General features: G+C 32.2%; 1 protein-coding gene across 1 annotated transcript; it reads left to right on the top strand.

Annotated features, from left to right (window-relative positions):
* The first annotated feature begins 34,386 nt into the window (after positions 1-34,386).
* Positions 34,387-130,737, top strand: LOC124534873 (lachesin-like). Its single transcript, XM_047110916.1, has 9 exons — positions 34,387-35,038; positions 56,218-56,345; positions 71,972-72,179; positions 100,922-101,095; positions 110,229-110,357; positions 112,801-112,939; positions 125,420-125,568; positions 129,406-129,462; positions 130,422-130,737. The coding sequence occupies exons 1-9, from the start codon at positions 34,966-34,968 to the stop codon at positions 130,517-130,519; spliced, it is 1,155 nt and encodes a 384-aa protein (XP_046966872.1). The 5' UTR covers positions 34,387-34,965; the 3' UTR covers positions 130,520-130,737.
* Positions 130,738-144,179: the final 13,442 nt, after the last annotated feature.

The following is a 144,179-nucleotide window of genomic DNA, read 5'->3' as shown; positions in this document are numbered from 1 at the left end:
ATGACTTCGGTCAACTTACTCTACTGTCAGCCACGTCAAAGAGCTTCTTTCAGAAAATGTAAAACTTGGCACATTGGCCGTTATGTTATGATTTACTAAATAGACTGTTTTTTTAATAACTAAACCTTTGTTTTACTTAGATTTATTGATCACAATCCCTGAAATCCTACAAAATTTAAAATAAGTCACACGATTCTTGGCTCAATGGCAACTTATTTTTCAACCTGTCGTTTTGCTCTTAGCTTTTACAATACCTTCATGCAACAACGTAGTCACATCTTTTCTCACCATAAAACATTGCCATTCCCCTTTATAACATACGATCAATCATTCTTCTATAAAATACTTTCAATGCAACAATTTATTGAAAGTACACCATAAAATGACTTTAGCATTTATAGGACGTTGAAGAAAGTGTGCACGTACATACTTGACAAAGCAAAACCAAGTAAATACTTTTTTTTAATGTTATGCTAGTCCTTCTTTTTAGTTTATAACTTAGCTATTTTCAATGTAAAAATATTGTTTTTTTTTTTAATCTAATCATTAATATACAGAAAGGCTAGATGGACTCTAAGGCTTTTTAGACATAAAATAAATTTTACTTTATTTATACCTTTGCCATTTAACCAGTAAGTAGCAAGTTATGAACTATATTGATTGTTCATAATAATACTTACGACACAACCACTCTGCGGAATCAGCGTTCGCCGGCGGTTTTTCCGAACCGATACGATTTGGGAACCTTCAAAAAAAGAGCGTACTCCTTCCTTAAAGGCCGGCAACGCATCTGCAGGCCCCCGGATGTTGCAGATGTCCATGGGTGGTGTAATCACTTTCCATCAGCTGAGCCTCCTGCTCGTTTGCTCTCTATAACATAAAAAAAAAACGGATGTTATTAGACACCGGAGTTCGAACATTAAATGTGTGCTTATTTCATACCAAAATTTGAGTGTGTTTGTATATTTTGAACGAAATGTTTCGAGAACATTCTGGAATAGTACTAATAATGCGACAAAGTGCAAACATAACTGTATTTCGATACAAGATTTTATAGATGATAAAAAAGCGTGGAGTTAATACCTGTTGACTTCCAAGCAGGATATATTAATTTAAATAATTGTATTTTTTAAATGTTGAAAAAGAGTAAGTACTGAGTTTCTGGCCGGTTCTTCTCGATAGAATCTACTTTCCGAACCGGTGGTAGCTTCACTTAATTGTAAAATGACGATTCAAAAGTGCTAGTAAAAGGCTACTTGATTAAAATTTATTTTGATTTTGATTTTATGATTTATACAAATTTTCATATTCATCGTATCGATGAATACCTTTAATGTTGACCCGCCAAAGCTAAAGACATTTCAATAATAAATAATATAAAAGAGCCGATAGTATTCCCCGCTTATTTAGTATTTCGATTGCCATTGAATCGCTATAATACCTTCCAACGGTACTAAGGTTTCCAGATTATTAGCACCAAACAAATCGACGATAAATTATAAGATATTAGGAAATCTTCTTTTGTAAACTGATTGAAATTTTAACGTTACTAATTGATTAAGGAAATGGTATACAATATATATGACAACTGGACAAAAACGAGCTCATGTAAGTCAGGAATAAATAGCTTATACATAGATCACATATTTTAAATACCGATAGACTATCATCTGTCTTGTGAGAGTGTGAAAGATGATTCTGAAAAAAAAGTTGAAAACTTTGTCCTTTTTTTGCTTTTAAATTTAAAGTGAAAGTTATTTTGATACGTTAAAATCTAGTGAAAATAATGCATTAAAATGCAGTATGGCATCTAGTCTTTATATCCTTTGATATCTTTTGACAGCTTACAATATACCGAGATAGATTATAATTCAACGGTATTTTCAGTTCTACGGTGACATTATAACAGACATTGGACAAGAAAGACAGGAAAATATTGTCTAGGAGAGGATTAACGGTTTTTCTTATGTGACGATTTTTGACAGTTCAACTGTAAGCTGAGTAAAAGAATTTAATTCCAAAAAACATGGTGGATGTTAAAATGTATGCCCAAGTTGTGTTACGCTCGTGTTCTTATAAAAAAGTCGATATACGTCAATATGATGTGTACCAAACAGTAGCCGTGGTGAAACCTTGTTTATAGTGAAAGAAACGAGACGGACACGGCGCGGTAGTCGTACCATATAAAAAATCCCATACGATTTCATACATTGTCCATTTACACTACACGATGCTGTCACCGTGTGCAAGTGAAAAGGAATAAAGTCTTAACGACATAAAATGTCTTTTGTGACATTTGAATATTAAAACGAATCGATGGTAGGGGATTGAAATATACAATGACAGCATGTTATTTAGACTTTGCGCAATGACAGCGAGACTAAGGGAATAGAATTGGATTGATATTGTAAATATCAAAACGTTAGTGGTGTTATGATGGGAATCGAAGTTAAATAACTTTACAAAGTGATTTTGTCTTATGAATATAATTTGAACTTCATTTCACTTCTCACTCGTGTATCTCATGGAATAGTTACTCTTTCCAAAGTTTTCATTAAATTAGTCACAGTGATAGTAGATTGCTAACTTAAAACCAGCAGAACTCAATGAGGCATAATGAAGAAATACTTCAGCTAACTACCGTGACGTCCAAGTGTGAGCCACATTAGATTTCGCTTTGTGACGTAATGATCCTAAGTCTTCTCCAAATTGGAATAGTAGGAAAACTTTTCATTCCTATCTATTGGGAGAAATCAGTCACACCCTCATGGTGCTTTTGCATAGCTGTACCACTATTGTTGGCCAACGGAAATTATTCAGTAGGACAAGAACAAGAACAGCCTGTAAATTATCAATGCTGGGCCAAAGGCCTCCTATCCCTTTTAGGAGAAGGTTTGGAATATATTCCACCACGCTGTTCCAATGCGGGTTAGTGGAATATATATGTGGCAGAATTTCTATGAAATATGTCACATGCAGATTTTCTCACTATGTCTGCCTTCACCGCTGAGCGAGAGATGAATTAATAGAGTAATTATAAAGACAAATTACGCACTTGAATCAGCGGTACTTGCCTGGGTTTGAACACGCAATCATCGGTTAAGATGCACGCGTTATAACCACTGGGCCATATCAGCTCAATCAACTAAGTCATCTGTCATATTACACTATGAAAAAATACCTCTAATACTAAATTCATACAATAATTCAATTTTTGAATTAATTATCTTTGGTTTAGTTTTAACATTTTACTTCCAGCGTTGAAGGGTAGGGTAGGTAAGGTTGCCAGTGTAAAATGACTGATTTGCTTTTTAATACACAAGGGACATGATATTTTCTTGCCATTGATGTGTATAAGGGCGTTGGTGAGGATATAACATCAGACGGCTCATTTATCTATCCATCAATTTATGATATCATGATCAATTCAACCGTTGAACGTTCAGTGGTGGACATAGGTCTCCCCCAAAGCCACGGCCACCGGTCTTGTGCAGCCCGCAACCAGCGGCTTCCCACGACCTTTACCAGGATTACAAACTACCTTGTACGGGACTTATGACGTATTAAAAAAATAAAAAAATACAGACGAATTGATAACCTCCTCCTTTTTGAAGTCGGTTGAAAAGAAGCTTGCAATTTGATTACGTAAGAAATTCCAAACGTTATTAATAACAGAAAATTATTATTCTAAAGATAAATCAATTATTTAATATTCACAAAAATAAGCCACATTATAATTATAATTATAAAAAACTATACAATACAGTTTATTTAATATTTATACAATTATAAAGAATAAGAAAACTCCAACCCGAAACCTCTCATAAACGTACAACCGCAGCATTTTCCCGACTTTTAATGTTAATGTCATGTTCACTTGCGGTTAAAACTAATATAAATTATATTAATATTCAAACGTCGCTCGTTCCAGATACGATCTCGTAATGCCACGCATTTTTGTTTCTTTTTTTTTTTATAAAATTTGCTTCTCGTGAAAAATCTTTACGATTATGGTAATTCATTAAAAGGCTTCTCGCGTTCAAATACTATATATGTACGTTTTTAAGTATAACTCGTAATACGGATGATATTAACGAGGGCGTATTCCTTGGAAGTATTTGCTTGCTTTCCTATATATATATATATATATATATATATATATATATATATATATATATATATATATATATATATATATAATAAAGTCTGTTTATAATATTGCAATAGCCCTTTTTACCTCAATGCCTATGTATGTATGTATACACGGTACATATACCAAAATCAAAAGAAAATTATTTTTTTTTGCAATTTTTGTTTGTCTGTCTGTCTGTTTATTCTGGCTAATCTCTGGAATGGCTGAACCGATTTTGACGGGAATTTCACTGGCAGATAACTGATATAATAAGAAGTAACTTAGGCTTAACAATTTTTTTTAATTGTTAAATTCAAACGCGTACAAGGTCGCGGCGCGTTAATATAAAGATGATATGTTGTATTTATAAATAGAATTAATACCGTAATGATATAAATGTATATGTCAGAGGAACAGGATGCCGAATGGTGGGTTTCGAGGTTGTTCGGACATTTGGGAAACTATTTTAGTAAAATGGGTTTTCTAGTCACCATCGCATTCGAGACGCTTATCAAATAAAAACAACGCAATTTAAAGTGACCCGCTCTTAAAAGTAACTAAGCTATCAAATATTGGCAATTATAATAAGACACAACTTAGATGTAGCATCGGCAAAATTCGTAAAACCCATCACATCCAAACTAAGGACGCTATCCCAAATTATCAATATTTATTTCTTATGTCAATATGATCTTTACACAAACGTAAAAACTTGTAATATTATATGACCCAATATATTCGTCAATTTGACACGTAACTAACGCGAGAATCTATAGCGACGAATATCGTCTAATGGCGTGATAGGGAGCTTCTGTTGGTTGTGTAAGTCGGCAGTAATCGGTTTTATTCAATTTGCCGATGCTACATCTAAGTTGTTTCGTACTATACTCTATTCATTAATTATGAAAACAAACAAATTAAGCGCGTGCCGTTATACATATGTGTGTAGTCAATGGCCAATATGCACAATGCGTTGTATGACTACCTAAAGGTATACCCTCTGATAGGACTTGGTTTCTTTATTTTAAGATACTTTTAGTGAGTCAATTCTTGAAGCCTCACTAACATCCATTGATTCACACGCAATATGCCGCCTGCTTGGATGACACGGCATCCTTCTCGGAGATCTAAATGGGGAGAGAGGGCGCTTTCTTGAGGGGAGATTTCTATTCTGTTTTAATAGTTCATATGTATAAAGAATGTCGCAACGGATTATTATATCTCACACATTTGAAGAATAAATCAATGAAGTTAATTAATTGTAATATTAATTAATATAAAGTTTTCATTAAATATTTTGTCATCATTTTATAAAAATTGACCTATAATGTTAGTTTATAAGTTTAGTTAGATACGTGTTTTTCTTATTCATTTGTGGTTTCCCGCCGATACACACATTATTACTCTTGTACAAAGACTATTATATTATACACAGATTAATTTAAAAATCGAATCACTAAGATAAAAATGTAACGGACTATAACAATGGTAGAATCACTTCGATTTTTAAACTGTACTAAGAAAGGTCCACGAGTGCTATAAAGAAGTTTTGACAAATGTCGCGCGGTGGTTACACTGACGTGAAAAATGGTCCTCTTAGATAAAGGGAGACCAATTGTTATATATGGTATGTTCCAACCCCTTTCTCGGCTCAGTGTAACGAACGGTATAAATGACCTACATATATGTAAACATAGATATATATAAAATTTTATATTTATCTAAATTGTGAAGACTTTTTGTGTCGAAATGGACTATTGGATATGTCGCGTTGTTGTAAAACGAAGTTTCTAGGTTCGAATGTGCAAGCAGCAATTTTTGACACTGTTGATAGGATTTATATATAAGTGTTATAATTTGTTTCTTGCGCTGTGGTTAATAAATAGGATACATGAATATGAATAACGTTCTAATATGTATGTTAATATTGAATTGTCTCGAAAAGGAAGTAAAGTCGTTGATCCTGCGCTCGAAGCCTTCAAGGCCATGTCAGATTTGCCGACCCATCAAAATCAAAATATACTTCATTCAAGTAGGCTTTTGCCAGGACTTTGAATTGACCTGAATTTGAATCGTCATTTGACGAACTATATTAAGTGAAGCTACAGCAGTTCGGAATGTACTGTCTCAGTATTTACCCTTTTTTCCATTTAAATTTACAGTCCAGTTAGGCCAATACTAATTGTATATGTATGGATCATGTCTGGAAGTCAACAAGTATGAGCTCCACGTTTTTAAAACATCTATATATTCTCGTATTAATCCCACAAAAAACATTAAATGTAAAAAAATGCCAAGTCTCTCGATGCAGTCTTTCCTTCGTAAAATTTTTTTGAGATCGCATAGAAGCCAAGTCCTCTTGAAAATATTTTGTAGTTATAAATCAACATTTAGTAATAGTATCCATAGTTTTCTTTATATTATAATTATAAAGACTTGGCAATATAGGGGGCAAAGATATAGGGGGGCGAAACAGCCGCGAATCGCTTCGTGAAAAGATGGTACGACCGTGCCCGTTTTGCTCGAGACTCGGCTGGGGCACTGCCGTGCCACCAGATATGCCTTCTTTACCAATGTATTTTTACAAAAAATTAGAATTTATTATTATAACGGCAAAGTTAAAAATGTTTGTCGAAGTTTGTTATAGCAATGGATACCGCGCCCCAAGAGAGATATGTTGACATTGAGTTATGAGAGTGCTGTTTTTAGACACACACACTTGTACTATGTAACATGACCTGCATAGGCTAGTCTCTCGCCGACAGTGATCCCTGGAGCTGAAATAGGTCTACACGAAATCTTCATAACTGGTTAAGTAAGATCTCTAGTATTCATTTATTAAAGTAGACTGATCTCTTTTGAGAGTGGTCACTGGGGCTCAAATAGATGTGGATCTCGTGGCATTCATTAGAAAAATATTTTAAGATTTTGTTACCATATCATCTACATGATCTCTATGAAATCTGTAATAAAAAGTTTATTATTAACTCCATATGAACCAAAGCCTGTATAAAATGTAATATTTTTTAAAATCGAGCATTTAATTTTCCACTCAGAAATTCATTAGCATTCTCATTTCGCTTTTTCATACGTTATAATATTAAAATCAAATAACTTAACACAAAACGTCATACTGCGTGCAATTGAGTGAAATCGCTCATCGTACAGATAATTAAGCGTTTGAGCCAACAAGCGCGGTCTGCCTCGATAACGATTAAGCCGCTGAGCGATCAGAGTCAGCGTCGCTTAAGCGGACAATGAAAGTGGCACCTTGTTTAAAATCTATGAAATTCTCTGTTAACGATTTAAAAAGCGCTTGATGCTTGAAGTGAAGAATGGTTTGGATTTTCAGGTTTGTTTTGGTTTGGATTTTCAAGATTTAGTATACTTGTATTATATATTAGCTGTGCATGCGATTTCGTGCGTGTTTGAATTTAACAAAAAAAGTTATTGCTGTAGCCTAAGCTACTCCTCATTACATCAGCTTTCTGTCAGTGAAAGTCCGGTCAAAATCAGTCCAACCGTTGCAAACATTAGCTGGAACAAACACATAGATAGACAAAAAAATGGTACATATAGCTTGTATACATGCATGTGCATATAGTAAAAAGTGATTATTTTAATATTACTAACGGACATTCCAATTTTGTTACATGTATAGATTAATTCTTGATGGTTTCCAAGTCGTATCGGCTCCGTTACAAGGAGTAGTTGTGCAAAAGATATCTAAAATATTTAACTAAATTATGTGCAGCAAATTCTCTAACAGTTGTAGTATCACAATGGATAAAAAAATATGCGTCTTGAAACAATGATTATTCAAAAATAGATAAGAATGACTAAGGTTGTAATAATTTTTGCATGATCATCCTTATAAATCTGATAAAATTCTGTCATATTTCTTATCCACCAACCAGCCACCACCAATGCAGTTTCGTGGGATTAGTTCAAGTAACTTTTACTTAATATAACAAGAGACTTAATGTATTACAATGTCAGCCTTTATAAACATTGCTGTAAATACAGATTGAAAATATATTTTTTGTTTAATCTATCTTATCGACTAAGCCTAAGTGTATCTGAGCCTTGCTTTCAACTTCAAACAACATACAGAAATAACATTAGAAATATTAAAAATATTCGTATCATTTATTTCGTACTTTTGATGTTGTCTTATTTTTGACTCAATTGATTCTTATTTATAAATGATTTACCTTCAAGACTTAATAGTATACATTAAAAAAATCTTAATAATTTACTTATTAATTTTATAAGAAAGTTAAAGTTTTATTTTGTAAGCAAAATGTGAAAGGAAAACGACTTACGTTCCATTTGAATTTTATTATTCTTAAAAACTAACAGATAATCTGTCTAATTAAAAATTAAATTTGATTTGATTTAAATATTTCAGAAATAAAACAAATATGGAACGCGTAACAGAACGTGTAAAACGTCGAAATTTATGTCAAAACAAAAACATATGCATTCGTTTATAAAATAAATATATTTTTCATTATTTAAATAATAAATTGCATCATAGTATTTGAGGGAGTGAAGTCTATGCACAACATCATACAAGGGAGCAGAGATCGTTGGTTGAGAGGCAAACAAAAGAGACATGCTCTTCGTTGGCACGGCAATCGACTCGGTCGTATCTCATACAAAAAATAACAAACTGGATAGTATCTAAGAATAGAAAGCTATCTAACAAAGATATTACTATATAAACACAAGGTATAAAATTAAATATATTAGAAATGGACGTACAATCATGCAAATCTTAATATTTTTTTAGGAAATATATTCCCTTATAAATTACGTATTTTTTATATAGGTAGACAAAAACACTGTGAGAACTTTATATATTGACTGAGTAACTTTTATTTACATCGCCAATTCAGCATCAATATTGGAAAATAAGGAATCCCTTGTACCTTAATATGAATATCACATTGGCTCACTAACCCTTTAAATCAGAATACAACTAAACTGAGTACTGCTGATTGGCGGTAGAATATCTTTATGGTACCTATCCAGACGATTATAGATTAGTTAGCTTCCGAAGGCTTGAAATTGTCTTCGTACATTCATGAATATAATTGAATTTATATTATTTGCTAAATAGATACTTATCTCGTTATCATTTCGCACACACGAAGATATATCTAGACGCTTGTGCTTACAACGAGCGTCACTCATACTAATAATGCATGCAAAGAATTTAACGAATATCTAAGTATTTTGTGTACTAGATATTTTTGAAAATGATAAATAAGTCTTAATTTTATAAAGTGTCCGACGTCTCAGAAAGGCAAATTCTTTGTCCTCAAAGCTAAGAACGAGCTAATAATTTAACTAATTATTTATTCAAGATAAGAATATTTCGTAGAAACTCAGACATTCTTAATGACGAAAACTTATGAGACGCTATTAAACTCATTTAGACCCTTATATTTTCATTTACTTATATAAAATTGTTTGCATAATTCTGTACTTATAACGGAAATATTGTACTCTATTTCTATCTCTTTCTCTCTTATGACGTAAAACTGGACGCTATATGGAGAAAATTTTATGATAAATTATCAGTGAAATTAAAACGGTATCTTTATGAGTTATATATTATACGAGGAATGATGATTATACAAAATATTTATCAACAAAAATGATAAATTTCTTTATCTACCATTGTCCGATTGTATTGAAACTATATTTAAATTATAATATGAAGCCTTATTTTTCGCGAGCGAAGTCGGAATCGGTAGCTAGTGTAATATTATTATAGATTCTCGCAAGAAGCATCTTCAGTGTTATAATAACGCCTGAGAAATTAAGATAGAATTATATCTAATCTCTTGAATGGAAGTCAGACGAGCGGCTGAATCAACAATTGCCACAGCTGTAAGTAGATAGGAGACAGTGCCTGCATTAGTCATAGAATTATCAGAACTCGTGTTAAGAGCTTATCATTATTTTATCATATACTATCCGAGCCTGCGGCTTTGCCCGCCCGGATTTATAATAATTTATATATGAATTTAAAAAAAAATAGCCCATGTAGTTCTCTGGGATTCAAACGACCTCCTTATTTTAAATGTCATCAAAATCGGTTCTGAGGTTTAAGCGCAAAGAGTTAACAGACAGGGCTACCTTCTTAGTACTTATATATAATATTGTTTTTTACTACTACTAACTACTACTAACTTTTGTTTTTTTAATATTAATATAGATACAAATTTTCCAGATAAAGGTATCTTATTTTTTAAAATTAAGTAAAAACTAACAAACGGTAAAAGTTAATATGTAGTTTCTCCCATTTTGGGGAGGCCGCTTAGAACTTATTGTTCTTGAATAGTTCTATTGATTTATCAATATTACTTAAGTCCTTATTATTTTAAACGTATGAGAAATCAAATTACATAAGTCTAGTATATGTATTAATATAAAATTAATATTTTTTCTTTACTAATATTATAAATGGAACAATAAAAGACAGACAGCTTTGTTAATCTTTCTCGAACTAATCCCTGAAAGGAATTTAATATTTTTTTTGTGTTGTTAACTTAAGTTCCAAGGAATTATACAGGCTCTTTTTACAAATAGCTGATGTGTAATCTCTAAAACGAACAAAATCGTGTTTATCAATCAGTTGTATATGCCAGAAATGTTGTACTTAGATAATGTTTTGCTTATTATCTTTTTTTTTTGAAGTATAGGTTGGCGGATAAGCATATGCGCCAGCTGATGGTAAGTGGTCACCATCACCCATAGACAATGAAGCTGTAAGAAATATTAACTATTCCTTACATCGTCAATGTCTCTTGTGTCTGTAGTTACACTGGCTCACCCACCCTTTAAACCGGAACACAACAATACTGAGTACTGTTTTTTGGCGGTAGAATAACTGATGAGTGGTTGGTACCTATCCAGACGGGCTTGCACAAAGCCCTACCACCAAGTGAATCTTGTTGTGATCTTTACATAAGTCAATAATGAAACATTAAATGTCGTTAAGCTCTTTTAGACTCTTATATTTCTATTTACTTTAAAAAATACTTTGCATAATTATGTACTTATAAATTAAATGTTGTACTCTATTTCTGTCTCTTTCTGTCACTTATGACGTGATACCAAATGACCTAGGTTTATCACGATAAACTAAGCTAGAGACAATTTAATCATAATCCGTAAAAAAATTACAAATACTTTACACGAGGAATTTCAAACCGATTTTTCTCACAAAAAATGTACCATTATTTATAAATTTGTTATAACGAAAAATTTGCATATATTAATAGCAAAACAAGCCTAATCATTGCGCAAGCGTGTTAAAAACTAACATTAACGTACGCCTTCATAAACCGAATTATAAATATTTTTTTAAATGTAGGTAGGCGGACGAACAGGTAGTCACTTTTGCCCATAGATAGTGAAATAATAACTATTACTTTTATTGCTAATATGCCTCCAGCCCTGGAAACTAAGATGCTTTCTCCCTTAAGTAGTAGTACTATTGAAACAAGGACAAATCATTTGTTGCTTGGCAATCCTATCAATCTATACATATAATAAAATTGAAGTGTCTGTAATATTAAAATTGCCCTTTTTACTCATGTATATGTATTTATACATATACAAAAAAAAGACTATTTTTGTCGGTCTGTCTGTCTGTTTGTTCCGGCTAATCTCTGGAACGGCTGGACAGATTTTGACGGGACTTTCACTGGCAGATAACTGATATAATAGGGAGCAACTTAGGCAACAATAATTTTTTTTTTTGTGTTATATTCAAAGGCGTAAAAGGTCGCGGGCACAGCTAGTAAGGAATATAAAACGATATTATTTAACAACACACATCAATCAAATTAAAATATCAAATAATTAGAGTGACCGATAAATGGCTCGGGTGTCAATGACCCCAATGCCAAAAATAATTTTTGATATACAATTTAATGCTAAGAATTATAATATACAGTTGAATTTTTTTTTCACAATTCAACGAAGAAAAAATAATTTTACATTTGATACCAAACGTTTAGTATGAAATAGTCCTAACCAGTGAAGTGTATACATTTTATTGAGGGCCAGGGACAATGATGTTCAAAACGTGCAAGCTGATGAGAAACATTTAAGCCGAGATGGCCCAGTAAATATCATACCTGATCGAAGATTGCGGAAGTATCAACTAAACATGTACCATTGATAATTCACGTGCTTAGTTTGGTTCAGGTGAAATTGTGTCAAGTGTAGATCCACCAACCCGCATTGGAGCATGGTAGAATACGCTCCGATTACGCATACGAAAGATTTTCTTCTCAAAAATGGTCATGTCTTACCCAATCAAGGGATTATAAACAGGATGTTAGTTTATGCTTTTATTTGGATTAATTATTGATTCTGTGTTTTAAAACGATAAAGTCCCACGTAATGGGACTTTTTATCTTACAAAATAGCATCCAGTGTCACGAAATCTGCATCTTGTGTAAATTTCAGAGAACTTCTAATCAATAAAGTATATTTCCGAACGACACTCGCAATCAGCTATGGCGGGTTTCCAGAGATTTCCCGCGAGACGTTTGTTACGATAGAAAATTTGATTTCATTTTTATTTCTTTGTTTATTTTAACATTTTAAATAGATATACCGTATCTTGTTTTATGATTCAGACCGTCGTATGCTTTCGGTATTTGTGAGTATCTGTTCATGTTATATAAATATTTGATTGTTTGAGGATTTATTTGGTGCTATTAACTATTGCATACATTTGCAATGTGATACAAGGCTAGGCTTTACTAATGCCTATCCTATACGCGTTGCAATATTAGTTTGCTGAGAATTATTCTATAAATAATAAGCAATACTATGCCTGATATTCTCACGCAAGTGTTAACAGCACTGACTTAAAGTTTTAATACTATTAAATGAATTGTTTAAGAATACACTTGAACAAAACGGAGACACATGAATTGTGACCTAATTATATGACCATTTTTCAATCACACACATTACATTTGATGACCTCCGTGATCGAGTATTGTGTCCCGGGTTCGATTCGCGGCCGAGTTGATGTAGAAAGAGTTCATTAGTTTCCTATGTTCTCTTGGGTCTGGGTGTTTGTGGTACCCTCGTCACTTCTGATTTTCCATAACACAAGTGCCTTAGCCACTTATAGTGAGATCAGTTTCATGAATGTAATTTTGTCCAATACACATACAACAGAAATCGTTAGTGTTATGACATCAAGCAACTGATTTGTAATTGTCGGTAACGAGTGCCAACCGAATCAAAAGACGCCGCATTAGTGCACTTTAATATAGCAATATATTAACATTTAGATTTTATCACAAATAATATAAAGGTATATTTAGATATTAATGATTAATTCATACTTATTTTGTTCTAAATGCGTTTAATTAATAAACGTGATAAAAGGTTTTTTAACAATGAATTTACTGTGAAACACAACGCAATAACTAAATATTCGATAAAACTCAATTAATACAGTCGGGATAAAAAGTTATCATTGATAACATTTAATAACAGAATAATAAAGAAATAAAAATAATCGTTTGTGTTTGATTACGTTGCACTTATTGAATGCTTACTTGATGGTCTTCCAATTATGAATGCTAAATACATTAACAGATGTTGCAACGACTGTACTACTTAGACCTGACTGGTTACCAGTATAAGGATTGTTCTAGAAACTGGATATAAGATCAATGATTTCAAGACTCAATGTGAAGTAATTGGGGTTTTTCTGTGGAACGATCCTCAGTAACAGCCTGAAGTCTGACAATGGGAAGTGTTTGCACTACTGAGTTTCAGAAACCAAGTTTTTTCGATGGTCTAGCGTCTAACTCTGGGTCGTGAGTTGTAAGACCCATTGGGTTTCAAGAATGAGGGAATAGCAAGAGCACGTTGTCTCACACATTGCTATATAGTGTGTATTATAATATATCCTGCGTTTTTGCGTAGTGTTCCTTGAGATTGTCTGCTGTGACCGAATCTGGAAGAAAAACAAAAGCTAAATAACAGTACGGAGTATTGTTGTGTTCCGGTTTGAAGGGTGATTGAGCCAGTGTAACTACAGACACAAGGGAGATAACATCTTAGTTCCCAAGATTAGTGGCACATTGAGGATGTAAGGAATAGTTAATATTTCTTACAGCGTCATTGTCTATGGGTGATGGTGATGGTGGCCATCGGGTGGCCCATATGCTAACGCCAACCTATTCCATAAAAAAAACCGTTCAGATGTTCTTTCATGAGTGTCAAACATATGTACATCCAAATTTTCTTATTTACATTATTAGTCATGTTAATTCTATTTTAATTACTCAAGAATAGATGAGATTTTTTTTAATTTAATTTTATTTATCGTTAATTATATAAGAAAGAACAATACTATTCCAGACCTTCGCTGATTTTGAACTGATTTTCATGTATTTTTTATCGTGGATAATTCGATGTCACTTATTTCTTTTTAACGGTAATTTGTTAAACGCTTAGAAGGCCTACCCATATTTAATATACAAAGTAAACTATGATTAAGTATTAGTTATCAGTAAAACAAATAATTTTCGTTTTCCAAAAACTATTTCAAATATTCCAGCACGTGTACTTATAGACATGACATACTCTATTACATTTTATAATTTTTAGTAACAATTTTATAATATATCATTGGACTATTGTATGAAATGTTTCATGAAACGTCGGGACAGTTTACTAGTATATCTTTTATGAACATATAGATAGAGATAGCTATAGTTATATGATGACTAAATGTTTCAAAAACGTCAATTAATTTTAGATTATGATAAGCTTACTAATTATTGAAACAACCGTAACATATAACTATCATTAATAGTTTAATAAACATCGTGTAAATTAACAAAGGAAAAATTCGGCAACGTGGCCTGAATATAATCTTATTGTGAACGTCCATTATATCAGCCCAAACACTATTTATTTGAAAAATGAACTTTAAATACATTGAAACAGAGTCTCAATTCCCACACGGTTTAAGTATCGTAAAATAAAAAAAGAGATAAGCCTTTATCAGAAATTGATTTAGCGATGATAACACGTGAATGTATCGAAAATTTGAAACATTTGATTTATATTTGTTATAAAAACTACTCGTGTGTGCGAAGTAAATAATAATAAAAAAATGAATTGGAAATATTATTGTGAATGTACCCTTGGATGGATGTTGAATAACAAAGTCATCGTGTTCCTTGGATTGTTGTCGTTTTGCTTATTCGTTTCCACGTTGGCGATTGCTGGTCAGAGGAATCGTCTGAGTCGAGAGATCGAGGAACTCAGGGAGTCCACGACGCAAATTCCCACGACACCAACAGCCGAGACACAAGTGCCCACGACACAAATGCCCACGACACAAAACCCTATGGAAACTCAAACCCCTACGGAACCCGGTAATGAGGAAATAACAACAACTGTTAAAACAGACGAAGGAGATGATCGGAATAACATACAAGAAAAATCCGTCATACCAAGTGATCAAGATTACGAGGCATCTGTAATAGATTCGAATTCCTTAAAGCAAAGTAGGTTTTATAATATATTAGCTGTTCCAGCTTAAGTCGTTAAAATTGTAATTAGTCGTCGAGCAATCGTATTAATTAAAGAATATTAAATTAAATAAATGTTGTTCTTTGTAAATAAGTTTGTTTTAAAATTATAATGTAATTTTTATAAATAAATAAGTTCATAAATAAAAATAGTTTCATTTTCGTAATGTTGAAAGATATAATTTTGGTATATCGCAATAATTTTATAATTTCGTAATTGTTTTTTCTTTTACTATGTGTCATATATTTATATGTTGTATAGTTTACTAAACCATTTGTGACGAAACATCGATAAAATTTATCTTTAACTTTATCTGTGATAAACATATATATTGGTATCCAGTCTTAAATAAATTCATTACTTTATCTTTTACATAGATATATGTACATATATTTTTGTTTAACTAACACAAGGAAATACTTGAGCGCTGTTGATATTATTGTATTAAGTTAACAACACAAATGAGTTAATGTGTGTTTAACGGTACCTAGGCAGAACGGATATACTATCTTAGTTTCTGGAGTTGGTATTTCGTATGATTTCGGGAGTGGGCTTATCATCAGTACGTCTTCTTAAATTACATTAAAAACTTTTTTTAAGTGTTTTGTTATTGTGAGTAGTATATATAATGCATCCTTGGTTTACTACCAAATAATAATTCCAGGGTATAGGTTATTTTGTAGAAAAGTGCTTCAATCATAAATCTTAAGCTTTTGTCACAACTATATTGTTTTGGTAAATAGTTAAGTAAAGTAACAGCCTGTACATTTCCCACTGCTGAGATAAGGCCTCCTCTTCCATTAAGGAGAGGGTTGGGAGCATATTGCACCATGCTGTTCCAATGCGGGATGGTGGAATGCACGTGTGCCAGAATTTCGATGAAATTAGACACATCCAGGTTTCCTCACGATGTTTTCCTCCACTTATATATAGTGGTGATTGCCTGGGTTTGAACCCGCAATTATCGGTTAAGATGCACGCGTTCTAACCACTGGGCCATTTCAGCTGGTAAATAGTATTTAAAACAAATAAATGATTATATATAAAATCTAACTTGTTTGTGTCTTGTGATGATGTTAGTAATGCAGAACTTTTAATAACGAAAAGAGTTTTAACAAGATACAAAATTTTCTCCTTATGCAACTTCCATACAAGCTAAATAACATGCCCTCGCTTAGACTAAACAGTGCTTTGAGCCGTGCCAGGTGTCGGCTAGCGAAATCATTTATCGCTTATGGGTAACAAGGATCGTTATTGTTAACTTAAGTTTCTATCCTATTTAGCTGAAGTACCTAAGACGACACTTCCCCTAGCGGGAAGCCATCGAATTAGAATATAAATTGAACTCTTTATATAAACATTTATAATTTGCATTTAAGGCGTCTCCACCGGCTTCATATCTTAATCTGTTGTAATCGAGATGGTCTCGATATCCGATCGACTTGATTTTTATATAGAAATTGTCAGTATTTGAATATCTTTCGATATTTTAGGCGTTTAATAGAGATCTGTGCCTTTTTTTTATTGTATAGGTTGGCGGACGAGCATATGGGCCACCTGATGGAAAGTGGTCACCATCACCCATAGACAATGACGCTGTAAGATATATTATCTTACATCGTCAATGTGCCACCAACCTTGGGAACTAAGATGTTATGTCCCTTGTGCCTGTAGTTACACTGGCTCACTCATCCTACAACAATACTGAGTACTGTTATTTGGCGGTAGAATAACTGATGAGTGGGTGGTACTTACCCAGACGGGCTTGCACAAAGCCCTACAACTAAGAAATTAATATTATTATAATTTAATCATAATCATCATCATAATCAGCCTGAGTTTGTCTGCCGGACATAGGCCTCTCCAAGTGCACGCTAGTGTGATCTTTCTCCGGCTTCCACAATTTAATAGGTTTATGCTATGTATGCATGTATTTATCATACAAAACTAGTTTAATTAGCCTTTTAAAATAATAGCTCAACCATTTTACTAAACGGCACCGATCCACAGATAACGGATAGAGTTTCATAAGATGGAGACGCCAAAAGGTCACTGGTGTGTCAAGGAGCACTTCAAGAGGCTGGTTCCCCTGGATCGAGAAGGTAGTGCCTAAAAATGAGGGACTGAGAAAGGAAATTCATTATTTCTAGGCCAGTGTCCTACCAATGATGTTCGTTGAGCCACCGGTTTGTTCACACGAACTATTGGGCATCAGAGATGTTAAGACTTGTTTAAGAGAATACCTATGGAAGATTGGAAGCAAAGCAAAGACGATTAGTCACTAACGACACCGAACACATGTAATGCCTCTCTGTGTGAGCAATCGTGTCGGCGAAGCATCTCAGGTAATCAGGAGGGCCGTAATCCCCTTCCGCAATAATGTAGCCCTGATAAGACTAGTTTGAACTATCCTGTGTAGTCGATACCGTTCGGTGAAGCCGGCCATCATACAGCGCCAACGCCTTTACAAACAATCTCACTGCTTCTGCCATCGCAGTGGTTACAATGGATAAAAATTCCACAAAAGCCGCTTATGACTTAGTTACTCACAACAAGTATGTGAACATGTATAATTGTATATGTATGGATGAATTTGTATAACAAAGATAGGATAACATTTCCAGTTGACTATTTCATGTATCTTTTATTTTTCTTCATGATTTATTACGTGTTTTTTGGATAGTTATGTTTTTATTTTTATCAATACAACTTCCTTTTATAAATAAATACTTTTCACCATTGATTTTTATGTAGAAATAAAAACATTTAGATAAATTATTAATATTTAGTTTTTTAATATTATTCATAATAATAAGGACATCGCATCTTTGAATACAAACTACCGTTCTTCAGTTTAAGGGGTTCGGGGATAAATTGTATGTATATTGTTTGTATAGTAAAGGAAACTTTTCTACCAAATTTCAACTTTTCAGAATTTTGATGATCATCAGTTAATCAGTGACGATAAGATTTGTTTCGATATTAATAAAATCTAAAGTATAAGAGCTATGCTATCAAAATTTTATATACTTAATAAGAGCGCTATTGAAAATATATTCAGAGAAATTTTAGTATCTGGTATAATCCAAACTCAAGTTATAAGGGTTCAAAAAATGACGAAGCGCTTTGAAAAAAGGTAGGTACTTACGATTCTCTTGGCTTGTCATGGGTTGGGCACTTCGAAATATTTCAGTTTTATATTATAATATTAATATAAAATCAATGTTATTAATTTATAAAGAATTTAAAATGAAACAATATCATATTTTTCTTAAAGACAAGCTTAAATGCCGACGTTCAGCTAATACATTATAAATATTCATAGTCATAAGTAGCTCCCGAGCCACCTAACGCTTAACTTAACCAGTATAGCGTGACCTCCCAAGTTACACCCGACTATACCTAATACACCCGGAACGTTTTGTAGGCTAAGGGGGGAGGTGTTTCGAGAAAAATCGGTTGCGTTCACGATACTCGGTGGGGATTCCGATACACATTATAGGTACGATATTTCAATACCGTATTTACATTTCCTTTGGGAATGACGTGCGCTAAATCTGGAGTGTGATATTGTTTTTATGCCGACGTTCTTTATACTTTGACGTATTATAAAAAAAAAACAATCAATTTTTTTTTATATTACAAATTTAAATATCGAAGCGATAAAATTCTTGAAAAAGAGTAACTAAGGAGTTTCTTGTCGGTTCATCTAATAATAATGAATATTCCTTTATAATATATGAGCTGAAAAGGCCCAGTGGTTAGAACGCGTGCATCTTAACCGATGATTGCAGGTTCAAACCCAGGCAGGCACCACTATATATATCTGCTTAATTTGTGTTTATAATTTCATCGAAATTCTACCACATGTGCATTCCACCAACCCGCATTGGAACAGCGTGGTGGAATATGTTCCAAACCCTCTCCTTAATGCAAGAGGATGCCTTATCTCAGCAATGGGAAATCTACAGACTGTTACTTTACTTTACTTTTTATAATATATAAATTGTTGGTGTAATATCAAAAAATATATAATATTGGTTTAGGTATATATTTACCGGAAAAATTTGCTAATCTCCTTAGCGCATATAATACGAGATTATAATATATTTAAGAATGTCAAATGATCCTATAACCAATTGAACGTAGCTTACCAGCGCCCTTCTTAAGGGGTTCAAAGATTAAATATTCTAATAATTCCTACCAAGGCGTAGGTACTCATTGAAGGGTGTATAAATGAGATCACATCCCTCACGAATTCCTCTTATTTTCACCCTCGCCGCATTGCTGACAGAAAATTGATGAAATAAAAATTGCTCCTTATATTTATTTTCTTATGATTAGTATAATTTTGTTGACGTAAACGCTATGGAAATTTTTGATGAACTTGTAATACAGAGGCTTAAAATGCTTATATGAAGAATAATACAAAAACTCCAATAAAATTTCATTACTACCTTGATACATATATCATTATATAATATCAAACAAAGTCGCTTACCGCTTTCTGTCTCTATGTACTTAGATTTATAAAATTATGTAAAGTATTTTGATGTGGTTTTTTTAATAGATTCTAGAGAAAGGTTTTTGTTTAGAATACATGGACATTATAGTAAAGAAGCATTGATAATTTTAGATGTTTCGAATGTGATGTAAACAAACAAATTATGTAGAATATTTAATACCAGTATTGCACCCGTGGAAATGGGGGCGGATCGCTAGTGTCTTTATATATAAAGGAAAAGTAGAATTTTTTTTTTCGTAATATAAGTAAGAAAACACCTTTCAAAACATATTTAGTTACCAATAATAAATATATCATGGTCGAATATCAGCTAGGAACACTGCAGGTGTGTATTGCTTAACAAGTTCAATTTATATTATAATTCACATACGTGTGTATATATATAGTATATTATATATCACTTTCAATTAGGTATTTGTAATTCCACCGAAATTTATTTCGATAGAAACTTTCTACCGAAAATTTCTGCTCATACTTACGTACATGCAAGATAGATTATAATCTAACAGTATTCACAATAAAGTAAATATATGTTTTGATATATGTATATTATTGGTCTTGATAATTATTTTATTTTGCATATTTTGAGTATTTGATATAATTAGATATTTACATTGTTTTTATAGCATAATTTACTATCATGAATGAAATGACGAATGTGAGATAAAATACTAAGTAAACAATATCATAATTAATTTCATATACCATTCCGTATATATATTACATGTATGAGAAGCCATCAAAATCATATATCAATTGTACGGAAAAAAATCTTTAAATAAAATTTAAAAAAAATTATTCATGTTAAAACTGTAAAATGACCAATCTACCTTGAAAACGATATAACACTTATAAATCGAACCGAATTAATAAAACCTAAAACTTAGGGTATTCCGAAAGCGAATACACCTAACGAAAAGCTCAAATGAAACTGGTTTTGACATAATAGCTGGAACTTTGGCAGTTTACACGACTACATATTTTGGTCGGTTTAATTTTTACACTAAAGCGTTTTAGTTACAAATAATACGAGTGTGAATGTGAAAATACGAGCGAATGTTGTTTTGAAATATCGTTGATGGCTGGTTACTATACTTGTTAAATAGACGGTTAAATTAAACGGTCACTGCTTAAAATCCGTGCAAGCACCATTAAGTTCCATACGCTTAAATCGTTTTTATATTTTATTTGCCTAAGTAAAATATAAAACGACAAACAATACTTAATTAAATAATAAAAAATATATAATATTTAAACTCAGAAAAAAGTGTTCTATATTAATACTATTTAATGTTATTAAAAAATAAATAAAAATATAACTGTGAGATGACAGTTTTTTACTATTACTAGAGTCACGAGTTTTTAAGAGGAAACCCCAAGTTAAACCAAGTTTATTTTTCTTTTTAAATACTACTAAGTTATTTTTATCTGCCAAACATGTAGGCACCCATTAAAATTATTAAAAGTTACTATATGAAAGAGATATGAATGAGAACAAACCATGCAAGAAATAAATTAAAATTGATATTCTAATGTAAGACAATAACATTTTTTTAGCTGAGTTTTGATCTGATTTTTTGGAAAAAGAAAGGTACAAATATAAAGGTATAAATATAAGTAAAAGTTAGTCTAGATACTGCTTCAAAAATTGCAAAAACATTACATGAAGTTGTTCTTATTATTTTCCAGCTTGTAAATATGATAAAATCAATAGAGTTAAAGAATATAAAACAGTGGTTAAAAGTACATCTGCATAATTAGTATTGAGATTTCATTTAATTGGATTTCATAACCCAAAGGTTCTCTGGGCAGACAAAAAATTGCTGTCGTTAACTTTGTATGGCGGTGATATATTCATTTCGATATTAAAATGTTATATGGTATTATATTAGGTATATTAAATATTATTAGCGGAAGCCGATTTTTTCCCCGGTAATTATGGGACGATAGCATAAAAGATCGGTTATGGTCTCATTTTGAAGGATTCCTTAGTGTGTGCAGCAAATTAAAGAGGATTCTTGATTTTAATTTACTTAATTGTTACGATTAACCAAGAATTATTTCTAGAGAACGGTGAAGTTACTGGCCGTATAGAGAGCAGTACGTACTACGGTTGTATAAAAAAATATACCGTTGTCAACAGACGTTATCAGCTTACAATTAAATAAAATATAAATAAAACCTGCACATTTTTTTAAAAGCATAATCGGAACAGTTAATAAAAATCGTACCGCTTTGTTAAATGAGCACGGAGGTCTCAGTCTTATCGTTTAAATATGAACAAAATTTCGAATATAAGTAAATTACAAGTGTACTTTGGACCTAAGATAATATCTACACTGCGGTTGGTATCTAGATATAATATTTACAAGATTAATTTGTTTTATTGGTATACGTTATAAATTAATTAATTATCAATATCTATGAATGATGAGTGTCGGCATATATTGACATACGAGAAGTGGCTACTAATTAAGTTATAATGAATGAAGCACATACCTTATGGATCCAATGTAACATGCAGCATAACAACTCTCAAGATTGTTGGTGCAATAGCCGTGCAAGGAATGTGGTCACCATATATCCGTTGGACCGTATGGCCTTGTTACTACCTATATCATAAAAAAATCATCAGCTTCTTCAACACTCTACAAGCTCCTGACTTAAGTCTACCTCACCTGGCCGGTTCGGTGTTCAGGATCGCACACTTACCAGCCCACTCCTAATGACCAAAGTTTGGTAACTTTATATATGCGTAATTACCTGAACAGGTATTATGCAATATTGTGGTCCAATGTACGTGATTCTATTACGAGTCGCCGATTAACTGGTTTCAGTACGTCCTGATAAAAACTTGAAGTTAAATTGGTTGTATAAGAATATCTTGGAGAATAATAATATGAAATTTGAACAGAGAAACAAAACAATTCCAATAATAACTTTACTTTTATAAAATACTTTGAGAAAGTAAAATATAATGTATTTATATTTAATATAACAAATATAAAATATTAAACAATTTATTGAAACCGAAAGAATAGCCTAGACTTTCTTTTGAACGGTTCATAAATTAAGGAATTCTGAGATAATAGATATAAAAAATACAATAAAATTAAAAAACCTTTTTTTCAATAATAGGTATAAAACATCAAGACATCATTGGATATAGAATAGTAGATTCTTAGCCAAAGCACGAGTTTTTAATTCTGTATTATGGCGATTATAATTATTTATAGGAAAATATAAATTGTAGTAATTGATTTCTCTTGAAAAACTTTTAAGCCTATTAAAATAATATTAAAAATTAACTATAGTCATTCTTAAAGTTGTCCTAATTTAAAAAAAAAATAAAAAAATAACATTATGTGAACCAGTACGGACTGGAAACATCAAATGTCTATAGTTAGCCATTGTTTCACCCAGGTACCCAGGTACCATCAACCAGCCAATATTATTTGAAATCTATTTTTTGTGTCATCTATATTTAATTTTAATCAATGAAAGATGTACAATTAATAAACATAAGCATTAAAAAAATACAATGCTTAAATATAATAGGTTGGGGAAAAAGTTTCTTCGTATTTTATATGAAAATTCAAAAAGTTTTTTTTATAGTTTATTTACATTTGACTAAAGTATGTAGGTGCCATTTTGTTCCATAACTTTTTGCCATCTTGTTGGTAGTGACATGATCCCATTGCTGTAAAAATTTTGGGGCTTCTGATCGAAAAACTGCGACAAGTGGTTTTGGCAGTCCTCTCATGATGTTAACCTGACACTGCCTAAGGAATTCTGCAGAGACCGAAACAGATGAAAATCTGAAGGTGCAAGGTCAGGACTATACGGCGGATGCATTAATACATTTAATACCTCCCAGCCAAACTCTCGTAATTTTTGTTGAGTGGCTAAAGATATGAGAGGTCTAGCGTTGTCATGGTGAAAAACCACACCCCTTCTGTTGATCAATTCTGGCCGTTTTCTCTCAATTTCTTGCTTCAATCTCATCAATTGTTCGCAATACAGTTCTGAATCGATGATCCTGCCGGGCGGTAACAGCTCATAATGAATGATGCCCTTCCAATCCCACCATACACACAGCATTACCTTGTTGCGAGTTAATCCGGGTTTTGCCACAGTCTGTGAAGCTTGACCGGCCTTTGACCACGATCTTTTTCGCACGTTCTTGTCGTATGTGATCCACTTTTCATCACCAGTTATCAGCTTTTTCAAAAATGGTTCGGTTTCATTACGTCGTAATAAAGAATCACAAATGAGTACTCGGTTCATTAGGTTTCTTTCAGTGAGTTCATGAGGCACCCATATATCGAGCTTTTTTGTGTACCCAGCTTTATTCAAATGAGTCAAAACCGTTTTGTGGTCAATTGCCAGTTCTTCAGCTACATCGTAACTAGTAATACGCCGATCTTGCTCCACTTTTTCAAAAATGGCATCAATTTTGTCCGTAACAGGGCGACCAGAGCGAGATGCATCTTTGATATCAAAATTTCCGGCTTGAAAACGCTTAAACCAAACTTGCGCTACTCTCACAGATACTCCATTAGGTCCATAAACATCACAAATTTTTTTCGCGGCTTGAGTTGCATTTTTACCTTTTTTATAGTAAAATTTTAAAATGTATCTAATTTCTTCTTTAGATTCACTCATTTTAACAACAACAAAAACAAATGAAAATCACACAAATTCCTAATTTGAATTTGGAAGTGCCTTCTTTAAAATTAAAACTTTTTAATGATACCAAAACCAGCCAGATACAAATGGTATAGCCAAAGAGATTTTATTACAAGTTCATACATACTATATGCGAAAAGACTTTTTCCCCAACCTAATATACAAAAAAGCTTCATCAAAAGTATAACACCTCGCCTCATTGCCTCCACTGATGACTGGGCTGGTTCGTTTTTTGCCCAGAGGATCGGAATTGCGATTCAACGGGGAAATGCTGTTAGCATTCTTGCCACCATTCCACGCGGTCAGGATTTATACAGTAACTAGCTTTAGTTCATATTTGTATATATTTATACAATTAATGAGTTATTCAAATATATAATCGAGGGCCATAATAATATTACGATTAAAATTTTATATGTATTCAGTCACTACTATTTACAATGTGTATTAATTATACATACAAATCAATATTATAGATAGCGTCAGAACGAATTTGTTGAAACTGGAACATTGTACATTATAATTATATAATAACTAGCGTACCGTCCCGGCTTCGCACGGGTGAACATAATACTTATTTTCATATTTTATTTAAATTTTACTGTTGCTGTAAATTACCCACTTCTGGGCTACGGCCTCCTCTCCCATTAAGGAGAGGGTTTTTGGAACATGTTCCACCTGTTCCTGTTCCAATGCGGGTTGGTGGAATGCAGATGTGGCAGAATTTTGATGAAATTAGACACATGCAGGTTTCATCGAAATTCTGCCACTTGTGCATTCTACCACTTGCTTTACTTTTTTTTACTTACTTATACTTACTTTTATTGTTGCTATATATACCTTAATCAATTATATACCTAAAACTTCCTAATGGATTCCTCGGTATATTGGTGAAAACCGCATGAAAATCCGTTCAATAGCTTTGGATTTTACTGTGAACATACAGACAGACAGCGACCTGCCCCGACCTCGCAAGGGTGCTTGATATATATCGCTACACACTTATAAATTGTTGACTCTGAGTTATTCTAAAGTATAACCTATGTTACTTTTTTCGTGAAAGAGTAACAAACATGCATACATCTATCCTCACAAACTTTCGAATTTATAATAGTCTAAAGTCTAAATGTCGAAATAGGTTTGGGGTCATATGTAGCCCTGTGTTTAGAACGCGTGAATCTTATATTATATAACTTCAAGGCAGTTCAACGACGGTTTTTTCATGTTTTTAATTTGATTTTTTTTTAATACGTGCTCTCGTATTTGGTGACAAGGGAAAGCATCGTGAGGAAAGCTACATGTGAGATTTTTGTGTTTGCCACACGTGAATACCAGCATTGGAACCAGCGATGTGGAATATGTTCCTTGTTCTCGTATTTTCACAAAACCTAATTTCCTTATTGTAATGTATAATATTCTAATATATATGGTTGTAGCCATATTTAATTTTATTATTAAACAATATATATAAACGTATATATATTTAGTTTATTCTTAATGGTATTAAGAAAAAAGCCGAATTAAAAAGTTTGCTTAAGCCTCATGGTTTCCATACTTTTTACACGTTTATTTAATAAGAAATAACAATAACATGGACCCGTTTTGATTGGTCGGATATCATCTAAGCGTAGTTGCCAACAAATGGTACGTCTACTTAAGTGGGATCCGCAGGGTTTCTTGCAAGCGGTCATTAATCAAACACACCACGAGGGTTTGAATCTCTGACATCCATCTAACGCCTCTGTGTAAACTTGGCTTAATGTCTGAAGATTTAGATTATATTTTTTAATACTTCAGGGTCTTATACGTAATTATTACTCTGTGATGTGATGATCACATATTTCGCTTTAATTATTTCCGCAGCGATAATAGAACTGTTCGATTTTGAACATTTCCTCACTACTCGTCAAAATTTATTTGAAATTTTAGACAACCATGCTACTAATTATAACATATTTACATCGATAGGCAATAAGTATAGACTTTATTATTATTATCATAATTAAAAAAGTGCCGTATAAAATAATGTTATACATAAAACTTATATAGCCCAGGAGTAGCTAGGCAGAACATGACTTAAAAATGCGCTATTGTGAATAATGCATTCAGACGCACGATCAAAAAAACAGAAGTGATTGGGGGATTTTTTTATACAATATACAGTTATAAGATATTATACTTTATTTTACTAATTAATAGTAACGTTTCTTCTTGACGTCGCTTGATACAATACAGGAGCAACCCTTTAGGAACAACCTTCAAAAAGTATGTTCCGTATCCTTGGCGAGTCATAAAATTCAATTATATTTAATTGTAAGAAAGACAGGCCATTTAAAATTAATTATTATATACACACGCGCTCCACGTACAGCCTTATATTATAAATATAGATAGAGTAATTATGTAAATATAGATGCTACCTGTTAAAAAGGGTTATTTTAGAAATGAAGTTTCTATATATTAAATAATAAAGTTTATTTTAGAATGGCAGGTTACATTGACGGTCACAGTATCGATCGTGTAATGTTAGAGAAGCTTTACTTCCAGTATATTGTATATATTGTAAGACGAGAGACAACTAAACTTTTAAACATTTGACTATTTTTAAGAAAGAGAGAGGAATATATAATTGTTTTTGATAGTGTTTATACGTGACCTTGAAAAAGAACAATACATTTTTCTATATTAGTACGAGAAAAATTGGCTAACTAATGGCAAGTGGATTACCCATTACCAATGTAAAAGGCGCTATGAACAATTGTTGACAAGGATTGGTGTAAAAGCATCACCAATGTGCCACCAACGTTGGAAGCTCAGATTTAATAAGAAAACGCATGAATACTAAGCATTATTGCTTTCGGGTTCCATAGATGACCAACTAATAAAATTAAACCCCAAAGTTGGGCAATCACCGTCTCCCAAGACAGTGTTTGCCCATAATTTGAATAATTCCAAGTGAATAAGGAAACCAATAAAATACTTCTTTTAAAATAATGACGACCTCCGTGATCGAGTGTTGTGTACACCGGTTTTTATGGGTACGACGCCACTCCGAGGTCCTAGGTTCGATTCCCGGCTGAGTCGATGTAGATTATCATTAGTTTTCTATGTTGTCTTGGGTCTGGGTGTTTCTGGTACCATCGTTACTTCTGATTTTCCATAATACAAGTGCTTTAGCTACTTACATTAGGATCAGAGTAATGAATGTGATGTTGTCTCAATACTGAATAATCAGAACACATGGTTGTAGTAAGGTACTTTCATTAGTCAAATCCATCAATTATCAACCGGGCAATTCACTCACACAGACACAAACCCCTGCTATCCTTTGATATTTTTATTATTATATACGAGTAGGTAGACGATACTTATCACTATATTTATTTGTTAGTTGTAATGTACATACAACTATCCGGAGATAATAACATCAATGCACCTGCAGGCCCCCGATGTTGCAGACGTCCATTGGTGGTATAGCGCTGTTGCAATGCGAGTTGGTGGAATGCACATGTGGCAGAATTTCGATGAAATTAGACACATGCAGGTTTCCTCACCATGTTTTCCTTCACCGCCGAGCACCAGATTTTTTTTTTATGGAATAGGTGGCAAACGAGCAGGAGGCTCACCTGATGGAAAGTGACTACCACCGCCCATGGCCATCTGCAACATCAGGAGGCTTGCAGGTGCGTTGCCGGCCTTTCAGAAAGGAGTACGCTCTTTTCTTGAAGGTTCCCATGTCGTATCGGTTCGGAAAAACCGCCGGCGAAAGCTGGTTCCACAAAGTGGTTGTGCGAGGAAGATGAAGAAAATGCCTAAGAAATCGCGCTGTTGTGGATTTTCGGACATCAAGATGGTGCGGGTGAAACTTAGAATTTTGACGAGATGTCCGAAGGTGAAATTCAGCAGCCGGGATTAATCCGAACAATTCCTCGGAACATTCTCCGTGAAAAATTCGGTAGAAGATGCAGAGTGATCCAATGTCTCTACGCAAAGCCAAAGGATCAAGGAGATCGGAAAGGGCTTGATCGTCGATAACTCGAGCCGCTCTACGTTGAATGCGGTCAAATGGAAGGAACTGGGGAGCACCCGCCCAGAGGTGAGAGCAGTACTCCATGTGAGGCCGAATTTGCGCCTTGTAAAGTTTTAGGCGATGGGCCGACGTGAAATACTGTCTCGCCTTGCTGAGCACACCGAGCTTCTTTGAAGCCAATTTGGCTTTGCCTTCCAATTGACCGCGGAACTGAACGAGGCTCGAAATATCAACGCCAAGTATTCCGATGCTACCTGTAGCGGCTATTGGGATGTTCTCAAATCGTGGAGATACGACAAATGGTGTTTTTTTAGCGGTTAACGCGCAAACTTGCGTCTTTTTGGGGTTGAAATGGACTAAATTTCGCCGGCCCCAGTTCGAGACATCGTTTAACGAAGACTCTAATTATAAACACAAATTAACATATATATATATATATATATATATATATATATATATAGTGGTGCTTGCCTGGGTTTGCCGCGTTCTAACCACTGGGCCATCTCAGCTCTTTCTCTTACCGAGTAGAATGTACCAGCATTCTAAAAAGCGAACCTAGCCTAGCCTACATGCTGTTTAATACAATAATCTTTATATGAGAAATTATATTCGGACTCATTCAGTAGCCTAGCGTGATCGAGTAAGATATCAGTTTTAAAGGTAGTATATAAGAATTAAAAAGACGAATTTCTATTTACACTTTCCCGCATATGGCCCAGTTACTTATCGGCCTAAGGATGCCAAAAAATCCTTTTGACATTCAGCTATATACAAAAATATATTTGTAAAACTAATTCGGAAACGTCTTTTCATTTCCAAATTCTGGCTAGATTGTTGTGCCGGCAAGCACATAGTAGGTATTGCTGTTGTCCTGTTTTGAGGGTAAATGATGTTATTATAGGAAATAAAATCTTATCTATACATAAAATAAAATTGGAATGTCTGTCGGTCTGTTTGCTAATCTTTGAAACGGCTGGACCGATTTTGACGGGACCTACACTGGTAGATAACTGATGTAATGAGCAGTAATTTAGACTACACCAATATGTCGTGGACATAACTGTTAGCTATTCTATATTATTAAAATAAAAAATAAAACAAAAATCCCTGATATAATGTTTAATACATAACATTGATGTTCTCTGTCAACACATCGCAATTGCCCGATCGTTTCAGGTCAACGAGTTACGGTGATTGATAGTGTTTTTATTGATGATAAAATTAAATATTTGTCATCGATAAAAGGTCGTATCTATTACTGGCAAATTATCAAAGGATGTTTGTTGGGACAATAACGGTAATATTTGTATTGATGTTTCTTAAACTATGACTACTAAGTCTTAGTTACTCAGTAAGAATTACTAGAAGATAAATATACGTAAAGTTTATTGATTTATATGTATGTAGAAGAAAAATTAAAGTATAAGAATACATACATACACAGCAAACTGGCGGTAATTGATATATCAGTCTGAAGAACTTGGTTTTGAAAGCAATGTCATTCAAAACTCTTTCCAATGTTTACTTTTATCGCTATAAATGTAAACTATATATGATATATTGGTTAGCAAAAAATATTTTGAAATGAGTGAATTTTTACATAATAACGAAGGTCGATTTTTAAATGAGAATAAGGATAAAAAAAATATGTATGCAGGTCAAATATATTTTAGATATGAAAAATTAAAAACTATATTTTAAATAAAATAAAAAATAGAATTAAAATATGCTTATGTACATAGACTTAAAAGTATATTACATTAAAGTAGACCCTTACAAGCGTTTATGAATCACGTTACAAGGATGATTTTAAGGTTAAGTTACCATCAGTTCGCACTGTAGATTCTGCCAATACGATACTACTACAGCCAAATAGCAAAACATTGCGTAGTTGTGTTACGGTTTAATGGCAGGTAGTGTAGTTACGGGGATAATTTAAACGTAAGATGTTTTTAAAAATTAATTATATAATAAATTATCTTGCTTTTTTTTTAAATAAGCATTTATAAATATTTTTTTAAGCTGCCACCGGTTCGCAATGTAAATTCTACCATTAATAATCAACAAGGAATACATTTAAGTTTAAATCAAATCAAAATAAACTTTATTCAAGTAGGCTTTTACAAGCACTTTTGAATTGTCATTTTACAATTAAGTGAAGCTACCACCGGTTCGGAAAGTAGATTCTACCGAGAAGAACCGGCAAGAAACTCAGTATGTAGTTACTCTTTTTTAACATTTAAAATATTTTTAGTAATAATATTCTAAAAAAGATGTAACCAGAACGAAAATTAATGAAAAATATAATTTAATGATATAATGTAAATATCACCAGCCGTTATTGTTTAATCACTTTGAATGTTAAAATCCTTTTCAATTTCCAGAGACTAAAGGTATTTAATGCGAAAACAAAAGCTACGGAGAAGCTGTTATAAAATAATTAATTGTGACGAATATTTCTATAGAGATAAATCAAAAATTCACGACCTTTGTCGAACTGGCGTTTTTATTGAAGACAATAAAACTTACATTTCAACGGGATGTTATTACTTATTTATAACGATTACACGGCAATTTGATATCTATTTCTAAAGGCATAGAGTTCATAATGTTCTGTGTATCTTTGTTTTTATTATCATGTTTTCATCAGGACATTAAAAATGGCGATACTCTGGATGTTTACTCGATTAATTGACAACTGTGAAATATATTTGTCTGTTTAATGAGTTTCGTTTTTTACGAAAATACTTGTTTTTATTTAACGTATCCACTAGGTTTTCATTGATAGATTTATATTTATATGGTGATAGAGCTTTGTCCAAGCCCGCCTGGGTAGGTACCACCCTCTCATCAGATATTCTACCGCTAAACAACACTACGCAATTGTTGTGTTCCGGTTTGAAGGGTGAGTGAGCCAGTGTAACTACAGGCACAAGGGACATAGCATCTTAGTTCCCAAGGTTGGTGGCGCATTGACGATGTAAGGAATAGTTAATATTTCTTACAGTGTCATTGTCTATGGGTGATGGTGACCACTTACCATTAGGTGGCCCATATGCTCGTCCGCCAACCTATTGCATAAAAAAAGGTATATCACGTGATTTATTAACATACAAAAACGAAGACTTGTAATATGTAAAATAACCTTTGAATGTCCCATTATTGAGGTACTATTTCCTTCCTCTTTTTGAGAAAGCTTATTCTACTAATACTGAGTATCTTGCCGGTTCTTCTCGGTAGAATCTACTTTCCGAACCGGTGGTAGTTTCACTTAATATAATTGCTAAAATAAAATATTATTTGTATAAGTTATTTGTATGATTTATTTTATTATTATTGTATAGCTTTAAATCTCAGTGTTGATAACGAATACTGATGTACGGATAAATCCAGTGGGGTTTTTGTTACATCGTCGTCAATATAAAAAAAATAATAAACAATATAATATATTCAATAAATAAATTAAAAAAATGTATATATCTCGATTTGATTTGAATCATTTAACACGCTTGAGTCAGATTTATATTTGACACATAGAGGTTTCCTCACGTTGTTTTACTTTACCGTAAAGTTAAATTATAAACATATATTAAACGTTTAAATATCAGCAGTGCTTGCCAGGGCTTAAACCTGCAATCTATGCTTTAGATTCGCGTGATGTAACCATTTTGCAAATTTAGTTTAAATCTATTTTTAATAATTAAAAAAAAGTTTTCTTGCTTTCATTCCAATTGCATTAAAATATATTTCAATATATATATTTATATATATTTATTCATTCCAAATGCACAAAGCTTAATATGATTTGACTAAGATACGCAAAATCTAAAAGAATGCTTTAAAACTGCCAAATCGTTTTAACTATTTAAGTACACATATTATGGATTAGTTTCCTTAAAAGAAACCTCTCATCGCCGAACAAAACACTGTATTAAGTAGACAATACTTGGGCCACTTATAGGCTTCCTCGGCATTAATCTTCATATAATCGATAAAATGGTGTATGTTATTTGAACGATCACACGATGAAATTCAATACTCTAAAACCTATTACATAATATGTAAAACGGATATGCTTTTTCTGACTCGTATATATTAAAATAGCTTTTATTCATCCATTACAAATACACGTCAAAATGTTTTTATATTTATTTCGGGATCAAATATATATCGAAACATATTTTATTAGAAATGTATACCTCTTTGGTATGATGGCTGAATATTATATCGTGAATTCATGGGTTCATGTCCCAAGGAAAATATAAATCTATTATCAAGAAAGCTTGAAGTTGTAAGTCTATCTATTCGTTCTTTAGAAAGCACGTAATGCCTTTGGTCCTGCTTCTGAACTGTTTGTCATTATGGATTTGCCGTCTTATCGGATGATGACAATCTGGGAATGAGAATACCCATAGATTTATGTGCATATTTGTGCACCATAAGATGTTCTTATGAGATTATGGGTCTCCCTTCAGAGACTGCTTGCCAAAAGTGACAAGTGGACGACGACAACGATTTTTATTTAATTTAACACATTATTTTAACTTATTTTACATGATGTGATATGATATGATGATAATATAATAAAGGTTATTTTATATGTATACTAGTTAAATGGCTATTAAATAATGTCTAAATTATCAATGTGCATAAAAAATATGCATTAAATAAACATTACACGTTAAGCCATATAAAAACTTAACGGAAGGATGCGAAGAAAGAAAAAAGAATTAATAAAAAACAAAAATGTTTCCATGTTAAAAAAAAAACGAAGTTTATTTCAAACATACAAGATCTCGTTCAATTATTTTTTACCTGTCGACAAAGTAAATGACAGACGTGAAGTCTAAGAACAGAAGACGACATCCCCTCGGCATATTTAAAAAAAATACAAATAGCCTTTACGTAAGGGAATCCAAACAGTCTTTGTTTTCAAAAATAGAACACCAGGGAAAGGAAACAAAACACATTCGTATTCCTATTCACGCAAAAGGCGCAAGGTTTAAACGTTTGAGCGGTAACCTTTTCATGCGGCTCTACGTAGCCGTACGTAGCTGTGTGCTACGACGTGCTCAGTGTGCTACGGGACTCGGCGCGGTTCGGACGCGTCTTTGTAGCTCGGTTTAACCGGATCGTGACTTGTTGCGATGTTAGTGTATATAAGAAATGGTTTAAGTGTTTTTCATCCGTGTTAAATTCAATGGTACTTGCCGATTAATTATAAAGAATTTCTATTGCAGTTCTATCCGTAACTAATAAAAATAGGGTAATAATAATATATTAATAACGTGTAATGTCTATGTCGAATTGTATTCTATATCTTTGTGACTAGATTACGTTATGAATTAAAAAATACCTAACAATGTGTAAAAAGAAGATTGAATATAGGTTTTTAAAATTAATACTATAATCTTTTTATCCAGTCGCGCAATCTGTATTCAAACTGTCGCTGTCGTTCTTTGAATATATATTTCCTGATTTTTATCCATATTGAAGAGATTATAAATATTGATAGCCTTTGGAAGCCAACAATGGATTGGTTATTAAAAAAGGGGAATGGAAACAAACTAATTGGCTACAATCAATCTGATCGAACAGAAACAATGATTGAAATGAAATATTCCAACAATATACGATTCGTTTTATTCGACATTAAATTTTGATACATCAATGATTGTATTGTTCAATCTTAAGCCTGTATAACAATACATTATTATTATACAATAGAGACGAGATTATTAATTAATTCAATTCTCTGTCATTTTAATATAAAATACGTGACATCTATAAAGAATACTGTTCGTAGACAAATGAGTATTTATTGTCTTTGACAAAAGCATTTATACTTGGATCGAATGAAAATGAGATGTAAAATATAATTATAAAATTGTAATTAAATGTACACTGCAGTGTAATAAATGAACATACGAGTGATCGCTTACATAAAATGTACTGTTTTGGATGATGCTGTGAATAGTTGATGTAAGCGGAATGAGGAGCGAGAAATCTTGTTTTTGGTCCATGCTTCAAGCTCTGGCCCTTTTGCCTACGATGGCCTTGAAAGGTAAGATCTAAGTATAATCTATCATTGCTAATTTTCGATATAAATGTAGATAACTTTAGATCAATTATACCGCCCGAGCAATACTTCGTGTTATTGTACCTTTTGAATTGTATGTTCAAGAGACGTATCTTCTCATATTTGTTTTGCATACTGTGTAGAGAATGGCAAATTATAGAGTAAAATGGTAAATAATTGTTAAGGTAGCTAATTATTATTTACTTAACAGTTCATATACTTTATAAAAGTATTTTTACGAAAACAAAAAAATGGATGTCAAGCGCCAGCAATATATCAATTGCTTTATAAATTCATGTTTTGTGAAAAAAGAACCAAAACATTTTGAATAAACTGCTTTATTATTATTAAAACAGATTTCGTAAGATCTCCATATAACTTATTAATTAAATAAAGTATTAAGTTAATATCATATTCAAACTTTTCCATATCTCTGAAGTTTTCAAGTACCTTCGGAAATACTTTTCTATTTTCAACATCTATTGAAAGAATGAACTATAAGTACTTAAGTCATACCCAAGTAAGATCACACAACGTCTCAAAAGTTGGTTAACTTTGTAACTTTGAATACTAAAATCAGAATATTATGTTTAAGGTCTAACAAAATAAGTAAACATTGATAAGCTTTCAAGTATATTTACAATGAGCTTTACCGAATTATTTTATAGAACATTTCTAAAATCATTTTCATCGAGAAACTGTACAATTGTTATTTATAGATAAAATTTATTAGATTACAAAATACTCTGATACATTTATTTATCATATCAATTAAATATAAACTACCTAACTGGATTGAAATTGTAAAAGATAGATTCCAAAGTTAGTAAGGCAAGAAATTCAACAGTTTCCTTGGAAATTTCAGTATATATATATATATAATATTAGTTACTTGCGATTGAGTTTAAGTATTGCATAAAAGTCAAAGTGTACGCTCCACCCTCACTTTCGTTTTGACTTCCAAAAGGAGGAGGTTATCAATTCGTCTGAATTTTTTTTTTTTTTTTTTTTTTTTTTTTTTTTTTATGTTTGTTACCTCATAACTTTTCACTGGGTGGACCGATTTTGATAATTTTTTTTGTTTGAAAGGTAGTGCTTCCCGTGGGGTCCCATTTTTTTTATTTTTTTTTCCGATGATGGTATCCATGTGAAAACGACATAAGTCTTAAATTTGCATTATGTATATGCGCGACAAATAGGTGAATAACTGAAAATCACGTTAACTAATTTTGATAATTCTTTTTTTATTATAAAATATATACTTCAAGGGTAATTTGGTGAAAGTTTGGTAAGGTTCTGAGCACAGGATCCATGACAAAGTAACGGAACGGAAGGGAACGGAACAATTCTGAGGAGCACGTTAGCGATACTCGGTCGAATCTTTTATTTATAGGTTATTTGGATATTTGAGTCACCTTCCGTAATGTGGTTATGTTTATGTAATTATCATAGTCGAATATTATAATCAACTAGTTACCCACCCCGGCTTCGCACGGGTGCAATACTGATACTAAATATACTACAGAATTTGTTTATATACGACATCACATCGCAAACTTCTAAAATTATCAGTGTTTCTTTACTATATTGTTCATGTTTTATATACACAAACCTTCCCCTTGAATCACACTATCTTTTAAAAAAAACCGCATCAAAATCCGTTGCGTAGATTTAAAGATATAGGGACAGAGAAAGCGACTTTGTTTTATACTATGTAGTGATGGAACTCCTATATGGCTCGCAGTTAGGGTGCGATATGGGGCAGAATTTCTTACTATCTTTAATCAAATTTTGTGTATGTGATGTGATGTCACATGATGTACGAAATATAGTTGGTCTTTTTCAAAGTTTTTTTGCTGAGTTCGATTACAGCTCTTTCGAGGGATCCTTGTAGTTTACGCCGCGTGACGTATTAAATCCGCATTTTCGAAAGTCTATTTTTGCTTTATTCGCAAGTTTCCTTTGAAATTGTCCTCGAAGTAGTTTCTGACTCATATAAACGGAACGCTTAATCTATCCATATTTAAAAAAAATTGTTAGTCATCATCAGCTTCACTTAAAATCAAAAAATAAATAAAATTTTAACAAAAAGAAAAACCGACTTCAAACAAAACACTATTTTAAAACAAATGAATATGCACGAAAAAGTAATAAAAATAATTGCGTATTCAACATATTTTTTAGAGTCTTCCTAAGTTAAATGAAATGAAAAATATTAGACTACTTAAAAGTCGATTAACGATTATATCATGTAGTTATAATTATTGTTATATTTGGAGTCGGTGTCAGCTAATAAAACCCTATAGTATATCTATTAAAAAAACAATACGAGAATACTTTAACAAATATGTTTGTTACAAATTACCTTTTACACAATAATATACTCGATCAATCAAGGGGCTCGTATCGCTTCTTTCTTTTGATTGTTGGGGCAAGGGCACCGTGGCTGACACCGGCTCCAAATATACCAATAACTATAACTACATGATATAATCGTTAATCGACTTTTAAGTAGTCTAATATTTTTCATTTTATTTAACTTAGGAAGACTCTAAAAAATATGTTGAATACGCAATTATTTTTATTACTTTTTCGTGCATATTCATTTGTTTTAAAATAGTGTTTTGTTTGAAGTCGGTTTTTCTTTTTGTTAAAATTTTATTTATCGTAATGACAGTTTCTCCTCTTAAGGAGGTTTGTGAATACGCGAGGGGCTGAATTACATTCGACACATCCTTCATGATGTTTTCATTTGCCATCGAGCAAGAGATGAATGTTATAAACACAAATAAAGCATCTAAATTCAGATATCCTCATTCGGGTTTGAACCCGCGATCTCTGCCGTGATTTACTTGTTTGCCACTAAAGAACCCGCTGCTAATGTCTATGTCATTATAAATATGATTCCGAAGTAAGTTTAATAATTTATGAACTATGGAGTTATGGTTTAATTTGGAATGTTTTTCTGCTCTGACTAATTTTAATGTACTTAAATATACTTAGTAGTAAATTTGAAGTCATAAAATATTTTGTTATTAGTAAATATTTTTGTTACATTTTCTATATTACTTTTTTATCATTATGATAAAAATTATGTTTATATATGTTTTGATTATACAATTCAAAATTACGTAGTCATATAAACTAAATAGTTTCTTAATGCTTGAAAAACACATAATTCGATTAAATAATTGAATGTTTGTTTTTTTTCTTATTTCTATTGAGTAATTACTAAATCCGCTTCAGTAGTACTCATTTGAAGTTCCTGATGACTTATAAAAGAAGTACTGAATGCGTAAATATTGATGTACGTAATCACACGGATTACGATCGCCTAACAATGAAATCATTTCTATATATTTCCATTTCATAACATTTGTATACAAAAGAGGTTTTGTGTCGTTTTATTAAAATGAAATGTTAATGAAAATTTAACGTTCAAAAACCATTTTATACAAAATATTTCCTGATAACAATACAAAGGGATTATTTCATTTAAATACTTTGATATACATTTTCAGTTATTGTATTTATTTAATAGAAATATACCTTTTTCTGTTATAATTAAAATAATTAATGAAACTTTTGTTCTTTTTTTCAAGTAAGTAATATTTATATAAAATACGAATCATATTTATATTTTTATACCAATATCTATTTACATCAGGATATTGTTTACATTAAAGATCTAATTATATATAACTAACAGTTAATGTATCGATAAATGAACAACAATCAAATATTAAATGAAAAAGATTTTAAAGAAATTAATTTTGTAAGATTATTAATGAGTCTTGTGTTTGAATTTCTACTTCTTGATCACGATCAAATTAATGAACAAATTAATGAAGTTCGATTTAAGCCATGCTATGTATCGATTAGTGTATATACATTATACATATAAGGTATAAGATATATTATTCTTTAAAAATAAAAATAAGATATGTACATATGTACACGTGTTTGCCTTAGTTATCTTAATCGAATAATATAAAAAATGAATAATTTTCTTGTTATTTTATCTACATAAGAATTATATAAGTTAAGGCCATAACAATTTACAATAAAAAATTAACTTAGGTATGGAGAAATCATGATCCTTTTGGCACAAACTAAACCAGCCGTCACGTTAGGTGGAGGTGAGGTGTTGTACTTTTAATGACAGTTTCTGTACTACTTCTGAAAGGTCATGAGTTTTAACTAAAAATGGGAAAAATAAATGATTTGAAATAAGATATGAATATTTTGATCTTTTGTTCGCTTCCGCTGTTCCTGCGGCTCCGGCTAACGTTATTTTTCATATATGAGTTGCGGTCAGTGATGTCGATACATGGCGTCCCGCACTGGGGCCCGTCCTCAATTTCACTATATTATTCACTTGATATTCAAGAGTCAATGAAAACTTTATATAGATAAATGAATCATATAAGTCTGATAAAAATCTATCATATGTGTACCCACTATCCCGTATCCCGTCTTTATGAGGATGAGTAGTCATAGACCAGCATTGGAGTCTTTTCAAGCGGTTGATTAAATAAAAATAACGTGACATTTAGTTAAAATAGAAGACAATAATAATACAAAAATACAATTTTATAAAATAATGTTTAAACGTATTAATGAACCGGTACATTAAATTCGGTTTTATATGTTTAAATTTACAATTAAATAAAACTACTTTAACGAATTTCCGAAAATGGATTTCACAACTAACTTTGCTGCTGTCGGCTGTACGGTAATAAATTAAACTTTCTGACAGACAATTACAAGTCAGTGTGTTCTTGAACACAAAATTTAATAATTTATAACATACATAATTGTAAATTAATTAGTATAAATATTTAACAGTATATGCCGCGATATTTATAAATAAAAATATATACAAATGTTTTACTTTAAACAAAACAAATCAGCCTGTAAATTTCCCACTGCTGGGCTAGGGCCTCCTCTCCATTTAATGAGAAGGCTTGGAACATATTCTATATATAGTTGATGGAATACACATGTTGCTGAATTTCTATAAAATTATATAAATGCAGATTTCCTCACGATATTTTCCTTCACCGCTGAGCACGAGATGATTTATAGACACAAATTATGCACATGAATTTTCAGTGGTGCTTACTGGGTTTAAACCCGCAATCATCGGTTAAGATGCACGCGTTCTAACCACTGAGTCAGCTCGGCTCTGACTTTATTAATTTTTTTTTTGAAATAATAAAATTTTATTTTTATACGAAGTTATTTTATCCAGGAATATTTTACGCAGAAATACCCCCATTAATTTATTAAGCATTAATAAAAAGTATATGTATACAAAAATCTAATGATTAGAAATGTGCATGAGTTTTATTCGTATTTATTTATTAAAATTACAACCTTTATTTCTATAAAAAATATTAACAGTAAGGCCTTCATTATGTATTGATAAAAAAATAAAATAGGCATTCAGAAATCCTGCTCGCATTCTTGCCAACATTCCACGCGGTTTGTACAGTAACTATTTTTTATCATTACAAAATTAATTGTATGTACATATAATATATTATCAAGGCTGAAATATTATTTCATTACAATTATATTTATGCGTGTATGCAGTGTATATTATAATACTGCTTGAAAAATATACCTTTTACTTTTTTCCTTTACTGTTGCTTCCTATTGGTAACATTTGCTATTGAATTAATTTCAACTATGTACTTAGGACTAAAAATCTCTTTTTTACGACCTATTAAAATAGTAATTTTTATAAAGATACTATTGATGAAGAATTATCACTACACAGTATAAAACAAAGTCGCTTTCTCTGTCCCTATGTCCCTTTGTATGCTTAATCTTTAAAACTACGCAACGGATTCTGTTGCTTTTTTTATATATAAAGTAATTCGAGAGGATGGTTTCTGTGTATAACATATGGACAATATAGTAAAGAAACACTGATAATTTTAAAAGTTTGTAATGTGATGTCATAAATATACAAAGTCCATAGTATATTTAGTATCAGTATTACACACGTGCGAAGCTGCGGCGGGTCGCTAGTCTACGATAATTAGTAAAATTAAGTCCATATTAATTAATTATTAAATAAAACAGCTTAAGTTCTTGTCTCGGGCCAGTATTGATATTTACGGTTCATAATACACTATACCTCCTACATTGCGTGCTGGTCTATAATCACTATATAGCAAAAACAAAACAAAACCCTGTAGTACAATTTATTTTATACAATGAGGAGCATAAAAATATAATCATTGATGAAATACCTTACTACTGAAAACAACGTTATGGCTTTGATAATAAAGGTCATATTTCAATAAACCCGCTAATTTAACAGCCAGTAAAGACCAATGGGCTGTCAAAATAATTGTCAGTTTTATTGATTCTGAATATTAATTTTTATACGAACATCTGTTCGGGAGCTGGTGACCTGGATCGAATTACATACTTACGGAACCAGATGCTCAATAATATACACTCCGGATAGAAGCAACGGGCTGTTAATGCGAAGTCCTCATTTTCTTAAGAGCTCAGAAATCAATGTAACGAAGGGTCGACTAATAACTCAGTTGGAAGTCAATTTTGGTTGACATTATTTTATATAGAGTATAAAATTTTCATTTAATATTAAAGTAGGTATATTTTTTAACTGTTATATAAATAAAATAGGTTGTATTAATAAAAATGAGTTTATAAAACACTATAATTATATTTATTTGCTATGGCTTTCAGATATACTTAAAAACCAATGAATTCATACCAACATGTGTCTATATATAAACGCACATCTATATATATAAAATAACAAGTCCTGACTGACTGACTCATCATCGCCGAGCTTAAACTGCTAAAGTTAGGGCCTTGAAAATTGGTGAGTAGGATGGATTTATTGAGTTGGTGCCTAAGAAAGGAATTTTGGAAATTCTACCTCTAAGGGGTGAAATAGGGGATTAAACGTTTGCATGGAAGTCCGTCAGTTTTTTAAAATTTTATTAAAAATAACTTTATCACACACATATATTTCAAAATTATCTTTGAATGTAAAATGGAACTTCTATTAATCATTTATTAGTAAGATCAATAATTCCATAATCATTTGAAAAATGCTAAATGTACGTTTTTAACCGTCTTCTAAAAAATGAGGTTATCAGTTTGACATATATATTATTTATAGTGAGATAATAATAATAATAATAATAATATTTGAGTGAGATAATCCGTTTAGTCTTTCAAGTACGTGTGTTTAATAATGTGCATATCTATGAATTTCTCGAAAACTAAGGGTCTTATTAAGATAATAATTCTTAATCTAAGTTAGGTACCCTTTAACTTGGGGAACAGTGTAAGTTTCATTAAAATTGGTCTAGCAGTTTCATCAAAATATATTTTTATTGTTAGTAACTTAATTGACTTTAGTCAACTAAAGCTAGTAAAGCTGTGTGTTATTTTTAAGTTAGTTTAATTTTTTATAAATAATTAATAATTAATATGAAAAATCAAATATAAAGAAATTAAATTACGCTTAATTAGAAAAAAAAAATCATTCGCATTTCCCACTGCATTTAAACTTTGTAAGATAAGACAAGGGTGGAAAAGGAAATGGCTTACTTGACCACTAAAAGAAAATGCACTCGTGAAACTTCTAACGACCGATTGTAATTATAAGGCACTTCGGTTTTTGCTCGTTGCTTTGACTAAGATATGGGGTTACCTTTATGCACGCGGTGATTTGCATCGTATTACCTCCTTTGAAATGAAAATAACATAGAATTTGGATAAAGGAATCTTGCATTCAGTAGTAATTAAAAAAGTGAATTATGATTCGATAATTATCAGAACTCCATTTTTAATAAATATTCGTTTGAAATTTCTACCAATCCGGATTGGAACAGCGTGGCATTATGTTCCAAAACCTTCTCCTCACAGGGAGAGGTGGGAAATTTACAGACTGTTGTTGTTGTTTGAATATAAAGTTTTTTTTTATTTATATTAATTTGAAAGAAAGTGAATTGATCATTTCATAAATTATTAATTATATCTATTCATGTGTATTAGTAGTCATTATATAACGAATTAATACAAGCAAGTCCCAATTAACAAACAATTTCTTTACTATTGAGAAGCTTATTCTGATCCTTGTTAACTAGAATCATTACTTATATCATAAATAAAGTTTGTATGCCTGGATGTTTATAGATGTCTCATGCAAAAATACAGAATGGATTTTAATGAAACTTTACTATTATATAGCTTATTATACATCACAATTACTCATAGACTATAATTTTTAAAACATATTGTGTGAATATAATTCACAACCATGCCCTAAAACGGAAATGAAACCGCACGAAAACTATTTATAAATACAAATTAAGCCCATGAATATTGAACTGTGCCCAGATTCGACTCCACGATCTTCTATTAACGTATTATAGCTGCAGGGCCATTTCGGCTCAGCAGTCTGTGAATTGAAATATTGACAATTATGCTTAGACTATCTTTATATATACATATAGCGTGCCATAATTTCGTTGAACGGCGATCGATAATTTATGTAATTCAATAGCACTTTGACACCTCATTTTCGATTCTCGAATGGTCACTAGGAAGCGAATAATTAATGGCTCAGCAACGTAATTTCTGACGCACGGGATCCTAAATATATTTGAGTGAACGAACAACACATTTAACAATATCATTCTGTAATAATAAATATAAAATATAATTATGAATGACTTTAATTGACACTTATATTATGTTATATGTATAACTTGGTGTTAAGGTTTTGTACAAGCCAGGCTGGGTGGGTAACACCCACTCATCAAATATTCTGCCGCTAAACAACAGTACTCAGTATTGTTGTATACCGGTTTGAAGGTTGAGCGAGATAGAGTAACTGTGCAAAGCAAATAACATCTAAGTTATCAGAGTTGATGACGCATTTGTTAATTTTTCTTACAGCGTCATTGTCTATGGGCGGTAGTGTCCACTTACCATCAGATAGCCCATTTCCCTGTCCACCTACCGATATAATAAAAAACAATACTAGGTATTGTTGTTATAGTTGACTTTTTTAACAGTAACTACAGGAGACATGGCATTTTAGTTCCAAAGTTTGGTAGTATATTAACGACTAAAGGAAGATATAATTAATATTTCTTTCAGTGTTGTCAGGTAGCCCATCTCCCATTCTGCTTAAAATTAAAAGAATAAAGACTCCGTCATTGGCGTTTACTCTATAGACAAGTCCTTAATAATAATAATATTGTATAACAATTATTCTATTCTATTATATTAATGGATAAATTACGTACTATTCAATTTTACTATGATTGCAATTTATTTTCATTTTGAATTGAAATGAAATACTATTCAATAATTTTTTAATATCATTATTGTAAATTGAAACTTTATTAAACATATAAAAAGGCTTAATTATTATTATAACCCGTCATAATATGGCTTCAATATGAATATGGATTAATAGTTTTTTTTTTTTTTTATAAATAAAAAAGTAGCAGAAGTATCTTTAAAATATTACTATGGTTTGAGTTATTCAGGAGAGTATCACAATCTTTCACGAAATATGTTGCTATTTCACTTAACTTTTCCGTAGTTTAAATATTCAATATTAGCTTTTGAACTATAACAGCTACAGTTTTCTACTTTCTTACAATATTTTTGAATAAATTTTAGTATATTATGCTGATATCATGACCTACTTAAAACTCTTGATTTGTAACTCTTGATTCTGGGTTTAGGCCTAGATAGGCTAGCCTACATCTAGTATTATTAGTTTTTTTATTTTATAAATGAAATGGGTAGGTGGTAGGACAAATGGCTTACCTGATGGTTAGTTGTTAATACTACTTACAGACATTGGCATTTTTTACACCGCCAATGAGCTACTAACTTAAGGAGCTGTTTTATGTCTCCTGTGCCCGTAGTTATACTGGTTCATTCGTCCTACAAACCGGAATACAACAATACTAGGAATTACTATTTGTTGGTAGAATATTTTATGGTAGCAATTTATATTCCTTATTTGAAATTGATATAGATAATAAGACTATGGATTTTCGAAATGTCAATTTTAATAAGCCCGCTGTCCGCATCTTATCAGTTTCAAATGAAAGATTTGTATAATAACTTATTTTGGAATTATATTGTCTTGGGAATTAAATGTTTGTCTGAAATGTTCTTTATATGTTTTGTAAAATAATCATCGAACTGTTTATGGACACTTTCGGTTTTCAACAACTGCGTTCAGTGTTAGAACCGTTTGAATAATTTAAATATCCAATACTTAAGCAATATAAATAAACATTGATGGCATAAATGGGCAAAAAATGTCATGTGTTAGACAAAAAAGTAGCCAATGTTCTTTCTTAGAGTTCAAGTTTGCTTTATACCAAATTTCATCAATTTCGCTTCAGCGGTTTGGTCGTGAAAGTGCGACAGACAGCCAGAGTTACTATAACATTTATAATATTAATTTATATATTTTTATTTATTAATATATTGCAACTGGACGAGGTTTGATGAATTGCTGATAAAAAATTAAATTTGAAATGAAAAGGCACTTCTTTATAGATAACCAGACTCGTTACATCCGCATATATGTATGAATAAACGATACGTAAAAAACAATGACTATAATAAATCTGTACATATAAATTCATCATCATCCTCCTGTCCGTATCTCAATTTTATTTGGGGTCGGCGCAGCGTGTCATCTCCTTCCATACTTCTCTGTCAGACGTCATCTCTCTTCTCACTTCTCAACTATCGGTGTCACTTTAAAACTTCCTCTTATGTACTCGTTCCTTACTCTATCCATTCGCGTAACACAACACATTCCTCTCAGTATTCTCATCTCCGCGACATGCAATTGTCTATCTGTAAAAATAATGAGAAGTTATTTTTGTATTATGTAATTAGAAAAAAAAACACTTAACCAATAGGCATCAAACATATACCAAAAGATGTAGCGCTTTTCGGATAATGTGTTTCGTGTTTTTTCATGAAATATATTACATAGTGGAGATTTCTTAAGTCACTGTTAAGATATGGTTCTCATAGTCAGCTCGGTAAAGTTTTAACATAGTTGTTATTGACAGGTAAGTATTGTATTGATGGTTGGTTTAGAAATAAAGTTGAACAAATGGTGGAATTATTTCGAATGGTAATTTTTTTTTAATTTCAAATGTCATTATATAAAAACTTTTTTAATAAAAACATAAGATTTATTTTTTATTGATTCAAAATATTTTAAAATTGGAATAGTTAAATTGGACTATCGATCTATTCAACGTCTAAGTTTTCGTCCAACACGTTCTCAACTCGCATTAGCTACAGCATCAGGTGCAGGCGAAGCTAACTTTATAATGACATGCATGTCCGTTTACTTTTGTAATCGTTTTCAGCTCTTACACTTAAATTTTTATTATGCCTTATGAGGAGAAGTTAATATTTTCTCGTCACTAAACTTGGGAACTAAGATGTTATGTGCCTTGTGCAGTAACATTGTCTCACTCACCCTTCAAACTGGAACACAACAATACTGAGTACTGTTGTTTATCAGTAGAATATCTGATGAGTGGGTACCTACCAAACGAGTTTGGACAAAGCCCTACCACCAAGTTATTATATATATATGTCGAAGCGTCAAAAAGTTTAACAATGTTTTTTTTATCGTACAACTACATTAGTAACAACTATATATATGTACTTAATATGTGTTTATAATTCATCTCGTACTCCGCGGTGAAGGAAAACATCGTGAGGAAACCTGCATGTGTCTAATTTCATCGAAATTCTGCCACATGTGCATTCCACCAACGCGCATTGGAACAGCGTGGTGGAATATGTTCCAAACTCTCTCCTTAATGGATGAGGAGGCCTTATCCCATCAGAGGGAAACTTACAGGCTGTTACTTTACTTTTTTTTACTGATAACGAGTACATGCCTAACCTCTCGTTAAATATAATATAACCATGCCTATTACTTTCAATTAAAACCCTTCAGACATATATTATAATATTTAAATTTAATTTAATATCATAGAATGCCATACTTAAATATACTGTTCGCTTACTCCACCCACATATCACAGAAAATATGGTAAAGATAACAATATTAACATCCCAATACTTTTAAGTAATAAAATAATTCTGTTTGCTCTGTAGGCTTAAACGATCGCGGTTTGATTATGAAAGGGCATTCAACTTTTAAAGAGATAATCTTTAAAATAAAGACAAAAGTTCAAAGTGAAATTTTAGAAAAGCTACTTGAGTTCAGAATTACCAAGAACTTAACAAGATTTAAAAGGTCATCACTAGAGCATTAATAACTTATTGAATTCTTCTTTAGCCTACTGACTAGCATATAAGGCTTTAGATATTGAGGTTCAGGATTCAAGCCCGGGGTCAAGTCAATAAATATTTGTTGGATCTTTTAATTTCTGTATTTAATTTGTTATATAAGATAAAACAATTCCGAAGTATATAAATCATGATCTAATAATAATAAACTAAGTACATTGAGAATTACATGAACGCTACGATCATTTTAAATTTATTCGATAAAAATCAGAACTGTCATGTTTGCTCGAGTTTAATAGATATTAAAATTCAGGATACTTTTATTCGAATTTACTTTTAAAAGTACTTTTACAATGTCAAGATTTACTATCGTTTTGGAACGTCGAGCGTTTACACGGCAAGAATCGATGTGACAATACTGTCTCGATAAATAATATAAATATTAAAGTATTGAATATTTGTTTATCGATTACGTTGAACTTTCCTATAGATTATACATATATGAGATTACAGTGTGTGAGATTTATTATATAAGAAATTGAAATAGCTTTCAATTGAAGTTTGATTTTGCAAGGGTGGTGATATACCAGTGGTTAAAACGCGTGCTACTTAACTGATTATTACGAATTCAAAACCAACGAAGCATTATTGTTTTTTTATGATTAACTCGATGTGAAATCGAGGAAAATTCAAGCATATGTTTTTCCACTAGACCACTGTGAACTGTTGCGTTAGAATAAGCTCTTCACTTCTAAAACTAATTCCTCAAAATGAATTTACAATTTGATTAAAAATAATAGTATTTATTCAATTGTGATAAACTTAGCAATGTTTGTATAATAAAATAGCATTATAAGACCATTAGCTCTACCGCAATCCATGAAAAATATCGAATGAAATTTGGATATATTCAAAGGGTACGTTTCGTATCGATCTGTCCAGAAGGGGCCTCGTCGTTCAGCGTATTAGCATTTGGTAACAGGTGCAAGTCGCGCCGGATTTTGTGAATTTTTCCTTCACTCAACCGATGTATAGTATTTTGATGGCAATAAAACAATTTTCAACTTATTTATATACAGATACAGTATTACAATATATTTGAATAGCTATCATAATTTACTTTATTTGCAACTTTATAATAATAAAGATCCTATGAAAAATATCAAAACTCAGGGGTATATTGCTTATAATCGCTTCGTAAATAAACCATTCTTTTCGCTTATCCCCATAAGATAAATATGTACCATATTTTTACATTTATACTAAATTCTGTATAATACATACAATCATATAAAATTATACATTAAAAAAAAACAGCATCAAATACCATTGTGAATTTTACAAGATTTCTAAACATATTTACAGACAGACAGCGGTAAGTAACTTTGTACTATGTATTTATTGAAACTTTATTTAAATCGATGGAGTCAAAATTAAAAACAGTAAAAATATATGAGACAGGTTTCAAATAAAAAGTTGTTTAGGATTTTTAATAAAAGAACAAAGAAGTAGGCAGGGCGCGATCATTTAATTTCCGAAGCTATCTATGAAATAACTAATTGCTTTATAAACTTTTACACAAACTTTCCTTCATATTTTTTTATTCAGCAACAAAGGCTTTTTAAAAACCTTTTGTTAAAACGTATGCATTGTACCGCAAAAAGTTACTGACTCTTTGACTTCATATAGTACTGTAACTGGAGTAATTATTGTATTAGTTCCTTTTATTAATGCTTATAGTATTAGTTAGTTAGAAAAAAGTTTGTATACTTCTAGGAAAAGTACATTTTTCATAGTATAGACCGATACTGATTAACTTTAAAAGCATATTCTGACATCATTATGAAATAGTCATATCGTACGAACCATTTCCGAAATCGTCAAAATCAGTTATTCGAAGAATTAGTAACAGCCTGTAAATTTCCCACTACTGAGCTAACCGCCTCCTCGCCCATTAAGGAGAGGGCTTGGAACATACTCCACCACGCTGTTCCAATGCGGGTGGGTGGAATGCACATGTGGCAGAATTTCAATTAAATTAGACACATCCAGGTTTCCTCACGATATTTTCCTTCACCGCCGAGCACGAGATGAGTTATAAAGACAAATTAAGCACATATATATAGTGGTGCTTGCCTGGGTTTGAACCTGAAATCATCGGTTTTGATGCACGTGTTCTAACCATTGGGCCATCTCAGCTGTACTCTAGGAAATTCTTAACGGATAATTGCGGGTTCAAATCAAGAGCCCACAGATGCCACATAGGAAAACATTAAAGTAAGACTCAAGACAATATCGAATTGCAAGAAAATAAAAACAATTTGTTGTGTACATTTGTCCATTTCTAAAATGTTATGTATGAGTTATAATATATCTTAAAATCAAAGTAACGTAGAAAAATAAAACAACATATGTAAAATTAATAAACGGCACTGATCGAAACTAGTATAGAGATACGAAAATACTAAATAAAAAAGCGTTGAAAGCTTTTATTGTAACATTGAAACCTTACGTCGATAAAAACTGTTATTATTCGAGATATAGAAAACAAAACAATTGCCTATCTTTTAAATTTTCACGTAGATCGTACCGAGATGAAACAGTGGTTTAGATGATGAATTTGTAAATATATACGTTAATTAGTTACTTTTTAATTATAGACATATTAACAGCCTGTAAACTTCCCACTGCTGGGATAAGGCCTCCTCTTCCATTAAGGGGAGGGTTTGGAACATATTCCACCACGCTGTTCCAATGCGGGTTGGTGGAATGCACTTGTGCCAGCATTTCGATGAAATTAGACACTTACAGCTTTCCTCACAACGTTTTCCTTCACCGCGGAGTTAGAGATGAGTTATAAACACAAATTAAGCACATATATATATATATATATATATATATATATATATATATATATATAGTGCTGCTTGCCTGGACTTGAACCCGAAATCATCGGTTAAGATGCACGCGTTCTAACCACTGGGCCATCTCAGCTTAAACATTCTCCGAGCTCAGACGGCTCCATTTGTCCACCACCGGCACCTATGTCTATAGGTGCATGGACAAATGGGCCTCAAATATTCCCTCGTAAGAAATGTATATTATTCCTTAAATCATCATTGCGTCACTAACCTTGGGAAGATATTATGTACTCATGCGTGCAGTTACACTGGCTTATCACCACCACCAACACCTAAACAAACCAGAACAAAACAACATCAAGTATTGCTGTTTGTCGGTAGAATATTTGATAATTAAATGGTGCCTACCCTACGGGCCCGCACTAAGCCTATCGCTAAGATTCTTCCCATGTTAAAATTCAAGCGAGTATCACTTTTATGCCTTCAATTATATATGTATTTACAATACTTTACTCTCTGCCATGGTGAAAAAACCTTTATTTATATAAAAAATCCAGTGGTGTAGCTTGGTAATATTAAAAGATTATTAACCCATTTCCAAAGAGACACATGTCCAACTATGAAATTACCATAGACTAAGTATAAGTAAATATTAGATTCGCTTTCAAACACAACTTTGGTATGTCATAGGGATCTTGTGTACTTTATACAACGCAAAAAACGTGTATGGAAAATTTCATTCTAATCGGTTGTATAGTAAGGCGTGAAAGAGAAACAAATGAAAAAAATACTATCTTACTTATATTAAGTTAGGATTCATAAATAATCACAGTATTAAAGTTTGTAGACAACCTAATTCAATATTGTTTCAATTATGCTACAAATGATTAATGACCCAAAACTCAAATTAGTTCTAATGGAAAAGTTTTAAGAGACAACAATTTTCCATTACGCCATTTCATGATACAATTTTCATTATTGTTATATTCAATATTTATCAGTCTCGTTCCTATAATATACTTACTTAAAAGTAGTATATTTTTAAACATACTTAAATATAACTGCCGACATATACCTTGGACTTTTTTGGTTACTGGGTAGAAGATTTTTGTCAGGATAGTCAAAATTGGGTCTTAATTCACCCACTTCTCGGTCTTCGATTAGAATGAAATTTTGCACACGCTTTGAGTTCTGATGACAATATATGAGTTGTTAAGAAACATCATTGCAAATCCAATATGGCGGCCTCCCCAAGATGACGGACTGGGTGTTTGAAATCCCATGATATGGATATCCAATGAAAGGGTTTGCTATCAGAAATACGAAAAAAATGGTCACGTGATTTAAATTTTAATATTTAGTGCGTGCTAAAAAAGTATTTTTTAGTTTTTTTTTTTTTTTAAGTATTATTATTAATCTTGATTTATAAACGTTTAAGTTTTCAATGAAAGTCATGCTTACATTAATTAATTCAAGTTGTTTAATTCAATTCCAAAATTACGTTTATAATATTATTATATCGAAATGACAAGTTCCAAAATATTAATCTCAAGAAAATATATTCGTCCGAATAATCAATGATATTCAGCCGCTTTTTCTCATTAGAATTGTTACGGTCTCGAGCTTTGTAATTTAATCTGATTGTTAGGCGTTTCAATCGTGCCTAATTCATTACATAGATTTATATTTTTAAAATGAAAATTTGCTAGGTATTTATTTTATATAAGACTAGCTGAACCTGCGACACACAAACCGTCTTAAATCCCATTTAATTCTCTCGCGTGGTGAATTAAAAAGTCTAGCCTATTTCCTAAACCGGGATTCGAATTATCTCCATATGAAATCTTAATCGGCTCAGCGGCTTAAGCCTGAAGAGGTAACAGATAGAGTTACTTACGCATATAATATTAGTATAGTTGCTTACTGGAAAAAATACTCTTTAATTCACGAATAATTTTCGTTATAATATATGAAGCTAAAACGTTATTCGACGGTTGAAATGTCAGTTCTAAACATCAATGTATTTGTACTTACACAAAGAAATATGTTAAATTATTTTCAGTACAACCTGTTGTCAACTGTCGTTTATCTGTCTGTCTGTCTAGTCTTATAGGTTGACATATACAAAGTTGACTTAATTTGATATTAGATACTATCATTTCTTTACTTAAAATAACAGAGTAAAACTATCTTGTCTCTGCTTCGACCTTTAAATACTCTTATTGACAAAGAAGTATCGACACAAAATGAAGTAGAATAACCTTATTAGTAAATATATATAACATCTTAAGTAAAACATTGGTTAGATATATCGATGCACAAGCTAAAGATAGTTACCAAGTAACTTTAAAACTTAGGAGCACTAACAAAAGGGATAGAAGCAAACTTGAATACGGTCATAATTTTATTACAAAATTTAACATTGTTCCATAGAAAATAAGATTCATTATCGATTACCACTTTGAAGCCGTTTTATGACTATCTAAATGTTACTGTAAATATCAAAGTATATTATATTATGGCTTAGACTTAAGTTCATAATCCTTATTTGAACTTTACTCAGCTTTTGATCACTCATGACTATCGAAATATCATTACTCAAGGTAGGGCACGTTTTAATAACATTTTTTTGTTAACAAACTATTATTAGTGATGAATGATAACAATGGTGTTACGTTTCTGTTTATAACACTGGCTCACTAATCGAAATTCAGAAAAGAAATTATTTTATTTTCCATGAATGTATTTCATAAAAGCTAATCGTAAAATTTATAAATAAATGGGAAAGGCGCGTTGATTTTCCTATTCTATAATATTGAAACCTCAACCCACAAACCACTGTTTTCACATAATACTTCTTCTCACTACAAACTTTATGTAATGATTCAACTCAAAATACTTTTATAGTTATTTATTTCTGGACTAGCTATCGGTAACGACTACATATTATCAACCCCTCCATTCTTAACAATCAAAAATGGTTTCTTCATTAAAGCTTATTTTCTTAAATACTTTACGCAAGCCCATCTAGTCCAAACAACATACTTATTATTGTTGTGTTCTGGTTTGAAGGATAAGTGAGCCAATGTAACTACAGACACAAGGGACATAACATACCCAGCTCCTAAATTTGGTTACCTAGGGTATTGCTTAAATTTCTCACCGCATTTATGATTATGATGATGGAGACTACTTCCGCTAGTCCATTAGTTCATCCCTATAGCATAAAAAAAACAGTTGTATCGATTTTATAAGTATATATTGTTGTTGTAAGATTACTAACAACTTAACGAGGAATTAGATAGCATTAGTGAAATTGAACCAAGAATATTATCCACAAGGATTAATTTCATAAAACATAATACAAAGTCGGTATTTATATAATGGGATTACTTATATTAATGTTTCAGATAACAAAACTTGGCCTCCTTTATAAAAGTACCACAGAATAGAATTCGTTACATGCTATATAATTATATTTTCTTTTTTTTATCTCGCTCATTATTTTCATATAAGCAATTAAATTATAATGTTATAACATATTATCAAAGAAATAATTCGACGATTCAAAGATTACATTAATCTTTGGAAAGTTAATACAATTCAAATATTACTTTCTTTGTGGAAGAAAGGTTTTTATTTAATCTCTTTTTGTTAGTATATTTTTGATATCTTATGAATTAGTATATTAAATGTTGTATATCACAACAAGAGCCATGCTGGCCCAATGAGGTATTGGAACGAGAAATTTGAATATTAATCGAATCGTGTTGAAGCTCCAGGGTAAACATAATGATGTAATGTGCTTAATATGTTTTTATAATTCATCTCATGCTCGACGGTGAAGGAACATGATAAAGAAACTTGCACATGGTGGATTAGAATCGAAGAGGCAATATGGTAGAGTAAGCTACAAACCTTCTCCTCAAAATGGAGAGGCTTTGCTCAGCAGTGTGACGTTAAAAGACCTTTAGTGTATGACAATAGGTCTTTTATATCGAAATTCATGTTGTTTTGCGTTCTTTCTATGCGATTATTTCTAACGAAATTTGTCCATTATAAAGTTCATTAAAAGTGGTATGTTTTTAAGCGTAATAATGCTTTTATTGATGTTAATCTCAATAATTTACTATTTGAGAAGATTCACTAGTTATTAGTGACTTTAGAGCTTAACTTCTATATTCCGAATCGGTAGTAGCCTTTCTTAACATAGTTTGCAAAACGACAATTAAATAAAATTTATTTTGATTTTGTTATGCAAATAAATTAAACTCATAGATTTTTTTTCTTATTAAAATATTTTCATCACTATGATCAATATTTAAAGCATCTTTAATGAATTTCCAAAGCGTTGTTAGTTATAACACATATTTTTTAATTATGATTATGTATGAAAACCAGGCAAACTTCATGATTAAAGTACTTAAAAGAGGATCAACCAAACAATTATATATGTATTTATTTACATAGTTTACAAACCGTAATATACTTAAGAAACTCAATAAGTATAAACGAACAAAATTAAAATATACAAATTCATTCCATTTTCAAATATCTTCTTTAATCTAACAAAAATTCACATTTCGACATTCATTTTCGAGAAAAGCTTTCCGAGCTACATCACCTATGTAAATCAAAATGTTTTCAGACTCGTCTAAATAAAAGGTAAAAATTTTAAGGCTTCCTTCTTACTTTCGATTATGCAACGTGAATTGTTTCGTTGATATTAAAATATTGTAAATAATTTACAATAATTACTTATATAAATATACACAACAACAACAACAGCCTGTAAATTCCCACTGCTGGGCTAAAGGCCTCCTCTCTCTTTGTGGAGAAGGTTTGGAACATATTCAACCACGCTATTCCAATGCGGGTTAGTGGAATACACATGTGGCAGAATTTCTATGAAATTTGTCACATGCAGGTTTCCTCACGATGTTTTCCTTCACCGCTGAGCACGAGATGAATTATAAAGACAAATTAAGCACACGAATCAGTGGTGATTGCCTGGGTTTGAACTCGCAATCATCGGTTAAGATGCACGCGTTCTAACCACTGGGCCATCTCGACTCTTTAAATACAATATAATATACACTGAGGTACTATAATATTAATTTATGGTAGGGATTCTTCTTCTCACATCAAAAAGCCTTACGTCGGAAAGAAGTTGCATTGATGTGTTCTGATTTGAAGGTTCAGCGAGTGTGTTAAAAGCATAGGAATGATAACTTTGTCCTTCGATTAACCTGTTTTCACTGACAGTTGTTACTGTTATTGATCAACTTATCATTAGGAGTACCATTATTTACATATATGTCATAAAATAAAAAATGCCACATGTTAAAGGAATTCGTATTTAATTATTTTAATATTTATAATAATATTGTAAATGCGACAGTAACTCTGTCTGTCTGTGTGTTACGAGTTCACAGCTAAAACGCTGAACTCATGTAGGCAATATTTGGTAGGTACAAAGCTTGATTAGGATGGATAGGCTACTTTTTTTCCCTTGAAGGCGGTAAAGTTGTAAATGAGGCTTATTATGCTAGTTATTGAAGGGTTTTCATCAAAAACTTAATTGATTATACTCATAGAATGAGTACGATCAAATTGCAATATTATTCATAAGCTATGATACATGCAGGTATATTATTTGATTTTGGTGTCTGATATATAATATTAATTTTGATCTGGAGATAGCGTTAAGGTCACTTTGCTGTACAAGATCCTTTTTCCTGTCGAGGAGAAGATTGAAATAATTTCAATTATGATTTGGTACACACATAAACCTTTTCACGGTGTGTCTGATATTCACAATAGAGCATGACATTATATACAAAAGTTAAGCATATGAAAATCTGTTCTACTTGGCTGTAAGATATTTCTTACGCCTCTTTTTATTTTAGATCATCATGATAATTTTGTTTATCTATTCTGTAGATGATATAAAATAAATTAAAATGTAATAAATTGTTTCAGATTCTCAAACTACAACAAAGAAGTTCTCAGAAGAACCAGCATTTGAGAGACCTATTGGCAACCACACTTTCTTCCTAGGCAGAGAAGCGGTTCTAGGCTGTGCTGTCACAAACCTAGGAAAACATAAAGTTAGTTAAAGTGATTTATTCTATTGTATAATAAAATTGTCTTACGATAGTGATATTTTGATGTTGCTGTTGCTTAATTAATAAAATTTCACCTTTTCTAATTGACAGTTTTTTTATGGTATAGGTTGGCGGACGAGCATATAGCCCACCTGATGGTAAGTGGTCACCATCACCTATAGACAATGACGGTATAAGAAATATTAACTATTCCTTAAATCGTCAATGCGCCACCAACCTTGGGAACTAAGATGCTATGTCCCTTGTGTATGTAGTTTTACTGGCTCACTCACCCTTCAAACTGGAACACAACAATACTGCGTACTGTTGTTTAGCGGGTGGGTGGTACCTACCCAGGCGGGCTTGCACATAGTCCTACCACCAAGAAAAATATTTGAATCAATCATCAGAATTGTTTCGAAAATTCAAATTGATAATAAAGAATCGCGAGAAAAGTAACAAGAGAAGTTTGTGTCGATCAATCATACGAGAGACTCATTCCATTAGACCAATCGACAACATCAACACCTGCTGATCATAATGTCATACTTTCGAACGTATCAAACCCATAACAATTGTTTATTTATTTCAAATCGGAGGACATAACTATTGCCTATCAGTCAGTTAGCCTGAACCTACTCCTATAGATTTCAGACACAAAACCGCCGACTGTAATAGATACTGTAATATAAGGTATAGGTAAGCTTAAAATTTTTGTTATTGAAAACATTGTTACTACGGATTTATTGACTGGTAGGAGGTTATTAAGTTAGTTTTATTTTTAATATTTTTGTTAGGTCGGAGCTCCGTCATTTTTAAGCCGATATAGAAAATTGTTTTTTATTTGTAAGTTTCCCATTCCCAATTTGGTTACAATTTCTAACTACGAGATGTTTTTTTAATGAACTTTTATTTTATTTACATAGCTGTTTTCTTGAAATTTATATTAAGCGTTTTTGTCATTAAAAGTAAATTTTTACGAGTTTCATTAGTCACTCAAGCTTGGGGATTTACAGTCTTATATGGTAACCTTTTGATCAATTTGTCTAGGTATTTATAACTAATGGTAAAAACTTCACCTGTAAATACGTGTGTATTAAATAAAAAACGAAACTAGATTTTAAGCCAGTCACACAAAACGATTGCAACTAAAATGCCACAAAAACTTTCAGTTCAGCTATCAAAACATTGTACAATACAAATTTTATTTGTTTTTGTGCAAAATCCTTACTTCCCAGCGAACGTTATAAATGCGATAGTCAGTTTGTTAGTCAAGTCCTAACTACATAAATAATTAACATGAAATATTTCTTACAAGTTTACAGGGCTACACAAAACCATCCACTGCTCCCGATTACTACAACTTAAATAAAAACGCAGGCGGACACCAATAATTAATACAAAATGATGTGTTCTTGTTATAATTAATTTAAATAGACCAGTACTTGCTCGCGGCTTCACTCGAGTTTTATTGATCGGTCATCAGATATTAAATAAATAAATAAATAGTAACATTTGTTTTATGTCCTTCCTTGCAATAGATGGGCAGATAGATTGACAGACAGTTACTTTCACATTTATAATTTAAATATAGATTATTATTACATATAATTTAAATTTGAAAATAGTTCGAAAATATTATTCGAATGCATTCAAATAATTAAAAGAGCGTATGTTTAAGCTGCAAAATTAAATGAATCGTCCTTAATGAAATGACGAGAAAATTGTATTAAAAATCACTATTTTTAAATGCATATCGTATCCGACAGCTTAAACGACTAATTGCCACAATGAAGACTCAAACAGAGACGTGTTTAAACATGTGAAAGCAATCTGAACTGGAACGGCATTCAACGTCACATATTATATTTAAAACTCTACCAAAAATCACAATGTTTTTTTTTTTATTTATTTAAAATATTTATGCAAATGATGATTACATTTTGCAAGCTGCCACGTTTTAATTTAAAACTCTTTAAAAATATCACAGTTTGTTTTTGAGTTTTTTTTATATAAAGCAACTATCGACCCAGCATAGCTTCGCACAGGTGCAATGATGATGCTAAATATGGGTAATATAAAATTAGTTTACTTACGACATCACATTAGATACTTCAAAAACTATCAGTATTTCTTTACTACATTGTCCATGTTTTATATAGAATAACATTCCTTTTGAATGACTTTATCTATTAAAAAAAACGCATCAAAATCCGTTGCGTAATTTTAATGATCTAAGCATACATGGGACAGACGGTAGTAAGCGACTTTGTTTTATACTATGTAATGATTGCTTCGAGCAGTATAATCTTTATCAGGTAACGCTATCTCAGATTATTGAATGAAGATTAAATATTTTAACATCAGATAAGATTGTAACGTAGATAGAAAACCCTTGAGAATAAAGCACTTTGTTTGCAGAAAGACTTATACGAATAAGTTCGGAATATAGTTTATCCCATAAAATACTTTTTAGCATTATTAATTTCCTATTTCTTGAGTCATGGTACACGGTTCTCAAAACATAATAATGACATTTTTCATAAAAAAATGCGTAATGTTCGTTGAAAATATATAAATTATATCAAATTAAAAAATAATGTCCATTTACTTTACATGTAATACATTAATGGTGGATATATTTTTATTATATATTATATATATTATTTTTAAATGAATTATTTATTTTTTATTTAGATTATTCAACGATTAATTAAGCAATGAATGTAACAATTATAGAAAATATTAAGGTTAAATGTATTAATAGATTTTATCTATATATAATACTAACCGAAACTGCGACTACCTATGTTATTTATAAAACTTTACCCCTGTACATAGATTGATTGATTCCCCAAACAAACTTTCACCCCACTTTCCACGCCCTTAAGGCATGATTTTCGTTATAAAAACTAACCTATGTCCCTTGCCGGGACTCAAATTAAGTTCATTGGTTCAAGCGTCACTTTTCGTATAATATTTGTAGGGATTTCTTTACTCAAGTGAAGTTATATGCATTCAATAATTGTTCCTCATTTGAGATCTTTTTTTTTTAATTTTAATTTTATTGCATTTTGACTTTTTTATTTTAAGTATTTAACTCGGCGGAAAAGCTTTGTCTACTTGTGATCTCCTATTCATCAAATACTCTATCTCTAAACAGGTTACCAAATTTGTTAGCATATCAACGATATTATTAATACTCTTTCAGTGTCATGTGTTGGTGGTGATTACTTAACATTAGATGCCCCAGCCAGCCTGCCCAATTATTTCAAATTTAAGTAGAACTTCAAACAAACACTGGATATCAAATATACTCTAAATAATTTGTATATTTCCTATCGTAAAAGTTTTACGTGCGTTATCAGTCAAACTACCCGGATATCTTTTAAAAGAATATTGCTTGCAAAATGACATTCCATCTTTTTTGGGGAGCGCTGTCTATTTCGGCTTAGTTAAATTTTTTACCAAAAAAAATTTAGGAATGACAATTTTCTGTTAACGTGTGAATTTATTTCTAAGCTTATATTCTCAATATTCTCAAAATTGCAAAACAGATAAAAAACCAACATGATGCTTGCGTACTACAGGAGGAATTGAACGTTCTATCTGATTGGTGTGGAAGAAACGGTCTGACACTTAATACAGATAAGTGTAAATACATAAGATTCTCGCGTAAAAGTCATCCAAACTCGCAGATTTATAAAATTAACAATAAGATATTGAAAGAGGTGGATTATATCAAAGATTTGGGTGTTGTTTTTGATAGTAAGATTAAATTCCACACTCATATCGACAAAATATCATCAAAGGCGTTTCAAATGCTGGGTTTTTTAATAAGAAATAGTAAAGATTTTAAGAAGTCACAGACCAAGATTTGCCTTTATTCTTCCTTAGTTCGACCTGGTCTAGAATATTGTACTCAGGTCTGGTCTCCACACTATGAAGTCCACATCAAACGTATCGAAAGGGTTCAAAAGCGTTTCCTATGGCACATTGCATATCAATGCAATAAGGTGAAACAGTTACCGACATATCATAGTCGGTTAAAATACTTTAATCTAAATAGCTTGCTCAATCGGAGACATTTATTGGACCAGATTTTGCTTCACAAAATCGTTAATGGCAATTTAGACTGTCCTAACCTCGTAAAAAAAATTAATCTTAATGCGCCGTCAAGGTTTCCTCGTGCGAGTAAATACGTTCCTTTTTCGATTCCACGCTCAAAAACGAACTTAGGACAGAATTCTATCATGAGTAGGCTACCTAGACAGTATAACCTACTAATAAAAAATCAAGAAATTGATATTGACGTTTTTTCAGACAGTCTGCCAAAATTTAAAAGCAAAGTTATAGCTAGTTTTAAATCGCCCAGTATAAATTAATAATTGCAAGTTGAAAATAATAAAATAAAGATCACATTCCAGTCCTTCAACATCGATCACGTTTATATTGTGCCGTTTACATTCTGTATTACAGTTGTTTGTTTGTTATGTTTGCTAGAAAATTTTTGTTGTCTAAAAAAAAAAAAAAAAAAGTTTCGTTTTATTTATTTTTAATTGTTTAGTAATAAGTTGGTAATTTGTTATTGTCTTTTGTAATTTACATTTTATATTGTATCATTTTTGGTAGTATTTTTTGTTTGTATAATAGAAGTAGAAAAAAAAAAGTTGTATTAGGTTAATAGAAAATATTGTCCTTTTCCATGCCGTGATAGCTTTTAATTGAAAAAACACTTAGCTAAAAATGTAATTACCTTTATTTTAAAACTTATAAATGGTGTATGTTTTGTAAGTTGTCCTTATAAATAAATAAATAAATATATAGTAGTAGTATTGTAAATCTGAAAGTCTGTCTGTTTATTTATTTGTTGCTCTTCACGGCCAAACTGCTGACCGATTTTGATGAAATTTTGTGTGAACATAGGCCTAATACCTGAAGTGCAACCACTTAAACACCCCTTAAATGCCAAGGCTTACACATTCACATTTGAAGTAGACATAAAACTATTCAGTTTACTTTGACCATATTAGCAATGAACTTCAAAACGTTAAGTAAGGGCCCCGATGGCTTTGTATTCACGTTATAATTTAGGCTTCCAAATTCAAAATCATTCAATATAATTAGTTCATTGAAGACTAAGCTTAATTCGATTTTTGAAATTTTAATTCGTTCATAATTGAAATTAATTGACCAAAATTCTAATTTCAAAATTGCAACCCACCAATTGGTTCTCTGTACCTCCAGTATCAGAGGCACACCGAAAGTCTATAAATCTCTGGAATTTAACTCTTGGTTTAAATTTCGTACACACGTACTCCAGTGGATTCACATTCACATCGGTACATTGTGGTAGAACATAATGATCAGAATTTATCTTATGATATGGGACGCTATATTATTTCTATATGTCATATTAATTTTATAATCAACCAGTGAATGTAACTCATCATCTCAAGTAACAGCCCGTAAATTTCCCACTGCTGGGTTAAGGCCTCCTCTCCTATCTAAAAGAGGGTGTGGAACATATTCTGACTAAAATTAGTATTAGATTTGTCAACCTGTCATTATTAATGGTCATTTATTTTAGACAACATAAAACTTTTTAGTCATATTTCTTGCCGACTTTTATAAATTTCTAAGTTTTACTTTAGCATTTTTTCTCTATTGCAGAGTGTTTATAAAGGTCTGATGTGCTGTAGAACCTTGTTTATAAGCTATTAATGGCTTACTTTGACTTGCGGTCGAATGAAACATTCGGCACAAAACTATCCAGCCGAACCCACCTAGATATGCATGGATCAATAAATACTACATGGCTTGAACAGATAGAACAGATGTATCTGCAATGAGGCTTCGATCTGGACACGATCTGTCAAAATAGTATTTTTTTATTTATTTGAAAAAAACGACTACTAGAAATCTAATCACTACATATTGTAAAACAAAGTTAACAAGCTTTCTCTGTCCCTATATCTGCTTATATCTTTAAAACTACGCAACGGATTTTTTTAATAGATAGAGTGATTCGAGAGGAAGGTTTTTGTTTTTTCATATATAATACATGAATAATATAATAAAGAAATACTGATAATTTATATTTTTTTAATGTGATGTCGTAAAGAAACAAATTCAAATGTAGTACATTAGGTATCAGATTTGCACCTTTGCGAAGCTGGGGCGAGTCGCTTGTGTCATATAAAAGCCTGAGGTATTTGGCACTATAAAAAAAGACTAATTTACGCGTGCTTATAGCCATTTGAGCTGAAATTACCCAACAATTGCAGACAAAACCGCAGAACGGTCATGTTAATTTTAACTTATAATATATTTCGCGCTCAGCTTTAAGTAAAAAATCTTGAAGGAAGCAGCCCGTGTACCTTTTATGAGTTGCTTGCATTTTTGACATATTTGTATCCACAAGCTTTGCAATCTGATAGAATAAGCTCGAACACTTTTCCCCTCAAGAAAATAATGTGTTTTAGCACTTGGAAATATGCTGGCTTTTTGAATGTGACAGATCTAATATTATTGGTCATATTTTTTAATGTTCGTTACAAATCAATTCATTGAATTATAATTGATATGAATCACAATTAAATAAATTATAAAGTGACAGCTAAGATTAGCTAAATTATAGAAACATCTAAACTGATCAATAGTTTATAAGCCGAAGTCGGCTAAAAGTTTAGAAAATCCATTTTGCCCAAAATATATGTACTACTATGAAAAGGAATCTCAAAAAAACCATTCACAATTCAGTTTTGTAATAAGACAAGGTATGATTATTTCGACGCCACTTAATTGGCAGTGGTAGTTTTCATGTCTCATCACACAAATCACTCTCATCATCATCCACAACGCGTCAAAAGAAGAATAATAAAAAAAAGATATTAAATATAAACATTAATATGGGAATATCTGATCCATTATTTAATGCTTCCTACAGGAATAAGCGTTTCATTTTACATAATGCACAATTCATTGTCCGGTTCACGTACCGGACATGCTAACGAGGGCGACCTATTCAATATCGTTCAGAGATACTCGAACAAAACAAATATTGTTCGGTACATCTGTGAATCTAAAGTGATTCCAAGTGGACTCAAGTTAGCATTGTCTGCATGTTCATCACGCATGACTACCTCTGAAACAAATTAAGCCGGCAAGGGACGTTTCCGAAGGACCAAGCTGTTTGTTTCGGAGGTATAATGAATAAGGTTTGAATCAAACAACTTTGACTGTACGAGAATTAATATTTACGGATTAAAGGTTAAGGCTATACATATAAACTTAAGATATACAAATACCTTTTTTTCGAATGTCCATCAATATAATAAGCATCTATAGCATAACAAAAGTTTTAATACAAATGCCTTATATTGTTACAAGCTCACTTAAAAAGCAAGTTAGTTTAATTGACGACTTTCACGTTTATTACACAATTTAAGAGTACTTGACAGTTTCCTTAGTTTAGAGGCTAAATTATAAAGCTTTGTATCCCAAATGTCCCTGGTGTAAGTCCTATTTAAAGTTTAAAATTTTGTCAAAAAATAACAGCTATATAGGGATATGATAGTTTTCCCGTGCATCGAGCAAGCAGATAAAGTCGTTGTTGCTATACCCGAAATAGTACTAGTACCAGTTGTATCAAATTTTTCGTCCAAACATCATCCACATCAAATTCGCATAGTTAGACTAAAAATTCCAGCCAAAATTTGAAATCAAACAATAAACTATTTGACGCGGGCACAGTAGTTTCAAACGAAGTTTGACCGCCACTGTAAACAGTACTTCGGTCCTGTCCTTGTGGGAGCAAACATTTGCGTCCCACATCGACACCGAGTTACTACGTGTCTGTTTGTGTTTATATGTTACGTTGGTTGTTAGGCTGTTTGATTCGTGTTAAATTCGCAATATTATCTTCACCGTTATATAGGAGATTTAAAACTTTTATCTAATTCCCAGTAGTACTATTAGACTTACATTCCTGCTGGTAACTCGATCATCTATCATTCAATAATTGCTAATTTCTGACATACGAATCGAAACACATTACACTCCGCTGAGTACACAGATTTGCAACAACTTTTGAATAATCATTTTATACTAAACAGAAGACTATTATACCGTAAAGTTGTATAACTCGCAGATTCGCTTTCTCTGTGAAGAAATTATGCGGATTTAAAAGTTGGTACTATTACACATTCGTACATTAGGAAGTGCTTATATTACCTACTTCTTCTTCGAGTGCCACTCCGACTAGCGAAGGTTGGCAGTCAGCTTGGAATATTCCTTCTTATTCTTCGCGAGGCGAAAGAGATCGGCAGCACTCGCAATTCCCGTCCATTCTCGGATGTTGCACAGCCAAGACTTTTTTCTGCGCCCAACAGCTCTCCTTCCGGCAACTTTTCCCATCATAATGAGTTGCAAAAATGCATATCTTTCATGCCTAAGCACGTGTCCGAGATATGCAATTTTTCTCTTCTTGACAGTCTCCAAAAGTTGCCGGTTTTGGTTGACGCGTCGCAGAACTTCCACGTTCGAGACCTTTTACCTACTAACGTCGCTAAATCTTTATTGAATGTGAAATACAGAACACCAATTTACTAGAATCAAATTGTAAAATAAATAGAATTTTGAAACAGCGGTTGTACGTAGTATTTGTTTCATGGTATGAATAAAATTACCACCAATTTAGTTTATAACATATGCACTTAGTTCGTTTTATAAATTATGTCACATTTTTTCATTTATTTGTATAAAATTGATTAAAAAATTTGGATTAAAATTAATTCATATTAAATAGCACATTAGCGGTTATATCACTATATCTTAACTAAGTTATTGATGTTCCTTCTTTCAAATAATATAGCTATGGTTCTTCTAGATAACAATTACTTACCATTCAAAGAGAGTCATAATGTTAATAAACTTCTCAGTAAAAGCAACCAAATAAATCCATACAAAGCAGTATTAGTTACTGTCTATAAAAAGAAACGTATACAATATAATGTACGAACCAAACCAATTATCTAGAAAGCAATCAGAAAATTAATTACTCGGAAACAATAAGCGTAACATTGTCACTCATCTCGACCGGACCTCAATCGCTGTGTCGAATTAGGTTTCATAATAAACAATAAGAAGTTCGAGACAAAAGCAACTAATCGGAGAAAAAACAAAAGAAATCAGTGGGCGAAAAAGAAACAAAAGACGGCCTAACAACGACTGTATACACGAGCTTTACGCCACAGAGTATCTAAGAATAGCTAATCAACTTTTTGATTTTCGTTAATGGCAATTCAACAGAACTAATGATTTGAATTTGGAATACTATTTTTTTTATGATACATAAGTTTAAACTACTGCAGATTATTTTAAAAATAGAACATACAGATAATCACTATTTATTTAAAATAAATACCAGTAATTGTATCAAATGAAATATATATTAAAGTTTAAAATCACCGTTTATTTGAAACGAGCAACATCTGTCTCATTATAATTTTCGTTCCATCAGAATAATTGTCAAAATGTATCCAATCACAATTATTTCAAAATAAAAAGAAAACAAATTGATTAAGAAAATATCGAAACAATCGCAATTTGTATGATAATTTGTTTCGTTTGAAAAAACAGAAAATGTTTTCATCTGTCGAAATTAATAATAATATTATTTCTGCTGTTCATGTCGTCTTGTTATTATTTATACATACATTTATTGTATTTTTGTTTCATAAAATTTAAAAAAAAAAAAAGAAATCTTATCTGATCTTTATTTTTTAAACTGTGGTCTTAACTAAAGGTCCGTATGTGGTATTAAAATTCACAAGGCGTTGCGAAAACCAGAGAAGGTGCACCTTGATTTTTGTGCATTGTTACGCGGTAGGCATCTAGCCAATCCACCTTTTGGAACGACTCGTAATGAATCGTAATCAACTCTGCTCGACTTTAAGAACTAAACTACTAATGAAATATACAAATTGAAAAAACTTTTGTTGTATAATTTTGCATAAAAATAGCTTATAAGCCGTAAATGTCTCGTCGATAACATGAGGTCTAGCTTCATAATATTTGCTTTTTCTTATTTTTGATAACATTTCATCTATTTTGTTTTATTTAATATGTTAGATGTATGAGTTACGACTGCTCATATACATTGGAAAGGTAATATATTACAAGATGCAACCCCTTCGAGCTGTCAAACCTAACTATCAAGTATATAAATAACGTGTCCCATAAAAAAAATTCTTGCCTTCGGTAATGTTAAGAAGTCAGGAGATCAGAGTTTGTTTATGTTAGGTTTTTGATTAAACCTGAATATTTTGAACAATTATTAAAAAAAGTTTGTTATTTTTAGTTCCTTATAGAGTTAATATTTAAATCTAATTAATTAAAATCAATATAAACATTATTCAAGTAGTCTTGTACAAGCACTTTTGAATCGTCATTTTACAATTACAGCATCAATGATGCTGTCACCGGTTCAGAAAGTAGATTCTACCGAGAAATCCGGCAAGAAACTCAGTAGTTATTCTATATCTACATTTTGAATATATAAAGTCATGTTGGTTAAAAACAATTATTTAAATTAATACATCCTGCTTGGAAGTCAACAGGTTTTTTATCTCATGAACTCCACGCTTTTTTATCATATAATATATTTACAATTCTAAAATGTGTAGATTAATTATTATTTATTTATTTAGCGCGAGACATCAGCTTATGCAGCCTAAATTTATTTTTAAACCAAAAAGTCAACTCAATTAAATATCTTATTGTAGGTTTTGTTAGGAGTATGGAGGACGCATACACAAATTAAATATTAAACCTTTTTATGTATTAAATACTTGTCAACTATGTTCTCTCGTCTGACGTCTATATATATTGTGCACTGTCATTACTTACATATAAAATAAATTGTTACAATTAAATAGTCGCCTTTACTTTTATTTCATCAGGTTATGGGCCCAGTCAAGCCCGCCTTTTTGTATTATTTTCAAGTTTTACTTCAGTACTAACAAAGTTATGATAAAAGTAAAATCTGACGAGTATAACTTCACTTTTAGTTACCGGCTCGCGACTGATTACTTTTTTCAGCTATTTTCAGATAAACATTATATGTTATAAATATGGCTGGAACTAACGCTATGATGTCAATTGAGAAGTTGAAGGGTCGCGACAATTGGGCAGATTGGAGTTTTGCAGTCAAGGCATACTTACAACTTGAAGATTTGTATAGCTGTATTTTGAAAGCACCAGATGCTTCCGATCTCAACGCAGTTAAACAAGACACCAAAGCAAAATCCAAGTTAATATTGTTGGTTGACCCAATTTTATATGTGCACATACAGGATGCACAGAATGCAAAACAGGTGTGGGACAATTTGACAAAGGCATTTGAAGACCAAGGACTGACACGGAAGGTTGGCTTATTAAAAGAATTAATTAATACTAATTTAGAAAGCAGTTTGTCAGTAGAAGACTATGTAAATAAGATAATGACAGCCGCGCACAAATTAAGAAATATAAATTTTCACGTGGACGATGAGTGGTTGGGCACATTAATGCTCTCAGGGCTACCAGAAATGTATAAGCCAATGATTATGGGCTTGGAAAGTTCCGGTATGAAGATTAGTGCTGACTTAGTAAAAAATAAATTACTACAGGATGTCAAAATGTCACTACCGCACTTTATCCAAACACAAGAAAAAATATGCCCAAAAGTGACAAAAAAGGTCCTAGATGTTTAAATTGTAATAAGTACGGACATCTCAGCAAAAATTGTTATTATAAAAAGAAAAACAACAATAAGAAAACAGATAAAGACACAGGCTATGTTGCAGCTTTTTCAGCATCCACAGCAAATGATTCCAATTCTTGGCATGTTGACTCAGGAGCATCCATGCATATGACGATGCACCGGGACTGGCTCACTGATATCACCGCTTCACCTGTACCGAGCATAAGGATTGCTAACAACAAAGAATTAAAAGTTGAATGCTGCGGGAACGTATGCATTCAGGTAACGGCACGTGATGGTGGTACCAATTCAATACAGGTGAGGAATGTTTTACTTGTACCAGAATTGAAAAAAAATTTGTTATCAGTTAGCAAAATAATTCAAAATGGATGCAAAGTAATATTTAATGAATCTGGCTGTCAAATTTACAATCCTAGTAACAAATTAGTAGCAGAAGCTAGATTAATTAATGCAACATATCTGTTAAATACTTACCAAGAAATGCAAGTCATGACGGCCAAGGCTGATGATGATACTTATCTGTGGCACCAGAGGATGGGACATTTAAATTTTACAAGCCTTAATAAGATACCTTACTATATAGAAGGAGTTAAGTTATCGACAGGAATGGAAAATTTCATCTGTATTACCTGTCTCGAAGGCAAACAAACGAGAAAACCGTTTCTTGCTGAAGGTTCCCGAGCAACCAGTTTGCTAGAACTTATCCACAGTGATGTGTGTGGACCGATGCAGCAGATATCAATAGGAGGAGCGAGGTATTTTGTAACCTTTATTGATGACTTTTCTCGCCGCGTATACATTTATCCGATGAAAAACAAGAGTGAAGTATATGAAAAATTTGCTGAATATAAGAATAGAGTGGAGAATGAATTAAATAAAAAAAATAAAATTCTTAGATCTGATAACGGAACTGAATATACAAACAATAATCTTGAGACTTACCTGAAAAATCATGGAATTTTGCACCAGACATCTAATCCGTACACACCTGAACAAAATGGGTTAAGCGAACGAATGAACCGTACCCTTATTGAGCGTGCTAAATGTATGTTATTAAACTCTGGTTTACAGAAAGATTTTTGGGCTGAAGCTGTTACTACAGCAGCTTACATAGTGAACCGTTCTCCCACTCGCAGCTTATCAGATGCAACGCCATATGAGGTATGGACTGGAAAAAAAACCGAATTTGAGCCATATGAGAATATTTGGATGTCCTGCGATGGTGCAAATTCCAAAAGAAAACAGAAGTAAGTTGGATGTAAAGTCGCGAAAATTAATATTTGTTGGCTACAGCGACGGTACAAAAGGCTACAAATTCATAGATCCTGAAACAAAAAAAGGAATTGTTAGTAGAGATGTAGTGTTCCTCGAAGCTGCAATTAAAAGAAATAAAGTAGATGAAGTACCTGAAAAAGAAAAAGAAATTATTAAAAATAACATGGATATAGAGGAAAATAAAGCTGAAAATACACATGAAGTTAGTAGAATGAGTAATGAACAAAAAAAGGGAAAAACTATATACTTACCTCTGTGTGATGAACCTGAAGAACCTATGGAAAGAAACATTAACGATGAGACACAAGAAAGAGACGAAATACAGAATGTATCTCAAAGTATTTGTATTTCAGATGAATCTGATCAATTTGAGGATATTAATGATGAAACATACATACCTGATAGTACGATAAACTCTTCACCGTTATTTAATATGACTTTGAGACCGCTGCAACATAGAATAAGGTCAGAAAATAATGACGCTTATCAGAACCCGTCTTCACTAATGTGTCAAAATGTTGAATAAACAATGAATTTACTGAATAGTGATCCACAGAGCCTTGAAGAAGCTTTAAACAGTAATAAGGCCGATTAATCTTTCAAAAAATGCAGTCTCAGCAAGCACATAGTACCACTTTGTGCGAGAGAAGATTGCCAATAAAGAAATCCTGATTAAATACAGATGCACTGGAGAGATGGTCGCCGACATATTGACGAAAGGGCTCCCTCGAACGAAGCATGAAAACTTCACCGCATCTATGGGACTACATTTAAAGCGTCTGCGTCCAGGAGAGGATGTTAGGAGTATGGAGGACGCATACACAAATTAAATATTAAACCTTTTTATGTATTAAATACTTGTCAACTATGTTCTCTCGTCTGACGTCTATATAAATTGTGCACTGTCATTACTTACATATAAAATAAATTGTTACAATTAAATAGTCGCCTTTACTTTTATTTCATCAGGTTTTATATTTACTACAAAACTGTTTGACGTCGCGACGTCAAACAGTTTTGTAGTCGTAAACGACGCGTCGTCGCGAAGCCTTACAAAAGTATTTTGATAAACGTTTAAATTAAAAAAATATATATATTGATAATATCTATCAGTAGTCTACAATATTTTGTAGACATGCTTTATTACGGACCTTATATTATTTTTATCGTTATGAATTTGAATGAACCAATAGCATCCTAAGTAAACATTTCTGATTAGGTCCGAAATCTATTATTTCGGGCGTAAAGGACAATTTTATTAAAAAGAAAAACGTTTTCAATGCTTACATATATAAACATTTATATTTATGTTGACAATAATGATGAGCAAAGTCAATTTATTAATTCATTAATTTTTAGTACATGCTTTATTATTACTATTTACTTTGTGCTAGGACATTGTGTGTCCGTCTAACTAGGTACTCATCGTATATGCTACCTCCAATCAGAAATGATGTATCGTTAGGTTTCGGTTTGAAAGGTAGGTGAGCCAGTGTAATTAAAAATACAAAGGATATAATAACTTAGTTTCCATGGTTTGTGGTGCGCTGGAGATTTAAGGAATTAATAAACGTATCTAATAGCGCCAATGAGTACTAGTGACCATCAGGTGAACCATTTCATAAGTTCACCTAGCAATTTCATAAATAACAGTCATTATGTCTCTGATAGTATAAAGAGATAAGACATTTCAATTTATTCATTTGTAAATATTATACAGATTATATCAATAATCCAGCCTTGAAATATATCAACGCTGTCGACGGTTTCATTAAAGGAAAAGGTTTTGGCCCTCGATCGCGCTGCGATACAGGATGCCTTGCAGACGTTTTATATCACCAAAGAGTATTTTATTAATTATATTAAAAAGTATTTACCAAAAGTTTCCATTAATGACAAATGATTCGTAAGCTATAAATATAAAACAAACAAATACAATCTCAATTTTTTTAAACTTGCTAATAAATAAATTTTAAAAACCTAACAATAATTCTTAATGTACCGCATTAAAACCATATGTATTATTATTATGTTCTAAAAGGGATACAGCATTAATCTTATTTAAACAGGTAATTCTAAAAACTCAATATAATTAATATACATTAAATAGTCATTTTAAAATGCGCTAAGTGAATTCAGCGAAATTTATTAATTAATATTTTACTAAAGTAACAGTTTACTACAGAATAATATTTATAGTAGGGTTCTCTTCGCTCTGACAAACGATGACAATATTACATTAGACTTATATAGCACATGCATCTACCTACATATCAGTTATATAATTATTTAATATAATTAAACAAAGTGCATTTCTTGAATGTAAAGTAAAACAAAACTAAATTCTTGGAACCTTATCACATCTAAAACGTATTGCCTTAAATCAACATTATTTTGGCAATTGACTCATTCCACTAAGAGGACGTTATTACGTCAACGTCTTCACAAATAACTTGATTCAATAATTAAAATTTCAGAAACCGTATATTTGTTTTTCATTACTGAAGCGACAATTTTAGTACTAACATCAGCTCGCTTCGTCAAAAGGATATCGTTTGAATGAGCTCTGAAATATTTTATGTTGTAGGTCGGTTGGCTTCGAGCGGAGGATCAGACAGTTTTAACGATGCATGAACGAGCAGTCCTGGGGTCGAGGTATGCGGTGAGCCTGGACGCGCCAAGGACTTGGCAATTGCGTATACGACCGCTACGAGCTGAAGACCGCGGCTGTTACATGTGTCAAATTAATACCCAACCAACTATGACCTGGCAGATAGGCTGCATCGATGTTTTTGGTAAGTTTTAATCAATTATACTAACACGGCTCTGTATTTTGAAAAATAGTACCTCACTACTGATTGTCTTGACGATTCTCCTCGGTAGAATCTGTGTTCCAATCCGGCGGTAACTACACTTAATATAGTTTTTTTATTGATTTAGTAAAAAAATATAATTGTTTGATGTTAATTATTTACAAGTAATAAATTTTATCGGCAAAGGAGGCAGTGTGTACATACACTAAAACAATATGTAAAAACTACCTTTAAGAAAGTCAGAGTTATATTTAAGCTTCTTGGTAAAAATTTAGGTCTTGTATGTAAATTAAAATGATGAACTTGGTGGTAGTGCTTTTTGCAAGCCCGCCACTCATCAGTAATTCTACCCCCAAATAACAGTACTCAGTATTGTTGTGTTCCGATTTGAAGGGTGAGTGAGCCAGTATAATTACAGGCACAAGGGACATAACATCTTATTTCCCAAGGTTGGTGGCGCATTGACGATGTAGGGAATGGTTAATATTTCTTACAGCGTCATTGTCAATAGGTGATGGTCACCACTTACCATCAGGTGACCCATAAGCTCGTCCGCCAACCTATACCATAAAAAAAGTACCTTCCAGTATTAACTATTGCATTCCGTGTAATTCTTTATCGGAAATACAATTTCAAATATGATAAAAATAATTTAAAACTATCTTCTAAATTAAGATCGATCGAACCCCAATGAGCTATTTCAAACGTACCAAGTAACTGGATTGTACATTTCACATATGTGTATAAAAGTAATTACTCGGTGACGTCACGTCCGGCTCGATTGCTCCTGCCCACTACATAATAAATAAACGACACATGTTCGCAATCTCAACGTTTACAGTAAAAATACGTAGCGATGATTAAAACGAAAGTAAATGACCGTAATATTCTTTGGTTTAAAAATATATAAAAATGTTTTTGAATGACTATTTTTAGGCCAAAAAGAAATTATTAATATCGTGACTTATATTCCTTCTATACAAAAATTCGTTGATGTTTAAATATTATTGTATCGAATATAATTATGACAGAACGCCGTTAAGATAGCGTTCAGTGAAGCGAATTCGTTCATATTCTAAGCCGTTATCGACATCAAATATTTTTATCTACATTACTATAAAAACATATTTGTAATAAAGAAATAAATATGTCAAAACATCACATACCTTACTCTGATCCCAATGTAAGTAGCTAAAACACTTGTGTTATGGAAAATCAGAAGTAATGACGGTACCACAAACACCCAGACCCAAGACAAAAATAATGATAATCTAAATCGACTCGGCCGGGAAACGAACACGAGACCTCAGAGTGGGGTACCCGGTGTACTCCCCACTCGACCACGGGGGTCGCCAAGTAGGTGTAATATTATGTAGTGATTTGTATGAGTACAATTCAAATATCGTAGCCTGATGGTTATCCGTAAGAAAATACTTTTAAATAATATAATTTTTTGTACTACATTTCGTTCGTCTACATTCACGTAAGCACTCGCAAGCATATCAATCAGATTTAAAATATAAATTCCCGGTTTTACGAAACGACGTATATTTTTGTTAAATACGTCAATCATTAATAATCAAAGTGTCAGTACTTTTGGCGTTAATAAACTGTAGTTTCTCGCTAACGGGAATTTGTATTCGCTTTTGATTTTGTATTTGCTTTTACTGCATACGTTTCACATGCTCTATCTGCGTTTTGTTTTACATGTGTTTTAATGGCATAACATTAATTCGTCAATTAAAGTGAAAAGTGAAATACATTTTATGATTGACTCTCGATAAAATTGGGTGAGTTTGCAAAAACAAGCTTTGAAGGTAGACCTGCAAAAGGGCAAATTGGTGGTAAGTTGTCGCCACCGCCTTGAACCTGAGAAATAAGTCCCTCATTATGCAAATATGATATAATTAATTATATATTACAACTTCGCGACAGAATATAAATGATGATGACTAGATGGTAATTTCCCGGACAGTCTACCACTAAGTATAACGAAATATTCCGATAACTATAAAATTGTATGTCGATCGTTTCGAAAAAAATAAAAGGTTGTATACCTCACAAACTTTTTACTTGTATTTTTTTATTTTCAATTAAAAATGTTTTATAGGTTTCCTGGAGACATTTTGTAAAACCATATTCATGGTTACCAACAAAGAGCTAACTTTGTAATGTCGGGTAATAAACGTAACAAGTTTATATTTGTTCCTCGTATTAATAGTATGTGCGTCATAGTTCTAGTTAAGCCTTTTATATTTACAGAAATAAAAACTTTCTATACTAAAATCCAATTTGAATAAGCGAATATATAATTATAGCATACAAATACATGCACGATAAAATCTGGGATCATGGAATATGATCCTCCTCTCCCTTTGAAGAGAATGTTAGGAACATATTCCACTACGCTGGTCCAATACTTGTTGGTGGATTTATATATGGCAGAATCTCCTTGAACACATGCGGGTTTCCTCAGGATGTTTTCCTTCACCGTTAAGCTCGAGATTAAATTATCATCATCATAATCATCGGTTAAGATGTACGCTCTAGCCACAGGGCAATCTCGGCTTTCAAGGAATAGTAAATATTTCTAGCAATGCTAAATTTCTAAGTAATGCTGGTAAAACTTAAAAAGTACCCGCACTACTAGTACTTAAATTGTCACTTGTAACTTCAGACAATGACCACCACTAAGTGTACCACTCACTGTAGACTTGATTCTTTTCCTATTAAATAATAAGATTTATTTAACCTTTAAGTACCGACGTGCGGTCTCACAGGCCCCGACAGGTATACGAATTGCTAGTTTACCCCTTTCCCTGCACAATATCGAATCCAGCTTTTCAGTAGCTGCATGGTTAGCGCCTTCATTGATATTGGAACAGGGAATGTTTTTGTAGCAGGCATATTTGGTGAGTAATCATCTTTTGAAATTCCGACGCGGCCTCACAGGCCTCACGTCGGTACTAACGTAAGTTTTTCTATTCATTTATTTTCTAAATAATATGTTATTTTTAAAGATATTATGAACTATAGATACAACAGGGACTTCCGTCTATTAATGAAATAGTTTTGCAACAAATTGAATAAAAAGAAAAATACCCCCCAGGTCTTTTGCCTACTAAAATAAGAATAAACTTTATTTGGTTTTTACAAAGGATTCAACGGTCTGGTCTTATCTTCCGAAGAAGGGAAAAGAAGTCATTTTAACTTAATTATGGCTTATAACGACAAAACAAACAGTAAAGCCAGAAATTATAAGTTTTTATAATTCTATGAAAGGCGGTACAGATAAATTATTTGAAACAGTATTCACATGCAGTCGCCGAGCAAGACGGTGGCCTGAACGGTGACGGTGGTGGTCAATTTTCACCGAATTTTAGATATTAGTTGCGTAAATTCTTATCTTTTAAATAATATTAATATGGGAAAACATTTTGGAAGAGATACATTTGTAAAAAAAGTCAACAGTTAGTATTAGAGCATATAAAGCAAAGACTTTGTAGCCTAAGATTGCACGTGAACGTAGAATGAGTTTGGCAAGAACGCTTGAAGCTATGGAAGTCAAGAATTGTGTCTCCTTAGCTTCATATTTTCTTGCACACCAACCTAAATTCCAAAGAAAATCGATCTATATATACTATTCATGTAATCAATGCGTTTGTTTGTAGTGCACTAAACAAGTGTGACCTGATAGGGCTTAAAATTTAAGGAGTAGTTGGACTGTGGATGTTTTTTTTTTTAGAAGGTTTATGTCAATATATTATTTTTTATCTAAGAGTTACATTAGTCATAAGTGAGAAATGCTATTTTTTGCTATTCTGAAAGGAGTGTTTTTTGTGTTTGGATTTTTTATATCGAATGGTCTAAATTTTTCCCGAAATTGAAGCCAAATAATATTATTGTGTTATAATTACATGTTTCGTTAAGTAGAATTTATTTCTTTGCTTATTTTTTCGTAAAACCCTTTAGTTTTCAACATAATTTAAGGAAAAATATTCAACTCATACTTTTTTTATAAAAAACTGATATTACATACGCGGCCTCTCAGGCCTCACGTCGGTACTGACGTTACAAAAAATGCACGTCAGTACTTAAAGGTTAATAATTAAGTCTTAATAAACTTTCTAAATTTTGTACACGGTAAATCTATATTATCTATATAAATATTATGAAAGTAACTCAGTCTGTCTGTATGTTGCTCTTTCACTAGTAAACCGCTGGACCAAAATCGATGAAAATTTGGTATGAAGCAAACTTGAACTCGAAGAAAGGACATAGCCTCCTTTTTTCTGACTTATGACAATCAATATCTTAAAACGTGAACGAAGCCGCTGGCTGATGATAACAGTCAACATCTTAAAAAGCGAGCAAAGCCGCCAGCGACAAGTTGATGATATTTCCCGGTATCTTATATATGAGTATAGAATAAATACAGACGAAAATACGAAACGTTGTCCAGGCTCAGGTAAGTTATGGTACGATTAAGGTGCGGCTGATTGAGCGTATCTTTGAGGCCTCATAAATTTAATACCCCACCCCGTTGAACGCGCGGATAAATAAGGGATTACTGATACAAAATACGCTCCACTTGATTGCCTTTGATATTTTATTTGTAAAGATTCATTTGATATTTACATAATCACTAACACTACATAGTATAAAAACAAAGTCGCTTTCTCTGTCCCTATATCCGTATGTATGCTTAAATCTTTAAAACAACGCAACGGATTTTGATGTGGTTTTTTTAATAGATAGAGTGATTCAAGAAGAAGGTTATATTATGTATAATATTAGAAGTTTCCACTGTGATGTCATATCATTGCACCCGTGCGAAGCCGGGGCATGTAGCTAGTATGTTATAAAGAATATCACAAAATGTAGTTATGGTTAAAAATATACTATTTATTATAATATAGCTTCTACCGCGGCTTGGCCTTTGTGTGAAGGAAAAGAGCAACTGTCAGGTATCGTATGTTGTTTTTTAATATATATGTAAAATTTCATTGAGATCGGTTGAGTAGTTAAGATGTTATGTTGACTTTGAATTTTTTAAATGTTGAAAGAAGTAACTACTGAATTTCTTGCCGGTTCTTCTCGGTAGAATCTACTTTCCGAATCGGTGGTAGCTTCACTTAATTGTTAATTGACGATTCAAAAGTGCTTATAAAAGCCCACTTGAATAATGTTTATATTGATTTAATATAATCTATATTATATTAATTTTATATAATCTCTCTTCTGCATATATAATAATAGTTAAGTTGCATTTATGTCGGTTTTCTGTCATTTCAAGTTATATTTCGTAAGTTTAAAATAATAAAAACCGATTTATAATGAAACGTGACCTTCGCGTCCGGTCATTGTGAAACTTCGAAAATAATGGGCATTGAAAGAACCAAAGTTCACAAAAGTGAAAACATAGAGTGTTATTACTGAAACAAATATTTATTTTTTTAATAATTTTCAATCGTGGATGATGTGACGTCATAAGATAGAATCATTTCGTTTTCTGTCACGGAATACGAGTCTTTCTCAAGCTTAAGTATCAAGAAGAAAGGATGAAAAATATATCAGGCGACTTCAAAAAGTATAATATATTTTAAAGTGAAATTTCTTAAGTTCGAATCGATAGTATAGATCGACGAGAATTGAAAATGAAAAATTAAGAACGCGTCACGTTGTATCGTTTTGTTACACGAAAGAGACAGAAGATGTAATATTAAGGATGACGACCTCCGTGGTCGAGTAGTGTGTACACCGGTTTTCATGGGTACGCTACTCCGATGTCCCGGATTTAATTCCCGGCCGAGTCGAAGTAGAAAAAGCTCATTAATTTTCTATGTTGTCTTGAGCCTGAGTGTTTGTAACGTCGTTAATTCTGATTTTTCATAACACAAGTACCTTAGCTACTCACATTGGGATCTACTTACATGATATACATATGTTATGTTGTCCAATATTAAAGATAGCTATATATTAATGATGTTTCAGTTTTAATCATTGGTATCGCTTGTACGGTGCAGTAGCATACTTTTCATCTCAGCCTAGAGCTATATAATAAACTGGCTGCCGCGCGCGACTTTGCTTGCGTTTTGGGCAGTTGGTTGTCATATATTAGGCAAAAAACAGGTACAGTTCCTTGAAGTCTAAGTTTACTTCACACCAAATTTTATCAAATTCGGTCATCGGTTTGGTCGTGAAAGAATGTGTGACAGACGGACAGACAGCCTGAGTTACTTTCACATTTATTATATTAATATTGACGATGCCTTCAAATATGTATTTATACATGTTATAAGATTATACAAAAGCTCCTTAGTAAATATTTGAAACAAACTTTATTCTATTTGTAAACATCATTATCTATGGCTGGATATAAAATATATTAAAATCAAGTGAACGTTTCCGCCCAACCCATTGCTTGCTTTCTAGGGCGTGCAGGACTGATCGATCGGTCAGGAGGCGAGGTTACGATTTGACATTTACAATGCTTTGAATATTCTGAAGTATTTTACTTTCTTGTAAAATATATATTATAATCGGTTTCATTAATTTTCTATGTTGAAAAACATCTGGATTGTTTTGATACTAGTTATAGCGCGCGGGTTCGTTAACGTTTTAGGGACTGGTTATCATGTGTGAGCCAAAAAAGCCTATGTCTTTTCTTGGAGATCAAGTTTGCTTCACACGATTTTATTATATTTTCATCTAAATTGGTTGATTGGTTTGATTCGTTTTTTAATATTTCTCTTTCAACTTCGAGTAGGTATCTATCATTCATATAATTGAATTTAAGAAATTTTACTTAATATTCAACTTTTTGAAGTCCGACATCTTTTTCGGGTCCACCTGGATCCCTGAGCCTAACGACTCGTATGTCGTGACGGAAAACGAAAGAGCAACAGACAGACATACAAACAGAGTTACTTACACATTTATTGTATAAGCATAGATTATTTTTGAAAGGAACCAATTCACGCGCTTCCTATTAGTTTGAGTCATTATACCATAAACCTTTACGATAACACACCGTAACAAAGTGATCGTAAGACTAAGAGATACAAAATTGAGACAAGACCCACCAGATCACCCAGTAATAACAAGATCTTGGTAAACATAAATCATCCAGTAAATCGAATCAAATCAAAATATACTCTATTCAAGTAGGTTTTTATGTCCACTTTTGAATCGTCATTTAACAACTAGGTATATTAAGTGAAGCTCGAAATGTAGCGTCTACTGAGAAAAACCAGCAAAAAATTCAGTGTGTTTATTCCACCGCACTGTTCTAATGTGTGTTAGCAGAAATAATAAATTATTGTTGTCTTAGATTTTCGCGATTATTACACATCGAAATAAAACTAGTTTCAACGGATTTAAATCGCGTATATTAATTATTTTTATCATCCCGACGCTTCGAACATTTTACAGCTTTTGTGGTCACGAGTAGACCTATTTCCAGTATACCAGTCTACCCGATTTAAATCCGTTAAAACTAGTTTTATTTCGATAAGAAATTTTCTACGATTAAAACATTTACTGTCACAAATTTTAATATTCCAATTTAAAGCGATCTTAAAATGTATGTTATATGTGTTTTTGGGTAGAATGAATCTGGAAAACATATTCATTGATACGGAAAGTACATTTCGTACGTCCTTCGTTTATTTTATTTGCGCACGTATGAAGCGGAAATCATTAAATGGAGTGTAATAATGCACGTTATTCTGTATTGTGAATTTCAATGTTAACAGTGAAATATATACACAGAGGTAATTGCTTTACCATAAGAATAATATTAAGTCAAGCGCGTGTATATATATTTACCTATATCAATAAATATGAATAGGTATGTGTTCATGCTTATATCAGATTTTAAAATTATTATTAATCTATTCGATATACAAAGTTGTATGTCAGTTGTGGTTTAAAATAACCATTTCCGCTCCGCCCTTGCATTAACAAAACTTTAATTTGCGTTTTTCTTGCGATTTGTTAAAAGCCCTCCTCTATAATGCTCTTAAAGTTGTTGATTAATTATATCTTGATTTATATAAAAAACCGAGATAGCCTAGTGGTTAGAATGGATACATCTTAACCGATGAATGTGGGTTTAAGCCCCGGCAAGCACCATTGAATTTTCATGTGCTAAACTTGTGATTATAATTCATTTCGAGCTCGGCGGTGAAGCAAACCATCGTAAGGAAACCTGCATGTGTCTTATTTCAACGAAATACTATCACATGTGAATCCACCAACACGTATTGAGTTCTCCTCAAAGGGAGAAGAGGCCTGACCCAGCAGTGGGAATTTTACAGACTGTTATTAAATAATTTATATTATAATACTACATTATAACACCTAATTGCTTATATGTACTTTAATTTAACTTCCAATACCAATAGCAGCTTTGCGTACATTTAAAATGCAATGTTTTCGTGAACCCATATTGAATATTATATAGTATTCAAGATCCCGACCGATGATATCACGTCTATTAAATTCCTTGTTAGAGTTGTTTATTTATTTATACGACTATATATTTACATGAATTTTTGGACATTTAGAATAAATACGTTATTTATATTGGTAATTTTATTTTGAAACACTTAAACTAAACAATTATAGCTTGTAGTTTTCCATTTTGTATGCTTACAAAATATCACTGACATTACTTATCAATAAAAGGCTGATGTGTAAATAAATATAAATATCAGACAACATCACATACATTACTCGGATTCCAATATAAGTAGCTAAAGCACTTGTATTATGGTAAGTCAGAAGTAACGACGGTACCACAAACACCCAGACCCAAGATAACATAGAAAAGTAATGAACTTTTTCTACATCGACTCGACCGGGAATCAAACCCGGAACATTGAAAACTGGCGTACACTACTCGACCACAGAGATCGACAATTAAATCACTGGACATTTAAAAAATGCATAAATCTTCAACATCAATAACATGGATAATTAAAAATTTATAACATAAAAACACATATTGTTTGTAGTAAGTTAATGCAAATTATAAATTGATTTTTCCATTCGACTTCAATTAGAGACATCTTATTCCTGGATGTTTAATGACCAAACCGGATTTGTTCAACACAAAAATTTACATTCATAAATTAATATAATCTTGAAAAAGCATTCGTCGAAATAAAATTATTCGAGATATTTCAACGGAATTCATTTATATCAATTCATTAGAGCATTTATACACTAATTGGTCTCTTTCAGACCTCATAGAGCCATTAATATGCTCAAATTAAAAGTCGAAAGAATTAAAAAACCAACCCCTTTAAACGTTTAAAAAATGCTATGAAATATAAAAGTCATTTCGCTGAGCAAATTATTAATAAATGAAAAGAAAATTTCTTAATTACCAACATTTGTGTCGTCCTTAGTTTTTTAACTTTTTCATTAATAATATTTTCGTCGATGTTATACGTCACTATTTCTGACGAGAATGTGTATTTTTAGATGATTATACAACGGGAATGAAACGATCGTCTCCGGGCTGATACAAATAAACATATAAATATTCATTGGGAACAACGTCAAGCATTGTTTTTAAAAATAAGATATTGTAATTCTCTTCGATAAGATCCGAGATACTTCCTCGGAACCGGTAATAGAATTTTGACAATCAATAAGTGAGTGTAATGCTTGAATAATAAATGAAGGATAATGTTTTTGATTTTATTATTACCTTCCTATAAATTATTTCAAGCTAAAAGTATTTACAATTTGTTAGCATAATATAAAATTATTCTTCTAATTTTATTATATTGTGTAACAAAAATATTGTTGTGTATAAAATCAGTTTTATTTTGAATAAAATAAGTAGGGTAGTCGATTTAACAGTCCATGCGGACTATTGCAACTCTGTTATAAATGGTCACCTTTTATGCGTCGAACGAAATGGTAACCATTCCTTAGGAACTAAAATGTTGAGCCTTGTGGCTGTAGTTACTCGATCGCCCGACAAGGATCGAAACACAACAATACTGATATTTATGTTTAAAGGTAGAACATGTAATGAGTAATATGATACATATCAAGTCTAGCTTTCATAAAGAACCAAGAATAGTTGTGTAATTTTAAAGATCTAAGCATATCAAATAGGGAAAGACAGCGGTGAGCGACTTTGTTTTATATTATGAAATGATGATAATATATACAAATATTAATAAAGATAGTCACTCTACAAATCAAGAATGCGTGGAAAAATACATTAATATTTATTATATTGATGGTTAATTAATTATTATAAAATTAATAATTAATTTCCAGTTTTATATAATGAAATAAAGGTTAAATTATTTCATGTTACGTGGATATATGAAGTTTTTTAAATAAACTTCAATATTATAAAGACATAAATGTCGCGTTGAAAAAGTGGCTAATTATTATTATGGTTCTAAGAATGGTTCTGTGAAAGGCAAGAAGCCTTATCGTTACAAAAACTCAAATAACATACGGCGCAATGTGCAATATGCGTGATTAGACTTATTAGCACTGGGTGAAATTGTACAGAAAATTATGAGCTAGTCAAATCGGTATATTTAATGTTATAAGTTCATTAGTTTGTTACAATTCATGAATATATAACAACACTTTTATGAAATACTAGCTGTGTTTTTAATTTAACAAAAAATATTGTTGTGCAATAAGTTACTCCTTATTATATCAGCTACCTGTTAGCGAAAGTCCCATCAAAATCGGACCAGCCATTCCAATGATTATGTACGTACAAAATTTTGAAAAAATATATTTTGGTGTATATACCGTGTACACATATACTATGTTGTGTGTAGTAAAATTCATTCATTCTTGTTTCCAAATGCACAATATTTTTTCATTAGTAACGTGTATATTATAGTTTCTATTCCAAGGTATTAACCAGCACATGTCATGTTCACGGTATTGATTACTGAGCCGCTATCCTTATAATTATTACAGTCTTACAGAATAGCTTTACAGTTCTTCATACTTTATCAATAAATGGATTTTTAACTGACTTAAACATAATGTTTTTTAAGATTAAATTGCATAAAACCATATGGACAAAAAAAGTAAAGTAAAATAACAGCCTGTAAATTTCCCACTGTTGGGCTAAGGCCTCCTCTCCCATTAAGCAAAGGGTTTGGAACATATTCCACCACACTGTTCCAATGCAGTTTGGTGGAATGCACATGTGGCAGAAATTAGACACATGCAGGTTTCCTCACGATGTTTTTCTTCACCGCCGAGCACGAGATGAATTATAAACATAAATTGAGCACATTTAAATAGTGCTTGCCTGGATTTGAACCCGTAACCATCGGTTAAGATGTACGCGTTCAAACCATTGGGTCATCTCAGCTCAAAAAAAATATGTATATCGGGATAAAATACATTTTATTAATAATGGAAATCTTTTGAAATGGAATTAATGGAATTGTGAGTGTTTGAAAGACCATTTTATGATATTTATCAATTTTTGTATTATTCCTATATATTATGTTTTTTTAATACTAATAAAGTATATTAATATGAAAATGTTACCACACAAAATAAAGGTTTGTATTAAGGATTTGACTTATAATAAATTAATTGCTGTTGTTCGTAATATAATCAAAGCGTAGAGTCATTCAGTTTTGATTTTAGAAGAAATCAAAGAAGTTACATATAGTTTAGTATATACACATACATAAAACAAAAGAACGAGAAAAACAAAAACATTTTAAAACATCTTAAGTGTATTCACTATAATTATTAATTATTGACGTTTTAACAAAAACATACGTCGTTTCGTTGTCTATGTCATCTAAAATAACAATGAAACAAAGGTATAAATAATTCAAGTTAATAGTAGGGTTCAATGACAGGACACTGACGTACTTTACTACGTGTTTTGTAGGGTTAAAACAACAATATAATTATGTTGTATTTGGAGCGTAATATAGTTCAACCTTTTTGAGGAACTCATTTTAAGGATACGACGATAAATAAATTTAACAGAAGTATATTATATTATTTTACGGGTACTTGAAGTAGTCAATTATAGATTATAATTTATCTCATTGAGGAAAATTTCATATATTGGATGTTACTCTATCATATGTGATGTGTGTGAACTTAGCTGATCATTGTCCAACAGATCACAATTAAATGTGAGTTCTGTTAGCATGCAGAAGAGTTCTATAGTTCCTGATAGTTTTTAGGAATAGTTCTGGCGTTTTTACCTTAAAAAAAATTGTCGACGAAATGATCTGCTAACTTCCCGTAGCAGATCATTTCCCAGCAGATCAAAAATAAATAGGATATCTGAGCGCATATAGCTGAGTTCTATAGTTCCTGATACTTTTTAGAAATAGTTCCGGTGTTTTTACGGGGAAAATCGTGAAAAATAAAAAAAGTAGTAGGAAAATAAAACGACTAAAAAAACCGTTTTAAACGTTTGAAAACATTGTTAAAAGCAGGAAATCTTTTATTTCTGGTATAAAGTAATGATAAATATCAATTAAAACTCGCAATTAAGTTAAAACAAATATTTTACTGTCAGCAAATCATGGTAGAGCAATTAACTTAAAGGAAAACTAAAATTCAATGGTTAAAAATTATAATAATCAACACTAAAGGCTAGAACTCCCTCCATTATCACAGACTGCTGTGAGATCTGAAACAAAAAACCTCGTTTCGAGTCGAAAAATTGCGTTTCAGTTCTGATTCCCATATGTAAGAAACGAAGGAGTTCTAGCCCTTAGCGGTGATATAATTTGAAATAATATTAAATAGAATTTTACGAATTTTTAATATTGCGACCATGATCTGCTGGCACTTAAATGCGAGTTCTGGACTCAAAAAGAGTTGATTTGCTGATTCTGAAACGCAATTTTTCGACTCGAAACGAGGTTTTTTGTTTCAGATCTCACAGCAGTCTGTGATAATGGAGGGAGTTCTAGCCTTTAGTGTTGATTATTATAATTTTTAACCATTGAATTTTAGTTTTCCTTTAAGTTAATTGCTCTACCATGATTTGCTGACAGTAAAATATTTGTTTTAACTTAATTGCGAGTTTTAATTGATATTTATCATTACTTTATACCAGAAATAAAAGAGTTCCTGCTTTTAAAAATGTTTTCAAACGTTTAAAACGGTTTTTTTAGTCGTTTTATGTTCCCACTATTTTTTTTTCATTTTTCACGATTTTCCCCGTAAAAACACCGGAACTATTTCTAAAAAGTATCAGGAACTATAGAACTCAGCTATATGCGCTTAGATATCCTATTTATTTTTGATCTGCTGGGAAATGATCTGCTACGGGAAGTTAGCAGATCATTTCGTCGACAATTTTTTTTAAGGTAAAAACGCCAGAACTATTCCTAAAAACTATCAGGAACTATAGAACTCTTCTGCATGCTAACAGAACTCACATTTAATTGTGATCTACCGGACAATCATCTGCTAAGTTCACACACATTCATATGTGCTCGTACATTGCATTGGTACAAACAGCAAAAGTTTTCAAGAGAAAAAGTGTCCTCAGCAATGGAATCCTTTAGCGTGTACTTAGATTCAAAATAATTACATAACTTTTATATAAATATGGATAGACAATAGTAGCACATCAAATATTCAACCGTCAATATCTATCTATTGTAAGATGTGTTACTCACTAAAATTAGTTTAGAATATATTAGTCTACATCAGTTTTACTTAAAAAAAAAATTAACAAAAAGAAAAACCTACTTCAAACAAAACACTATTTTAATACAAATAAATATGCACTAAATAGTAATAAAAATAATTGCGTACTCAAAATATTTTTTAGAATCATCCTAAGTAAATTACCAATTTTTCATTTCAAGGAATTAATAATATTTCAATTTACCCCTTCAAGTAAGATAAAAGCTTTTACAAGGGGTGAGGCAAGAAGTGCTGAAGGGGTCGGGGTTGAACCAGTGACTTATTATCGCCCAGAGACTTGTAAAACATTGCAATAATAATGCTTACTTTAAAACAAAATAAAAAATATATAAACAGTATTTAGATAAAAACTCATGTGCACTAGTGACGCTTACTTTTAAAAGAATAAAGAAAAACAAACTTATTTATATACAAACTCCAACAAATAAACGAATTAAGTCACTGGTTCTCAAACTAAAATATTCACTCCAATGGGTATTAAAGAGTAATAACATTTTGTCCTCGCTTAAAACATAATAAAACTTCGTCCTTCCGAGGCTAAGGGAATAGTTTAGCAATATTGTACTATTTGCATGTGGTCCCGATTTCTTTTTCAATTTCAACTTGTTCGCCACTTTATTGAGGTCGGTGTCACCCGAGCTGACGACGAATAATGGGGGAATATCTCGCGATAAAATAGGATTCATATTTAACTATAGACGTATTCTTGACGTCTATGTAGTTCAATAGAATACAATTAAATAACAGATGTGTGGACATGTGTGTGTAAGTGAGTAAATGCTCATATTATTTGTGGGTGTGTGAGTTAATTTTTTTTGTTGTAGTGATTTGTAAGACGAAAAAAAATAAAACTGAGTTTCGTTCATAATATAAACTTAGTGTTATGAGAGCCATATTAAATTCCATCGGAAACATATTTTTACACAAACCTACCAATTTTTCTCATTTAGTACAAAGCACAAGTACCGATAACGATAATATCTAAAAAGACGAGAATCAGATTAAGGTTAAGACTTGCATTCAGCTTAGTAATTCCAGATTGAAAAATCCTTGACAAATACACAACAACGTATAATTTATTTACCCGGCTAGCGACCACTACTTAACCGCTGGAGAGATATGGCAGTTTTAAGTGCTTAAGATAAAATATTTTTAATGATCCAATGCTTCTCAAAGGTTATCCCCTTGAAATGCAGACCCATTTAGTTTTACAAAGTTTGGTGGACGCACATTAAATATTAGGCAGAATTTTGTCAGACCCATGTAGTCAGTTCTCTAATTGTAATTCAATCTCGTATCACTTATAATTTTTACAATCTACAACTAAACTAATATTATAAAAGCGAGTCGAGATGGCCCAGTGGTTAGAACGCGTGCATCTTAACCGATGATTACGGGTTCAAGCCCAAGCAAGCACCGCTGATTCGTGTGCTTAATTTGTCTTTATAATTCATCTCGTGCTCAGCGGTGAAGGAGAACATCGTGAGGAAACCTGCATGTGAGAAATTTCATAGAAATTCTGCCACCATGCATGACTCACCACCTGCATGTGTCTAATTTCAACGAAATACTGCCACATGTGTATTCCACCAACCCGCATTGGAACAGCGTGGTGGAATATGTTCCAAACCTTCTCCTCAAAGGGAGAGGGAGCCTTTAGCGCAGCAGTGGGAATTTACAGGCTGTTGTTGTTGTTGTAGAGTCGTATCTGTCTGTTTGTATATTGATGTTTTACAGCCAAATAAAGAAACATAGTTTGATGACATTTGTTATGAAGCGATTTTCAATCAAAGGACACATAATACTCATTATGCGTAAAAGTTAACTTGTATTCAATAAAAATATATAATGTGTGTATGAACTTAGTTTTTGTTTAAAAGTGTTCCGTCTTTTCCTTTTTACTTGTGGCAAGTTTATTGAGGGCGGTGTCACCCGCGCTGACAACGACTAATATCTTATATCTTGCGACAAACCAAGATAAAGTTTTTCATACTCTTATTTCTGTAAAAAAGAACTCCTTGATGCTTTGTTATTAGACTTTATATACGATTGTTATAGAGCTCTCTATATATTTACATAATATATGTGTATATGTTTAGCAAGGGACGTACGTAGAGTTCATTTAAAATAAACTAGCTGTTACCCGTGGTTTTGCATGCGATTCAGCAAGTTTTAGGTACATTAAAAAGAAGTCTTTGTCTTTGATTGTAATTCAAACTTGCACCATACGAAATTTGATCAAAATCGGTACAGTAGTTTAGCTGAGAAAGAACATTAAACAGAATTTTTAACTTTTACAATTATAATATTAGTTGCTATTCTTGTCTCGTTTAAGTGATCTTTACTGATGGTCCTGTTTTTATGTTTATGAATTTATAACTTCAGTATATAATTATACAGAGAGAAAATAAGTCCTAGATTAAATTCGATTTTAACCAAAATTAAAATACACTTTATCCAATTAGGTTCTTACAAGCACTTTAGAAACGTCATTTTACAAGATTAAATTCGGTTCGAAGTGTAGATACTGAGAAAAACTAATAGGAAACTCAATATGCGACATTTACATAACTTGGGCATTCGAATTTAATATAATTTACTTTATTGAGACGCGATTTTTATCATCTAGTTTTTACTATTTTACTTGGTGGTAGGGCTTCGTGCTAGCCCATCTGTGTAGGTACCACCCACTCATCAGTTATTCTTCCGCCAAATAACAGTACTCAGTACTGTTGTGTTCCGGTTTGAAGGGTGAGTGACCCAGTGTAACTAAAGCCACAAGTGACATAACATCTTAGTTCCCAAGGTTGGTGGCGCATTGACGATGTAAGGAATAGTTAATATTTCTTACAGCGTCATTGTTGATGGTAACCACTTACCATCAGGTGGCCCATATACTCGTCCGCCAGGCCTAACCTATACCATAAAAAATCTAATATTTTATCGAGTAACACACTTTTTTTGTCAATGTTTTATTTAGCATGCGATTAAATTATATTCATTGGTAAAAGCCAATGATTGTCGAGCATAAACGATCTTTTACCCTGTTAAATATGTATCGGGGACCAATAAATCGTCTGAATATCGTTATGACCCGTTTTGATAGGCCACTGTTTATTGGTAACCCAATTTCTTTCAACTACAGGGCGTTCTTGTGATGTTTACCTTTCCTATGACAACTTGCTAAATAAAACAATTGAATGATGATGGAACTGATCCATGAATTATAATGAACTAGCGGCCCGCCCTGGCTTCGCACGCGTAGGTGTAAATTTTTTTTTAAATTTTTACCCTTTATTTATATATTTATTGTTCCTTTTTTTCGACACGCTTAACAATATTGTCATAATGTTGTCTTAAATTTTCGCGATTATTACTCAACAACAGCCTGTAAATTCCCACTGCTGGGCTAAAGGCCTCCTCTCCCTTTGAGGAGAAGGTTTGGAACATATTCCACCACGCTGTTCCAATGCGGGTTGGTGGAATGCACATATGGCAGAATTTCTATGAAATTTGTCACATGCAGGTTTCCCACGATGTTTTCCTTCACTGCTGAGCACGAGATGAATTATAAAGACAAATTAAGCACATGAAACAGCGGCCCTTGCCTGGGTTTGAACCCGCAATCATCGGTTAAGATGCACGCGTTCTAACCACTGGGCCATCTCGGCTCTTCGAACACTTTACAGCGTTCGTGGTCACGGGTAGCAGTCTACCCGTTGGGTTGTTAAAAATAACTAATATACGCGATTAAAATCCGTTTAAACTAGTTTTATTTCATTGTCATTCTGTTTCAACTTACATACATATAAACCTTAATAAATTATATAAATGAACCTTCGTTGTGAATCCCTTTGTCTACATGAAAATCCGATCTGTAGTTTTGGATTTTATCGCAAACATACAGATAGACAGACGCGGTCATAGGACTGTTTTCAACCGACTTCAAAAAGGAGGTTACGTCTGTATTTTTTTTATGTTTGTTACCTCATAACTTTTCACTGGGTGGACCGATTTTGATAATTTTTGTGAATCGAATGTGACACCGACTCCAAATATAACAATAACTATAACTACGTTATATAATCGTGAATCGACTTTTAAGTAGTCTAATATTTTTCATTTTATTTTACTTAGGGGGACTTTAAAAATATCTTAAATATGTAATTATTTTTATTACTTTTTAGTGCATATTTATTTGTTTGAAAATATTTTTTTGTTTGAAGTCGGTTATTCTTTTTGTTAAAATTATTATTTATATAATATGTGGTTATCACTGAGCTATGTGGGTTTTAAATAGGAATATTTTTTTTAAATGAAACATCGTCGTTCTCAAAGCGAATAAAAATAAACGTCGAACATTAAACATTTCTCGAGAAAGTTGGTTAAAAAGTTTTGAAACTGTCTCTTATATCGCGCGCGGGATGTGTTTCATAAGATTTATATTACAGTATCTGATACAGTTAACAGTTATAGGAAATATCACTTTTGAATGTAACCTAAATTTTAATGATGAACTGAACAAATTAATTTTACTCCTTAGTCTTAGAGCTGAGATGGCCCAGTGGTTAGAACGCGTGCATCTTAACCGATGATTGCAGGTTCGTTTAATTTGTGTTTGAGTAAACCTGCATATGTATAATTTAATCGAAGTTCTGCCACATGTGCATTCCACCAACCCGCATTGGAACAGCGTGGTGGAATATGTTCCAAACCCTTTCCTTAATGGAAGAGGAGGCCTTATCTCAGCAGTGGGAAAAGTACAGGCTGTTACTTTACTTTTACTTAGTCTTAGCAGACTGATTCATTAATTTATTTATATACACTAACCGTAATATTCAATTTAATATTGTAAAAAAAACACTTCAAATTGCTACCAAGATCAATAAAAAATATACATAACTTTCATTATTTATTTATATGTATATTTATTTTTAATTTATATGTATACTATAATCTATTAATTTTTGATGATTATATAAATTAGTATCAGACTGCATTGATATATAATTGATATGAGCACGACGTGTACACATGCTTAGTAATGTAATCTAGCTCAAAATTATGTAATTTCGTAATTTTAATGTATTGGTTCTGTTTGTGTACCTATGAATGAATAAATAAATAAATAAACAAGTGTACATAATTTTCATTCGCTCAACGATCATTTAACTAAAATAATACATAATTACTCGTGGTCTAAGGTCTTTGTGCAAGTTCCTCTAGTTACTTAACACTCGCTCATGATATTCTGCCGCCAAACAACAGTACTCTGTATTGTTGTATTCTGATTTGAAGGGTGAGTGAACCAGTGTAACTTAGGCCATAAGGAACATAGTATCACTGTTCATTAAATGAATTCACAAGGTTGTCGATGTACGGAATGGTTAATATTTCTTATATTGTCTATTGTCCATGGGCGGTGGTGACCACTTATCATCAGGTGGCCCATGTGCTCGTCCACCGACATATGCCGTAAAAAAAGACAACAAAAAAATTTTTTTGCTTTTATTTATGCCAAAAAGGTACAGATTATTTCGTTTTCTATTGTAATATTCTATTCTAATCTTTTCTATTGTAATATTCTAAACATGATTATTATTAATTCTTCTTTTATTATTGAGTGTGACATTTAAAAAGATTTAATTAAACGTTAAAAGTATCAATACCTTATCTTGGTTGTTTAAAAACCGCCAGGAAAGAGTAGTTTTTTTCACTATATGGACCACATTTCCAGTATTCATTGTTGAGTGTGATGGACTTAAGATCGTCTGGGTTAGTACGACGCACTGGCCACTTATTGTACCACTGACTCATGTTGTATTCTTGCTTTAAGAATGAATAAATCCTTGTAAATAAAGCCAAGTGGCCATCCACAACCTTTTAATTTCCAAGATTGTTGGCGGTTATTTGTACACAAAATGGACATAAGGGTTAAAATATCTTCAAAAACCAAATTCCATCAGATGACTAAGTTCACAATTAATCTACATACAATAAACTAATACTTATAATGTACCTGAAAAAATTAACAAATAAAAATGACGTCATATAATAACAAGTTTCTCGTTAACATCATTGAGATACACCTTTATAAATTGACTAAGATTATTGTGTGAATATAATACGAATATACACTTAAAGGTACTACAAAATAATTCATACTTCTAATTAGACGTAAATGAAGTTAGTGCTAAGTTAGTACATTCATGCATACACAGACGTTCTGAAAAATAAATAAGTATGTTATACAATCAAATATATAATTATGTATAAAAATTTTAATCTAAAATTCCATCTCAATTAAAAAAATGTTCCTCTTTTTTATTTTAATACAAATATCATACTGATGTACTTTTAAATCGTATTTAAATGGAGATTATCAAATATTGTGCATGTATTAGAATGTGTGCGTGGATATGGGGCACACATTCACACAAATAAAAATCCATACATGAGCTAGATAAATATGATAAATACTTAAGTACATGAGACTTAAGACTTAAGTACATGATAATAAGATTATTATTAATAGGTAATACTTCTAAATATATCCAATAACTTTATGTACAATTAAATACTACTAAAAAAATAAAAATAGTTTAAAAATATATTGATAGAAAGATTTTACATTACGTATTCAATATATTTAATAAAAAGTCGTACAATAAAAATCGGATAAGTATTAAAAATAATATCAAACAAAAGTAAAGTGCGGAGAGTTGGTTTTAATAAATGCATTTTCTAGCAGAAATCTTCAGGTGAAGTATTTCAATGGTAGTACTTGGCATGGAATGTGAAGTACACTAGAGCTACATATCTACGTACAAAAACTGAAATACAAAACGTAATTGATTTAATATTCGTATTACATAATAATAAATGAACAAAAATTTCTAAACGTACATTTCTCATACAGAAAACTTTTCGCTTTTACTTATTTCAACAACATTTCCGAACTTTATAGCGTCACAAATTACTTTTTCTCATTAGAACGATACGTTAACACAGCAAGCGGCGAACTGTTCGGAAACTGATGTATTTCTAGCCTCAAATACCGAAAGTTTGACAATTTACTTTTATTTGTGCCCACGATTTGCATGGCGAAACTCGCGATTCCTTTTCCAATTTCGAACTTGTTCCATATTCGAACGCGACCTGACTCTGTGACTCGATTAGTTTTTTACAGCCATTTTTCTTTGGCCAGTTGGTGTCGAATGGAAATTTCTTTTGAATCTGTGCGAAGTGAGTACGCCTCTCTTATTCTGACTTCTTTTATTAGTTTTGTTTGAATGTTTCTAACTTTTTCAGATGAATTATTGAAAAAACACACGTTTCTTCAGTACCTTAATAAAATACTAGAGTTTCTCATTTCTTTTTTTCGTTTTATTTGAAATATTTTAATTTCTGCTGTTCCGTCACAAAGCAATGGTTACTAAGAATACAGCCAACAATAATTACAACTCAAAATCAATTCATACCATTTGCAATAACTTACAATGATTAATTTAAAATTTACCTTAAAATAAAACAAATTGTAATAAAGAATTAACATTTAAAATAGCTATCGTACAAATCATGACCGCATGGAATGGTGGCAAGAATGCTAGCACCATTTCCTTGCTGAATTGCAATTCCGATCCTCTGGACGATAAAAATGATTTAAATTCCAATCGTACATAATTTACGTTTTAATATAAATAATTCTTATTTAAGTAAATAAAATAAAAACTTGAAATTAATAGTAATTATGTGAGAAATATATATAATAATGAGCCCAGTAATTGGAACGCGCATATCTTAACCGATGATTGCGAGTTCAAACCCAGGCAAGCACTACTGAATTTTTATGCGCTTAGTTTGTGTTTATTATTCATCTCGAGCTCGGTGGCTAAGGAAAACATCGTGAGAAAACCTACATTTATCTAATTTCAATGAAATTTTGCTTCGTGTGAATCCAACAACTATAGACCTTATCCCAGCAGTGGGAAATTTACAGGCTGTACAAGTTGTATTGTAAATTGTTAAATATAAACCAAATAATAAGCCATGTCGTAGGTCTTATAATAGAAAGATTTATAGATTTTTTACAAGAATTCATATTACGTCTTCGTTATAATGAAAACGTGGAGTGTTGATCTTCGTAGCAAACGCTTTCCTTGAGATCTCTATTATTACTGGAATTGTGAAACATTTTTCTACTTTTTGCCGTCTGGCAGTTTATCTGAGATATCAATTCAGATCTAAGTCAACAGGGATTAAAAGGTATCCTGTGATTTTAAATATTCACTTTTAAGACTTGAAAAATAAAACTAGATTTTATAAGATGTCGTTATATAGTTCGTATTTTATTTATTTTTTATTTTATTTATATTTGGGAAACTTACAGTGTGTTATTACATAGAATTAAGGAATTATTACTAAATCATAAACCAATAAAGTTTCCACTTAAAAATAGTACAAATGTTAGAGTATGCGTGTAAAAAAGACAACAGAAAGAGACAAAATTACAATCTACGATTAAAATCAAATCGACTGATTACAAAGTTAAATCAAGAAGTAAAATTACAATAATATTAATGAACATAAATATAAACAATATCATTAAAAATATTTAAATTTGACTTCAACAATTAAACATAACATCATAAATCATCAATTTATGTATGGCCTGTATTTGCTTGATCTTAATAAAATACAAATTTGATTTTTCTATTTTGACGTGTGAGGTAAATGTTGGGCCTGGACAAAGTTGCTTTCGCTAACAAAACAATCAAATCAAATCAAGTTTTATTTTCAAATTAATTTATACAGTAACTAGTTATAGTATATATTTGTATACATTTAAAAATGATTATTTTTAGAAAAAAAAATATATGTATATATTCAAGTTAACTTCACAAATTTTTATTTTGAATAGTCAATATTTAAACACTACCGCCGTTTTGGAAACCAGCCTCTTTCACGGTTTGGTCACATGGTCGAATTTTCATAGTGCTCTTAATGCGCGTACCCTTTAAATGTTATCTTTATTAATACCAATGTCCCAAATTCCCCTTTGACATTTTACGATCGTGTACTGGGTAAGTTTTGAGTATATTCATAAAGAATAGATCACTCAAAATATGTTGAAAAATCTTTATAATATTATTAATGCGATTGTATCTTTGTCTGTCTTTGTATGACATTTTCATGGCTGAACTACTGAACCAAATTTGATGAGATTTGGTATGAATCAAACTTGAATACCGAGTAAGGACGTACGGTCCTTTTTATGCCTGACCCTTGTTGAACAATCTTCAAAACGTGAACATTGTCGCTTTCGAGCGCTGGTATAACATACGACTGTTTATTAACTGTCGATGGAATAAATTCATAAACCACAGAAAACCCATTAAGATTCCCGGTTATGAATATGAATGTTTTTTTGAAACTTCGTATATTATGACAAAAAAATCTTCACCGCCGCGAAATTTCTAACGCCGAATTTTTCGCCGACGACGCGTCGCAAGCTTCACCTTATAAATATTCATGTACAACTCAATCATAGCAACATGCAGTTTTTGAATGTCAATCGAATAATCCCTTTAACCAATACACGAAGGTTTTATTTATACGAGGTATCAAACATGTATCAATCAATCGAGGGGGATTTACATTGAGAAGAATTTAAGCCGTTATCGACAGTATATTGCGAGCGACAGTTTGCCGACGTAATTTGTTTTGAAATATCCTCTCATATAGGGTCAGCTTATGGAATTATCCCATTTAAATATTTCAAAAGCGTAGATACGTTGATCACGTATTCAAATCGGTTTCACTGAAATTTCCAGCCGTATATCCAATACCTATATATTCATTCAAAGATTGTACGTGACTTTTTATTATAAATACATTGTTATATTGTCGAATTCAATATAATATCAAGTTCAATTTGACAGTAATACCAAGTGTTAAAATCCTATAAGTAGAATATTTCATTTTAAATTTCGACACCTCCTACGCATTAGGTCGTAACATGATTTTTTTGCAAATATGAGATTTCGGTACTGTAATGTGTTAAAAGATAAATACTACACATCCATGAAAACCATATTTTTATATTTTCTTTAAATAGTGAGATTTTAACTCCCTATTAGTCTTATCATATTTTAACTACCAAGCATATAGTCGTATCCTCGCTTGCGACGATATGCGTTGATCTATCATAGCGCGCACAAGTGAAACATGCCTCAGTTCCGACGTCGTATAATGTAATAAAATATTTTTTCTAAAAAATAACACCGACTTCAAAGTGATCACTACTTTACTCTTTTTCGAGTTATTTTCTTAAAATATAAATTAAAAGTCCTTATGTAACAAATGGTTATTTGTTGATTTTTTCAAAAAGCGCTGAACTTATTTCAGTCACATTTTGTCATACGACTGAATGCGTTGGAGGTATTGATTTCTGTATTGAAATTTTAATTGCGATTATTTTGAGACATATTTGGCTAATCTGAACCGCTAATATGGAGCACCGCATTAGACAAATGTGACAACGACGCTCTTGCCTATATTTGAACATAAGAGAAGTGATTTTAAATCAACCTATTTTTAGTTATTCTTGCACATTCATTAATGTTTTTTAAAAGTTATTTCCTTTTGGAAAGAAATTGGTGCTATACTAACTAATTTTCTGTCTCCAGTTTTTATCAAAATACGCATATAACATAGAACTGAAAAATAACATTCGGTTAGGAAGATTTAAGAATAAATAGAAATAAATAAATATAATATAATACCCCATTGCTGGGCAAAGGCGTCCTCTCCCCGTTTGGTTTGGGGCTTTTCACACCGCGCTGACATTTCATCCACCACGGGCCGGCTTCCTCATATCACAGTGATATTTTAATAAATAGGTAAATATATATTTTTACATTTCTTTTTGATAGATATTGTAAAAGGTTAAAGGAATATATTATTAATTCGAAAAATCGAATATTAAGCTAAAAATGAAATACAAAACCGGATTAAACGGTTTCACTCTTTACTCAAATTAAATGCAAAAAAAATTATATATTAAAATTAATAATCATTTTTTATATTCCTAGTTTATAACTTCATGTATAAACCAAGAGTTTTTTTTTTCATTTATTTGCGATCGTATTGTGCATGTATGGGTCAAATATTGCATCTGAATTAAAAACGACTTCCATTGTATTGAGCTAAAATTTCGCCTACACTTTTGGTTTAGGTAACAAATAGTTTAAAAAGTACAATCAAATGAAACCATACTAGTTGTTACAGTTTCGTTCGATTGTACTGTATTTGTTAATTTAGATTCAACGACAAGCAACAACATTCTGTAAATTTCCCACTGCTGGGCTCTAAGAACTTGTGCTCTAACCTTCTCCTCAAAGAGAGGAGTCCCTTTGAGAAGCAGGTTGGGAACGTATTCCAACGCTCTGTTCCAATGCTGGTTGGTGGAATACATATGTGGCAGAATTTCTATGAAATTAGACACATGCAGTATTCCTTATGATATTTTCCTTCATCGCCGAGCACGAGATGAATTATAAACGCAAATTAAGCACATGAATATTCAGTTGTGCTTACATGGGTTTGAACCCGAAATCATCGGTTAAGATGCTCGCGTTCTACACTGGGTAACACGTATGTAGCCTTATTTTTTAATATCTAAGGTACCATAAAAGACAATGTGAATACAATTTATTTCGCCATAAAACGAACATAAATATAAATAGGACGAAACGCAAAGAGGTTGGAAATTTTTCATACCGAAACTTTTTGTTGAACATCAACCATCAGAGGAAAAAAGTGAAGTTTTTAGGGTCGCGATAGCAGTTAAAATATTAATACTTTCTCGCAGAAAATAAAGTCATGAGGACCGACGTTTTTACATGAAGTTTAGTCACCAACGTAGATTAATACTTAAGATGATAAATCATTCACAGATTATTAGTATACAAAATATAAAAACACTTGCTCGAAAAGATTTTCAAGATATTCTACCGCTAAACAACAGAACGCAGTATTGTTGTGTTCCAGTTTGAAGGGTGAGTGAGCTAGTGAAACTACAGGCACAAGGGATATAACATCTTAGTTCCCAAGGTTGGTGGCGCATTGATGATGTAAGGAATAGTTAATATTTCTTACAGCGTCATTATCTATGAGTAATGGTGACCACTTAACATCAGGTGCCCCATATGCTCGTCCGCCAACCTATTCCTTAAAAAAAAGACTTAAAATAATTTAACATTATACTTTATATAAAAAACAAAGAAGTCTTCGATGTTATTTCTTTCGGTGAATGTTATGTGAAAGGATTTCATACGATACTAAACTCGCACACGCTTTACAACTAAGCTCGCAATGTATTATGAGCACAAATTAAGCACATGTTAAGTGGCGACTCGGTAGGGCTTACTAAAAAGTTTATGATGGTGACGTCATATATAACGTTAGTGTACATGTATACAATTTCAGTTTTAAATTGCTTGTTTTCATTTTAAATCTACTCGTTCACGCATCATTTATACGATTGAGTTGAAACGTAGTATGTTTTTGGTTATCTCTTTCGATTTCTGGAGTAATACTATCAACGTACAATGCAATAAAATATAATGAAATTTGATATTCGTTATTGATTATATAAAAACGTAACTTTATTATTTTGTAGCATTACCTTGTAAATAATATTATTATATATCTATATCTTTTTAAAAAAGTAATTTCTTAACTTCCTGGCAACTTTTTGAATCTATAATCTAATGGCCTTCCATCCATCCAGTATAAATAAAAATCTAAAAGTATTTTTTAAAAGCTACGCCTAGGGTCCGAACTCAAAACCTACCAACGTTTAACTTAACTACTAGATCACTGGAGCCTTATAATATGTAATATTGCATCAGGATCTATCCAAAGTATATTGCGTCGTAACTCAATCTTGATACTCTAAATCTTAGTATCGGTTACTAAACACTACATATGAAGTTCTAAAGTTTGTCTAATATAATAATAATATATACAGTTATAGTTATACATTAAGAGCATCTATTTAGTAATATATATTTACAATATATATTGACAGCAAAATATCCACAAAGAAAATTCGCAGCCTAACTATGATTTATGTAAATGTTCGTGTGGAACATATGGGTATATATTGTTTTTTTTAACATCATGGGGATCATTTGCTCATGTGGCCGTGACGCCCTAATGGTTGCCCCACCGTAGCAGGCCTCCATGCTTGAAGGGTTCCCGGGGTACAGAAGGGATGTTCTTTATACCTCGGAAACTCTACACCACTGATGACGCTGACGGAGAGGATTGAAGGTGTTATTATATTATTAAAGATGACTTAATTATTAATGAAATCTACGAATTATTCTCATTTCGTCTGTATATACTATATGTGTATTTTGAGCTGAGATGGCCCAGTGGTTAGAACGCATGTATCTTAACGGCTAATTGCGGGTTTCAAACCTAGGCAAGTATGTTCTAATATTTTTGAAATATATGTATTAAATGGGCAGGCGGTCTTGTGCTATCTCTATTTTATTTTTATTTATTGCGTAACCATGATAAGGTTTTATTCAGATGACTTTCAACAGTTGTCATACCACCAAACAGCAATAGACAATAGACAATGTCTGAAGACGTGCTCCGATTTGATTGTGGATGAGGGAGTTTATCTTACTTATGAAATAATGGACAATAAAAAACATCCACATGATCACACATAAATAGTATACTTGGTATTGTTCTTGTTGGTGGAGCTTTTTACAAGCCTGACCGAGTAAGTACGAACCACTCATCAGATACTCAGTACTCAGTATTGTTATGTTCCGGTTTTAAGGATAAGTGAGCCAGTATAACTACAGGCACAAGGTTCATCACATCAATGTAAGGAATAGTGATCTCTTACCATCAGCACCCTATATGCTGGTCCGCCAACATATGCCAAACAAATATGAAAAATAGTACTTAAGCACCCAAATCTTACTAATAATTCACTGCCCGCCGTTTTACTGTTTAACACAAAATTAATTAGAATAGATATCCTGTTTGACATATGAATTTCACTCGAAATCGAGTTTCAAAAAATAATACTTAACAAATAACTACAGCGATGCAACAAGTAGCCGAATATAACAAAATTTCAAAGGTTTTTCGTTTCTTTTGAATGCCGTGCATGAAAACTTTAATAGGATTTGCTTTTTCCGGTGTTTTGTATCGTTATTATAATATAAAACGTTGAAATGAAAACCGATCCTTTTCGTGAGCTAATACGAAACCGGATTTCGTAAAATCATTGAATAAAAATAAGAATATTCTTTTATTTATATTCAAATAAAATAAAGAAACTTAAATAAAATGTAAAGGATTAGGAAAGTGGTAATAAAATACGTAACATTATTATAAATCTATTTTTCCCAATCAGATTTCCATTAAACTAATTTATTATAATTCTCATCGAATTTAACCGTCTGGGCAGGTACCACCAACTTATCAGTTATTCTACCGCCAAATAACAGTACTCATTATTGTTGTGTTCCGGTTTGAAGGGTGAGTGAGCCAGTGTAACTACAGGCACAAGGGACACAACATCTTAGTTCCCAAAGTTGGTGGCACATTGACGACGTAAGGAATAGTTAATATTTTTTACAACTACATTGTTTATGGGTGATGGTGACCACTTACCATCAGGTGGCCCGTATGTCCGCCAACCTTTACCATAAAATAAAAATTAAGCTTAACTTGACTTTATTTCATATTCATGTTAAATAACAGATTTTAATCAAAATTTATTTCATCCTACGTCTAAATAAAGCAGAGAATGCAAAATTTACAGAAAACGAATTAAGGAAAAAAAGCTACATAAGTATATGAATTCTTTTAGATAATTTTTATTTGCCATTTTCAAATCAATTTATAAAAGTTAGTATTTTATATTAGATGATACAATAACATTAATACAATACAATCAGATATTAAAAACATATTTTATTCCACAGTGCCACCAGACATAGTCAGTGATGACACATCTGGGGACGTCTCTGTTCAGGAGCTAGAGAACGCCACACTCACTTGTAAGGCGACTGGTCACCCTCCACCAAAAATCACATGGAGGAGAGAAGACCATGAACCCATTCTACTCAAGAAACCTTCGTCGAGAGATTTTGATAAAGGTAAGATTATTTTTATTTTGTTTGCATTTTTATCGGACTAAAGGCCTAAAGGAATATGTTCCAAACCTTCTCCTCAAAGGGAGAGGAGGCTTTTAGCCCAGCAGTTGGAATTTACAGGCTGTTGTTGTTGTTGTAAAGGCCTAATGTCTATAAGCGTTCTTAAATCAATACTTTGTATAGTGTTCCGGTTTGAAGGGCGAGTATGCTAGTGCAATAGCTTAAAGTAATAAGGTCGGTGATGCATTGTCGATGTAAGGAAATGTAAACCATTCCTTACAATTAAAAAAATACTCTCATCTCTCTAAGAAGTTTTACGACAAGCTTATAGTGTAACATAAGCATTATTGTAGCAAGTGGTGAAAACACTGAGATAGGAAACTTGCCTAAGGATTCTATCCACTCAACTCTTCATAGTTTTTTTTTCTGTAATCATTGAGTCTCATTATTACGTTATCTTTTCTTTTAATCATTTTAAGTAAAGAATTAAATTAATCGCTAACTCCCAAAAACATTCTTATCAAGTATATAGCATATATTACGTTTATACACATAATGTTAAATAAAGTTACGAATTTTTTTAATTATAACATTCCATATAATTATACGCAGAAAAATCGCAAATGCCGTGCACTCAAAGGAGCAAAAACATCTATTATATACGTGTGAGATTTACATTTTTCCTAACGTTATAAGCGTTCATAATTTTCCGAGTTCGTATAATGTCTTATATTAATACTTTTAAAATTAAATTTTCATCAGTAGTGGTGTACTCAAAGCGAGGAAGTGCTCGAATCAGAATGGCACTATGGCGTGTAACACTCGATAAGTTATGAAATTTCCTTTCGTGTTCTACTGAAACGTTTTTCTACATTATTCTTTTGCCTCTATTAACTTTATTGAAGATCATAAAATGGCTCATTCGAAACTATTAAACGCTCTTGTGTTTACTCGTGATATATTTCGACAATATAAAATTTATTTTGCTATATAACACTTTCTTAATATGATGTAATTGTTTATAATTGTCCTGCAATAGTAGCCTATCTATGTAAAATGATGATTGTGTTTTTAACCGTTTTTTTAGGGTTCCATAGTCTACTAGGAACCCTTATAGTTTCGTCATATCTGTCCCTGCGTCTGTCCGTCTGTCAGTCCTGGCCCGTTTCTGCACCGATTGCCACGAAAATTGGTGGAGATATGTATACTGATAATTCAAGAATTGCTTTTTTTAAATTATCGAAAAATAATTATTTTTTTGAAATAAAGCGAAAAGTTAATTCGAGAAATAAAAAATTCGACTTACCCCATCGGGTGGGGTATCGTTATTTCCAGTAGCAATAGTGCCTGGCCCACTGCGCTTGCATAAAAATATGTGCTGTCATAATCTAATGTCATGACAATCCAAAAAATTAAATTTCAATTTTAGTGAAAAACATTCCAAATGTACCAATGTTTTGATAAGCAGCGTTCAACAAGCACAAATGGTAAAAAACTCACATATTTGCTCTTTTAAATAACTATATTTACAATTATGGTAGCAAGATTATTTTTGCTTCAAACAAACCATGGAATTTCTTTCTTTTAACATAAACAATATATTATCAAAACGTGGACAGTCAGTCATTGATAAAAAATCAGGAACCGAGTTACAAGCTTCGGACTCAGCTGACTATCCCTTGACAGCAAAACCCAGTACCTCTATACTCAACCAATCCGAGGTGGAGTACTTCGGCGTCATTACTTATACATATATCTGTACTAATATTTAAAATGTAAAACTGTCTATTTGTCTTTATATATAATTTTATGTAATTTGTTATGAAGCAAGCTTGAACTATTTATTTCAACCTGTAAAGCGCAAACGAAGCCGCCTACCAGTAGTTAATAAAATTCAGTACACACCTATACCTTTTGCTTGAAGTAACATTGCATTTATTTATGTATTCAATGCACGATCGAAAAAATATAAAAATCAAAAATCTATAAGAGTTCATTTCATACTTATGCTATTAATGATTTATAGAGAACGTGCTGTGAATTTACTGCAATAGTGCTTAGGTTACACTACACTTTGCTGTGAAACTTCTCAGAGATAGATGAGAATCAATTTTGAATACTTGTATCTTGTATATTTTTTGTAACACATTTTTTCGCTAAAGTTTTTCTTTATTACAGTTAAATAAAAAATAACACAAATTAATATAATTTATGCAGTTCCTAAGGCTTTGTGTTCGTATTTCAATATTGTCTTATTATATTTTTTGTAAAGTATGGCATTATATAAGCATTGGTTCATATGTGTGGGAACATCATTATATCTTGATTAACAAATATACATAATTCCATTATCATACTATTTTTTTTTAATTATTAAAATTTTTTGTCCATCCATAAAATTAGTGTCAATGTAAAAATGTGTTTTATATTCCGCGTTTTGTTCTTTACTGTTCAGGAATAAATATTTATTTATTTAACGGATTAACAAGTTTCCTTAGTGCTAATATCTACAATAAATACATTTTATAACAATTATTTGCCATGGATAATTTAACTCTAGGTTATTAAAAATATAATATAATGTAAAAAAACAATGCAAAACAACTCAAGTTTGATGAATATAACCCTCCGCACTAGTTAAACTTTATCATCATCATGATCATCAGCCTACTGCTGTCATAACTATATGACGGTAGGTAATAAAATATACTATGGTGTACAAAGATATGGGACAGAATTCAAGAAAATAACTAAAGGTATTATTTAGACACAAAAGGAACAAAAAACTATATTGAGTCGACCCCAAATACAGCAATATTGCAAACAATAAATCCTGAGCGCTTTCGAGATGATACAAAAAATAACAATAATTCAACAATACGGCATTCACACTATAATTCGACAAGAAATACACAATATATAACTTGATAGATAGTTATATAACGATTAGCACACGTTATTAAATCTACTTCCCAAGGTCTCGAATCCTCTAATGTGTTCTAAGCTTTACTTGTAGAAGCGAGCAAGGCACAGGTGTGTTCACAAATTGCCGTAAAGATTGGAGCGTGCTTCTTGCCCTTATTTCTATTTTCCGCTCCGTAGGTGGCGTTCGCGTCGCATTTATTAAACGTCTGTTTGCTTATCCCGTTCTGGGTTTGTTGGTAGAGCATAATGGTAGGGAATTCTCATATTTTTTGCCTTACATCTATTACAAGACTGTTTCATACGTGCGTGAAAATAATGTATCAATTTCTTTATACAAAGTCGTACATTTTGGTCTGTATTTCATAACGATTGAGAACAATGGTATCACTTATTTATACTATGAAGTAGAAATATTTAGACTATTGTGGTGTTTGAGTTTTAGTGAGTCAGTGTAACTAAAAGCACTGGAGACATAACATTCCGGATTGGGGCGCATTAGTAACGTAAAATATCTTTAAAATTTTATACGGCACTGATATCTATGGGGCAGTGGTGACCAAATAAAATGAAGTACTCATTTTATAGTTCACCTATGCCATTGAATTAAAAAATAAAATCTTCAAAGGATTGTAGCGTATTGATTACGTAAGAGATCTTTAAATTTGTAATCGACACCGACGTCTATGGCCAGTTGTGACATTTTTTTAATTCAAATATCGAATCAAATAAATATCATCTATTACCATAAAATATAGAACATAACTTCCTCTTTACTTCTAATGTTTTAAATATATCCATTCTGGAGCATACTACCTTGTTCTTCTAGGTATAGTCAGATAGATAGTTAACATTATATTACAAAGCAGATGAAGCATTAGCTTATATTATAACTATCGAAATTTTGACATGTTTATAGTAAATTGAATAAAAGTTCGGAATATTTTGACAGTTTACAATCTCACGAGATAGATAGATAGATCTAACGGTATTTACAATTTTACGGTGATATAGACATCTCTTTACATTGTATGAAAATAATCGATTGCAGTAAAGGTAAATCAGCCGGTCTTTTTATCTGGAATCAATGACATCAACATCACCTTGAATATCTTTGCATCGATTTATTCTAGATAATAAAATATTTTACGTTTCGCTTTTTAAATTGATGTCTTAAAGTACTATTCGCAGGTGTTTTCAAAGCCGAGAAGATTGAAGAAAGTTTCTTGTTGGATTTGTATTTTCAAATACAAAGCTATTGTGCTATTATCTACGAAGTTTACATATATACATATGTCACGCTAAATATTGTTAACAGACGTACGTTGTTATGCTACTTTGATCCGTATATATTTTTAATGTTATATAGATAACATTAAAAATATATACGGATTTGTATAGACAAATAATAAAATTGGATTGTCTGATCGTAATATTATATAACCGCTTCTTTACTAAGTGTATATATGGCATGGCACATATACCAAAATAATATTTTTACAGTTTTTGTCTATCTGTCTGTTTATGTCGTCTTATATCTGGAATTGTTGGACCGATTTTAATGAGATTTTCACGATGGATGACGAGAGGATGGGTGAAGTAATAATAAGTAACTCAGCATACTTTTATTCTGTAATGATGTATAAAAATAATAATAAAGTCACGCTACAATGTCTAAATACTGTCCACCGCTGAATGCCTCCCACCAACCACTTAATGTCACAAAAATAGCCACATTCAGGATTTAAGTTACAGTCAAATCTGCGAACTGAACAATATTATTTTTTCATAAACTCATGACAGATATATAAGACATTATAATACATTCCGCAAATCGCTTTCGGATATTTAAGATCGAGATTTGTTTTGACTTTCTCATTTGTTTTGTATTAGAAATGTATACTCGTATTTATATAAGAGATTTTCTTTATAACATTTTAAAACGTCTTATTTTAATCCTAAGCTTTAAATGGGAAAATAGGCTATCTGATGGTAAGTGGTCACCACTATAGACAATGGTGCTTTCCGCCTTCAACCTTCGGATGCTTGTGCATCTACACTGGCTAAATCATCCTTCAAATATTACACACATTATGTACTGCCTGAATGGGTGGAACCTACCCATGGGTTTGCGTAAAGCCATACAACCAAGATAATCTAAATTAAATTACCTAAACAATAATTTAAACAGAAAGTAATAAATGATAAATTCCCGAAGATATTCAGATATTAATTATAATTTAAACTCGTTCGAAAACGTCTTATTTTTATTTATAAAAAGTAAATAGCTCCGCAATGGTTGGTGGTTGAAAAAAATAGGATTAAAACAGATCTTTCTGAATAACCTAGATCCAGCTTGAAAATAAAGAAAATTCCCGACTTAATCATTCGCTTCGACTGCCGCTGAAATTGAACTTTCATGTCTAGTAAATTGATGAGTCTCAATCTCTCGACAAATGTAAAAACGTAGTCAGATTTCGTTAAAAACGCAATCAATTTCATTATGAAAGTAAACGACTGCTGTATGAAAGTCTTTTAAAAGCATTTATACGTACTTTCGATTTCATCTTTGAATTGTCTTTGATGTTCAGTCCATGTTTATGTAAACTTATTTCAATAATTGTGTTGTATCACACAAACGCGAACTAAAATATTGATTTGAATAAGTTGTTGCACATTACGGTCTTATGAGTCTGGATTTATAATAAGGTAGAAAAGGTAAGGTGTAGAGATGGCAAATTATTATTTTATAAAATTTTCTTTTTTTTGGATTGATGGTAGGTTTGTGTTGTGTTTTTAGGTACAAAAATGTTCAGTCTACTTTCATAACAGATATCATCAAACATCGATATACATATAATAATCAATACATATCATTACACGTAGTAGGTCTTTGTACACTCTCGTCTGGGTAGTCATCAGTTTCTCCCGTCTATACGCCTAGTAATCGAAGTAGGAATAAAGGTAAAAAAAAAATGATTTACGTATTTCATGTGATTTACTACGATATGTCATTTTTTATGGTATAGGTTGGCGGACGAGCATATGGACTAATAGTAAGTGGTCACCGTTACCCATAATAATGCAGTAAGAAATATTAACTATTCCTTAAATCGTCAATGCGCCACTAATCTTGGGAACTACGATATTATGTCCCTCGTAGATGTAGTTACACTGGCTCACTCACACTTCCAACCGGAACACAACACTACTGAGTACTGTTGTTTGGCCGTAGAATAACTGATGAGTGGGTGGTATCTACCCAGACGGGCTTGCATAAAGCCCTACCACCAAGTAAAATCAGTAAGTCATATCTAATGGGACATTATTATAATTAATCTAAATCTTAATTTATAATACAACGCTGTTACACTTATCTACTTATATCCACTTTAATTTGCCGGTAGTCATCGGTTGGCTAAGCCCTTCCGCCTACCATTATAACAAAATAACAAGAAAAATAACATCGGGAGTCCTACAAAATGACGTAACGTTTACAAGGAGATTAATGAGTAATATTGAAAGAATTAATATACTTTTCTTTAGTTTGTCGTCGCATTCCAATTAAAATATCAATAAACCTTCATATTTTCTTTAAAAGAAAAGAGTTGCTTTCAATAATCTTTATTATATATTTATGAAGTAATAAAGTCACAACGTAATTTGATCACTTATTTTAATTACTTTCGAACGTATTAAATATTCCTTGTACCTTGTAATTATATTAATAATTCCGTAATTGAAATGGTCATTACGAATCCTTTGCACGTGCACACTATTCATACCTATACTGAGTACAGGGATGAAGTCATGGTCATACTCAGTCAAGACTTAGTTTTAGTAATAAAACCGTTATTGTTTCTTATGATTATTATTACATAGTATAAAACAAAGTCGCTTACCGCTGTCTCTAGGTATGCTTGGATTTTTAAAACTATGCAACGGATTTTGATACGGCTTAGTATAATTTTTTCTAATATATTATTTTTCGAGAGGAAGGTTTTTGTATACAATACACGAACAATATAGTTAATAAATACTGATAATTTTAGAAGTGGCTAGTTACTGTAATGTCGTAAATAAACAAATTCTGTAGTATATGTTGTATTACATTCTTACGAGGCCGGGGCGGTCGCTAGTGTTATACACATAGGAACTTAAGTGCTTAGTTTTTAACGGTACTATTATTTAATCATATATCAAAATCAAAAATCAAAATCAAAATAAACTTTATTCAAGTAGGCTTTTATAAGCACTTTTGAATCGTCATTTTACAATTAAGTGAAGCTACCACCGGTTCGGAAAGTAGATTCTACCGAGAAGAACCGGCAAGAAACTCAGTAGTTACTCTTTTTTAACATTTAAAAAATACAACGTCATGTTAATTAAATACAATTATTTCAATTAATGTATCCTGCTTGGAAGTCAACTCCACGTTTTTTTATCATCTACTAAATCTTGTATCGAATAATATGCTTTTTCTACCAATGTATTTTTTACAAACGATTTGAATTTACTAAACGGCAAAGTTAAAAATTTCTGCGGAATTTTTATCTATCGATAAAATATATAGGTATTCGATATTTTTATAATAAATTTTTAATAGCAACTGTGAAAGTAGGAACTCTTTTCGGCTATATTATAATATGGCCCAATGTCCTATGTAACTGTAGTTGGGCAGTTACCTTTGAGATGGCAAGGGGATATACGAATCAGTTAGCGGTGTGACCAGCTGTCAACATCGAAAATCGGTTCTGTTGTTCTCAAGATTTGCGTTTAGCAACAATTTCATTGATTCATTTCGTATTTTAGATTTGTATCTAAGCGAACTGACGCTTAGATACAAATCTAAAATACGGAAGATTAATTTAAATTTATAGATACTGATCTATAAATTAAAATTAATCTTGTAGTCGAAGATTTATATGTCCTCACAAGTGGCTACGTAAATAAAGTTTGTCATCATTAAGTATGTCTCGACTTGACATAGTTTAATAGATAGTTTTTTTTTATGATCGCTAATCCTCACCACAAGCAACGTTGAATCAGAAACCTATTCAAGTTAATTCCTTACAAGTATCTTTTCTATACAAAATCCTTTTTATATTTGAATAATAACGTTGAAAATATACAGAAAAAAATGATCAACAATCGAAAGCGTGAATATATTGATAGCTTTTATTTCGTATAGAAAGGCAGACTGGCACATACGAGTAGGCCACTCGATGGTAAGTGGTCATCAGTACGCCACAAAGCTTGAAAACTAAGATTGTATGTCCCTTGTGTCTAGTTATACTGGCTCAATCTTCAGATCTGACACAACATACCTAGTATTCTTGCTTGACAGTATTTATATGGTGAGTGGATGCTACCTACCCAGGCGAGCGTATACAAAGCCCTACCACTAAGTTGACGCTATGTATAAAGTTGACCTCATTTTCGTTTACCCTGTATTTAATCGGTGCTTCAGTATAACATTACCCAAATCATTTATATACATAAAAGCACATGTATATTTATGTAGCTATCTTCTTTCGAAAATCAAATCACAGTTGTCAGATAGAGATAGATAGATATCTAACCATTCTCCCTTTAAAACCATTAGTGTACTGAATTAAATAATAATATGAAAATTATTATTAATATAATGAAGTTATTAGACTCTTAACGACATAATTATGATATTGTCTTTCAAGTCGAATAACTGTTATTTCGTTCGGTCCCGACTTAATGAGTTATATACTTGACAAACGAGCCACCTTAATATATAACATGGAGAAAATGAACGCGTCACTTATAATTAATAATGCCATCGTTTATAACATGACTGCGAAGAGTTTGTTTTAATATTATGTAATGTTCACTTATTATAAAAAAAAAAAAAAAGTATTGAAACACTAAAGACCCTACCCGTCTTCGCACGGACGAATATAATGCAATAATAATACTAAATAAAATACAGAATTTGTTTATTTATGCCGTCACATTAGAAACTTCTAAAATTATCAGTGTTTCTTTACTATATTGTACAATCACTCTATCTAATAAAAAAAACCGCATCAAAATCCGTTGCGTAGTTTTAAAGATTCAAGTATATAAAGGTATATAGTGACAGACAAAGCGACTTTGTTTTATATTATGTAATGATGATTATTTTCTAGATAAATTACTATTTAATAATGTGAAGAAATATATAATGAAAAATTGTTCGCAGTTGAAAGTTACGTGGGCAGTTCAATGCCTCTATGGCGTGTGGACCGGCGGCAGATGGGTGCATTCCTCTGCATCGCTTCCAACGACGTACCACCAGCTGTCAGCAAAAGGATTACGTTAAACGTTAACTGTAAGTACAGCGCTTAAATCGCTTTATTATTTAAGTTGATGAAGTTATTTGTCGTTCAGTAGCAAATTTAACATAAGCGCAATATTACTATGTTATATTATCATCTGGATATAAATGTGTACCTACCTATATGTGTATGTACCTAGTTATATCTAACTAGGTAGCTGTGTAAAAGCCGAGATGGCCTAGTGGTTAGAATGCATACATCTTAATTGACGATGGCGGGTTCAAACCCTGGTAACAACTGGTTCAAAAGGTAAGCACCATTGAATTTTTATATTCTTAAATTGAAATTATAATTCGTATTGGTGAAGGAAAACATGACCTGGAAACTTGCACGTGTTTAGACATATTATCCAACATTGAAGAAGCGTGGTGATTTGGTTTGGAAGGTTAGGTTGGGTTAGCCCAGCAGTGGGAAATTTACAGGCTGTTACAGTTAAATTGGTTCTTGGGATTTTATGTAATCATGAAATAGGGTTAATCCTTGTTTTCGATACGGAACGTACAAATAAACATCACCCATAAAACATACAATGGACAATTTTTATTTTCTCAGAAGTATTAATGTGTACATTGACAGAATATATATCAAATGAGATCGTATGGACACAAAGAGATGAACAGTTTCACGCTGGAAGGCTTCCAGGACCGTGACGGGCGGGTCGGGTGAACGGATTATGGCGTTATTCATAATAAACGATTTTCACATACGGCGAATGCGAAAAATCACGTCCAGCAGAACTCATCCTCTAAATAAATTTATATTTTAAAATAATCGTTTATTCTTTTATTTTAGATTTGTTCTATTTTTAAAAATTACCAATGTTTCATTTAATTTTTGTTCTGTGATGTCGTGTTTTTGTTAAATAAAAAGTGAAATAGTAACGTCCTGGAAATCATTGACTCCTTTTGAGGAAAACGAACAACATCGCTTCTTAGTAGATTTGCATCCGAAACTTCAGGGTTCCTTACAATATTTTCGTACACCGTGAGCTTAATGTGTTTTACTATAAACACGAATTAAGCACATGAAAACTCACTAGTGCTTGCCTTGGTTTCAACCAACAATTATTATTTTTTAACCCATGGGCCATCTCGGTTGTTCTTACAAGTCAAGTCAATATCAAAATAAATTATACTCAATGAAAAGTACCCATTTAGTATAATCAATGAACAACATTCAATATTCGAGTTTTATTCGCATAGTTAAAAGCTTTCAATAGGATTATTTATGAATTCTTATTATGGATAACATTTAAAAAAAAATATTTTTAAATGTACACTGTTCGATTGAAAAATGAGTGTTTTCGAATACGCTCCCGATAGTCATAAAATTATATGTAAGTTGGAAGGCTGTATTTTGAAAATTCAACGTTATTTCCATCACATTTTCCTGAACCGTAGTTCATTTATACCTCTAGTTCCGTATCTAGGAATGTGAGCTGGCGACCTGCCAATGACGTACTCATGTGTCACTCCGGAATAGAAATCTCTGAGTGCAGTTTACAGCGACAAATTATGTTGAAGTTACAATTTAAGAAAAACATCTTTAAAGAAAACGAAGTTTTATAACAATCGGTTTTGTATAAGCACTAGCTGCTAACGCGGTTTCAGTCCCTTCAAAACTTCCTGGTCAGCTATGACTAGTAGCATTATATTAAATAGTCTGTACCTACCTTAAGAATTGGGAAATCATATGAAAAAATATGTATTAAAAATTCCGCCCGTGGTTTCTGAGATAAGGTCGTTCAAACAAACTTATTCTATAGCTATATTTTGTCAATACAGATATATTTAATAAATAAATAATAAGTTTTCTTGTAGCATAAGTAAGTGTATTATGTATACCACTACCACTGCATTTATATTAGGTATTAATTTACTAATTACTATTACACTTCGATTTTCATCCTTTAATTATTCCCTTCAAATTGAATACATCCAGAAACAATTATAATATATTTTAAACTCGGGAAATCGGCTAATGAGTCGAGATGGCCCAGTGGTTAGAACGCGTGCATCTTAACCGATGACTGCGGGTTCAAACCCAGGCAAGCAACGCTGATTCATGTGCTTAATTTGTCTTTATAATTCATCTTGTGCTCAGCGCTGAAGGAAAACATCGTGAGGAAACCTGCATGTGACAAATTTTATAGAAATTCTGCCACATGTGTATTCCACCAACCCGCATTGGAACAGCGTGGTGGAATGTCTTCCAAAAACCTTCTCCTTAAAAGGAGAGGAGGCCTTTAGCCCAGCAGTGGGAATTTACAGGCTGTTGTTGTTGTTGTTGAATCGGCTCAGTGGTGAGACTACACGAAGGTACAATCGCTAATAAATATCCAAGTGTTTTATTTCAGTAATTAATTCGTCTTGTGCTCATACAAACAGTTATAAACATAAAACATATACAAATATGTTAATGTCGCTTTTGTTACAGTTGCACCGACAGTCAAAGTGCCAAATCAATTGCTCGGTGCGCCGCTGGGCACGGACGTCAAACTCAAGTGCTACGTGGAGGCCTATCCTAACACTATCAACTACTGGATCAAGAATAGAGGAGAAATGTTATTGGATGGGTGAGTTAATAATAAATATATATTGGATAACATCAACACATCACTCTGATTCCAATGTAAGTAGCTAAAGCACCTTTGTTATGGAAAATCACAAGTAACGATAGTACCACAATTACCCAGACCTAAGAGAATATAGAAAACTAATGAATGAAAAACTAATCTATATCGATTCGATCAGGAATAGATCCGGGACCTCAGAGTGGCGAATCCATGAAAGTCAGTGTAGTCAAAGGTCGTCAAAGTTATTATTCACCTATCCATATCTTATATATTAATAGCCGATTTTTTGTCCCAGTTTTTATGGGGTGATTATAGTTGCACATAAAAGATCGGTTAAGGTCTCATTTTAAAGAGCTTCGTAGATGTATAGAAAATTAAATAGGATTCTTGGTTGCAATTTACTAAATCGTAGCAATTTAACAAATAATTCATTGTAAATAGGGGGTACTTGCTATTTATAAAGCGGTAATACAGCTGTATAACAAACATTTGAAAGGGAGGAAAAAATATACTTGCTAGTTAAAGAGCGGTAATACGGCTGTATAAGAAAAAAATGAAAAACGTAAACAAATAAAAGTAAATTGTTATCAACAAACTTCAATTCTAACAGAAGAGAAGTTTCGCGTGAGACCCATTAGTTCTATCGAAAGACTAATTCAGACAAACATAATCCTGGAAATAAATGTTACTAATTAATTACGAAAAGATTATTTTATTAAAAAATATTTTATAAATTAAGCTATATAGACTAATAATGATAATGGAAGTCGAATTAAGATAATCCTTATAATAAATAAAATTTTAAACATAATTATTTGGTTAAATTAAATATTATGAAACTTTAGCTATTAATTGAAAAGGTTATCGAGCTGGTTCCTGTGAAAAGCTTAAAACGATACGAATCAGAAATCCAAAATCTAGTTTCAATCGTGATGATATCCAGATATTTCATAAATCAATTATAAATACCTGCGCTCAATCCAATCCGTAAGGTGAATGAACCCGACGCCTATTCTAATTACAAATTTTCACTTCATCGATATTGAATCGAAATATAACTGGAATCGTATCGCTTTTGTATAAATAAGTTGAGTAGTAAGTAGCCCCCAGTTGCGATTCAGCGAAGTAGCCAAGATAGCCCAGAGGTTAGAACGCGTACATCTTTATCAATGATTGTGGGCTAAGATGCAAGCACCACTAAATTGGCATGTGCTTATTTACTGTCTCGGTTGTGAAATATAGTATCGTGATGAAACCTCCATGTGACAACCGACCCTCAAAATTTTAGATTTGATCCTATGACCATTTATTATAAATCACGATTTACCTCTACTGCTTTTCTTGACGATATATAAAAAAATCTATTAGAAAAAAACAAACTATTTAATCGTAAAGTATTTTAACATTTCAGTGTCATTGTTTTGTTGACCCTTAATTCCGAAGACACAGATAAAGATCGTGGATGGATACAAATAGAATTGAGTGGGTGAATTTTCTAGATCATTGAGAAGGTTGGTCACCAGCAATCACATCCACGCAGCGTAATTGGGAGGAAAATTTCCACTAGACTAATACTGAATGGTCCGTAGCAAGCGTAGCAACCGTAGCAATCGTAGCAAGCAACTTGAAATCTTTACACTGAATAAAATTCTTGTATCGGAGATTGGAAACTAAGCCATATATCAATATACTGTGAGCGTGTATTCCAGTTGTATAATTTATATAAAATAAATATGAATGTTATGTAAATTATAGTCATATATCATTCTGTTTTTTCTTTATATCATTAAATATAACTAGTAAGAATATCGTATGATTAAAATAAAAGAATAAGCTCCCAAGTACGTTGTTCTATGAATTATTTCTATTAATTAGATACGAGAAATTTTATTAATATTAAAACAATGGGTATTTCTTAGTTCTTTTAATATACAAATAGAACAAAACAAAGTCACTTTCTATACTTGTCTATATCATCGGTAATTACTATAGTCCTCAACGGAATTGAATGATGCGGAATTCATAAAATAGTGATAAACGAGCAAGGTTTGTATCTTGTATATGTTTTGACGATTTCCGTGGTCGAGTGGTGTGTTCACCGTTTTTCATGGTTACGCCACTCCAAGGTCCCGGGTTCGATTCCCGACCGAGTCGGTGTAAACTATCATTTACACACACACACACACACACACACTCACACTAACACACACACACACGCACACACTCACACACACACACACGCACGCACACACACACACACACGCACGCACACACACACACACACACACACACACACACACACACACATACACGGAAATTCGCAGATGCGCGCACACATACAACAAAGTCACGAACATAAATTACTTTTCATTTTATTTGTCTTTATTTCATAATTTACAATGTCTATATCATGTTCGGTCTTTTTCATATTACATGTAATTTTATATAACAAATTGTTGATATCCTAGAGGTGGAGCCAGGAGACCCTTAGCACAGGGCAACCTAGTTTGGGCTCCTGTCTCCCACACATTATTGTACTTACTATTAAGATACGTTTAAACTGTAACATATGTAATGTGGGAGAGAATAAATAAATTATTATTATTATTATTTATGTTTCTCTTCTGTTTTTTCTCCCTTTTAGAGGGGTAGTGGAACTGATACACGAGCCTAAGCCAAGTGTATCGGCCTTTAAATTAAGGATCTGATAATGCTAAGAACTTACGAGTGAGACGGCAAGTGTTGAGGATAACTGCTTTCTGAATGAGTCTGATGGTGGATGAGGGCATTTGCAGGGCATTTAGGTTATTCGATAGAGTTTTCGGGACAACGCCCGTTGTAGATATTACAATGGGCAAGATTTTTATGTTATCTACTTGCCATTGCCTTTTAATCTCATTAGCCAGTTCTAAGTATTTTGTTATCTTTTCAGTGTATGTATTAAGGAGATTGTGTGTGTTGCATACTGCTATGTCTATAATAATTACTATATTTTTATTTTTATCTATTACTGTAATGTCCGGTCTGTTATAATGTATTGTCTTATCTGTAATTATAGTTCTATCCCATTATTATTATTATTATTATTTAGTTTTGTATATTGTCTTGGGTCTGGGTGTTTGTGGATTTTCCATGACACACGCTTTAGCTACTACCGGATCAAAGTAATATATGTGATGTTGATGTCGTCTCATGTTAAATTTGTAAATATTCTATGCAAAATTAGTAAATAGTTAACTTTGTCTGAATCTTAGGAGTTATATAAAATAATATACTAGAAAATTATATGTTTTAAAAAGCCTATCGAGAAGCAGACAGTATGTGTTTAACTATTATAATTATTGTTAGCTATTACAATATAGTGAAACTTTTAGGTTCTGCTGAAACTATTACCTTCAATTGATTGTTAATCCTTATTAATGCGAATAAAATACGCTTTGGGCATTTTATACATTCAAATTGTCATTTACATTATATCGAGTCTATATTTCATAATATCTCAGCGTCTTCAAATTATGTGCTATGAAGAAAAAACATTATTCATATATTTCGTTTATAACGTACTCTAAAAAGCTGACTCGATATCGCCCACGTTTTAGAGAGCAGTCGTCAGGTGTTATATAAATAAAAGTCTATGTCCTGCCTTGGGGTTCAAATTATAACTATTGGGACACTGAAAGACAGAGCTACTTTCGCATGTATAATGTTATATATTTTTGAAATACCTATCTAAATGTATGTATGTAAATTGAGTGAAGTCAGGGTGGATTACTTGTATAAAATAAACAATACGTCATTCAATAATTGTTTAATATTGATTAATACAACATTGTAATCAGCGTTAAGTGTCATACGATATTATTATTAAAAATTACAAAAATAACACACCTTAATTCTGAAATAAAATTTACACCAATAACAAAATAAATGATATCATGTGTAAAATTTTATTTAAAAAATCATGATTCATGTTTTTATAAAAGCCTTATACAATTTATAAAGGTGTATTTGTACATGCGCTATTGTACGCTTTCTTTAATATCGCGTTACATTCAAAACGACATTCGAATAAGCCAAAATACACGCTCGACGCGGATTACAGTTACAAGTTAAATTTCCTCTTAGCTTGATATCACTGTTTATTTATTCAACTCTTTGTTCCGTTTCCGAACGGACGGTCGAAATGATTTATATTACGGTTTTGTTATTGAAGTTAAAACTTTTTTAGAGATACTCTTTTCATATTATATCAAATATTTCGTCCTCGAACTCTATTTTCTTTTATGTGCGTGACGCGTACGCAATATTCTTTCTTTTTTATGCTATTGGTTGACGGACGAGCAAATGGGCCACCTGATGGTAAGTGGTCTCCAATGCCTATAAACAATGGTGCTGTAAGAAAGATTAACCATTCCTTTTATCGCCGATACGCCACCAACCTTGGAAACTAAGATGTTATGTGCCTTGTGTCTGTAGTTACACCGGCTCACTCACCCTTCAAACCAGAACACAACAATACCAAGTACTGTTGTTTGGCGGTAGGACGTCTGATGAGTGGGTGGTATCTACTAATACGAACTTGCACAAGGCCCTACCACCAACTGTAAGCAATATGCGTCGTTGCAAATTTGATTTATTTAACGATAAGGCATATTATTCGATACAAGATTTCATAGATGATAAAAAGCGTTGAATTAATACCTGTTGACTTCTAGCTCTATATATATATATATATATATATATATATATATATATATATATATATATATATATATATATATATATAGCTTGCCTATATATGCATACATGTATAATTGTATTTAACAAATATGATTGTATTTTTTTAATTTTAAAAAGAGTAACTACTGAGTTTCTTGCCGCTTCTTCTCGGTAGAATCTAATTTCCAAACCAGTGGTAGTTTCACTTAATTGTTAAATGACGATTCAAAAGAGCTTGTAAAAGCCCACTTGAATAACGTTTATTTTGATTTTGATTCTTTATTTTTTAAATTGTTTACCCCATATTTATTTGAAGTAAGATATATTTTTTATTTTCAATAACAATAATTTGTAATCAATTATAATCAATGAATATACTAATATAACTTTATTATTGTATGGGTACATTGAACTTTTATATAATAATATAGGCCTCTGCATCTATGACAGATGATTTAAGCAGCACTTGCGTTCATGACTAAAGAGACCAATGCGAGAGAGGATCCTTCGGCCGCACTCCCGACAAGTGTATGCGCCCCCGGGTGGGCGGGGGTTTGAAGCCCGCTCATGACGCCTAACGCGTTTTTCCTTAAGAACTTTAAACCAGGCATCGTCATGCTTTGATTGACCTGCGTGAATAAGGCGTCGCCACTTGGCACGGTCCTCGGCCAGTTCCTCCCATCGGCTGCTAGGGATGTTAAACGCAACCATATCACGCTTAGCGCAATCTTTGTAACGGAGCATAGGCCGCCCAACAGACCTTTTCGCATCCGCAACCTGTCCCAGCAGTATTTGCCTTGGCAAACGAATGTGCTCCATTCAATGCACGTGTCCCAGCCACCGTAACCGTTTTTTTTTTAGAATGGCCGTGATGCTAGGCAGTTGTGCCTCGCCTAGGACAGACTCGTTTGTCACTCGATCCTTCCACGTGATGCCCAGAATGTTTCGAAGACAGCGCAAGTGAAATGTGTTCAGTCGGCGTTCTTGTTTTGCGTACGTTGTCCACGTTTCTGCTCCATACAAAAGTGTGCTTAGGACACATGATTGGTAAACAAGCATTTTCGTTTTTACCGTAAGGTGTCTGTTGTCCCAAGCCCTTGAACGGAGCCTCCCGAACGTGGAGGCTGCTTTGCCGATGCGGGAGTCGATCTCTGCATCAAGCGAGAGATTGCTCGACAATTGCGACCCAAGGTAGCAAAATTTGTTAACCACCTGCAGAGGTTCGCCGTTAAGCAAGATGACTGGTTGTTCTAAACATCCTTGCGCTAAAATAACGGTCTTCTTACAATTTATGGACATTGAAAAAAGGTGGCAAGCTCTGGCAAATTTGTCTATTAGGTTCTGGAGTTGAGCCTGGTCATGAGCAACAAAGGCAGCGTCGTCAGCGAAGAGAAGACTATCTACAAATAGGTCCTCCCTGTAGCGTTTGGACTTGAGCATTGAGATGTTGTACAGCTTACCATCAGTTCGCGTGTGTAAGTGGACGCCCTGCTGTTCATCCCCAAAAGCAACCTTCAGAAGCACCGAGAAGAATATTCCGAACAAGGTAGGGGCCAGTACACAACCTTGACGAACGCCACAGCGTACGTCAAATGGCGTAGATATGTTGCCATTGTGCAGGACTGTGACTTCCATACCTTCGTGGAACGATTGCACTATCCTTAGGAGTTTCGGGGGGCATCCAATTCTGACAAGAACCGAGTATAACCCCTCTCTGCTCACGGAGTCAAAGGCCTTATTTAGGTCTACAAATGCAACGACTAGGGGTGTATGTTGCTCCCTACACTTCTCTTGTAGCTGTCTGAGTGAAAATATCATGTCGACAGTTGACCGTTGGTACCTAAAACCACATTGTGCCTCAGGGTATACGCGATCGGCGAGCCTTTGTAGTTTGCCTAAAATGGCCCTAGCAAAGGCCTTACCGACGATGCTAAGAAGAGATATTCCGCGGTAACAGTTGCAGTCGCCGCGGTCGCCTTTGCCTTTATAAAGAGTGACAATGTTAGCATCTCGCATATCCTGAGGGACGTAGTTTTCTTCCCAACACTTAGCCAGGTGGTTGTGGAGGATGGGCAAGAGGCACTCAAGCTTGACGACTTCGGTGACAACATCGTCTTTACCAGGACTCTTTCCGCATTTGAGCTGCTTGACGGCCAGATAAAGTTCCTCTACGGTGGGTGCGGCGTCTAGCTCGTGCCAAGTTGCCAGTTTCGGGACAAGCTCCACCGCATCTGGCTTAATGTCCACTGGGCACGAGTAGAGAACCTTGTAATGTTCTACCCATCTTGCCATCTGACGAGTGCTGTCTGTTATAACAGAACCGTCGATTTCTTTGAGAGGTGCCGTCTTTTTTGGTGTAGGTCCAAGAGCTCTTTTGATGCCTGCGTAAACCCCGCCAGTATCCCCCGCGCTTGCGCACGCTTGGATGCTTTGGCAAAGCTCCGTCCAATACGCATTTGCAAAAAAGCGCGTGCTGCGCTGGAGTGCGGCTTTTGCCTTCGTGAGATCTTCACGCGTCGCATCGCAAGGGTTGAGGCGAAAATTTAAAGCGGCTTGGCGTTTTGAGTCAATCAAGGGAACTAAGTGCTCTTCGTTTTCTAGAAACCAGTCGTAAGATTTTATCTTTTGATACCCAAACACTTTTCCTGCAGTGTCAGTCAGAAGAGACTTCAGTTTTTCCCATTCGACTTGCGCTGATGCCGTACTGTCCCAAGTTGCAACTTCTTCACGGACAAGTCTCCCAAAAGATTCCACTACCTCCATGTCACGAGTCTTAAAAAGATTTACCTTTTTTCGACCGAGCGGCTTGGAAGAATGGACTCTCCTGGGGACAAGTCGAACTTTAGTAGCAACGAGACTGTGATCGGTGTCGCAATCGGCACTGTGAAACGCCCGCGTGTGGAGCGTTTCCCGCAGGTCCCTCCTTCTTGACAGAGCAAGGTCTAATTGGTGCCAGTGTTTAGATCGAGGATGCATCCACGAGACTTTCCGCATCATTTTGCCTTTAAAAAAGGTGTTGGTGACACACAGCTGGTGCTTTGAGCAAAACTCCAACAATCGTTGCCCGTTGTCGTTTAGCTTACCTATGCCGTGTGCACCGAGGCATTCAGGCCAGGCTGATGTGTCCTGACCGACGCGAGCATTAAAATCACCCAAAATATGCAGTCTGTCAGTTGGATTTACCCTACGTACTGTCTCTTCGAGCTGGTCATAGAATTGGTCCTTGGTCTCTGGTTTTGAATTAAGCGTTGGTGCGTAAGCGGAAATTAGAGTGACAAAGCCGCTTTTTGTGTTTAGACGCAAGAACATAATCCGCTCGGAAACGCCTACAGGTGTCTCTATGGCGTTGATGAGTTGGTTTCGAACCGCGAAACCTACACCATGCTCTCGTGTTTCTGAGGAACTCTTGCCTTTCCAGTAGAAAGTGTAGTTAGCTCCACGCAAAGATCCTTCGTCTTCGGTTCTGGTCTCTTGTAAGGCTACAATATCAATATTGAGCCTTTTGAGCTCCACGTCGATACTGTAAGTTTTGCGCAGTTCTTGGGCGCAATCGGGGCTTCCGTAGGTGTTCAGGAAGCCTGTCCTCATAGTTCGGACATTCCATGTCGCAAAGCGCATGTAAGCAGCGTTGTTATGGGCTTTGGGATTTTTCCTTTGAGTGGGTGGTTAATGTCACAGCGTCAACGTCCAGCTGTAAGGCTTGTGTTCCGTTCACCCAGGCGGAACGAGTTAACGCTGAGGCGGATCAGTACCTTATTGATCGGGGGCTGCCCGACTTAGAGCAGGCGGTAGCTGATCAATGGATCTACGATGGATCCTCCTACTGTCAAGAGTGGCCCCTGGCGCCCGCACTTACGCCTATTCGTGCCGACTTATAACCGGTGACTGCCTCTCTCCGTGTTGTTTTCCACCTGCAAGACAGGTGAGCGAAGTGTCCTCTTCGCAGATGCTGCTACGCCTGGGTCAGGCGACTTTATGGCAGGACGGGCTTACCCAGTACCCATGCCACCCTCTCCTCCACCCCAGCAGGATCCACAGGAATGACGGGTCAATACGTGTGGTGCTGGTTTGGCCGCAGGCACCTGGCTTACGCCTAAACGGTGGCGCCACTCCGGGTTTAATGTTAGTTTTCCTTCTTTTTTGACAAGGTGTTGACGTCTGTGTCGGTGTGGGGTCACAGCCCTCCCCTCATCAGGTTTTATTTCACGAGCCGACGTGAGGAAGAAGAACGTAGCCGCTGCGATGTTATTACAGCTTCTTATAGCTACTGATGAGAGTTTGTAGAGAACAACGATTTTAACGACAGTCTGTTACTTTCAAAATAGAAAGTCGGCTAGCAGAGAGCGACGCTGTTACTCTACTACGTCCAATATGCCGGAAGGCAAGGAAACAAAGGAAGGGAATGACATGGGAACAAGGGCGTGACGCAGCGATAATAACTTTTATATAATTATTAAGTAATTATCTCATTTATTTACACGAAATATCCATAATAAACGTTATACTAAACAGAATTGTCTTCAAGTGAACAAGTAATATACAAGATCATATAATGAGTAAAAAATATCGAAACGTAGAGGAAATTAAAACAATAAATATGTGGGTGTAACAAACATCGTTATCTTGTAATTGCAGTATCGGTTGTTCGGTTATAAGAACGAAGAGCACTTTTTGCTTATGTTACACTTAAGTTTAAAATAAGGTAGAAATTATAAGCTTATTACAGTACATACTACATTAATATACTTTAATATTTATAGCGTCACTAGAGATGATTCGACATGTATGTTAAGTTATTTTTATTCTAATTAGTATAATATATATGTTTGGATATAAATCAGGTTAAATTAAATTAAATTAAAAATGCTATAGTAGGTTTAAATTTAGATGCTGTCAGCCGAAATTAAAAAAAATAAACAATTAAACGAGGCGTGTAGTGGGACACTCGTTTATAACAAAGTTGATCTTTCTGTATATTATTTATTGAGGCAATGAAATAAATTTATAAAGCTTTTGACACCGTATATAATAGAAAAAAAACATAGAGATGAAAAAAGAGAAAAAAAGGTCGCCGAAAAAGGACGATGGACGTGACGATTTCGTTGTACTCTACTAGTAGAACTTTGTTCTGATAACATAAATGATATACATACATATCTTCTTCCCTGGAATGATGTAACCTAAGCATAGGACGTCCCGTCTTACATAAAAGTAACAAAGTGCCGACTGGAGCCGCTGTTGTAAAAGCTGTAGCGAAAAACCGATCAAAATATTTGTGTCTTATTCCAAATACTGTTTTTGCTGTTGATACATTTAAACCTAGGCATAGTAATGCAAAAAGTATAACACCTCGCCTTCTTGATGTCCTTGGTGACAGGGGCACTGGTTTGTTTTTAATCTAAAAGATCGGAATTGCTTTTCGACCGCCATTCTACGTGTTCATGATTTATACATTATTTGTTATTCATTTTTATTTTATAGTATAGCTTAGCACTTAATGTTAATGACCCTTGACTAAAGTCATATAAATAATGTAAACAACAACAGCAACAACAGCAAGCCTCCTGTCTCATTGAGGAGAAGGTTTAGAACTGTTCCAGTGCGGGTTGGTGGAATACACATGTGGCAGAATTCCGTTGAAATTAGACACATCCAGGATGTTTTCCTTTACTGCCGAGTACAAGATAAACACAAATTAAGCACATGAATATTCAGTAGTGCTTGCCAAGGTTTGAACACGCTATCATCGGTTAAGATGTACGCGTTCTAACCACTGGGCAATCTTGGCTCGTCCATAATATAAAGCCACACGGATATCATTATTATAAAAGTATTTTCTATTAAATGTTTGAATAAAGAATATTCGTGATGTATTCCAACTTATGACTGACCAAAACACTTAACTGCTTGGAAAAATATTACAGGAAGTCCATCAAATATAGAACAGAGATATAAAACGTTGCATGCCAAAGAATTAAGCTTTATGATCTCGAATAAAATAAAAAAACAGTATAAGATACGTGATGGGATTACAAATGAGATTGTGCTTAAAGGAGAGTTTATAGCCAACATTACCCTCGGCCGAGTGCATAAAATCCTGACATTGATTAAAAAAGATTGTTAAAAATTAATTTCGTATTTTTTTTAAGAACTTGTACGTGGCTTACAGTAGAGTAAAATGGCAGAAATCCTAACGAAAGAGCGTGAGATTGCTTAGACGACTTTCCCTCTCTTTCTTTCTTTTTCATTCTGTCTCTTTCGTATAGTCTTTATTAAAGCTATATTTTGTAGATTACATAACATTCAAAATAAAAAAAATAACACTATTTGAAAAAACATAGACAATGACCAAATTGTCAGTAAAAACTCGCACGAACTAAAACGATAATATAAAATTATTGGGTCTGGCGCTTATTCAAAAGATTTTCTAGGAATTTCGAAATACAAAATAAAAATTAATTGTAAACTCCAAGTCACTGATCTTACATTTGGCGGCAAAATTATAAAACCTTATTTTAATGTCGATTAGTCCCTATATTAGTTCAGAAAGAGTTGGAGTTTGTCGAAAACAATTTAATTTTATTTATGTATTTTTTTTCTTGTACAGTCGTAGTACCAACCGGCCAGTAACTTTTTCCGCTCTCTAAAATTAATTCTTTGTTAAATTGTACCAATTTAGTAAATAGCAAACAAGAATCCTCTTTAATTTTGCAAATTATGGCTGAGCTCTTGAAAAGACCTTAAGCGATTTTTTAAGCGCAACTATTGTCCCTGTCATTGTAATGATTTTGATTTAAATAAAGAATTTATTTGAGTTTTTTTGACGAATTTAATCAAAAATACTGCTGTACTCCAGTAAGAACATTAATTAATATTTAAGATGTTTGATAATCTCTCATTTTATGAAACATTGTTAAATAGAGCATAATTATGGACTTATGTTTTAGCGCTTTTAACGTAATTATAATTTATGGACTTTCAAACTGTAGCGGGACTTAGACAATACAGTTATTTCGTACACGAATTGCAAATAATATAACATTACAAATTCGTTAATTTTCAAGTAACAAATTTTCATAAATTTATCTTTGGGCAACGTAAAGGGAATTTATGAGAAGTATATTATAATATTATTTATATTTATTTATCAGATCAATGCAATAAAAATCTAAAACCAAAATTGAAATATTTTGTATATGAGTAGACTCCATGTTCCAGTATTGAATTAACTCGTAAAGATACTTACTAGTTCGTTAAGTAGATTCCACCGAGAAGGACCAGCAAAAATTTCAGTAGTTTCTTGTTTTCAAATTTTAAAAATAAAATTGTTATATACAATTTCATTACACATAATTTCATTACAATAAAATTGTTTTATACAATTTCAGTACATAATGCTAGGAAGCCAACAAGTATTAATCCCTATCAAAGTTTGTTTTTTGTCTCCACTCTTCTTTTGCTTAGAATTGGTTCTATAATAAAACAACGAAACGCCCCGTCTTCGCACGTATGCAATATTGATACTAAACATTACAAATTACAAACTTCTTAAATTTTATCAGTGTTTCTGTGCTATATTATCAATGAATTATATACAAAAACCTTCCACTCACTCTATCTATTAAAAAAAACGCATCAAAATCCGCTGCGTAGTTTTAAAGATTTAAGCATACATGGGGATGTAGGGACAGAGAAAGCGACTTTGCTTTTAATATATAATGATAATAATGTACATCGATCTAATCTTGTTTTTTCTTTCAGACCGAAATACACGATTCGAGAAGAGAAGACATCATACAAGGTGTCGATGTGGCTGACCATCAGGCAGTTCTCGAAGAGTGACATCGGTACCTACAACTGCGTCAGTACCAACTCACTGGGCAAGAGCGAAGGGACCTTAAGGCTTTATGGTATGAAATTTTTATACGTTTTGTTTTTAAATTTATTTTTTTTAACGGTCTCGTCTCTCAATATACATTGAGCTGGTAATCTTCCTTTACTTAGCTACGGGTAGGTGGAGCAAGATGTGATAGAATTTTATTCATCATACTAAATATACTACAGAATTAGTTTATTTACTACATCAACTTGCAAACTTCTAAAATGATCAGTGTTACTTAACTATATTCTTTTGTATTATATACAAAAACCTTCCTCTTAAATCGCTCTATCTATTAAAAAGAACCGCATCAAAATCCGTTGCGTAGTTTTAAAGATTTAAGCGTACAGAGGGACATAGGGACAGAAGAAGCGACTTTGTTTTATACGATGTAAAGATAAACAGATTCCGTGCTGAACCTTAAATTTATGTCCAATATATTATGACAATTCAAATGTACGTAGATTGAGTTTGAACCCGAAAACCTTAGTCAAATTTCACGTGTTTTACTTGTATTGTATTAAATGTTAACTATGTTTTTCCTAAAATAATATACCAATAAGCTTGGAAATATTATGTGCTATTGCATACTTTCTAATAATAAAAAATAAACAAAAACATTTGTTTCTTTGTTCTTTCAAGTGGACGGTCAAATTGGTTATCTGACGGTAATTTATCGGTATTGCACCACCGACCCCACCAACTTCCCTTATCAATACTATATGTTGCTGTTGGGCAGTATGTAGTATTGATGAGTGGATGGTACCTACCCGAACAGGCTTGTATAAAGTCCTACCATCATGTAGGTTGGCTCTTATTCGTTGCAAAAAAAATATTCTTAAACAATTTTAAGATATCGATACTTCTCGCTTATCATTTCTAAAATTTATCGCAATAATATTTATTATATCAATTTATGTCTCACACTTCCGATCAAAAAGGAGAGAATGCAATATTTCCACTGCAATAACGCTATATATACGGAAATAGTGAACGTTTGTAAAATACACATTGAAACATTTTCACGCGAAGTTAGACGGCGGAATCTAAAAGCAGCTTGATATTGAATACATATAAGATGGGCCACTGTTGGCACGCGACTTCGCTATCTCCTTTGGCAAAATTCCAGATAAACACACCGATTTGACGACATTTGGATCTCATTAAATGCTTCATGTACTTTTTACCAACAACGTTGCAGCAATAGTTGGTTGTTTATTTTGTTTGTATGTGTGCTGTTTATAAATGCAAGTTTTGATTGTGTTAGAGGATAAAATAAGCTTGTGTGGGTAGGTACCAGTTAATAGCTATACATAAATGGCAATACCTTGAGTTCCGTTTATGTGTGAAGAGTAAGCCAGTGTGATTTGAGCCATTAAACAACGGTCATAATTAATTCGTTTTTCTATTTGCCGATTCATAGATGATAGAAGGAATTGTTAAAGTTTATCACTACGATAATAGAGGCTGTTTTTAGCGTCAGATCTACCATTTAGCAATGTGAACTTTTCACGAATTTATAAATAAATAAGAGGGCCCAAAAATATTAAATATTTGGAAATGAGGAACATTAATGTTTTCCTCGATTTCAAAGAATCTTGTACAACATAATAATGAAAAAAGATTAGACGTACCAAATAGAATAAAGTTTTAATCATCCCAATCTGCTCAGACATTTCCGAGTATTCCGTAAATAGATATAAAAAAACGCGATGAATATTAAAAAATACGCCTAAAAAATGTCGACGTTGAGGGTTTGTTTCTGTGCATAAAATATTTTCACAAATGGTTAAATTCGGGTTCCAAAAATTAAAAGCTTTTAACCAAGAACACGTGGACTAAATGTGTTTTAATGAACTTTATTATGGTGGGAAGTTGTACCCTTCCTGGATGACATTATTTTGAGCACATCCAAAGCCATATTTATATATTAAATATTGTTGTTTCTTTTCAGCGCTCTAGCCACTGTATTCCAAGAAATAATTTTCATTTGTTTTATGTTTTATTTGTATTGTACTTTACATTAACTTTTAAATCATGATAAACAATTAAATTTGTAATATTCAAGCGCTTCTATAATTAAACGATGAAAGACAATCGAGAATATTTGTCATAAAGTAATGTCCAATTTTGGTTCTCCACAATTTATAAGATGTAATTAATTCTTAGCATCGCATAATGCGTTTCATTATTTTGTGACATTTATTGGTTATTCGTGGTAGTGCTTCGTGGAAGTCCGTCTGTTCCTATCTGTTCCGATCATTGCGTATCATCGATATACTTGTTACAGGACCAATGTCTAAGGGCAATGGTAGTCACCATTGCCCTTAGACATCTTATGAATTGCTTACCATCACGTGGTCGATTTGCGCGTCCACTTACCATTAATATTAAAAACAGCCCTATTTAAGTCTGGATACAAAAATCCTTAATGAATAGTGAACAAATGTTTGAACAAATATTTGAAACACCTTTATTAAATTTTTTATATTGTTATACATATATTCCGTTTATATTTTGCTCGTACATTGCTTAATATATTTCTGTGTCCGAATATTATTTAAGATAATTTAATCACGTTATTATTATCACAAGTAAAATATATATGAAAACTGAGATGACTCGATGCCTAGCTATTAAATTATACAAGCACAATTATAATCAAAACTACACACACTATACAACAAAGGCACGGAAAAATCGCATATATAAATGTAACTGCTAGGCTAAGACATCCTTTCCCTTCGAGGAAAAGATTTTTGGAGCTTATTCCACCACGTTGGTCTAACGCGAGTGGATTTACACGAGACACATGCAGGTTTCCTCACGATGTTTGATGTGGATATGAAATAAAAATTACTAAAATATGTATCGTAACCTCAAAAAGAGAGGAATTTCTTTATAAAAATTTTTCAAGGCACATATATTTTTCTAGACTATATTTCTTAAATAATAACATAAATACAGTTCGCGTACATAAAACTTAATATAAGTTTTGAACTCTGTTTAGAAACCAAGATCATTCTGTTTAACGATCTATTCACTGAATCGTCCACGGCTCATATATATGACACGATTATCTTATATAATCAAATCATATCAAAACAATCTTTATTATACACCAATAAATATATTTTATATAACATACAAGAAAGACGCACAATAGTATTATTGCTAAAACAGTGATTTGTTCTAGTTGTTAGAAAATTCTTTCTTCATAACAAGAGCGTTACATAATGTTGATATTGTAGTGAACAAAATAAAAACAGTTTCTTTTTCAATTTACAGCTCAGAAAAGAGAATTACATCATTGAAAGGATAAAATTATTTTTAACGAGTACTTTTTAATATATCAAAGAATAAATATTTATATGTTAATCAAACTGCCTGTTTAAATGCCTCGTTGGTGTAAGAGCGGGGTCGGAGATTTTGAGATCCTGAACTCAAAGCCTACGTCGGCCTAATAAAAATTTATTGGGATTATCTATAGAAAATTTCTCAATCTTATGTACACACGCAGTGTATGAATATATCTAAATATGAGACTGAGGGAATAGACATACATATGTATATAGCTCCATTATATGTCTTGCATAGCTGTCGTATCTCCATTCGGTTGGCCGAGACTACGTCATCATCATATGTTATTCTATCATCTAAGATTTTTATATATATTTTATATATATAAATATGAATTAATAACTCACCCCTACCCCTCTCTTCCTCCCTATAAAGCCCGGACGGTTAAGAATTATAAGTTATAATTCCCACGCAAAATACAAATGAATTACATAAATTAATAACCTCTTTTTCAATTATACAAAACATTGTTTCTATTTGTCGTATTAAGTGATGATATTTTTTTCAGAAATAAAGCTGAATTCATACTCCGAGGATTTCAGCAATCAAATAAGCGTCGCAGGAGGTACGGAATCAACTTTATTTTTTATGAAACTTAATGTCGGAATTCGTATAATTTCGCGAAACTTCTCAGGTAACTCAACGGAATTAAGTTTGAGAACACCGAGGAACTGCCAGTCACAACCGTTACGTTTTATTAAATTTTTGGTACGACTCAATTATTACGGAAGGAAATTTTCATTTTTAATCGCCTTTACTGAGCTTTGCTTTTTTGGCGTTCATTAAATGTAAATTGTCATCTTGAGCGTCATTTAAATTATATAATAATGATGAAATGTGTTTGTTTTCGTAGACTATTTTAATTATACTCTTGGTTTTATTAGGTATAAACTTAGCATTTTAACATTTAAATAATACTCGATTGTACTAAAGAAACATCTTCTTAATAATACATATTATTATAAAGCATTGGCCCGTTGTGTTACATCTACATCAGTATTAGTTTTTTTTGTATGTTCTTAAACAACAAGAAAAGATATAAGCAATTACTCATTTCAATTAAATATTCTTTAATATATTGTTATTTAATAATTATTCAAATAAAATAGTTATGACTTTTACGCGGTAAAGATTACATTTAATTTATATATATATGATCTATCTATCTATCTACTATGACAAAAAACATAACAAGACACGTCATGTCTTAATACATATTAAGTAAAGCTATATTGTTAAAAAAAAAACTCAAAACTCACCGAATAATATGACACTGAATAATAATTTTTATATAAAAGTGAGCACGTGACTCTTACTAAATCTTAATATATAAAGTCATACCGGTTCCTATAAACAGTATACTACCTAACAATATTTATGTTAATAGAGAATCGCTCCCAAAGTCAATAAATAGCATACGAGGTGAATTGTCACAAAATAAGATAGCAGTCACACTTGTTCAAAATCATATTATATTAATGCATTTGTAATGTAACGAATTCATTGTTTCCTTTCAATCAACAGGTCTCACCGAAGCAGCCAAAGGAAACTCCGATGACAAATTCCGTATAGAGAGAACACTTCTACTTATGTTATTTTGTATAGTTTTCATGTTAACGTAGTTTATACCATGTAAATAAAATCGTTAAATCATTTCTATGCTTAAAATAATAATTAAATAATATTTAAATATCTCTGTAAATATTATTTATAAGGTGTAATATTAAAGTGACAACGATATTGTAACATTACAGATTAAATCTCTTGTAACCGAAGTTTCGCTTAGATTCGCCAAATTGAAGTATTGTTTACTATTCATTGTAAACACATCGCTCGATTATAAGACTGTTTACAACAAATAAACTGAAATTATAATCAACATTTTTTGTTATTATTATTATTATTCCACTTTTATTTATAGATCAGTTTTCTGGACCACTTTATACTAAATACTCATCATCGTCCATAGACCTTTTTTATAAATATTATAAATTTATTTTATATATAATATATTATTTTATAAATATTCAACAACTTTACATACATTACTCTGATTCTGATGATATTAGTTAAAGCTAATTACATTGGAATTTGTGTTATGGATAATGAAGTAACAACGATACCACAAACCTAGAAAATAATGAAATTTTTCTGCATCGATTCGGCGGGGAATCGAACCCGGGATAAGGTGTTATTACGTTGGGAACTAAGATGTTATGTCTCTAGTAGCTGTAGTTAAACTGGTTCACACACCCTTCAAACCGGAACGGAACGATTCCAAGTATTGCTGCTTGCACAACGCCCGACCGCCAATTAAGGTAAAGTATTGAAAGAGAATTGAAGCCTTACTGAAGACTTCTACTCGTACTACAATTAGATAGAGTGATTGACGGTGTGTTATACGAGTTTACAAATAACAATAGCAGTATAGAAATAATAATAGACAACATTATTTTATAGCATCAATAAATCAAAATATTAATAACATATAAATATTTCAGCTCCTTTTGTTGTAAAGTTTTAGGTGTAAAAAGTGGTTTATGTATTGCGGTTCAAATTTGCTTAATTTTAGCATAAAAACTACAAAAATATAGTTTAGTATATAATAATAAATGTACAATACATTATGTAACTGAATAATACATTAATTATAATGTTCGCTTAATGTATAAATTTATGGTAGTGTCGACGCCCCGACTGTAAGATTTCTTTAGGATGTAGGAGTTCTAGAATTGAAATAAAATGAAAACTATATCGACTATGAGACACAATACGAATATGAGGTGCAATCTTACCCACATTTAATTTTTCAAACCTTTTTTTTTCATTAAAAACTAATCAATAGTGTCTGTTAAATTTCATTTTGATTGAGAAAAACTAGAAATTAATTTTATGAAAAAAATAATTATATAATATTTAACAAAATATATTGAAAAACGCAATAATAGGCCGTTCATGTCCCACCACTGGGTACAAAAAACCCCGCTCTTTCTGAGGTGAAGATTTGAACTTTATTCCACAATACTTTTCCAAGGGAGTTTAGTGGATGAAGGAGATTCTCATCCAACACGTGCAGATTTCGTCACAAAATTAATTATAAATACAAATTAAGGTTATGAATTCATGAGTTCCTACCCCAGATTCTAACTAAGAGGCTGGGCCATCGCGGTGAAATCATTACTGATGATGGAAATGTTGGTTTTGGTGTATATTCCATAATGCTGATCAGTTCGAATTCAACATCATCATAAACTTGTACACTATCACAATGTACTCCATTCAACTCTGTAAAGTAAAAAAAAGTAAAGTAACAGCCTGTATATTTCCCTCTGCTGGGATAAGGCCTCCTCTACCATTAAGGAGAGGGTTTGGAACATATTCCACCACGCTGTTCCAATACGGGTTGGTGGAATACACATGTGGCAGAATTTCGATGAAATAAGACACATGCAGGTTTCCTCGCGATGTTTTCCTTCACCGCCGAGCACGAGATGAATTATAAACACAAATTAAGCACATATATATTGTGGTGCTTGCCTGGGTTTGAACCCGCAATCATCGGTTAAGATGCACGCGTTCTAACCACTGGGCCATCTCAGCTCTGACTCTGACTTGACTTCAACTCTGACTTGTAACAAATTAATAACAACGAATGCTTAAAAAATGCTATAATACTTGATCAAACTTGTGGGTTCAAATCCATTCAAGCATATTTGCTTCAGATTCAAGTGTTTTATCCGTTGAGCCATCGCAGCTCCCATCGCTATGTAGGTATACTACAGCTGATTTAGTAGTACTTTAAAGTAATTATCTAAGAAAGTTCATCTTTGAATTTACGCAAGTTAAGGAGCCAAGTTTGGGAAGTGTTTAAGATGGTGACTTTAAATTCAGTTTAATCCTGTAACACGACACGATTTAAATGTACTCATAAGAATCTGATCGAATAAAGTATGTTTTGATTTTAAAACCTCAAGAATGCACTAAAAGGATTTCCAGGTAATTAATAGTATAAATAAAAAGTAACAGCCTGTAAATTTCCCACTCTTGGGCTAAGGCCTCCTCTCCCATTTAGTGCTTTGGAGCATATTTCACAAAGCGGCTCCAATCTGTCACGAGTTGGTGGACCCACATGTGACAGAATATCTTTGAAATTAGACACATGCATGTTTCCCCCCGATGTTTTCCTTCACCGCCGAACTTGAGATGAATTGTAAACATAAATTATTAAAATCCAGTGGTGCTTGTCTGGAACTTACAATCATCTAATATTAGACAAACTATTATTATAAATGCAACTGAACCAGTTTCAGCTGGTTAATTGTTATTTGTAAAACAATTAGTCACCGGCGCCTTGGCTTGCTTAGGTTTTGGCTGATACTAAGGCTTAGAAGATACCTACATATGTCTCGGAGTTCAAGCATTCGTCATAATAAATTTCTTCAAATACAGTGTAGTGTTATCTCATTTATCTTATTAGTATAGATTAATTAAGTTAATTTACTTTTTTGTTTTTGCTATCGAAACTCTTGGCCCTTGGAGTAGTGGTGCAAAAAGCTTCACTAAATTATTATAATTGAACTCTACTACAGACAAGAGGGCTGGTTCGTTTTTAGCCGAGATAATCGGTATTGCGATTCAACGGGGAAATGCCGCTAACATTCTTGCCACCATTCCACTCGGTGAAGATTTATACAGTATATATTTTTAATTCATAAACGTATTTACTCGTGTTACCAATTCTTTTGAAAATAAAGGAACCAATAATATGTGAATGAATTAAATATATGTGAATGTACAGATTTAATTGCATTAATAGAATCGTAGAAGGCATGAAGGAAATACGTCGGATAAAGAAAATGCCGTCAGAGATAAGAATGTCATTGTTCACACGAAAGTCACATACTCGTAGAGTACTATGACAATATACTATATATAAATATGTATATTGACACTCCGTTAAAAAAATATTTGATTGTATTCGTTTTTGGGTATTATTTATCTCCTTTGATGTTTTTTTAGTTTTATACAAATCATTATAATAATATGCATGTATTTACTAATACAGACTGTTTACGGTCTTATAAATTGAATTGAACAAAACTGAGTCTCTATCTTAACAAATTTCTCAATACTTGAAATTCATACTGTAGAGTTATCTTTTCTACGCTATTAATTTATACATTGTATATTGTGTCGGCTTCCTACTAAATAACATAAAAAATATATAGGTTTGCACAATGCTAGTTTGTATAAATTAGTAATAAAAGTAATTGCATGATATAATTAATTATTATATGTTATTTGGTTGAAGAAAATATGATGTCCCTTTTACCCGTTTACACTACATATTATTTGAAACAACAAGAAATAATATTAAATTAAAAAATAGCTTCATAGCACAAAGGCTAGTATTTTGCAGTTGTAAGCTACCATTGGATGGTACATTCACCATCGGTCTATTTTTTATAATTATGTAATAAGTTCCAATTCATTAACATATTTTCAACTGAAATATATTATTAAAATAATATAAATGAAATCTCGAAAATACACTTTAAATCGTTACGTTTAATTTGCATTAATTCTACCTTCATATATTTCGTGCTACTAATTAAATTAATGAACCAATTACCTGAAACCATTTTAAAATTATGCCGCTCTTTTCGTGTACTTTATAGTTATTTCGATTTTATTTACAATTGATATATTTTATTTATAAAAGAAGGCTTCAGAGCATATGTACTTAGGTCTACGTAGAATGTTTATACTGAAAGACAAAAATACATAGAATGAGAAAGCAGAAAATGGATAAGAAAATGGTAGGAGACAAAATTAAAGAAATTACTTTTTTTTAATATACATACAATTTACATCCATTATTTTACAATAATTAAAATCAGTATGTTTTTTTATGGTAAAGCTTGGCGGACGAGCAAATGGGCAACCCGATGGTAAGTGGTAACCATCACCCATAGACAACACTGTAAGAAATATTACAATTCCTTACATCGTCAACGTGTCACCTACCTTGGGAACTAAGACGTCATGTCTCTTGTGCCTGTAGTTACACTGGCTCCCTCACCCTTCAAACCGGAACACAATAATATTAAGTACTGTTATTTGGCGGTAGAATAACTGATGAGTGGGTGGTACCTACCCAGACGGACTTGCACAAAGCACTACCACCAAATATTTGTAATTTATAAAGACTAAAATATAAAGTTCCAATTGTAACTTTGATTGCAGTCTGTAATATCAAGAAAATAATTGAATTCTAATGGAAAAATAATTCATTGTGTCTCGTGAACTAAAGGCAATGCTATGTAAGTGGTTTTGTTTATGAAATCATCACCAATAATTTTCTCACGGGGCTATAGTTTACTCAAAGTTAAGCTTTACTTATGTAAATTTTAGTATCGAGATTTTGATGAGTTATAAGCTGTTCTGACCTTAACGAGACTAAAGGGGAAATCGCCAACGATATGTGATATAATATAATTGTATTACATAATTATATATACTTATGTCATTTACTTATTCAATATCAGTGTGCGTTGAGCTCATGGGTCAAATATATATTAACATGCTATTATACTATTTTGATTAGATGATAATAATGAGTTGTTATTTGGATATAATATAACACTAATAACTATATAAATCAACATAATTAAAATGAAAAGGGGAAATTATTAAATAAATGTGATTTGAATACAATGACGTCAGAACCATTTTATACGCTACTGAGCGCTGCAGGATTGCAAGGTCACCTCAAAACTTGTGAGGTGATGTGCTGACCCATGAGTGTAGCCCAACAGAGGGATATCCAATCGTTTCCGATTGGTTCCGAAGACAGCCGATTGGTTTTAATGGCGAAGAAAACCATTTAAATGTTCTTGAGACACAAAGTTGATTAACTTATAATACCGCTGGCCTCGAGGTCCTGTTAAGCTGGCATCCTGAAGGGAATATGAAAATAAAGATATGATTTAAGTGATTCTCGTTCACGCTCGCAAATAAATAACACTGAACAATTCAATACAAGCTGTATATAAATTTATCACGTCGATGTTTCTTGGAATTCAAACTTTAAACAGAAATTATTGATGCAAGCCTGGAAATAAATGTTATTGAACAATACATAAAATGTAATTTATCGAGCGCTAAGTTTCCAGGAAATGTAGTTTTATTCTTGTTTCCTTTTACAAAACCCATTATGTTTATCTCATTTCGAATGAAATTAAAAATAATTCATTTATTTGTATTTTACGTATAATCTGTTTTGGGTTGCCATAAGAGCAGGATAAACTCTGCAGAATCTTTAAGTATTTCTATATTATATACACCTAATATATTTTCACATTTTGTCTAATCATAATTATTTGCATACATAACTGATAATAAAACTACACCAAAAAATAAGTTGCGTTATTTATTATTATAATTTTAGTAACTGTTTTTACACAATAACTTTAATAATAATAACAACTAAAAACCGCAGAGGTTTAAACGTTAATGTAACGGAGTAGTTTTAACAAACAGACATATTTATGTAATTTATATAAATATACATTATAACCACACGTCACTCTCAAGTGCACTCACATTTTATTGGTTGATCGTTAGGTATTAAGCATAACAATATAAAATTAGTCCAAATTCTTCCTTGGACATAAAGCTTGCTTCACGCTAAATTTCATTAAATCAGGCTCAGTGGTTTGGCTATGAAATAGCAATAGACAGAAAGACAGCGTTACTTTCATACATAATATTAGTAGAAATAAAGATTTTAAATATAATTTTAAAACATATAACACAAATACAAACATCAACTAAACTTCAAAACCTTTCAGTAGAAGAACATTCTAGAACCGATACTTTATAAAACTCAGTGGAATAAGTATTGTATTATAAATAGACAGAGAGTAAATAAAACGGAACGGACTGTGCGAAGTTTTAACACGAAATAAGTATAAAGCAACGAAATCCGATACGTCACAAAAAGTACACGAACTTCAGCGAATTCAAGCAAAAAAATGTTGCGTGCAACTTCGTGCACGTGACACAAGTAAGCTTGGTTTGAAAAAAAGAATGAACGAAAAGCTAATTTCAGTCTGAGGTAACATAATGTAAAAAATCATTCAATTCGATCTTGAAACTACTCTCGTCGCGCTCAAGGCTGTTTGATTTCAAAACAGTTATGTAAATTTTAGATAAAACATATAAAATGTTTCTGGTAGCTGTATAAGCCTGTCTTGGCAGGTACCACGCAATTGTCATGCATTCAAACGCCAGACCTTTTTCTTTCTGACTAAACCAATGTAAAGGCACAAAAGGACATAACATCCCAAGGTTGGTGGGGCCTTGGTTTTAAGCAAAATTATGTTTATTTCTTAAAGTACCAATGTAATTAGGCAGTGTTACCCAATCACCATCTGCCAATCCATCTTCTAATGACATAAATTCGATCTTGACTATTTTCAAAAGACCCGAGTTGACACATCAGTAGTGACGCGTGCATCTTAATGCATAATGCGGGTTCAAACCTGGATTCGTATTATGGAATTTCTATGTGCTAAATTCGTGTTTGTCATTAATGGACCGCTGTACAGTGAAAGCTAACATCTTAATATTAATGAAATTCTTTCACCTATGTATTTACCCTCTGAATTGGAGTCAGCTCCAAACTTTCTCCTTCAAGAGAGAGTAAGTTTTGACCCAGCATTGGGACCATTACTAAGTGTCACTTTACATTTATTATAACATTTAAGCGATCACACTTTAAAACAACGTAAGATTTATGTATGTAATATACGAAGCGAGTTCTATCAGAAACATTACTGTAAGAATAAAATCCTGAAAACACCGACGTACAATCAGTAAAACCTCTTTGCACGTTTCATTAAAACAGTAAAAAATACTTACAATATTTTAAAATGTTTTCAAAAAAAGAACGCAAATCAGATACGTCTTATGTTGGTATCATGTATTCCATCAGCACCGAAGTACTTGACTAAAACATCCAGTATCGATGTGTTCCCGAGGGCGTTGAATGAAATATCACCTACGTTGCGTCTATAACTGCCGCATTATTTCAACGTGAATTTGCTTTTGTGAAATGCATACGATTATCTATCTTATTCTCAATGTAAAAGTGCATAATATAGCCTGATGCTATTTGTGCCATTGTATTGTATATAATTTTATTAGACACGCTCACAGATAACATTTAATAGTATTCTTAAGACTATAATAATAATAGAAATCTATTAAAAATCTCGTTATGTTTTACGAGAAGTGTAGTTTTAGTTAAAAATAAATAGTAATATTTCATGAAATTGAGTCGTCTTCATATTTAAGTCTGATAAATGTTAGCACTGATTGGGAAATAACTGGGCTCTAAGATACAGGGTCTCCTAGTTTAGGGATGTCTATGATAATTAAAACCATTATTATTATTATTATTATTTGCTCATAAAGACTCATCCGTTTAAATTATTATCGGCTTGATGAGTTAGTGATGAAGCTAAAAACAGGTCCTGGTGTGGGATAGACGACTAAAATTAAGACAAATAATGCAAATTAAATTATAATTGTAAAGTTACTTTTTATAGTTATACCACACACGTTACAAATATAGAAATAAATAAAAAAAAACTAGTAGATATTTATTAGTGCCCAGTAGTACTGTAAAAGCCAGTACAGTAACAACAAATTATACAAAACATGAGGACATCCAATATGTTCGTTTTGGATTTCACAAATACCTACTACAGGATCGTGTTAAATTGTCTAACCTTTTATAAGATCACGGTCGCTTGTTCAATTAAATATTAGATTAGGTACATAAACACGTTTAACAAAAAATAATATTTTTTTTTGTTAATTCAAGTTATGAACGCTTCTTAAAGATATACTTACATTTTATATCACATGACCTGGCTTCCCACCACTCGGGTAACTTTCTGAAGGTATGTACGTAGGTATAATGTTTTGTAAAGTTTATCATAGGTATTGTAAAAGATTACTAAATACTAGCTATCCTAATGTGAGTGCAAGTGTTATATACCTATACTGTGAATTACATAATAATACAACATGTCACCACATCCAACCTCGTACAGGATTTAATACTTAATTAATCAAATAAAGCGCAGCATCCATCTTGTAAGATATATGGAGGTATAAGAACATGTCCATCAACAATTAGTGAGTACGGAATCCCACAAAATATATGAACGAATGAATTGAATGATGTAGCAACATTCGTTGATTTATGAACGCGATTTCAGTTGATTCCGTTTCTATTTATACGATACATTTTGACTGCTTGAATGATTTCAGGTAACTTATCAAAATGTATTTAGATACATATGTAGTAGCTACCAATGTGAGTTCAATCTTTGAAGTTTTTGAATGATTTGTTTGTGGTCAGATCAGTCTAGTTCATTTAATAGATCCAAAACATCTGATTTGTCTTTATTTGAGCATAATTTTACTGCATTGAATTATTAACAGAAGGACCGCCAAGGAAGTTTCTGTCAGTAAGGTACAATTAAATTTATACTTATTTTGCCTGGAAATCTACTAACGCTCATTTCACGTTTTCATCAATATATTTTTATTTATGAGTGTAGTGCATCATAGAATACAATAGAGAATACACATTCGATATATATTCCTAAAACTAAACAGTAAAATGTTACAAGTTTTATGCTCCTTCAATTATCCGAGTCTCCTACTCAGCATATATAGTCTAAAGATTGCTAATGCACGTTAGCATACATTGTATATTTCTAATTACAAAAATATTTAATAAATTGTAACGTAATGTTAAGGTAACATACATCAAGTTTCTAACAATAATATAAGATTAATCATAAACGCAAACACAGACTGAACTTTCATGGTTAAAAATAATACACAATAATATTCGATATACTGTTACAATTGTAAATATATTTTTTCATTTCGTATTAATTTTAATGAGAAGTGTTTATATAATAAGCAATACGTTCACAAAATTGATGGTTTAAAATCGCCACAATAAATTTTACTTTGACCCTCTTTCTCAGCGACGCTCACTTAAAAAATTAATGAGCTTTCGTTCCGAGTAAAATATGCAATTTTCGTGCATGTTTTTCAACACATATAATTCTATAATGGCTTAAAAATGTGTTCATTGAAAAGAGTTTTTAATAGTGTGTTAAAATAAGAATTGAAATTTAAACAGAACTCGTTTAAGTGAGAATGAACTTAAATAGAACAAGAATATATTATTTTACTATGTATACTAAGTAGGCGGAATGGGCCAACTGCTGGTAATTAGTCAGCACTGTCTCGAAAAACTTTAACTTTTTACTTGCTTGACCCGAGGTTTAAGCAATGGCTTATAAGCTAGACAGTAAACCAAAGAGACAAAAACAAAAAATATATTTACTCACAAACATTGAAGGTATGTTATTTTATTAAATTAAACGTCTTGTTTTTATATAATAACAATTTATGAATTATAAGTTTGGAAAGAAAGAAACAAAAAAATGTTTAATAGAACACGAGACACTATAAAAAGAATAAAAAAAATAAATAAGAAATACAACAAAAATAAAAAACATATAAACTAATTATAAGTACTGATTAACTTCTAAAAAAAAGACAACAAAACAAAACAATGTTAATTAACGTTTCCTAAAAGGAGTACCATTCAGCTTCCAAGTTACGTTCCAAGAACCCAACGCTGATTTTCAATGGTACCCTCCTTAGCCTTATGATTCGTAAGTAATGCTAGTGTTTCAATAAATAATGAACCGTTAAAAGGAATTCTAATATCCATGGCCAGGAAAAAAAGTTTTATGTTATTAATATCTGAGCATTATTGTAAGAAATTCATTAAATGTAGTTGTGGTTGTCATGATGAAGTATATCACAGACTGACACAGTGGCTCACAGTCTGAACGTATCTATTATAGTCATTAAATTTGCAGCTTATACAAAGAAAGAGAGAGAGAGAGTATATTGATTCTAATATCAGAGCTTCATTGCAGGAATTTAATAAAATGTGCGGCTTTTAACGACACATAGAACTGACTTACAGTGGCTAGCATAACTAATATACTAATTTGCACCTTTGCACCTTCTTGTAAGAGGAATTAGAACAACAATCATAGCCTATTCATATATATCATATAATTTAATTTAACAAAAAATGATTGTTGTAGCCTAAGTTACTTTTGCATCAGCTTTCTACCAGTGAAAGTCCTATCAAATCGGGATAAACCGGAACAAAGAGATTGATAGACAGGCAAAAAATGTAAAATATGTTATTTCGGTATATGTGCCGTGTATACATAATATAAATATACATATATACGTTTAGGAAATATCGATTATTTTAACATTACAAACAGACATTCCAATTTTATTTTATGTACAGATTTACTGAAGACGTTTGTAAACTCTGGGAAATTAATTTTATTAAAATTAAAGACTATCTGTCTGGAGACCAGATTTAAAACTACGATCTATAAATAAATAAATATTTATAAAACGAATTTACTTAGAAGGTAGAATTCTTTTACTTAAAATATAACATCGCATTTTCTCGGATTATTCTACCTGACCTATTCTTCATTAGGTTACTAGCCTTTGCTCAACCTTTGCAACCCTTTAATAACGAACTAGTGACACAGAAGGTAATCTTCTTACAGTTACTTATCCGATTAGTTGTGTTTTTAAAGAAGCAAAAAGGTCAATAGTTTGTATAGAACAAAATAATGTATTTAGTTATTAATAATACAACAGCGTTTCAATATTACAATATTATTAATTTTAATAAAATTTTATGTAAGGCCAAATAATAATAAGATATTCAATTTTATAATCGACAATGTGTGTGAGTGTGTGTGTGTGTGTGTGTGTGTGTGTGTGTAATTTACCAATTATTATTAATTACGACTAATTTATACTCGTCTATATTAGTAGATTATATTATGTGCAAATCCGTTTGAGTGTACATATATCACCTACTTAGCCATACATTGTATAGAAGTGTCCTGTTTGTAGGGATCGTGATAATGTTACACGAGCAAAAAGGTACAGTTATTCTTAAAATAACTAAGTAACAATGTATCTAATTGGAGATATTTAATTATTTTTTTTTTTTTTTTTTATTTATAATTCTTTATTGCACACCACAAACAGAAACAAAAAAGAAAGTAACATAAAATTAATAAAATACAAAAAAAAAGGATTAAAAAAAAAAACAAAACAAAAGAAGTACATTAAAAGTGTTGAACAATGGGCGGACTTATGGCTTTTTAGCCATCTCTTCCAGACAACCCAATCAAAGGGAGAATCCAAAACCATCGGCGTAGGCGGTGCAGTCATAAACTTACATACAAATAGTTACACACTAATACTTATACTTCTTATATATATATAAATATATATACATATATATTATATATAAATAATATATATCTCTATCATACACTAATACATACTTAAGATAATAAAATGATATAAAAATACATAAAATTACATAATAAATGTTATATAAAATAATTAATTAAAGTCGTCTGAATTATTATTTAGGTAATAGTTTTTAACGGCTCTTTTAAAAACTGAAATAGATGGAGCCTTTTTAATGTTTACTGGAAGGGCATTCCATAACCTTATGGCCTGTACAGTAAACGATTTGTTTAGAAATTTAGTTTTAATTATTGAGGTTCGTCTCTTGTATGTAACTTTTTCTCGTAAAGATAGAAACAGAACAGCTTTTATTTTGTCCATCTGCTTCAAATAAAATACAGTAATAGATTGTTTTGTCACTAGCAGTGTGTGCAAAATTTCAATTCAATGGTTTGGTGGGAATTGGTTTGGAATGCAGTTGCAATGGTTAGACCACAATGTCATACTAGCAGTTTAAAATAATTGGTTAAATGAACTTTTCGCGATCAATTTATTATAACATATCAATGACAGTATGAGTATGTTAATAAAAAAAAAAAACTGTTTTTGGGTCGTGTAATCTTTTTAGCGCCTTAGTAGTGTGAACGGACTAAAGTCGTCGCGTAAGGAAAAAATGCGAAGGCTACCTTTCTCTCTATCACTTCCTTATCATCCTTCAGCCCTTATTCCAATTTTACTTGAGGTTAGCGTGGCATACCTTATTTTTCCATTCTTCTCTTACTGATGTAATTTCCCATGTATAATTCCTTCCAGCCATAGTTGTCTTTTACACAATCCATCCATCATTTGGTATTTCTATCTCTTTCTATTATATAATATTTTTTAATGTTATCTTTGTCACTGTTTCAATTTTCACTGACTTTTCAATAAACACTTTATTTCAAGTCATTTCATTATTCTATACCTTTTTATTTACTTGTCTGCTATTTTATACATAATATATAGCAATGGCAACTTGGTTCCACATTTTTAATGTTTTTATGGAAAATAACTTTATTTGGTATGAAGATAATAATAATCTTTTTCGGAATAAAACAAAACTAAAAATTCCGAGTTCAGTCCAAGAAACAGCTGTTCTTTTATTGTATTGCTCTAGCGTTAAGGATAAAAGTTTAGGAGAAAATTTCAAGAACTTCGCTTGCTTGCACTCTCAACTCCACAAATTGAAGTAAATTGCTTTTCACAATTATCGCATGGTTTTTTTTTTAATTACTTTATTTTTAATACCATAAGTGACTTCAAGTGCTGTCGTAAATATTTTAATAAAGCGGTTACGTTAGCTGCCTAAATACATAAATTCTGTGAATCTCGAGTAAAATCCACATTATTCGTATAGTGTCACTATTTCCTCTAAGAGTAAACTAGAAAGGAGTTATTATTTAACTCAGCGCTTGCCTCTGACGGCTTTATGGCCGGTCCAATGTAAAAAACAAAAGCGATTTTATAAGCCAGTCATTTGATTAAAGTCATATCTTAGATTGTCGAAGCGTGAGCCACTTTGCAAAAAATATGGGAACAGAAACGGCTTTCTCCAATAGTAAGACATTGGTTTTAAGTAATTTTAATTTTAAACGTTAAAAAATCCTTTCTATGATTTGATAAACTTAAGATCATCAACAATCTATAAGAAATAAGCCAAATATTATATCAAGTGAAAATACAGTTCATCTGAAATGTCCATGTCATAAACTCTTATATACCTTCAGATAAGTCGTTTCGTCTCCGAGATGCTGGATGTAAATCGAGTAACTATTGAAGTTAGCTAGTTTATTATAGACATTATTTTATATATTGAAATCCTCACAACAATGG

This window comes from Vanessa cardui, chromosome 13, assembly GCF_905220365.1.
Source record: "Vanessa cardui chromosome 13, ilVanCard2.1, whole genome shotgun sequence".
In the NCBI taxonomy this organism is placed as follows: domain Eukaryota; kingdom Metazoa; phylum Arthropoda; class Insecta; order Lepidoptera; family Nymphalidae; genus Vanessa; species Vanessa cardui.
The sequence above is the reverse complement of the archived record's forward strand: the minus strand, read 5'-3'. Positions and strand labels throughout refer to the sequence as shown.

Coding starts and splice junctions, on each gene's coding strand:
- LOC124534873 (XM_047110916.1), top strand. CDS start 34,966: ATGAGGAGCGAGAAATCTTGTTTTTGGTCCATGCTTCAAGCTCTGGCC. Junction 35,039..56,217: donor GCCTACGATGGCCTTGAAAG/GTAAGATCTAAG, acceptor AAATTGTTTCAG/ATTCTCAAACTACAACAAAG. Junction 125,569..129,405: donor AGGGACCTTAAGGCTTTATG/GTATGAAATTTT, acceptor TATTTTTTTCAG/AAATAAAGCTGAATTCATAC.